A 118,134-nucleotide genomic window follows, 5' to 3' on the forward strand; every position below is an offset into this window, starting at 1 on the left:
CTAAAGTATTCAACATTTACGGGGAAAATAGTGGAAGTTTTGTTTTCATCTAGAATGATATCGCATATAGGTATGACCTCTGTCACCTCTTTAGTGCTAAATAAGTGAGCTTATCATGCTTAGTGGCAAATGACTTTTCAGTAATTTTCATTGTTTACTATTTCCCATTAAAGAAACTTTCAGGACATTATTTTTGGTACTGCAATGTATTAAAATAATCGTAATTTTACCCATGCAAACAACGACTAGCATTTTTTCACTTTGAAGGTGCAAAAGAAGGTCCATCATGCCAGACTGCCCAAATCACGCTGAACACAGAAATGTTGTTTCTGAGCTATGAATGCCTGTTTCTATGAGAGAATGTTTCTAAGTGAAGCTGTTCAGGTTTCTGCCCTGAAGCATTCTCAGTTTCCAGACTTCAGGCTGTATTGGTTGCAATAGAAAAAAGAAACACAAAATCAAAATTTCAGGTTAGTCTTTGTATTCCATTTGTAAAAATGCATTCAGAAAAATATCTGTTTTGAAAATGAATGCACCAAACCAGATGGAGTGTGGATGATTTTCCCCCATGTGTTCACATTTCTATCACAAGATTGTTTCATATACACGAAAGCAAAGGGTCATATATTATGCAAATGGCAATAAGAAGAAATGCAGTATCAAGTCTGAGAACCCATCATGTGTAACAACACCTTGAGGGCCACTGTCAATTGCTAAAAGAAAAAAAGGTGGCTGCTGCCTAGGGATGCATATCTGCTCTGTTTATGGCCCTTCTGCTTCCTTTATTATCCCAAATTGACACATTTTCCTTGATCTCTTTCTCTTGCTCCAGAGATCCATTCAAAGGTTATTTTCCCAATGAGGAAGCAAGGCTTTAGGCAGATTTGTTATCCCGAGTTTAGCAACTGTAAGGCTAATTCATCCCTCTACTTGGAGGGGAGATATCTGCTCATCTGCTGAGCACCTTAGTCTTTTTTTCAATCCTTCCCTGTGGCCTTTGGCAACAGATTTGTGTCTCCTGTCTTCATATCAGGCAAGTTAGGCTATCTCCTCTAAACCCTGACCAGCGATGTCCAATTGCTTGAGGGTTTAAAACAGTTAAAAGGGACGTGGGGTTTTTTTCTGGGTTTTTTTTTCCTTTCTTCTTAGTAGCTGCTATTAGCCTTACCCTCATGTTTCAGTGAGTTTTCTCCCAGCAGGGAAACTGCCTGCTGCGGGGTGCTTTGTTGCTTTCATAAATCTCTAATTAGGTCCCTATCTGATTTAACAAGAAGTCAATCCTGTCCCCAGTCATCTTGAAAGCTTTACAAATCTTTGCTTTTTGAAGATCCCAGTGAGAAAACAGCGTCTTACCTATCCCACAACTAGTCTTTTCTACTTGCATTGAAGGCATTTCCTAATACCCTAACCTCCTCTCTAAATAAAATCAGAGCATTTAAATAGGAAAACATTGTAACATACATTTCCATGCTCAAAGAATGTTTGTCAGATGGCTAGGAATGGTTGCTGACTGAGGATAAGGCCCTTTACTGGCAACAGCAGGGTTCATTAAGGCAGGTACGACTCCACGATGTTTTGGCAATATCAAGATATTATTTGAATTTCAGAACCTTTGGGTTCTTGTTGGGATTTGTTTGTTTGTTTGTTTTTGTTTTTTTAAAAGGTTAATTTACTCTAATGTTATCCAGCAACCACAATTCTAGACCTGACAAAAGTGGAATTTCTTAACATTTTCTCCACTCAGATTTTGATCACTCCTTGCTTAGCAGGTATAGAAGGAAAATAGAAGAAACAGCTGTTTAAAAGTTGGAAACACAGTCTGGAAATTGCAACCAGTAGAACACAAACATTGACTGTGCATTTGAGTTCCCCCTCTGGGCTTTTAAAAGGAAATTTAACATTTCCAGAGTCTGAAGAGATTATTTCTGTACATATAACACAAGTGGGATTAAGAACAGTTTCCCTGATAGCAAGAATTGAAATAGTAATACTCATGTTACCCTGCAGCTACAATTTACATGACCACTTCTTTTGTGGCTTTTGTCCTCAAGGGAAGCCCATCTGAACCCAGTGGTTGCCAGTGAGGCCCACCTTTCTCTGCAGCTTTCAACTCAAATGCCAGGGACCTGACAAGATTAATACATCTTTCGTGAAGTCATACAAAGCAACTTGTGAGAGGTGCTGAGTGCCCTCAACTCACAGGATCGGGCCAGTAGAAGACTAGAGAAATGTGTACAAAATAGCAAGAGTGCAGGGGGGCAGACTGGAGAAATTTCATGGTGTCCTTTCCTTGTTGCCACACTCTTCTCACCACATCTGTCACTTACTGATGTCTATGACAGGAGGCAGAGCTATATGGTCAGACCTGACCTGATGCTTTTTTGTTCTTACACAAGACTACAGTTCAAAGAGAACTATTTCACATGAATTGTTTCACTGCAATTATAAGAGCAGACATTCACATAGGAAACAAATCACAGCATTTATTAACAGCTGTATTTCCATGAGGTGCAAACCTTGAATTTTTAAAGATTTCTTTTCCAAGCAATTCCACAAGCACTGTTGAGTCTCAACAGTTAGGAAGGACTGGAGACACAGCTGAGAGTATAATTCATGTTCAATAAGAACTTCAGTTCTTGACACCACTGAGAAGATAGACCCAGAAATAACTTTTATTGCTATGACATAGCAGTAAGTGCCAAAATCCATCAGGAATGTACCTGTATCTCAGATTTAGCTATCATTGGGCATTAGTGCCACAAAACATTAGTACAAAGAGCTAAAAAACCCACTCCAAATCCTAAAGGACAAATGTCTTGAACAGTAATTACTGCATCTTTACAAAGCCAGAGCCTCTGTTTAATATTGAATGCAAAGAAGACGACAAAGAACCAAAGATGCTGTCATGCAGCCTGTAGTGATCCTGACTATGAAACTCAGTAGCTGGGTGACTGAGCTAGAATATGTTAAAAGCATTCCCAAGGATGAATTTGCCGCTTTTCCTTGTGAACTGTTTGATGATTAATTACTGTCACTGTCAGCAAGCAGCACTTTTATTTCCCTCACTTAAATTTTTCAGGCTTCAGTGTTGAATGCTGGAAGGGAACTGGAGCTTGCATCTCTGCTGGGCTAAAGGGCTGGCCAGTCTTGGAGATGTTCTCCCTGTGTGAATCTCTCCATCATAACCCGGACTGCTCTTTACCTCCTCTTTGGAAAGCCAGCTGACTCCTGCTTCCTGAGCATTGCTCTTCAGGTATGTTTTCCACACACCAAGACCATGTTTGTGCAGCAGGGTGCTGCTGGCACAGTTAGGCCAGGCAGGGTGGGGAGAGAGGTGCCTTTGGCCAACTAGCACTGGCAGAAGCTCCAGAGTAGGTGGTGATGTTTCAGCAGTAACGTTATGCTTCTGCTGGTGCAAGCTGTCTCACTATAGCTGTCCAAAACACATCTTTGCCTGTGACAGTGCATACATGTGATGAGTGCTTTCCAGGTTGTAGTTTTTACTGGGATCACTAACATACACCCTCTGCCAAAACACTCCTGGAACTTCTTCCAGGATCGCATCCAGCTTTCTCATGTGCGCATATCTCTAAATATCAAAGCTAGCCACCTAATCCTAAAAGTAACACTGGGACATCACCAGTGCTAAGCAGGACCATTAGGATATTGATGTGCAAATGAGCAGACTGCCCCAAATCTCAAGTTAACTCTAATTTAAAAGCTACTTGGTAGAGAAATTGTCAGACACAGCAGGTCACTTCTTTGGAGCTTGGTTTTGCATGTCAATACACAGCATGCTCCCTCCTTAAAGGTAGATGGTAACTGAAGGGGGAACATAAGGTAGCCAGGGGCTCTTTTGAGGAGGGTCTCTATGAGAGCAGAGATCTAATTTTTTTGGGTATAAGGTCTGTAGTAAAGACTCTGGAAAATTCCTACATATTGAATGAGCAGACTAACGGTGGAATAAAAATGAGATTTGTCACCTGGCACTGTTTTGGAAGCGCATCAAGTGTATTGCAAGGGGCTCACCCGTGTCCAAGTCATCCTTTTGATCTAAATCAGAAGAAACAAAGTATAAAACCAGCTCATCAGCACACTAAAGGCTCAGGAATCCTGTGGAAAAAACTGCAGATACATTCACACATTATAACAATACTAGACAGTAAGAGCTATAAAGCAGGGGGTGGAGGGATACACTCATTTGTGATCCCACATACAAAAACTCTATGAATGCTCAAAGAAAACAAGCAATCTATTAAAATACATTGGATCTGTTAAAAAACTTGCATTCCACATTAAGGTAATAACAGAAAACAGTGACATTTCTGCTGCCTGGCTCTTACCTCCTGTTAGGTGCATCGTATTATTTCCAGGCACTGACAAACAAAATTGAACATTTCTCCAAAGGTCACATCTATCACAGTTTTGTATTTTCTCATTTGATTCAGTGTATTAGGGTCTTGTTATTTATTCTATTTTACCTGTTTGTTGAAGTAAATCATTCCTCCTCTGGATAGAAACCAAATGTTATTTATAGAGTTGAGTTAATATTTCACAGCAAATAGCCTATCCAGTCAATTCAAGTTTTCCTTCTGTTCATTATTTGTTTATGATCAGCTTGCTATTTGTTGTCTCAAATTAGGAATAGCAGTTCAGCCTAGATCAATGGAATATTTAGGCTGCCATGCACAAAATCATCATGCTTCATCAAGTTACAGAAAATTAAATTATTGCCAGTTGAATTCTAAGTATATTCTTCTGCCCATTAGCAGAAAAGCCTTCAAATGGGACATTGCCACTACATTCAGGGTGGCCTGGCAAAGTCTGCTTTTCACCTTGATTATGGCTATCATGACTCACAGGGCCACCATACAAAGGGAAACAGATAAACAAATTTGTGGCACCCAGCACAGTATCAGACATAAGTGCTTTCCCAGAGTAAAAAGCATTACCTTAACAGTTAAAACCACTACATGATAGGAAGAATTTCTGACCTAGACCCCCAACTATTTTCTCTGTGGCTCCTTTTACACTGCTGGTTTGGCCACCAGTACAGATCTTTCATCTTGAGCCTGTTTTTTGCTGGTTCTGGTTATAACATGAATAGAACAAGAAAGTCTTGTTTTAGAAAGGATAGTTTAGTCTTTCACTGAGGACTTGGGGATCTCTCCAGTTGTGAAGTGGTCCCTTTGTGGGCAGAACACTACAATGAAGCCACAGGTTTCTAACCTCACCACAGGGTAGAGGAGCATGAAGCCATCTCATTGCAGACCAACACCCTTGGGTGTCTTTGGGAAACACCTTGGTAGAGGATGCACAGAGAAGCAGGGCTTGGTCCCTGTCCCTCCCCAGAGAAGCTCTGCCGCCAGGAATTATGCTAACATGTGCTTTTGTACGGGCGAAAAAACATACTGGAAAGAGTCCAACAAAGGGCCATGAAGATGATGAAGAGACTGGAGCATCTCTCCTGTGAGGAAAGGCTGAGTGAGCTGGGACTGTTCAGCCTGGAGTGGGGGCTGAGTGGGGATCTTATCAATGTATGTAAAGACCTGAAGGGAGAGTGCAAAGAGGATGGAGCTTCTGGGCTCTTTTCAGTGGTGCCCAGTGACAGGACCAGAGGCAATGGGTGGCACAAACTGAAACACAGGAGGCTCTGTCTGAATATCAAGAAACTCTTTTTTACTGTGGGGGTGACCGAGCATGGGCACAGGTTGTCCAGGGAGGTTGTGGACTCTCCATCCTTGGAGGCATTCAAAAGCCATCTGGACATGGTCATGGGCAACTGGTTCTAGGTGGCTCTGAACGAGCAGGGGGCTTGGACCAGACGACCTCCAGACGTACCTTCCAACCCCAACCATTCTGGGATTCTGTGATTCTTCCAAAAACCTGAGGCCACAGGGATGACAGACTGCTACTCAGCATAGCAGTGTCTGCAAATTTCAACAATGGGTTGTTCTTGTTTACCTCTTCATCTATGAAAATGTTAAATAGACCAGGTTCCTAACTGTGACCCTGTAATTCCTGACTTCTAGGTATTTAATATTTTTCTACCTTTCATCAAAATTTGTTGATCTGCACTCAACTTTCAAGTCCAGACAATTTGCCCCTCTGTTCATTTTTGAGAGATCCTGTCACACAGCAATACACTTCAGAAGTCAGCTACACTCTTCATATTCATTATTTCTTGCAAAATTATTTGGTTTAATGATAATTTCTGATTTTTATAAAACACCTGACACCTTTTGTAACTTGAAGAGTCACATTCCAATTTGAATTGCACCAAAACAACTAGCTACATGGGAGAAAAATTCTTGTCTTACTGAAATAAGTGACAAAATTTCCATTGACTCCAGAAGTACTCAGAGTTTTTGAGTTGCTTAAGGTAGAATCATGTCCAAGTGGCACAATTCAAGTCAAAAGAAGGCAAGAAAGATGTGTGCATGCATCAAAAATATCCACAGCTGTTTTTCTCCTTCATATTCATAACAGTACAATACTTCTCAGGTCTGCCATACAGCACAGCTGATGAACATGCCTAATGCTGTGACAATTTTTCCCATAGAGGTAAAGAAGTCCACAGGAAGCAGAATTGCTTTCAATATCATATGTTTTTTAGTAAATACTTTGGCAATATTCTTTTAGCACTGTACAATTTGTTAGCCTTTATGGCATGCAGTAAATTAATAAGACCCACACACTGATTTTTATTACTTTAGGTAGAAAGATCACAGCCTTCTCAATGTAACTGAGCAACTGTAAATTACTGTTAACAACTACATGAGAGAGAAGGAAGTGGAAAAGTCACCTCCACACTGATGATTGTTTCCTATTCTTCCTTTGTGGGTTTTGGGAAGGGAAGCTTTCAAATAAAATAAATAAAATAAAGGGAAGACGAATGGGTTGGAAGCCCTGTATCCCTACCAGGGCTACTGAGGACTTTGTAGCTCGCCATCAAAGGAATTCCTTACAACTACCACACTTGCCAGCCATTATGTTGTTAAAATACATTTTTCATGCATGCAAATGTATTTTGAAATCTTTTAAAATCCAGGGTCATAAAAACAAGCCCCCACAGAGAAGAGTTTTTAAAGCAAGTTAATATATCTTGTTTCCACAATAATAACCTGGTTATCTCCATAAGAATACAAAGCTAACTGAGTGTTGCAACTCCTGTATTTGAAAAGTAACTCATTTATATTTAGGCCAGTATCAGTATGCTTCCCAGAGTGAGCATTTACAGTATGCAGAATACAGTCACAGACATGACATTTCACCAAACAGAACATACATTTTAGCGTGGATCTCACTTCAGATGACGTAAAGAGAATCCCCACAGAAGTCCATGAACGTGCTTGGATACAAAATCAATGTCAGTAAGAAAAGGGTCCACCCCGCACTGCTGGAAGGCTAAGGCTTGCAATATCACATTGATCTGATGTGGCACAGATGGTTCTCAAATGTTAAAATAACAAACAGAGGTTTACAGCAGCAGTGAAAAATCAGCTTCTCTGAAAGGACATACAGCATCTGTCTACATCAGCAGCAGAGTAGGAGCAAATCTGGAAAGCTACACAGTCGATTTTGAGGAGCCAGTGCCCACACTGTATGTGTTTTATATCTGGAGTTTTCTCCAGACCAGCTGCTGTCTGCTCCTGTGCACGGAAGGCCCATGAGCAAGTAAGGGTGCCTGAGACAGACCTGGAGCACCATTCTGCTCCATTGCTTCATCCAAAAGAAAGCTTGCTTGTGCACTCTGGGATCGCTCTGCAATGTGAATCCAAGTATGGTAAATGGGTAAGGTCAGAAAATATGCTGTAAAGCAGGTTCCTGCTCTGGACTACATCCCTGGTTTAAACGCAGCCTTAGGGGCTGATATTGATGCAGCTGTTTTTGAAGGAGAAGTGAGAGGGCACTTGATGCTCATTTAGTCAAAAAGCCAATTCAGGGAGCAGGAGCAAGGTAGAAGATGTGAAAACAAGAGCGAATGTGGTGACATAAAATCCAACCTCCTTAATGACTTGAATTTTGTCTATTCCCCTTCTTCAAACTGACTACACAGCATGTGGAACACCTGTGTGAGTATTAGGGTTGCAAAAGTACAAGAGAACAACAGTGTGGTTCAAATGGAGCAGGAGAGCCAAGGGAGACAAAGCATGCTAGTTCACAAGGAAAAAGAAAGGAAAAGACAACTATTGCAATGGCTGGGGTGGAATCATATGCTGCTTTTAGGGATGAGAACAGTGTGTCTCTGTGCATGGTGTTTTGGGACAAAGACATGCATGTGTGATGGAAGAAGTGAGGAGGAGACCACATAGAGTGGCTGTGGGAGGAGGCAAGTGGGAGACACTTCTTCCAGACTGTGATCCGCAGGCAACAAGCAAAAGAGAACTGTCAGAGAGGGAGAAATGCGAACCAGCAGCAAGGGAATCAATAGACAGGTCAGGTTTATACAGACTAAACTGAAGACGTTTCTTTTTCCTCCTTGGAGGTGACACGAAGGAAAGAGGGTTCCAGAAAGCTCAGAAAGATGCAGGTGCTTGGGTAGTGCTGGACGTGTGGGACAGCTGATGTTGAAGCCATGCGGGTCCCTGAGCCCACTGCTGCCCTTGGTTGGAGTCTGGTGGTTGATGGGAGTTGGGCTGGAAGGGAAGGAAGCAGCAGCTGTAGAGCTTAGGGGTCGGGCACAGCAACAGAGGATGTCCAACCTCGGATCACAACATTGTCCCACCAGGTTCCACTCTTTGCCTGCAGCCATACTCAGCACCCAGAGCATCAGAAAAGCAAGCCCCACAGTGCTTTGTAACGCACGTTGAATAGAGGTGGTCTAAAGTGGCTAGAGGCAAAATAATTTTCTGCCTGCTATTTATATCCTTAAGCATAAGATTTTATTATGGCTTGTTGGATAGCTATGTATTTTATCGGGCCCTTTAAAATAATTCCAAGAATTTGACACACTGGTTTCCAAGAAGAGAGCAAAGAATTCCAAAAGGTGTTTTACATGCTGTGAAATTGCAGGTTCTTTCCTTTGTTCTAAATTTACTAGTAATTAATTTCCTCTAGCAATCCCATATTTGAATCTTGGCACTATAAAACTGAGGGGCTGAACACAAGCCTTCAAAGGCAGACGGCTGATGGGCTGACGCAGAGTGCCCTGTAATAAGGTAGATTTTATTTTTTGAGGAAGTGTTTGGGTAATGTTCTTATCATAGCCTAAGTGAAAAACTAGCATCTGGCTGATGAAATAAATAAATGAAAAACAAACAGGGTGTCGTGATTTAGCCCCAGCCAGCAACTAAGCACCACGCAGCCGCTCGCTCACTCCCCCTACCCCGATGGGATGGGGGAGAGAATCGGAGGAGTAAGAGTGAGAAACACTCCTGGGTTGAGATAAGAACAGTTTAATAATTGAAATAAAGTAAAATAGTAATGATAATAATAACAATATAATAATGATAATAACAATAATAATATACAAAGCAAGTGATGCACAATGCAATTGCTCACCACCTGCCGACCGATACTCAGACAGTTCCCCGAGCAGCGATTGCTGCTCCCCGGCCAGCTCCCCCCAGTTTATATACTGAGCATGATGTCATATGGTATGGAATAGCCCTTTGGTCAGTTTGGATCAACTATTCTGGCTGTGCCCCCTCCCAGCTTCTTGTGCACCTGGCAGAGCATGGGAAGCTGAAAAGTCCTTGACTAGCATAAGCAGTACTTAGCAACAACTAAAAACATCACTGTGTTATCAGCATTCTTCTCCTACTAAATCCAAAACACAGCACTATGCCTGCTACTAGGAAGAAAATTAACTCTATCCCAGCCAAAACCAGGATTTACAGGGAAGAGTTTCTAACTATATTTAGCCTGTCCGTGAAAATGGTATGTATTTTCCTCAGTCCAACCTTCTACCCTATGTTTTCAGGCACAAAGACACTAACCTAAGTTTACTTTTCAAGCAAAAGGGGACACAAAATGGAAATAGTGTAAGCAGTGAAAAAACAGATTCATAACATTTTTCACTCTTACTAGGGTAAGGCAGAACTACATGATTAACTTTCCTGTGTCTAACACTGGTATTCTGTTTTAAAACACACATACTTACATTATACCCTCATTTGTACACCTGTCACCCCAAAGTTTGTGGGATCATTAATATAGAAAGAATCTTGTCTATCATTTTTAAGACCTTTCCAGCTGCAGCAGGTTTGCACTGAATCTGCTCACATTGGTTTCAGCAATACTTTGTGTTTTTTTCCCCTTTTGATATTTTTGTCTCCCCATCAGAAAAAGTTGCAGGTTTGCTGCTTTCCTGATTCAGAAGCATAGCAAACCGTTGGCCAGGCTGAAATCAGTTGAGAAGTAATGCACTTTAAAATGCAAAAGACACTGAAGTACCGTAGCTCTTCTATACCCTAGGGTGAATGTCACCATCTGTTTGTGGCTGAGACTGACCTCCCTCTGTATTAAACAAACGTAATTGTGTGGATCAAAAGAAGTTTAAACAGGGAAAAATGTAAGTGCCAAATTTGCAGGCTGCACACAATTTCTGCACACAAACCAGCAAGCATCCACGAGGCATTTATTTTTATTCAAAGGCGATGAGTATTTTACAGCCCAGCGAAATCCTCTTCAGTGAACACTTCAGCTCTGCTGAACACCCGTCTGGTTCCCAGTCCTCTCCCATGTACGCTCCTTATCCAACCGAGGATGAAAGCCACCAATAAGCAGAGAGAAGTAACTTTTTTCCAAATTTCCAAGTATGAGCTATTTGTCTAATTCCCACTCTCTGGCATTAAAGAGGCTCATCAAACATGCCAGACTGCCAGTCACCAATTGCCTATTAACATCTATGAAGAGGAAAGGCACTATTTCCAAATCAGGATCCTGTCCCTTCTCACAAAGTAATTTTCTACTGAGATTTCTAACTAAAAGGAACCCAGTAGCTTTCCTGCAAGTAAATAGCTCGTTAAGGAAGTAGGGCTGGTGTGCAAAGACTGTCCTATGCAAATCAGAGCTGATGAGCACTTAACTAATCTGTTTACAGACCAGAGCTGCTGGGCAGGCCTCAGTGATTTTCTATCAAAGCAAAGAACCATTCTTTATGGGCATCTGGTTGTCCCTGAATTGGTAGTTTAAGCATATACCCTTGCTTCAAAGAAAGATCAAAGGATTTATTACTTCTAAATGAGTGCATTATTTCCACTTACTACTTTCTTGTTTGCAATGTGTTATTAACAGCACCACGGCAGGGTTACCTTAAGAGTTGAGTTTCTCATAGGTTCCTGAACGTGATTTTAGATGTTATATGTAGCCTATAATATGCAGGCTGTTACATAGATGGAGAAGGAAGTAAAATATTAGCAAACACATCGGAACATCCATTTGTGGAAAATGGATTTAAAAAAAAAAACAACAAATCAAACCAGCTATATTTTAATACCTGAAAATGGCTATTTTTCATTTTTACTGTAAATGTAAACAATGAGTCTGTTTCAAAATGACAGCCACAGGTCAGTGGACAGAGGCAGTTTTGGTTCCTCTTCATATGAAAAGAAACACACATTGCTCCTGCTCTCAGAAAAAGCTGAGATACCGCAGTCACGAAGTAGCACAACGACCAGTTCAATGAACAAATTCCTATTACCCCATAAATGCCTACCATCCCCATCCTTTTGGCTTACTGTTTATAGCTCCGTTTACTTATTAAGTCTGGAAGAAACAAGGGAGACACATTCATTATGTGCTTTCTGGCACTACTGGGAGCACATGGAAAGCAAGTAAGACCTAACATCTTATTTGCAGGCACACTGAAGGCCTACAGTTAGTTTGGGCACAGCACTGGAAAAGGAATTTTCAGGAGGCAGCGCAGAAGTAGATTCCAGGCAGCCAGGGCCAAGGCAGACAAAGCTGCCAAAACTAGAGCCACAAGCGGCCCCAGGGAGAGTTTGGAGAGGCTGGTGCGATGTTTATTGCTCAGACAGCAGAGCTGGGTGGTGCGATGAGGGACAGGAACTGCATTCTGCTGGCTGTAACATCAGTGGTGGTATCTAAGGATGTCTGCGGACTCGGTGTCTCCGTCTTTATCACGGTGCCAGAGGGAGAGGATTGAGGTTCCCTTATCTGTTTTACAAGGAACCACCTTCCCCTGATAGGTCTAGCAAGTCACACAGCAAAAGATGCTGCCTATTTTTCCTCTTTTTATTAAACACAGACCTCATTTGCACCTGCATCACATAAGCTAACACAGTTATCTATCCAAGGACAAGCAGAGGAGAAAAGTCCCAGCAATGGGAGGTGGGGACAGGATTCAGTGGTTTCCAGTGAGAGTAACATGTTGGCATTAGGTCCTTTGACCTACCAATCTCCATTTGCTTAGCAGTATTCTTCTCTCCTTCCCCTGGCAAGGACCAGAAATTGGCTCTTTTTGAGCATGAACAGCGAATGCAGATCTAATGCAGTCAAATACAGGAAAAAATAACCAACTGACATACTGTGAGCTCTTGGTGCTGTGCAATAGATACATTCAAACAAGGTAAAGCTTGTGTTAAAACCTTGTATGTAGAAATGCAGAGGAATCCAAGCATGTCTTAAATCCATCTGCCTGAAGTTCCGGCTTCAATCACCAGTGAGTGACTGAAGTTAAGTTTTTTCTGTGGACTGCAGACTGACAGCTGCCTGACACAATTACACAACCCCAAGGGGACTTGTCCTAGGCATCGTACAAACAGTGGAAAAAAACAGGGCACAAACTGCCAAGATGATGCTGTGAAACAGATAACAGCTACAACATCCAATGCATTAGCCTACTGCATATCGGTCATTGGAAGCTTCCAGGCTCTATAGCCATGGAATAACATGCATGATGACTGGAAAGCAAAAATGACCTACTATTGCTAGCCACAAACTAGCCAGTTTAGCTACTGGAAACAGGCTGTCTACACAGCACTGCTGACTCAGTATTTGCCCAGCTTCCCAGGAAAGCCTCTGGGACTAGAGAGCTGCAGATATGCAAACAAGCTAGCTTAGCGCTGGCTCAGGTATGCCTGCAACCAGTGACTACAGCCCAGTTAACACCATGAAATCTCTCGGAAGAAAGCACTCAAAACAAAGAGGCAGCTCAGAGATTTTAAGAAGTGTTCTTTAAGTTACTTTCCACATCACAGCTGTTGGTGCTCTAAGTCGCCTGCATAAATCCAAACTAGTTTCATCATGCGGCTCAAACTGGAAGACAGACAGCAGCAACACTTGATTCTGGCCAAATAAAGCTTACATCTGACCACATTTGAAGGCTATTACTTTTCTTTTACTTGCCTGGTTTCTCCTTTGAATTTCATCAAGACGAATTACTATTAATTCCTTTTCTAAAAACACTGTAAGGACTGAAATGTATTGTAGCAGTATTTGCATTTCTTTCCAGGGTAGCTGTATTTCAGGTACATGCAAACTTATCTTTTTAATACATGTATTTAAGTTGTTTTTGTCAGCACTCCAAGTCTTTTTGAAATCAGTGAACTTCATAAAACATATGTTAGCACATTTATTATCGCCATATATAGCATTTACTTTAACCAACAGAACACTGTCACCACTAATTGAGGCTCAGTAAAACTAAATGAAGAAACAGACTGAGTTATCTCTGACCTCAAATGAAAATCCAGACCTCATCTCAGGGTCAAGGTCAAAAGGAAAAGTTGGGTGTAAATGCAGAAAGAGCCAGATGACTTTTAATTATACAGTAGTTATTATGAGACATGTAGTACTTTAGAAAGGTTTATCCACCTGTTTCAATTTACCCCAAGTGCTCACAATCCATGATGAATGCCAAAACCAAAAAAAGAAAATCACTGCCATATGGATACCTAGTTCCATGTCGTACATCTATTGAACATGCCAACCATAAAAATATTCATTCTCTGTCCACCTAAGAAAACTTTGTAACTGTTGCTATTATTCTTACTGGGAAAAAAAAAAATGTGTAACTGTGCCAGCCGGCAGGATGGGTTGTGACAAATCATGTCTAGAAAGCAACAAATCTTAGAAATACCGGCAGCCTTTAAAGACCATACATCCATTATGCTGTTGCACAGAATGACAAAGACATCCTTGCTATTGAAAGCTCGAGCTTTTCAAAAGTACCATTTATTCTAATTTGTAGATGTTGAACTAAACTTCTCCCAATACTGAAACACAGTTTTTCAGTTTTGCAAGGCTTGCAAGTAAGAGTTCTAAGAACTTGATACTGAAGTTAATAAAAAGGCTTCCCATTTTAAAGTCCCCTAACTTTAAGGGGGTCTTATCAAACCGTAAGTCTAAAATACTGCAGAGGACCCTAGCTCTACATGTTGAGCACCAAGAAAACACATCAGAGGTTTCTAAGCTGCGTCAAAGTTTCCACAACTTATTAGACAGCTTTGTAAAGACAGGCAATATTCTCAACTTCTCTTGAGAAAAGCTGACTTACATCTATTTTTATATGAAAGAGGAGAATACAGTGATGATGATGTAAAGACAAATCAAAAGCAACAGGTATCACTACCAATGAAGTTAGTACCCTCAGAGTTGTGCCTGGGTAGCTTTGGGTCTTGCTGGTGGACTAAAAGCATAGGAAGACATCTATTGCATAAATACAGTAGCCCTTGTATGATGGTAGCCCTTGTCTGCCTGCTCCAGGGGCAGCCCCAGTCTTTCTATTCCATAAACCATTTAATAAATCTTCTTGTGGCAAAACAGCCGTAAGATTTAAACAGCTGAAAAGGTGGGTAGCTCTTTTCTCAGGCAGGAAGGTACAGCAGCTATTCTGTCCCACTCAGCATCCCTCATTCACTGTGGGACAAGGCTGGGATGGAGACTGGCAATATCAAATTCAGCAGCTCCTGCTGGCTCTCTCCTCTCACAGCCACCACCCCAATCTCTCATAATCCTGATGCCAGTAACGTGGCACAATCCCTGCCTGCGGGATGCGCTTGAGCTCCTCCAGAGCTCCATCTTGGCCACATCTGCACTGGAATCACGTGGGCATTCAACACACTGTGAAATCTTGGCAGTATTGTACTTAATGGCAAAATTCCCATTGATTAAAGCAGAGCCAGAATATCACATATAATACTTTTACTTGGTCAGAATACCTCCTCTTCCTCCCGAGGCTTGTAAGAGCCATAAATAAAGTTAAAGCAATATAGTACTCAGCAGCTTTAATAGAAGGCCTCCTCTGTTAAACGACCACCAAAAATAGTTGCTTAAGACGGGTTATACTGAATCATAAATGAGAGAAGGCTGCTTAGGATTTTTTTTAAAACCATCACTACTTTTATTGGTTGTCAATGCTTTCCTGTTAGTCAATAAATGCATTTGATATAGGTGAATTTCCAAAGTAAGCATGATGGGAGGGCTAGTTTAACATTCAAACTAATTTAAAAAGAAGTTACCTCAAGTTTCCCTTTGGGACATTTACAAAATATGCAGTTAATTTGTTGCACCTAATTTGTGTGTATGTACTGGGAGGTAATTAGTGTAGAAATTCAGCCGATTTTACAATCTTTCTGTTCAACTCAACAAATTACTGTTTTCAACACCTGTTTCTGGTAGTGACAATAGTTTTAGTACTTGCTTAATTTCCATAGACCAGAAGTATGTCCCATGCAGAGCAAAAGAGACATTATATACATATGCACATGCAGAATAGCCAGAGCTAGCATGAATACCACCACCATTATATGTATCCAGTCACACAATATTCCCCTGCAGAATTAGGAAAAAAATGTGTATTGTAATATAAATTGTATTACTGGATTCAGGTATTGGACATCATTAAAGGTTTCAAGGCACTTTCCATAATAAGACTTATTTAAAAAGTTGTTTCTAACTTTGCCAAACTAACTGCTTGTTCTAAAATTTTACATGCTGGCTGGCTGCCCTGAAGCTGGGGTTTTTTGGGTTTTTTTTTGTTTTTAATTTCAGCCAACATCCTCCTCCAAGAAGGAGACCACAGAACATTTTGTTGGTTTGCCAAAATAGCATTCTGGCAGCCTTTACTTCAACTTGAGCACCCTGTGCTTCAGAGTAGGAATTTAAAATTTGATCAGAGGTTGCGGGGGAGGAGAAATGAACCCCAGGAAGCCTAAGCTACAAGCTTTTGGGAGAAACATAAAAATAATAACGAAGGTTCCACATGCTTAACAGAGATCTTATGATTTCAGAAGCTAAAAGCTTCAGAGTGTGTCTCGCTGAGCGTATTCTCTTTCCTCATGGCTCCCAACGTTTATGTGTGCATATAATGTCTTCACAAAACAACTGATTATGCTTCCTGCGAGCCCAGGGTTACAGGTAAGCCCAGGGTTACGGGCAAACACATTCACAGCAAACACTGCCACAGGCTGGGGTGGGCAGTAGAAGGATGCACCTCTCAGCAGACCTGCTGATGCCAGCCAGAACTCCAAGTCAAATACAGAGGAGACAAAAACTTAACCAGGACTCTCCGAAAATTCCTTACCTCATCCATTATAAAACTTTGAAATGACCAAGGATCCTCCTGGCAAAAACGTCCTTCACTACATGGCCTCAAATTCATTTTGAGACTAGGTCCATCCTTTGCATTATGTGAGGCAGGAGTCCCACAGAAATAAATGTTATAGTATGCGATATTGGTATCAAGGGTTGAACGACCCATCTGCAGCTATGGTTCCCTGTTTTTGTGTTTTCCAGCACTTGAGTGGTTCACTTTGCAATTTTAATAGTTTTAGTGCAGGTAGTTTTGCATCTAATTTCAAGGAATGAATGCAATCCTGTAGAAACAGTAGTTTTATTGAAAGAGAGATGAACAATTTTTTAAAAGTAAGATTGCTCCCAGTAGTCCTACACTCATATATAACATTAATGAGCCCCAAATCCCTGAATAACCTAGAATGTCAAACAGTTTTCAAAGAAAACTGAAAGGAGAACAGATCAACCGGTACTGTTTAATGGCTTTTGTATAATGTTACTAATGTGTTAAAATATAATGTCCAAGTTCTCAGTAGATTATTCACAGACCTGAGCTAATTCAAGCACACAATTTTGTAACCCAAATGTGCATATATAAAAGGATCCATCGTACAACCAAAATAGAAATGTAAATGCATAATTAACCATTAAGCCTAGAGCCTGCAAATAAGTCTGAATGTGAAGTTCTAGCAAAATCAACATATGTATTTATATTCATAAAGCCAAATGTGTACCTGTATTTTTGCAAGACCAAGGAGATGGTGAATGGTTAAGGTAATACAGATGCAAATATATTACCATCTGCATTTCACAACAAGAGCTCTTGAAAAGCTTGGTTTTGCAAGATAATCTGTAGAAAACCAAGCAAATTAAAGAATAAGACCACTTAGTACAAGTTTTTGGTTAATGATATGTGTACAAGAGTGCATCAAAACAAAAAGCAAATAATCATACAGCAAGTATTTACCAGTATAGATTTTTATTTCTTTTCAAAATAATGGGGTTTGTTTAGATTTAAAATACTTCAGTAATTACCTAAAACAAATATACGCTTTGTTAGAACTTCTGAGAAGTGCTGTTCTTGAGTTCTGAAAATGTGTGACAGAATACAAGAAAATATAAAATTGGGTTAGCAAAATACAATAACGGAGCTTTACAAGAGGGACACACATTCTATGTTATTTTAACTAAGTCTATCAGGTAAACATGCTGTAACAGCTCTCCACTTAGAAACACGTGCCTATAAACTTAATCTGCAACCTGAATCCCAGGAACAGTTCACTACTGATCAACTCAAGGCTAGCAGGTGCAAGGAAAAAAAAATCCATCTCAAGCCGTGTTTCTTCATTGAACATATCTTCTCTTTTTCCATAAAGTATTAATTTTTAATTTTAATAGATCACTAATATATAATAAAATCACTATATAACATTGTCTTACTATTCAAGAGTCACCTAAGTTTGTAGCCATAATGAAAGTTATTTCATATGCAAACAGTTAAGTGTTTCATAAAAAAAATATTTATTTATTGCATCTAGTGAAAAAAAAAAACTTTGATGGTTTTTAAAACAAAAAAGAAATCACTGTCTGGCTAATTGCCAAACAATCCCTTCCTCTGGCTTGCTTTTTCAAGAATTATGAAAAAACCCCGGAGTTCATTGTGATCTAGATAACCAAAGATGATTAGTCTGTATGGGATCAGGATGCGCAGTATTTGATGAAACCCACATACGTCTCAAATGAGCTATAGGGATAAAAAAATGTGGTTTGTTACTGTGTCCATTTCCAAAGGACAGCTCACAAGGTTTCCTCCTCACGTAAAAACTGGAACACAGCTGAGAAGTCTTTCAGGGCATAGCCTTTTGCACACATCATCCTGTAGATCTGATGTGCCTGGGATCCCAAAGGAACTGGCGTCTTTGTGTTGGTGGCAGAAATCTGGGCCAAGCCAAGGTCCTGTGGGGAGGGAGAAAAGGGGGGAAGAGGGCAGAGAGGAAGAACAGAAGGAAGGAAAAAGAGAAAAAGTCAGGGGAGAAACAACAAGGATATAAATAGACATGTACATATTATAGGTTATTTGGCTTCCATTGTGAAGAAAACTCTACTGCCAACAAATACAATAGTCCAGCCTTAAAATTTCAGTCCTGGAAGAAGGGAGCCTTGTTTAGCTTTTAATTTTTAAAACAGCAACTCAATGTTATTCAACAGAAAAAACCCAAACTTTGCAAGGCATGCAACCTCCTTCAGGACAGGAGGAATTTTAAGATCCTAGATCACTATACAACCTAGTAGCAAGACTCAGACTCTTTCTCCCCACTTTTTTATGTCACCTCCAAAAATAAAATTTCCCTGGCTATTCATTTAAGCATTTCACATAGGTTGTAATGGCGTCATTTTCTTGTTTGGGGAAGAGGACATCTTTCTTTCTAAAAACAGGTTAAAAATCAAGTGGGGGATTTGAATAACAACAAAATTGAACCCACTTAGCCTACATACATTTACGGTAATGTGACCAGTTAATAGCAAAATGAGAGGCACAGGCCACTTTGTGAATGTGAATGGTTTGCAGCCTAACTGGAAGGGTGTATTAAATAATTCCTTAGGGGACTGTCCTGGGTCTGCTACAACTTAAAGTTTTCTTTAATGACTGAAGATAAAGGTATACAGAAAATAATTCTACTGCATTTTTAAACGCTAAATTTGGTGCAAAAAAAGGAGGGGAGGATGCAAGGAGGATGAATTTGAAACTTGTCCTCCAGACTCCTTGGTCAACTACAGCTATAATCTGAGATAAACAGGACAGAACTCAAAGGCAAGTACCGGGTACTATGACTAACCATAGTTAGCTAGAAATAGTCTGCTTGCATGCATTCTGGACAGAAATGACAAGCCACACTGGAGGATGTCCTGAATTCTAAGCTGAATCAGACACAAAACCAACCAAAGAAAGAAAAGCTAACAAGGCCCTGGGTGTATAAACAGATCTTCTGTCTAACTATGAAAGTAATGCCTGCACTCAAGGTTGCCTTTATAAGGTCTTGCTAGAGAAATCAATTTTGCGGTCCACATTTCATGAAAGTTGCACAAGAACCTCTCAAGTGTTACTAGGAAGTGCCTAGATTTGCTGTCCACCCAGGACTATGTTGGTTTATAGAATTTGCAGTGTTATTACTTCTTTTAAAATAACAAATCTTTGATACAGAAGAACTGAGTGACTGTAGTACTGCTGAGAGCACCTTTGGCTTCTCAGGGATGACTTACAAGACAGGTCTTTACTTTCTGTGTGTCTGGATTTGAATTAGCACAAGGAAATTCAAGATCTTACTCTACTCTCTAAATGTCACTTTGATCTGTAAATCGGCTCTATAAAGGTCATTCTGATACAAATCAGAATTATAGTTACTCTTCCTATTACCCTTGAATGACTTCAAGATCTAGGAAAATGGGAAAAACATACATATCAGATGTCACAGGATCCAAAATATTCTTCATCTGCATCAGCACAGATCATTCCTTCTTGTCTAACAATTCTGTTGAAAGACTGACGACCTGACAAATCTAGGAACACTTACTTTAACCTCACTTACAATAAGATCTTCCATGACATATTCCTAGCCTCTTCTAAACCCTCTTTGTGAAATCTCTTGTTTATTCAATATAGCTTAAATCATGTCACAGAATACTGAATGGCAAAATCATCCAACTCCAAACTAGTGAAGGTGCTTGGTTTGGGTAGTGGTGATCGTGATCTATTTCTCTCTGAAGGGGCATTCACAGAAGCAATCCCTGAAAATTCTGAGTAGACTGCTAGGACAAATACAATTTCATGAAGCAGGTCAGTTCACTTTAATAATGAAACTCTGGCTCCAAGATGGTTGAAACATCAGACAAGGACTCCTGACTCCGAACTGCTGGAAGGTTGCTTTGTTTTTTTAAATTCCGTTCTATAAATTAGAGCTTTGAAGGGAAAAAAAACCCAAAATGTAAGTAAAGCTTATCTTTAGCTTCAGGTTGTAAAGTATTTTGCACCTTTTCTCCTGACGTTGGAGATTCCTCAAGTAAATAGTACAAAACAGCTCTGAAAGCAATTTGCCCTTTGCTGACCTTTTTGGAAAAGTAAAAATCACAGCATAGTTTATGGGTCCTCTCATACTCTTTTGGAACTGACAACATCTTCCAGATGTCTCCCTGTACCGACTATTCTAACCACTTTTTTTCAGCTTGGAATAGGGAAACAGATTCTCTTTCAGAATCTGCTTCCAGTGGTCACTTTGGAAATACCTGGTTCCTTACATTTATTTTGCAGTTGATGTAAATGAAACTGCCATTCGGAATAAAGCTCAAAGACTGTCTTGACATGAGTCAAGAATAGTATGATATAAATCTAGCTCTTCTCAGGATTCAAAGAAGACATTTAATTAGCAACTGTGCTGTTAATGAAAGACGGAACTTCTGGCCTGCAATGCTTCAGACACAAAGATGGCAAGGGGAAGAAAACTAGATTTTTTAAATGCAAAATCTTTAGAGCAGATTTCACATTAAGTTGACTAAATTCTAGGTTTCAATATCAGATTTCAAGACTGAAGAGCTTTTCAGTTATGTCTGACATTTTTCTGTCCCAAACACTTAAAATAAGGATGCCCTGGCTCTGTTTGAGAGATCCATTGGTGACAAAATACTTTTAAGAAAGCCTTTGACTTCTACCACAGCTTATATGTGAGCAGTAACCTGAAGTTTAGTAACTGTGTTTAGTGACTGTGTTACTGAGTCACTCTTAGATGTTTTCATTGTGGACTATTCTCTTCTCAACCTCAGGCTTGTACCTACATCTTTCTCCTTTGAATATAGCTTTTCTCCTTTCTTAAGTAGCAAAAGCATGCTCAGTATTTCCCAGAAAAAAAGTCCCCAACTCAAACAATTCACAATGTCACATACCAGGATGAAAGAGAGAGTAGCAAAAGTTTTTCCACAAACTATGGAGAAATGTTTTAAAAGAGGTCACCACTGCACCAAATAATACCTTGAATATGATCAGCTATCTTGGTTACTTACTCATTCAAGTAATCTTCTGTCTATATAGAATAACATGGCATTGTTCAAGAGGCATGAGAGGAATTTAGTGTCTTTCCTTCTTATTGAGGATTCCAGCCTGAAGACGACAGTCTTCAGGCTGCCTAGCAGGCAGGACTGGCAGAAGAGGCATAGTCAGAAGAGGTGAACAGCAATTACAAACCTCCCTGAGGAACTCTCGTCTTAGTTATCACTGATGCTTTATAACCAAAAGCTGGCAGTTATAACCAAAACCAGGCACAAGCCAGGCTACTATTCCTCCAATGAAAGGAAGATCTTTTAAGGCAGCTTCCAGAGGAGATGAAGATCCCTCTTAGAAGCAGAACAAAAGAAAAAAACCCTTTTCAAAGAAATTTAGAAGGGAGGGAAGGACATATGTGCCCCCATCCCATTTATACTATGAGGTTATTCTGGACAAGAGTAAGAGTTAAGAATCATGAGAACAGAGACTGCAGTGTGGAACAGGGCACAGCAGGCACAACAGATTCTGAAAACAGCACACAAGATGGAAACAAGAGCTTTGAGGCAGTGCCAAGATCAGATTGCTTATCTCTAATCAATAGCCCTGGCAAACTCCAAACAATAACCTAACACATTTTATAAATCAATAATTTAAATAACACTTTATTGTCCCCTATGTTCAATGACGTGAACATGACATAAAAACTGCTGCTTTGCAATATTTTAACACATCCCTCAAAGAAATGCAAGCTCCTGGTTGTTGGTCCATAAACATAAAATGTAGCAGGCCAGCCATTGAGGGGTTCTGAGCCATGCAGCTTTAGCAAAATTTTTTGGTGATACCACATGCAAAACACTTTGGACCCACCCTGGGCAGAATTTGGCTAATTCTACCAAATGTGCAAATGTACCAATTGACATAATTCAACTGCAAAACAACAGGAACAGTATCAGTAGGCAGGTATTACATACAGGAACTCCAGCACTGTGGAGATTTGCATGGCAATATCTGAGTTTGATCATGAGCTCTGAGAATGTTATTTTAGTTTTATGTGCTTAATTTCCACTGTACGTGGAAGAGCTGCAAATGGCCAGAATGCCTAACCAGTTGGGAGCACTCATAAACTGGTATGCCTAAAACCTGTCTTGTATGAACTCAGATGCCTCCCTCAGGACAGTATCCCGTGTGGGATTTCAGTGTGAAGTTATTTCCTGCGCTTACATGCTTAGATGAGAAATCTCTTCCAGGGCTGGTTTTATAATTTACCTTAGGCAATCGTGCTAAATGCAATAGTAGTTCAAGAGTCAGAGTTCTACAGCTCCTTTCTCCAACTGTGTGTCTTCATCAGTGGGATGCAGAGCCCTGACCTCCTTGCCTACTTTCCCCTGGCCTCTAAGAGCTTTGCTTTCCTGACCACAGAGTGACTCAGGACAGTGCTTTTCCTAGAACAGCCAAGAGCATGGCAGTAAGAGTACTCTCCTGGGATGGGATAGCTGTAGGTTACAACTTCATGCTGAGAAGGACCTAAAACCCAGATCTTCCACTTTGTGGACAAATAATTCACATTACTAGGTTAGTACTCATAAGAAGCATTACTTCTGCCACCAACAAAAACAACTCAGGAGAGCTCACAGCATGGTGCAAGTACCTGCAGAAAATCAGTCTGCAGGGGTGTGGGTTAAAACCTGTCTGCTTTCTGCAGAATGGCCTTCGGCTGAAAGACAAGCACATAGGCAGTGGGCTTAGCAAGGAAAGGGGTGCTAGAGGGCACGTCCAGTAGCACAGTTTAAGGTATCCGGAAGAGACTGGGCCCAAAATCTTAGATGCTTATGCCACTATTCGCACCTAATTAGGTCACCTGGATTTCCCCAAATTGCTCTCTTGAGCTTAGGCTCCTAAGTTCTAGAGCAGTCATGCAAGAGGCACCTGAAATGGCTGGCTGAATGCTTGCCATACACGCAAGTCCACCAGGTCTCCTGGATTAAGGCAGAACTCAAAAAGACAGCGCATATAACCTCATTGAGTTGCTCAGCAGTAATAGTGGCTAGAAAGAGGCTGGAGGCTAAGGAAAAGCCCCCTACTCAACTCATTAATTCAGAGTAAGAGCTTGCGTTCCCCTCTGTTCATGCACACTATTCCCCTATAATCATAAATTTTCCCTGAGAAGAATGTTTGCTAGAAGTCCAGAGAGAAGCAACTGTACATACTTTACATGCAAGTATTACGTACCTTAGCCATGAGTGTTGTTCCAAAGCCACCTTGATAATTATTAGCAGATGGCACTCCTTCCATCACTCCAGGAACAGGGTTGTACGTGTCGCTTGACCAACAGCGACCTGAGCTCATATTCAGGATTTTGGCCAGCAGCTTTGGGTCAAGGCCTAATCTGTCAAAGGTCAAGGAAGAGAAGTGTTAATGTCAAAATGCACAAGACATGGGTGACTTGTTTTATATCTTAGGACCCTACCATAATTTCTCTCCCTTTATTATAAGTCATGAAAAATGACAGGGTATTGATATTGGGGGTAGGGATGCTGTATCTGAAATTAAAGACCATCAATCCACCATTTAAGCAGTAGGTTTTCAGAGCTTTTTTCCTTTTCCACTAAGTAAATCCCCTCCACATAGCCATTTTGAACACGCAAGCAAAATAAAGGTCCTCTGAGAACAACAGTTCCCTCATATTTAAATTACTAAAACGCATTCTCTGTTCTGCTACCTACTAGGTCACATACTTGTTCTTCATATCAAAATTATATGCTCAAAAGCTGAACAAAGCAAAAAGTTCACAAGCAAGTGTGGCAGTGTGAAAGTACTTGTGCGATGTGTTTATACAGGCACACTAGTATATTTTTGATGTAAGCAAGATAACGCAAATGATCCTGCTCTAATAGGTGAACAAAACCACTACACTTCTCAAAAAATATTACTGTTGTATACATCTGTACATTCTTTGCTTTGCTATTATTAAATCTTCTTTATATACTCTGGCTTATGAGGCAAGTCTGCCTCTCACTGTGACATATGTTATCTATTCACAAACATACATTATAGTTCTGGGTCAACTTCTTGATAAGGTTACTGATCCTAATAAAACAAAGCTTGTCCAAGTAGAAACGTCATTTGTTCTATCACAAAGCTGATGGCATAAACCCCTGCTCAATGTGGACCCTGAAAGTACTTCAATACTACAGAAAATTAACCCTTTTATGGATTCACATTTATGCTGATACCAAGTTGCAAGTGTAATTTTACACCAATTACGTTTATACCAACAATGAGCAGCAGCAGTTTATCCGTCCCTGTACAAATGTTCAGTTACACTCATGACAAAGCAGCAAGCAAGGGAATTATCCTCAGTAACAATCCAAGATGAGAAAAGGACATTTTAAAAGGGATATATCACAACCTACTTTGCTATGGACAAGCAAACAGGTTAAAAATAAAACAACACCTTTTCCACACAATTCCATCTGAGCTTTAACCTTTATAGAAGACAATGCTTTTTACATTAGCTCTTACACCACAGACTTTTTGCAGATCTCCATAGCCACAGGGATCCTAACACCGATTCCAGGCACTGTAGCGCTCAAGGTTTTAATTTGTAGGTAACTAAAGCTCATTACCAATGGAATAGTTGCTAAAATTTATGTCTATTTACTCCAGTAGGCAGTTTGGATTTGAAAAACTACATTTAAGACAGTGGGCGCTACAGCATGGTTCCTGTTCCCATAATGGCATGGGTCTCTGCAGTTCTGCCCTCCTAATGCAAAGCACTTCTGTACTGCAAAGGTAGCTTTTTAGCGTTATTGCTGTGCAGTCTCATAAGAGTTGCTGCAGCCCCTGAAATTCAATGGAAAGTATGCTGCTGGCCTGAATGGATCAAGCTTTATTCTCCTCCCCATCTTTTTCCAACCCTCTGACTCAACTGAACGCTTTCAACGGCCATTTATTTAAAAAAAAAAAGTATTTTCCAGCACCAGTAGGTTTTCACAGTATTTGAATTGTACTTTTATCTTCCATAGTGCATCAAAGTCTTCGTCAAGAGCCACTCTGAATAACTGCTTTAATTGTTGTCATCCAAAAAGCCTGCACTGGGACCAGACAACACCTGAGCTTTCAAATACACAGAGGTTACTTTTTTGGCCAAAACAAATCTCTTGGTTTGTTTGTTTCCTTATTGTTCTTACATCCAGATCAGTATTTTTAGCAATGTAGTGCCTGCTTGTGCCATATCTAGCTGCATGGAGAGGCCTGTAATTACAGCTGCAAGTATACCACAAGACAGAGAGCTTATTATTTCAAAATGCATATAACCCTCCCGAAGAATGCTCTTCTCACAGTGTTCCTACTACCTCTCTGTGAAAGTATACTTTAAAAGATATGTGTGTATTATACAGATATGTAAAATGTTGTCTGCACTAGATCTGGCATATTTTTTCTCTAGGAAAAGAAAAAGGAAGATAACGTCAGTTTAAATCCCTGCTTCTTCAAACTTCATTGCTCTTAAACACCACGCAGATTCTCTTCAGGAGACCCGAACCTATTTTTTTTTTCTCCTTTGCAGCAAGTGTATCATTAATAAGAGCAAGTTAGAAGTGCTTTGCATTTCATCTTTCTGAGGATTCATCCACTGGTGCATACATAACTGACAGTTAAAATTAGACATATATTAAAATCAGTTACTGAAGAAGTCCTCTGTCTTCCACTGTGCCCAAAGCTTGTAATGGTCTGAAACCAGCTAGAATATACAGTAATTGTCATTCAGTGAGAGTCTATCCTAGAAAGTCATGCTTCAGTGGAGAAGACTGAGTTTCCATTTGAAATCAACAAATTAATCCAAGACAGGTATCTGAAAGGGCAAGTTTAATAGGAAGCAGCTACTGGGCTCTCAACCATGATAAAATGTTATTGCTGTTTCCCTGTAAATTGGCTGGGAACATATGATACTCTCTGCATAAGAGCTCCATTGCTGTTCAAGAGATATACTGCTCAAGCTATCAAAATGATGACAGTCTGCCAGTCCCCATAACAACTTGCCATTGGACGTGGCAAAAGCTTGTGCATGCGCATGTGAATTTACAATTACCAAAATGTTCTTCTCCCTTATAAGCAGAAAAGAAGTCCATGTATTAACTGTACTTATAATAGAACAAAAACAATTGCTTCCCTCAAATCAATGCTTCTTCAATAACACTCCTAATGAACTGAACAGCAGAAACTCAGCAACGGACACACATAAAAAAAAAATGGCTAAAACAGGAATGCTTTGAGCTACTACTCAAAACTCAAGTTTTGCTGAGCTTTGATAAAACCATGTACTGAAATTTTCATACACTCCTCCAAGAGTTCAGTCTGGAACAGACAGAAAAACTGAAATGGCATCTCACAAAAAAGATGTGTTCTGGTCTCATTTTAAGGTGTAACAACTGAAGTAGCTGAACTGTTGAGAGTTTCCCATCTCAAGGTGCTTTGGATAAATACCATACGAAGTTGCAAATATTCAAGCAGAACCTTAGGACCCTTCTACCACAGCTAAAAATGACTTTGCCATTGGTGTTTTAAACAAGGTAAGTGCTTTCAAGTGTCATTACTAACCTTCACAAGACTTAGCTATAGCCCCATGCCGAAGACAGCAGAGCCACAGGGCTCTTGGAGGAATTCTTTTTCAAGGCACGCTTTCTAAAATTTGCAGTCGGAATGTGCTCAGGGTTAATCATCCCTCAGCTAGCAGCACATGTTCCTCTATGCTCTTGACTCCCCTTTCTGCTCGTCTTCCATCTATAGGCCAGGGGTGCTCACAGAAACCAGATGTAGGGGCTGAAACTATCTTTAGACTTAGCGTCAGAGGGCAAAGTTTGTTTACTGTCTTTTCACTTTATATATCTAAAAAAGCAAGCAGGCACAAATCGGTATACAGTAAAATTGCTTCGGAGAGAGCTGTATTTGCAGCTTTTGGCATAAATCTGGGTGCCACTGCAGTCCGTCCTCATACAGATGACTTTCTCTGCTGTTGGAAGTACAAAAGCGATTTTGCAGTGAGGTTATTGTCATAGAGCCCTTATAGCTCTCCTGGTCCCTTACATCCCAACCGTATTAAGCAACCTTGTCCTATCTTGTGTCACCACATAAGCCCTTCCCTGAGTCTGTGCAAGCAGTTTCTGAAGGGACCACAAACTGCCTGAGAGCCAGCAACTTCCATCTGACCTAAACACAAATGAGGTATCAGCAATATTTCATTTCCAAGTTTTATTTTGCTAGTATTAGACACTATTAAACTGGAAGTGAGAGGTCAGAAAAGGAAAGATTCTGACACTGAGATGATCAGCAAAAAGAAAAACAGTCTCTGGCTGTGGACAGTATCACTTAATGTTTTTATTTCTTATTTGTGAAGTTTACATGTACTCTGTGTGTTGGTTTGACACAGTAAGTCACTACTGTATTTTGCAATATGCACATATCCATAAAACTGTATAGCAAAATCTACTCAAGATTTTTCTACTAACAAGTTGCACTATCATGCTAGAAAAAAAGAAAATACAAATGAAAACCTGAATTCATTTCCAGAATGCCTGGCATACTTTCTAACTTTTACTAGCAATATTCATAAAGCATCAGGAAATTAATGGAAAAAACAAAACATAACAAAACAAGCATATCAGTGGTCAGAACTCAGGATAGATTTTTTTTAATTAGTTACAGAATCTAAACCTAATCACTTCCAGTGAAAACAGACATCTTCATTAGTAAATGAAGATGATTAGTAAATGAGGATGATGTTAGAGTAAAACAGAAAAGCAAGTGGAATATAAATACAGAAATTATGTAGCAATATTGCCTGTTTTTCTGGGAGTTTATTGTGGAATTTTTGCTCATTAATGCCAGTTTTCCTTCCTCCTCACCACACTCTATTTGCTGCTTATGTTGAAGTTTGGAAAAATTCTGTAATTTCAAATATAAAATAAATAAAACAATAGCAGATGTAATTTAAAAATCTGAAATGAATAAAACAGTAACTCTCTGCTTCAGAAAATGAAAATTTAAGCTGCATAGTTTATGAAAACATTAGAGAAGAAGGGGTTTATTAATAGAATTAGTATCACACTGTTCTGAAGACTTAAATTCAGAGTATATATTGGTTTCTGGAAGGTGCTGTAATATGACTTTCTAGTTACATCTAGTTCAGTCAGCAATATTTTCATAATTATTTATCCAAAGTCCCTAAAACTCAAGATTTAAATGATGTAGCAGATCTACACAATGTAGAACATGAAGATATTTTATATTCTATCTAAAAGTTAAGAACATGTCTAAGCTCCACAATTCTTATTATGATTTTTTTAGATTTCCAGTGTCCTTTACCATTATTAGGTCAGAGTCAGACTTTCTTTACCAGATATGCATCAATCTAATAAATCAAGTTAAGCTTCCTACACTCTCCAGAGTAGGCAGCCACAATATCCTTTGAGTTTTAGACTTGAAAAAAAAATTTCTTATAAATGTATTAATATAGTAAAACTTCCAATAATTAGAATTACAACTGCTAACTTGTACATTAGAAATTTGTACACACCAAAAGTAGAAAGCTCTTATTCTAGTTATAAGCAGAAGTCATCTTCTCCAGGATTTAAATCACAGCACATTAAAATCAATGCAAGGGTTCTAAATTACTTCATAAGGCTTTAAATTGCTGCCTCTATCTTAAACTTCATGCAGTTTCAGACTAAAAGAGATTCTGCTCTTTGTATAATTCATGTTACAATCAGCAGGTTTCTTCTACGGTAAGTACAGTTCCTTCTTAATTACCATGATTGTAGGGTAGGAAGGTTTGTATATTGCCATCTTCACACTGGATTTTTGCTCAGAAATGTTGAATACAAATTCAGCCAAAATTTAAACCGGAAAAGGACAAATGAAAAATGAAAATTCTAACCACCTTCAAGCTACAGTGACTGCAGACATCAACTCATTCTGCATAGGGCTTACATGCACAGAATATCTGTCCTCCAAACCTCTTGATTTTATTTTATCTTCAATTCTAACTCTAATCATTCCTACAAATGCAGATAAAAATATAATGAAAAATCAGTTGCATATGCTTTACTAAGTGAACCATGACTTAAAACAGGACCTGATGAAAGCTTTATACTACACTGGATTACAACAGTTGTATACAATGCTACTGTTTTTATTATGGCTTGATGCAGACATGCTTCAGTATCTTACAGACTCTCAATTTTAAAATGTAAATGGTACAGGATATTGATAAACCAATTAGCACTGATGCAAAGCAAATTCCTCTTTTATCTCAATTACAACATGACAACTTAATAGGTCAAGATAGTCTAACATCTGAGACAAGGGCAATTCAATAAAACAACTGCATCTTGATATGGTAATTAAGAGGAAATCTGAATCCATTACATTGCTTCGTGTATGTGCACACATGTAGGCGTTCTTTTTTATTTATTTAAGCATTTGATGCCCTCTTGCTGTTTTTATAGTGTATCAAATCCACATGAACACACGGTCTAAAGCCTAGCTGATAAGTATCTACAGTATCTGTAGTTTTAACAGGCCAATTTTAAGGATGTAACTGTGCAGATAAATAATTCATGAAGAGCCCTTAAAAGATACACAATTGCAAGATAATCTCTTCAAACATAGGACTTCTCTGTCTATAAATTTGCAAATGATTTAGATCTGGCTAAGAGAATTTATGAAGGTTCAAATACTGTGATACTGAACTAGTACTTGTATGCGCTCTATCAGAAAACAAAACAAAATCTCAAAGACCACAGCAAAATAAATAGATTACAATTGGAAAGGGAAAATAATTTTGATTGAATATGTTGCCACTTACAAGTCAGATGCATCACCTGCTAGAAAAGAAACCATAGTCTTAGCATTGACAAGAGTATAGTGGAACACACTCCAGCTTTTTGACAAAGCAAGAGTTTTGGCAATTAGGACCAACTGCAGTGGTAAAGTCAAACAGGAAGGTAGATGTTCTTTTTTATGCTTTTATGCTATGTAATATACACACTGTACTAGAAGTTTTACTTTACAATATATTTTGGAGCAATTTAACAAAGTAAACAAAGCCAACAAGAGCCATATGGGAGTATAATACCATGAATACACTGTACATCAGCTTAGAATACAAACAAAAAGTTAACTCTATATTGCCTCTGCATGTTTACAATGCAAGACAAACATAACTGTGCATTGCACTACAGCAGAACAAATAAACTCTTAACTTCAGATGCAGAATGCAACAATCTATACAGCTAATACAAGAGAATATTCCTGTTCTGAAGAGCCTTACTTTAATTAAATAATCCCTTTAGCATGTTAATGGCTTTATAAGAGAATTTCTGGCAAAAGTTTATCTATGCCATCTAATCATCATTGCCTCAGCAAAAGTCAGCCGTAAAACACAAGAATGGCTAACACAGAAAAAATGCTTCAATCCAATACAAAAACCAAACAAACCTGATTCCAAGATTCATAGCCTCAGCAGTTCCAATCATACTGATGGCCAAGAGCATGTTGTTGCAGATCTTTGCAGCCTGAAAATAAGTTAAACTGTCAATTAGTTTCTGCATTTTCACAGAGCTAACATGTAGGAATCTTCTGTAACTAGGTCCAGGACAGTACAATCAAATATGTTCTGACAGCTCTCTTCTAAAGGTAGCACCAGTGAGCACAGATCTACAATAGTATAAAGTCAATGAAAGCTGCCCTATGGTTCCTTCAGAAATTAGAAAACACTTTTTTTCTTAACAGTAGCTCAGTTAGTACATGTGGCATGTAGAGGCTCTTTGTCCTTCAGAACATTCAATAAATCCAAATTTAGAAGAAACAAAATTAAAATCTGTGTCCTCTAAGAAGTATAATCTCAACAAGCCAATGTGGAGAAGCAGCAGGTGAGATGTTTTGGTGCTACGCTATACAACATGCTGGAGAAGAATGCCATGAGTTTTTTTATAAACACATGGTTGAAGACAAGTAAACAAGCAAACAAGTGTGAAGATATATTATAATGCATTCAGTTCTAAAATAAAAGAGTAGGTATCGTTAAAGAAAAACAAAGCAACAACAAGAAAAAAAAGACTGAGATAACTAGTTAAGGCCTCAGTGAGCATTACCTGTCCGGTTCCAACCTCTCCACAGTAGACCACATTAGAACCCATGCATGTCAGCAACTCTTTGGCAGCATCAAATTCTTGTTCCACTCCACCAACCATGAAAGTAAGGTTTCCAGCTCGAGCAGCTCCAACACCTGAATCAAGACAACGTTGGATTTAATACCAGTATTTTTAAAAACCTTAAGAACTTTATTTTATCAGTAAGGGTCTAATGATGTAAAATTTATGTGCTTAATACCTCACTTATGGTGAACCCCTCAAAGTCTATGTAAAAGTAAGCCTATTACAGGATCCTCTGATCTTAATTCTCAAACATTTGATGAAGATAAAGCCACCTTATTGAAGGCTGTATCTTTCAGGAATACTGGCAGATAAACAATTCACAAGACTTAAGAAAACTGGCAATGTCACCCTTTATAGTTTCATATGAAGAAACAATCAATCCTTCCTGCAACTTTGCACCCCACAAAATTCACTATATCTGAATTACTAAATAAAATTTCCGTTTTGTCAAACTACTCTTCACATACAACTATTGACAAACTATTGCTCCAAGTTAACTCTGCTTTTATCAGTTTTTCCAAACCTAGGCTAATTTTTACCAATGTTTCCTGATTTTCACATAATTGAACATCTAAAAGACATAGGAATATACAACCAAGCCTTCTGAATCTCTGCAGTTTATTATGTTTCTAATCTGAAGCAAAAGTCTACTTAATTTGAGAAACTTTGAGTTAGTTTTCTACACATAAACTTAACACATATACAACACATAGACACACACACAAACACATTATTCCCAGTTTTATTCCTGTAAGTCTATCCTGTCTTTACCACAGGTCAGTAAGCACATACCATAGTTCTTTGATTATATAGTTCCTAAGCACAAAACAATCAAATTTTTCATGTGAAATTTATCATCTCCATGAAATATTCTATTTCTTAAAAGAAGCCTAATTCTAATACAATTTACTCATATATCCTTAATCTCCTCATCCTCAACAGATTTAATGTGTAGAACTGCTAGGAAAATTTGTCCAAAACTGATGAACACATCAGCTTCCTCACTATTTTTCACTTCAGCAAGAAGCATAGCCACTATAAATTTTCTGTGCTACTCATCCAACTTTGGCCTGTTAGGATGTACAGCTGCAGATAACGACCTACTTTCAAATTAACATGATTAACTAGGCACAGTGTTCTTACAAACAGAAAGTCCAAGTGAAACAGTTTGTTCTTCCTCCACGTGGAGGACCATTTTGTTTCTACAGTAAGCCAGGCTGCTCTCCAGCTATGGTTCACAGTTCTTTGTCACCAATGAGCTACCATAATAAATATTAATAAATGTTTCTATTGAAATAGTTTCCAGAGTGTAACTGCAACTGCCTTCACTGAGCTAGACGTTGTGTAGCAACAAATGAAAGTGCACTCTTAAAAAGCTTATCAGTTGAAGACAGAGCTTTTTTAAAAAACAAACAAAAAATACAATCTAACCTCAAATAGGAAAAAAGTTATTCTCTTAGAAACATAATGCACTTAACCAGGACATTTCTGTTTTTCTTGTTCCCCATTAATAAATGAAATTATGCAATAAAAAACAATAGAAAGAGAAAAAAATAAAGCCACAGGTAAGCCACCATGGCAAACAAGTTTGTGCACAAAAAGTTCTGATAAAATGGGCAACCGTAGCAGGCTAATCAGAGCTTCTCTCAACTTAAAGCCTTGAGCCCATGTAAGTGCTGTACCACAGCTAAAGAATGAAGTGGTCAGTATTGGACTTCCTTTCTGACATCAAGGACAGTTACACTGCAGCTTCTCACACTGAAGAATTTGAAGAATTTTTGTTTGCTTTCCCATAAAAATTTCAATTGATGCACTGTCTCTGCGCAACTGCTCTGTGTGCCAATGTCTACAAATGCCCCTTTATCTGTCAAGCATTTATTTTCCCCATCCTGCCTTCCAACATGCACCATCTTTTGAAGTCACTGAAGAATTTCAGTCAAATTTGACAGATCAAGGTCTCAAAAATAGTAAATACCTACCAATTATGTGCAAACAGACAACAGAGTAGAGGAAAGAGGCTCCCACTGATGAAGTAGCTACTCAACCTAGATCACAACCTAGAATCACAGAATCAAGATTGCTGGGGTTGGAAGGGACCTCTCAAGATCATGTAGTTCAACCCCTCTGCTCAAGCAGGGTCAGCTGGAGCAGGTTGCCCAGCACCATGTCCAGTCAGCTTTTGAGTATCTCCAAGGATGGAGACTCCACAGCCTCTCTAGGCAACCTCTTCCAGTGTTTGACCACCCTCACAGTAAAAAAGTTTTTTCTTGTGTTTCAGATGGAATTTCATGTGGTTTAATTTGTGCCCATTGCCTCCTGTCCTGTCACTGGGTACTACTGAGAAGAGTCTAGCTCCCTCTTCTTCATTCTCTCCCATGAGGTTTTTATACACATCGATAAGATCCCCGCCTTCTCTTCATGCTAAACAGTATCAGCTCTCTCAGTCGCTCCTCATATGAAAGATGCTCCTGTCCCTTCATCATCTTCATGGCCCTTAGCTGGACTCACTCCAGTAAATCTGTATCTTTCTTGTACTGGTGAGTCCAGAACTGGAGCATCCAGAAGAACTCAGTCAGACCAACAGCTTTAAAAAAAATCACTCTATATATACAACACTGTTGAGGTACTGAAATATCTACAGTGGTAAAGATCTTCCTGCTCAGGTTGAGAGACACCCTATTTGCAGCCAATCTTTAATCTCACTTGAACAACTCCCCGGGCAACTCACAGAAACTGGGCTAAGAGCAAATCTTAGATTTAGAGCTAACACAAACAGGTCATTGTCATCTTGTTGGCTACCAGTTTACTAGGTACATGACCGCAAAGATTGCTACATTAATAAACACAATGATTTTCATTCCATTCCTCTAGCTATTTTTATTCAAACCACATAATGGCCTTTACCACTAATCCTGTGATCTGACCTGCAGCAAATTAAGTAGACAATTTAAGTCAAAGCTTACAAACAAAATCCAGTACTATCCATCATAGGTCAATAGCCTTGTATCTAGATTACAGACTGCTAAATAGCTTCAGAGAGTCATTTATTAGAGCAAAATTAATGCTGACAATAGTTTTCAGCTGGTTAATCTTCTGACAGCTGCACTCTCTCACTTGTTCAAACACTTACATTTCAAGTAGAAACAATAAATTAGTTAAGTAGAAAAAAAGAGCAATTTGTTGTATAACGCAGAAGCCTTGGAAAATTCTCTTTTTAAAAACAAAAACCTGTTTACTTCATGGTAAATTTTATCATCTAGGATCCTTGCCAACTATCAGCTATTTTATCAGAATTAAACAAGCAATGCAGCAAATCTATAACACTGGCAATTTAAAAAAAAAAAATTGGCAGGGAGTCCAGGAGTACAAGAACTGTAACTTCAGCTAAAAATAGAAATAAAAAATCATTAGACAAGAATGCACAGCTTTATTTCATGATCACAGATTCCATACCAACACCACAAGCCAGTAAAGCATTATCAGCTTCTAACACTAAAGACAACAGTGGACAAAGCAGAGCAGCTAATATAATTTGAAAAAGCTAATGTGTTTCATATTTTGATTTTTTTAAAGATCTCTTACCACCTAAGATAGTGCTTTATGTACCACTGCTGATTAGGGTCAAAAGTCCTTCAGAATCTATTTGTGCTTTCTAAAATACAAAAAGCCTCTTCTCATCCTCAGGGAATGGTTTTTGAGAAACTGTATTTGTGATTAGCATGTGTAAGATTTCCTCCGCTGCAAAGCAAGACTGCTGGAGCCCATGGCTGCAGTCCTATACTTGACTTCTCTAGGACAATCCCCCCATAACTGCATGCAGAATCCTTCAAGGAGGTCACGCCAGCAGATCCCAGAGATAGCTCAACTCTGAGTCAGTAGGTCACAACACCATCAGAGTTCTTCCCAGAGATATAAACTGACAGGAACAGGTTTGCAGATAAATATGATAAGAGATCTGGCTAGTGAGGGGGCATGCAAGAAAATGAATCTGGGAAAAAGCATGGTGAGAGGTTATAGAGTAGCACTGCAGTATGGCATACCCACTCAGAGATGGGTTTCCCACTCGCACACTAGAAGGTTTTGGACTAAGATCTGAAAAATTAATTTCTTTTATCAGAAGAGGTACATAAAGAACTGCTCTTCAAAACATCCTGTTGCATCTGAGTTACTTGTGGGGCAAGGATTAGTTCAATCCACATGCTTCTCACTTTGATTGCCAATGGATTGCTCAGTGAACCTGATGCAGAGTGGTTCCTGAGTTCAAAATTTTAGACAAAAATGTGAATGGAGGCTTAGGAGCCCCCATATGACAACAGCAACTGGTCACAGCTATCCTGGGACAGGTTGGAGATGACCTCAAGTTTTAGCCTCCAGGCCAGGCAGCCTAGTTCAGTAGCCACCCTGCCCTTCCATATTCACTTTTCCGTGCTTATTACAATGGTATTTAACATGTTGGAAAAAGTCTTGTAATTTGCCACTAATGTTTCCGGTTCCAAAAAAAAAAGTCTAACCTCTATAGCTACATCATTAAAGCAGCTTGGTTTCAATCAGTTTGCTTACTTTTAAGAATACAGTTTGCTAGGAAAAAAGCTGTTAATCTAAAGATGTAACATGAAAGTACCTGCTTTTGGTTTCAGTTTTATTACATTTCCTTAAGAGGAGCAGAGTACAGATGAGTTAAAAAGAAGTGATATTACAAGGCTACGCATTAGAGCACCATCACAGCAGTGATGCTGAAAACAGTTACGCTGCTGAAAACACAGAGCACCCAAGCATACCCCTGTGCCAAAATATTTAAACCACTGTTGTGTTGCACCTGCAGATAAACAAATTTGTTGCTGACAAAGTTGAGAAGAAAAACTAAAACAGTGTGAATATAACAGCATCTAGCTGCTTCAGAGACTCCAAAGTACAAGCTGGAGATCAGGGCTATAACATCAAGAAGTTTAGGCAAAAAAACATCTATTTGGTCATTTTTCTATTCAACATGTAGTCTATTGAGCAAAGCGGAATTTTAACAACTAGTTTTGTGATCTAAACTGGATAAAAAAATAAACAAGAAAAACAGTTCTAGAGTTTTAATCCTCTGTTCTATTTTACAACGTTGCACTTTCAAGCATTAGAGTTCAGGCTTTGCCTGTTACGCTTTGGGAAGTGCAAGGGAACACTGGTCCTTTATTCCAATATTTTTGAAAAAATGCAGCTTAAGTGACTGTAGTTGCCTCAAACAAGCAGTTTCTTGTCATGTTTGCTCTCTTTCAGATAGGTTGAACTTGAGAGCCTGCATCGGTGTATCTTGTGTATGTGTGTGCGTTTTTAAGGACTAAGCAGTTCTTTTTAAGCACCTGCCAGCTCACATGAAATACTTCTGTCTTTTGCAACTCACAAAAAGTTAAACCAAGATACACAAGGAAAGATTAACGGAAAAGGTTACTATTGTTTTGCTACATACATAAATCCAAACCCAATTAGAAGGCATGTATAGGCAAAATCAGCTACAAATCCCTACTGAAAATAAAAGCAGAATATTTAAAATTATACTAGAAACTTGAAATAACTACAAGGAGACTAGTTATTTTATGAAATATAAATGGGGTATCAATTTTTTCTACTTTCTTCATAGACAACGTCTGCCATCCTCAATCTATTTCCAGGAAGCAAGTAAATAGAACAGTGTCAGAAAAAACCCCTACAACACAACACGACTCAAAGGGCTTGTGTTTCTCCCCATTAAAAAAATCAGCATCAAAGCTAGACCTATGAAGCTATTCTGCTGCCATATAACTAAAACACAGTAAATCACTTAATTTGCTCAAAAGAACTTAAATGTTTTAACCAGTCTGCCATCAGCAGAGATAAAGAAGAGGGCCGATGGGACCGGGCTGCAATGTGAGCCGTCTTTAAAATGCAATTGTTCTAATCATTTTCTACAGATGCAGCCTCACAAGGGGCTGCTGTCACAGGGACCATTTACGACTTGTTATGGTGTCTCTATTGTTTACCAGCGACATTCGCTAAAAAGGCGACAGCTGGGATGGAAAGCTGCTCCTCAACGAACAATATAATCCCGTGAAAGTAATCAACAAATTTAAGGGTGTTAATTAACTTTACACTTTATCATGTTCAATTAGTTGTCCTTTCTCGAAAAGATTGCCGTGCACAATCGGTTTAGAGCGTGCCATGTTTGATTTGTAAGTGATCACTGTTTCTGTTTCAAAGTCCATGTCAGATGTTCTCTTGGGTTTTGGTGACACAGATGAATGGCTCCGCACATGTTAGGGGGTGATCTGGTTTAACATAAACCAGCATAACATAAGCCCTTGTTAACGTATTGCTGGCCTTTCCAGAGCAAGAACAGAAACACCCGCGCACACGGACGCGCACATACATGCACAAAACCCCTGCGGCAGCACCACAGACAACGAGTCAAAGTTTCGTTTTTGCTGAAACGCAAAGACACAAATAAATGGGCAATTTTTCATCATTATATCTCAAAGCAAGACTTGTCTTTTAGGGGCACGCTTGGGATCATTTCTTCCCAGCAAGATCCCTAGTTCTGCCGCATTATGCACTATGCACAAGCGCCTTCGTACATTTTACATAATACACGCTGCCTTTCCTAATGGCAGCTGAGCAAACGCTGGGTAGATGTACTAAGTTCTTGTGTATATCAAATTCTGTGGTGACTTTTAAATGCCTATACTGCATTTATAATGGCAGGGATTCTAGAAGAAAGTTGAATTAATGTATTATTAAAATTTGCTGTTCTCCCTTTAACGCACCCATTCCTGCTTGCTAATGGGACAAGGCAAAGCTCATGATGAAGCGACAATGTACTTGGAAGTGCACCTTAATGAAAGTCATTGCTGTTCCTCTCTTCTGATAAATAGAGCTTTGCATCACCATACCTCATAAACTAGTGATGTTTGAACAAAAATGGAAATGGAGGTTCAGGTCAGTGCTTTGAAGATTTATACAACGAGCGCTCAATATTACTCCAGACAAAAGCACGTTTAAGGAAGTAGAAGCATCTCCTTTACAGCATAATCCAATTATACAATTTGTTAGATTATGGCTATACAAAGAAAAAAGCATAGTGGATTTTTATTCTGCAGCAACAGGCAAATTAAATACACATTATCATCATTATTTAAGCAGTTACATTGTACATAAAAACAAATTGCAAAAAACCCCACCCACAAAACAAATCAAAATAAAAATACAAAGAAAGCCCAATGGAAAAGTTGTTAACTCTGAGCTAATAATGGACTATGTTAAATATTTAAGAGGAAATTACAGACTATATCAGAAATAGCTGAAACCACAAAACAAAGCAGTAGAAAACATTAGTTTTCTGCTAGGAAGAAGATCTGCAGGGAGAAGGGAAGCGGTCGATAGATCCTTAAATTGGACGCAATAGCTGTTCTTCTATCCCAAGTTGGCAGCTGCTACATTTGCAGACCTGGTTCATTATTTACCCATAATGACCATCAAGCTCCAGTCAAAGTCAGATCACAACAACTGTCAGCAGCTCTTTTAATTAGCCTTGTTTGAATTCAGATAAATATCACAATGGCCCAGCTTCTGCTGAAAAAGCAACAGAAGACTGCAAGGAATAAGCTGCTCTGACTTCCTAACAAACAGTATTGTAAAAAAGTCCAGAGAACAAAAGTTTATTTGTTTTTAATTGAGGAAGGGATGGTGATGTGCACATTATTATTTTTCCCTCACACAATATTCATATCACAACCTACAACTCCTGTCTATGGGCAAATTTGTGTATCTCAAATGCCAACTCAAAGAGTTACTCCATAATCTAAAAGGTAAACTTTAAGAGATGGTTTACAGGTCCTAATTAAACCTCTAACCTCTGTGAAATTGTACATTTTGAAAAACTGAATCAGAATTAAGGAATGCACATATTAACAGGATTATCCTCTCTCCTAATTTATCTCCTTCTGTTTGTTTATCCTCAGGGAACATAATCTTCTGTTGCATCAAGCCACTTTCATTCTCCCTGTGTCAGCAGCAGAATAATAATTCCCTCCTCCTCCTCCACCCCCGCCTCCCACAAGCACAGGCAAGAATGAAGAGTTGATCAGACTGTGTGCATCAGCATTAATGCTCCATGCAGCTATTTTCCTAGCACTAGCAGAGCCTGAAAGAAAGATGCAAGAGCGCTGCGCAATATGCTACCTGTTCTGGATAGCCCAGCATGAGAGGGAGCAATTAAACAGATTTTTTCCTCCTAGAATAATATGAAGGCAAAGATGCAGCTAGAGAATGCCTTAATAGCCTTTATTTAGCGCTTCCCTTGCTGTCGTGATTGTGTCCCTATGTTGATAGGTGCTGTCCGAAGACAAAAGACAGTACCAAACTCTCCAGTCCCACATGGTAATCTCAGAAGTGTTGCTGTACATGCAAGGATCCTCGGGGGCCTCAAGGAGAACATACTTAGGGATTTACATGAATCATGAGGATACATGTATATAAACAGTAGGCACATACATGTGTTATAGTAGCAGAGGATCTCCGTTTTGGGCAGAGAAAAAATTATGTAAACGTCATCAGGAACTGAAGGTAGAAGGTAGTGTAGAGGGAATGATAAAGAAGCGATTAAACCAAACAGGCAAACAGTAATGAGAAGCTTTATGCTTTTAAAGGAAGCCCCGAGTGGAATTCTATAGGGATTAGTACTTGAACTTGGCCTTGGACGCCAGAATAAAAATGTTCAATCTAATTTAGATGTATTATAGAAGGACGCCAAAACACAGAAAAGAATATGCCTCTCAATAAATCATGCAAAAACTGAGTAGAAGCTGTTGTTAAGGCAGTTTAATATGAGGGGAATGCACCAGGAAAATTTTACGAGATGGTATTAAGTAGCAATTGATGCCTCCAAAAGGATTAGCCAAAGAAAATAAGTTGCAAAAGGCAAATACACACAGAAGATACTTTAACTTTTTCAACAGAAGTACAAGGCAAAAGGCCTGATGAGATCATTCTGTCTGCAGCAGTTTTTTTGAAAGCATTACATTTAGTTCTGCCATTGTAATGTCAAAGAGAAATATCAAAGCACCTGAAAAGTTACTAAGTAAAAAGGTTAACAGCACTGCAATAAGAGGAAATAAAGTACGATTGATTAAATTATTTGCTTATTTTCAATACCCAAAATAATGTACCAAAAACATTTAAAAACAGTAGTTCATGCCAGTCATCTTTCCTATTCTCTCCCTTTAATCCATACTCCACCATAAAAGCCCTACACAACAGAAAAAGCCCTTAGGTGTTCTTGCTGGAGTACCAGATTTAGCTATTCCTTTATCCATCCCTAATATTTAGGTACATGGTCTAAATCTCATTCGAGGCTGCAGACCTAAACAGAAATATTAAAACTTAACAACAACGACTGCAAGTATCTACAGTCTTGGACAGCAAAACTAACTGCATAGAGCTTAGCACAGTTCAAAACAGGTATTTCTTTTTTTATCTGAACATTTGCAAGAAGGCTGGACAGCCAGTGAAGAACGGGAGCAGCATATTCCACCTATCCAAGATACCAAGTTTGCAAAGCAGACTTCAGGTCAGTTCAAATGTCAAGCACATGGCACTAAGCTATGTGGTTAACCACAGCCAGATTCTGAGAAAGCACTGCATCAAATACAAGAGAAGTATCAAATACAAGAGAAAAAAAACCAAAATAACCCATCATCTTCTTGTCCAACACTACTGTTTGAATTTCTAGTCTTTTAGGGGAAGTCCAAAACCGAAACACGAACATGGACACAGTTTCTCAACTACGTGGACCAGTGTTAACCCTCCATGCAACTAAAATCCAGCTGACAGGCTCTAGCCCAATTCCCACCTTGCCCAGATGAGGCTTCAAGTCTTAGAAATAAAACTTAATCTCAACCATAGAGTGCAAAAACAAGAGTATTTTTTGTCTGGCATTAGAAAAGTGACAGAGCTGCATATTTAACACCCACTGAGGCCATCATACCCCCACTTTCTTCAGAAGCTTCCACCCTATGCACAAGATCAGCAACTGGAAAATGGACTGTTATGGGACTAAGGAGAAAATGCTCAAAGGGATGAAAATTTATAATGTCCCCTTAGAAAAAGAAAAGGTAAAATCCCAGAAGGGCTATTCTGTCTGTTCTAACTAGAATCCACACACAACACCAAAACGAACAACATCAAAACCCCAAAAGCCTAATGTTTGTGCAGGATAGCAAAAGCCACAAATGGAACCTACAGTCCACCTTGGCATCACAGCTTGTCATCTCATCTGTTTTGACTCAGCAACATACACGCAAATTCATGACCAACAAAACCAGACGTGTGGCCAAACTTGCCGAGCCTTGTAAATGACAAAAAACAGTTAGCCAGACCCCACCACGTTTGCAGATTTTGATAGCTGGACTTGAATGTCTCTATCTGGAAAGTATGAAATACTCATGCATTCTACCTTAACTCCACAGCAAAATGCAAGTATGTTTACACAGCATTGTGGAATAGATATACAATAGCTAAAACCCTGTATTATAACAGAAAAAACAAGAACCTTTGAAGAAAAAATAAACCAGGAATTTTTAGTATTATTGTTTACATATTTCTCCAGAATTAGTACAACCGTAACAAGATACTAATCCCCTTTTACAAAAACAAAATACTTGAAACACTTTAGTCCTTTATGATTTTCTTTACCATGTTACCCTCATATAGGCCCCCAAAAGCAACAAAACACTGCAGCATGTTTTTTTTCTGAATAAAGAAGGCATTAAGCGCATTGCTAAAAAAAATATAAATAATCACACTGAGGTATGCATTTAAACTGTATTGCTCAACAGGTATGGGTTCAAGTGCTCTGCTTAATAAAAGGTTTGCTTCTTAGAAAGCCAGCTGCAGAACCCTAAATTCATGCAGGTAAATTTCTATCGATACAGCCATTATTTCTTTCCTGTTATATAAGAAAATAAAAACATTGTAAACACAGAAGAATAAACCAAAAAGCATTAGATGGGGGTGGAACAGCATAGCATACCCATTCCTAGGCATTTCTGGTTTATCAAGAGCCGAAGATGTAGCAATGCCATACCCCAGTCCCAAGCAGTAGGGGCATATTTGCATTTACAACATTTAAAAAGTATCTAGTATTTAATAGCAACAATCTAACAAAAGTTTAAAATAAAATAGCAACGTATAGCCAGAAAGAAGCGTCAGGCAGGTAATTTTAAAAAGAAATCCATCTCCAGTATTTTCTGCTGGAGCGTTGCCCAGCTGCAAGTTTTAATTTTATCTGTTTTGGGTACAGTCTATGACAGGACAACTGATACAGCTTTAACAACTGAAATCGGAAAGAAATGCTTAACAAACAGGACTGAAGATTGCATTGAACATTTTTAAACGAAGTTTTGAACCTTGTCCCTTAAAGTGTCATCAGTGGCATGAGACCAAGAATTTTTTTGATAATCTGAATCACCATCAGAGTGCATTGCTTCAGATATGTCTGTCCTTTCTGCAAGCACTTTGGCACTGAATCTTGCCTCCGCATACAGTAAACAGCCCACACAGTCTATCTTTCAGCTTCTCCTTTAAAATATATGCTTATTTTTAAGCATGCCTAACTCTAGATCCATAAAGTAACAAAGCAGTTTCTGCTGCCTAATTTCAGCATGTTCACAGTTAATTCTCAAAGCTTTTATTTGGCACTGAAAAAGCAAAGCAGTATAATAATGGAAGATACAACAACTGCTAGAAGAGCAGCCTAAATTGGATATATCCAGAGCTTCCATTTAAGGAATCCCTTCGTTATAAGGCCTTTCCCAGTTCAATTTCCTGTTTAGGGATCTTCCGCACATAATTCTATTATTACTCCTCTGCAAAACAGATAGTTCATCTCTTTCAGAGAACTAGATTTAGCATTGCCCTCCAGCCTAAAATGCAATGTACTTTTCAGTGTTCTCAAATGTACTTGACGCCACTTATCCAATGAGTTCAAACCCCTGTAATTTAATTAAGTCATACTTCTTTATGTATGAACTAATTCTAAGTTTAGTATGGAAATATTTTTAAAAAGAGATACTATTTTTATTATTACTTTTATTGTTTCAGGATGAGCAAATATGCAATCATATGGTTTAAATTTACAAATCTTTACATGCTCCAAATGCTGCACTTTCATGAAACAAAACACATTTTCACATTTAACAGTATTGAATGACAACTTAAGAAGGAGACCCACTATAAAATAATTCGTGTACCTCTTTTTTCCCCACTAACTCTAACTATTCCAACACTACAACTTAAGCAATTTTGCACAAAACCAAATTAACCTTTTTTCTTTAATGTAAAGGTATTTAAAGTCAATACTTGCCCTGGTCTTCCATTAAAAAAAAAAAAAAAGAAAAGAAAAAGAGTGCAATTTGCCTATGAACAGAATCAAGAGGGTAACAAAGTTAATTATTTCTCATAATCAGTAATTATGATTAGATAAGAGAGTCTTTGGTAATGAACTGCTCTAATGATGGAGGACCTCCATCCTAAGAAATATAATAGTGCATTAACATAACTGTGTATGCAAAGTACATAGAACCGCTGCCACAGTTAACTTGTCATTGAATGATTAAATAGGAATTCGTAATTAGAAAAATCCACAGTGTAATTTATTGGCCTTCCTGACAGTTCTGGTTCATTAGAAGTTGATTACCAAACAGTGACCTCTAGTGGCCTACAGTTTTTTCATGTTATCTTGTTTCTCTTGGCAGTTTTAGCTGCTATTTAACCTAAAAAAAAAAAAAAAGGCAATTTGAGGAATTTAAAATGTTTCCCTTCATAATTCCTTTTTGTAACTTCTCTTAAAGTATATAGTGTGCTAATTGCTTCAGAAAAAGGTTTCCCTTTCTGTAACCATTTATATAAAAGTATAAAAATGTACATATATGTGAAAAAATCCCCACCTTCTCAGTTTTAAAGTTAATACTGAGGTTAACATGGTTCTCATGCTAATTAATATTTATATTCTGATTAAACATAATGTATTCTAGAAAAAAAATATAATATATGAAAACCAAATCACTTCTCCAGTGTCACAAAGACCTTGAAAAGCTCATACTTCAAGTAAGCCTTCGTATCTTACAGTGAAGTGCCTTTAAGTGGTGCCTTTGAAACAGGCACTTTTGCACTAAAACAAATGATACTGGCTCAGATGGAGGGGGCAGAGGATGGGGAGGGAAACAACTCCCCAGTTCTCTGCTCCAGGTAGGAGAAAAAAGCCCAACATTTCTTATTAATTGCCAAACATGTGCCTTGCAATACCCTGAATTCAAATTTAATTTTTAAAGAATGCAACTTAAATTTAAGTAAGATTTGCATTTTACTGCAAAACCTTTTAAGCATTAGGGAGTGGAATTTCCTCATTCAACATAATTAATCCACTGTCAAGCTATTTAGACAGTCTTGTATTTTAAAATTTTCCATTATGATAGATATGCTTCTTCTTGCAGTAGGGCAGTGGCTAATTTTTTTTTTTTTAAAGAATGAATGTTTTTAACAGGAAGTAGCACATCTGAAACTAATATAGAAGCCCCTGAAACACAGTATTAAATAAAAATCCATACTCGGTAAACACAAGCAATTTAGATTTCAGTTGTTCTCATTTTGCATCTTGTTCTTTTTCCAACACTAACAGTTTAGAAACAATGTGCATGTATTTTTCTTTGCTTTTGTCTAACACAGAACTGGCTACAAAAATTATGCCCCTTTATCAGAGAGAAGCTAGAAAATAAACTGTGTAGTCCTGTTTCATACATAAACAGTTTTTTCAGAGAGAACTATTCCAGTCTCCCAAATGGGGAAAAGTCCACCATCCTTGTATGCTGGAAACAGCTTTAACAATTACTATAAACAGAGGACTGGATAGCTACAGGATAGAGATCCCCACCCCTGATTTTCCTCTCTGTGCGTGTGTGTGTGTGTGTGGGTGGGTGTGTGCAGATGCGTGCATGCACACACACAGGGTTCTAGCTGTTTGTGGCGATGATTTAATATAGTGACTGGATAATGAGCTGTGCTCCCCGCAGCAAGTGAATCACCATTTAATGCTATTATCAACAGTTCATGACCCACCGGCATGAAATGTCAGCCTGATTAATCTGAACACTACTGACCTCAGAGAGGAAAAGCTACCTTATTGTCAGAATTTAATATATAATAAAATCATACACAGAAGATAAATACTTGATCAAGCAAAGCTATTAACAGAAAATCTACTTTATTTTGCTCTACTGTTTCTTTTAAACTTGCAAAGGCACAAATTTTTTTTTTTTAATAAATACTTTTGTCTAGTCAAGCAGGAAGCAATCCATTAGGGCCTATTATTTTGATATACGGTGAAACATTTCAAAATGGCTGTCCAAATACAAACCCCAGGTTGATACAAATAAGAAAAAAATTAAATGTGCTAGTGTAAGACTTGCTAGTGTCAATTCTTATCAGGGAAGGATCAGAAATTGTTCTTGCTTTTCTAAGGTCAATGAGGCAATAAAAATACCGATCTGTAAATAGGAAACAGTTTGAGTGATGCTGCATAGCTCATAGAAGAAAGCTGCCTTAGCTTAACAAGACAAATATACTTCAAGAAGATTAGAAACTTGTGCCTGTCATATTCATGAATATAAGGGGACCCCCCCCCCCCATTTTATTACATTTACAGTGAAGATTTTTTGTTATGTAATTCTGTATCATGATACAGCCCCACTCAACACAATTTTAATATATTTACTTATTCTCTGTGGAGAATAAACCATGAAAACAAGAAAAAACCCACTTTTACCAGTCACAAAGAGGTAGGTGCAATTTTGCTATATCTTCTCCACATCTCTTTTTAATTTAACCTGGCTAGGAGTCTTACAAAAAAATGCAGAACTTTTAAGCCAGCTTTTCAGGATTCTGTACATCATGGTATATAAATAACCCACACTGAAGCTGGTAAGACTACATGGCATTTATCTGTCAAATTCTATTAACTGACACAAGCAGAGTAACTACTATGGTTTGTTGTTAAAACACAGTACTGCAAAATAGGTGAAAACTGCTGCAGTCATTTTTAAAATGAAAACTGCAATGGTTTCACCCCTCACTTTGTATTGTTGCCACCTGGTACTGAAAGGGTTAAGGGATCTTCAGGACAAGGGACTGGAAAAAAACTGAGTGAAATCCCCAAAACTGCCCACATATGAACGGAATGACCACGGGTGAGATGAGAATGATCACTCCAAGTATTGACTTAATAACAACTGGCAGCCAAGGAAAGAAGAACATGTCAAACCGCCTTGGACAAAACAAGAACCCTGATGTCTGAACTCCCAGTTAAGAGCTCTGCTGGAAATGTAAAGAAGCAATAAAGGAATTCTGGACACTTATGCAGGAAAGTAATTCATGCTGCCAGCACAGACATATGTTTAAGCTTTGCTTTTCCATTCAGAAACCAAACAGTTCCCGTATGCCAGTTGACTAATAAGTGTTGGCTTGTTTTGCAAAGACTGTCCTATGTAGCTGCAAATACCGCTAGCTGCAGCGTGCCCGAATGGGTAACAGTATCTGACAGCAGGTTAAAGCCTCTTCTGCACCCCTCCTCTGGACTTACAGAGGGAAAGAGGTGTTTGCCATACTGTAGCGCAGCCATGGTACACTCACTCTTGGAAACACCAGGCCTTGTACTAAGAAGCGTTGACACAAAGAGGCTGTATTTAGGTCTCCATCAAGCACAAACTGTACACCTGTCTCCCAGGATGTCCAAAATCCTTTCTGTTATCTGTAACTGATGACCACCTTCAAGATCATGGTGCCCCTCTTGTTCTATTGCAGATCAGCTCACCTATGAGTCTTGCAGTTATACTGCATCTTCTGCTCTTACAAACCTATGTAGTCCTTCTGCTATCCAAAGCTGCTTTGCCTCTGCGGCTCCTCACTGTCCACTCATTCTACGAGCCCTTTTAAAGATGCTGTTTGTCACAGTAATTTTTCTTCTGTTCAAGAAAACCCCATTTCACCACTTTTGCCCCTTGGACACGAAGAGGAAGAACGGAGGGGGGACTTGTTTTTCCCCATTCCAAACAGCTCCTTGACACAACCGAAGTCCAGCAAAAAAGTAGTCCTTTCAGACTAAGGTAACAACCCTCCACAGCCCTGACTGTCAGGTAGATGCTACAAGTCACATCAAGTGGCAGATTCTACATACAAATAGGGTGTCAAAGATACAACATGTATTAAGTAACAGATTAACAGAATTCCTATGTTGGACAGACAGATTCCCAAACCATCTTAGAAATATCTTGAAGGTGGTGGTGGCTTACCACAACAGTGGCAACATCAATGAACTTAAGAGAAAACAGGGACCTGCCATTCCTGCCCGAAGGCAGGCAGATGACAACCCAATAAATCCAATTTTCCAAACCCTGTGTAGTTCAGTCCACTTTATTTACATGATGTTATTTTGTTTCACTTCTACTCTTCCTCATCATGTAAGAGGGGCTATAAGAGAATGTGACAACCAAAATATGATAGAAAGATATTATTTGCAACTCAAGCATTGTAAATAAACTCAGTAAAATTGCAGATATCAACTCTAGAGCGGAGGTGCATGTAGTAATCAAGAAAGGGGATAACTAGGGTTTGCAAGGTGGAGAGGCAAGGATGGAGGACAGAATGCATCCTGTCTAGGAATATAGTTGAAAGGAAGGAAAAAATGAAGTAGAGATTCAGTAGAGCATTGCCTGTTCCTAAGTAAAATTAAATAATTAACTAATGGTGAAAGTTTAAAGGAACAGATGAGAGATCAGTTTGAATCATTGATGATGGCTGCACATACATTTGCACATACACATACTCACAGATGATGAAAATAAAAGATGAGGAAGATGACCAATTGGGAGTATGGGATCTCAAGTTTATACCAGACGGAAAAAAAAAAAGCCATAACTATGAAATGAAAAAGTATGAAGCAACCTTAACAACAGTAAATAAGAGGGAAGAAAACCCCTATGCACATAAATCTGCTACAAAAAAATCAGATAAATTAAGCATAGACAATTTAATAGTGGATTGTTACTGCTTAGAGCAGTCAAAGCAACAAGGAAGAGGCCACCAATGAGGGCACAGAAACGTTTCTTCTTAAGACAAGAGAGAAAGGTATTAGCAGCGAAATCTAAATAAATAACAAATCCTTTCAAAAGCCACTTGTTGAGAAAAACAACCTCAGAACTAGTAAAACCTACACGATTCATACACTGGAAGGAAAGAAACAGCCATCCTTGAGGGTAAAAAATTTTCTCATCTTGAGCCACATATATTTTCTGTTTTCAAAATTTTTCATTTACAAAAATCAGATTACATTAGAAATGCACTGAATCATATGCACTGAAGAGATGCAATTATTGTTAATACTGAAGAAAGAAGTTGGAGAGTAGCCCCAAACCTCCCATTTTCAAGTATTCTCTAGAATATTTTGGCATGCATGTAATTGGTTCAATAGATTTGGGCTGTTTTTTCCTCCTCACTCACAAAAAAATCCTGAGGAAGCAAAACCTGGAATAAACAATGCAATTTGGCATGTTTTTGACTTGGTTTATAGCTCTCTATAAAATGCCCAAGAACATTCTGAAATGTTAGCAAAAGAGAAAACAGTGGCTAGAATAATCTTTTAAAGTATGCTTTTAAAAGCTCTTAAATCAAAAGAAAAAAATACATTTGCCTTCACAGGGAGATAACATCACAGTTTTAAAATAACTTTTTAAGTACACAGGAATGTAGATATAGAAAGAACAGCACTTGCCTGATATAAACACAGAAAATAAGGTTTTTAAGAGGTTATCCTGCAATCCTTCTGTGCTTACTCTGGTCTTGGAATATGTAACTGGGAGGCGTTCTTTTTTTGCCCCCAGATGTATCCCAGTCAGAGATTTGGGCTTCCATTCATTAGAATGGTAAGGAAGCTGGAAAGAACAAGTAAACTAATGCAATTTATTTCACAATACTGACTTAATTCTGATAAACACCCTCAACAACATTTTTCCTGATTTTTCTACTGTGCCTCCAATCTTGGATTAATAGGAGAGATAATATACATGAAGTATGGCTCTAGCTCCTGCCGTCTCCCTTATTTATCACCATACTGCAGTTCAGTGGGGGCTTTTGTAGGGAAAATACAGAAATATGATCAGGTCAGTATACTTAGTAAGAACTTTTTTGGCTACATATCCAGAGTCTCAGCGGGAAGTCAATCTGTGCTCTCTGCTGAGAAACCTCAAAAAAGAGCCTTTGATGACACCTGCATCCCCCTTTTCCTGGAGAGTGGGGGAAAGAAGGAAGAGAGAGGAGAGTTATTTATTGAGAAACTTACAAAGCATATTTAATTCTACATAATTTTAAATAAATAACTGCTCCAAATTTCAATTTAATATTCAAAATTACATAAAAAATTAAATGCCTGAACCAGCTACTGAGCAACTGGCATAAAAGTAAAGCATCCACACCAGAAATTACTAAAATTGGCACAGATGATACACAGACAGTAATCAGACCTGCTAAACACAGCCTAACATTACGTTCTTATCAGGGCAGGTAATCACACCTGCTACAACATTTGAAATACCAGCACCTTAATCACTTTTGGCTGAACATATAAGGTGCACTCTGGCATTTCAACAATTCCTTTTGCTGTGTGTAGAGTACAGTTTTTCAGACTACATTCCTTGTCTCTGTGCAGCCTCTATATATTTATGTCAAGTCTAACTCCTCACTTTCTTTGTGCAAAATACACACAAAAAAAAAAGAAAGGAAAGGGATCAGAATCACCTACAGGAAGCAAAGATACAGCGCTTACTTTTAAAAAGGCTATTTTCCATCTTGTGTCGAGGGTTAGCTAGAACTGCACGTAGGAAACGGTAAAATGATTATGTAAGCATCTCCAAATGTTGCCAATCTCCCTTCTTGAGGTAGCTGTTCAACATTTTGATTAGTGATTTGCACTATTGTGCCAGCAGAGACTGGTCCGTCAATGATATTTAAATTTAAATGATATTTAAATTCAAGCAAAAAAAAAATTAAATGACAGGTTAATGTCCTAAAAAGGACATTTCCAGAATCAGATACAAGTGCACTCAAAAGGTTTCCACTTATTTGGCATACGGACTTACAGGGATTATATACACATCAGACTTAAAATAACTGCCCACCACAAAACAATATATGTAACAAAAATTCAGGGTGGCAAGGGAAGACAGCTTTTTCACTTTGTCAAGTATGTTCTCTACATGCTTATTTTTTTAATCTGATAGACACAAACCAGTGATTTGCTCAGTCATCATTGCTGTTTGAACAGAAATGCTTTGAGGTTCCCATTCTGCAAGACAAATCTTGTGAGTTTTTTGTTGCAGCATCACAGGACTCAACAAAATTTATAACCTGTTACTTCAGCCTTCTTTGATGAAGAGATATAAAAATTAATTAAAAGGTTTAATGGCATTATTCCACTTCTTTCAAAGTGGAACTTTTTGTAAATTACTTAGTGCATGCTAAGCATTTATTACAGTCAATGAGAAAAAAATACAAGTAAAAATGTCTAAAGCCTAGAAAATAATGAAAGTCGTCTTTATTTTGACAATTTTTCTTATTCATGCTCCATTCCTATGGAGTTCTTTTAAAAGAGAGAACCCTTTCTGGACAGTCTCTAAGATGGTATCAAAATGCTCTTGATAGAAGGAAGCCTACCCATCCCTCCAAATTGTGAAGTTTTTGGTGTTATTTTACCAGTCTAATCTATCTCTTCTTGAGACAAAAGGAAACTCATACATCCTGCAACAGAACAAGATGGATTAAACACATAAATGACAATAGCACATTATACAGCTGATTCCAGACAGTGCCAGAGGGGCACCAGCCTCTTAAATCTAGGGTGCAGTAGTTCAGGCAGGGAATTCAAGCCAGCCTACGGACAAATGGAATAGGGACCCAGCATTAAATTAGTGTGCTCGAGCAGACGCAAAGACTGGATGAATGGGGTGCTTCGTGAGGCTGTTTCACACTGTTCTCTCCAATACAGAGTCCTCTGCGTGCCACAAGGCCTTTGCTGCTACCAAGTATCCTAAACTCAGCTGGGTACAACATCCTCCTTCATCAAAAAAAGACTCCAGCCTGACTAAAGCCAAGGTGCAGAAGTCCAGGCAGCGAATCCCAGCCCACCTGCAGAGATACGAACCTTTAAATTAGATAAGGAGTCTTGTAGGTGTCCCCCTGCTACCTTCAAATTACAAAGGGGGCAGAGAAGAGCCTACAGCCAGGTTGCCCTGACTTGAGAGTGGTAACAGAGCATGGCTACAGTAGAATTACGCATGACTGTTAAACGTACCTAAGCTTTCAGAGGTGGAAGGTAGGGACTTAATAAAGGTCATGACAAGATAAGTCATAATCATAAGTGACAGGACTAATCAAGTGAGGAAGACAGGAAACCCGGTGGCAGAATTGACCGGTCAGGTTTACCAAGGCTGAACACCACTTGCCAGAAAGAAAGAGAACACAGTAAGAAGGAAGGGACTAATGTTTAACTTCATCATAGAATTTTTCAGAAAAAAGGTAAAAGTTAGGGCTACTGATTTGACAGAAGTCTATGGATGGCTACCCCACAGGAACAACCCAGACACTGATGCTTGAAGAACAGCAGAAAACAGGTCTCTCCTCCAGCCTTCCCAAAGGAAAGTAAATTAATAAACTCAGTGAAGCAAGAAGATCCTTAAGAAATTAGGATGTCTAAGGATACTATATCCAATAAAAAATTATTCTTAGTTCCCTCAGTTTGTGGGGGTTTGCATACATCAAAAAAGGGACTGCCCAAATCAGTAGCCTGTATGTTGGACAGCAGGCACCTACTTGTTTCGACTATGTCACCTTCTAAACAGGGAAAAGTAACATCAATGAGGACAGAAATAATCAGTGGATGAGAGTATATAACCCCTGTCAGCATTTTTATTACTGTTTTGTGAGTGGAATGACCTGGATTCTAAACTCCCGTGAACAGGAACTTTCCCAAGTTTGGGAGCGGGGACAGAGTTTAAATCCAACACCTTAATGCTTAGTGCCTGGGGCTCGGGGATGTTCGGACCAAGCAAGTTCGAACAAGAGAGGGATAGTCCTAATTTTTTACATCATTTCTTGTACGATGACAGAGGAAGAGATTTCTAGTATTACGCGTATTCTTTTCCTACACATGCAGAATATTTGTGCACACTACCCAAGTAAAATAGTTGTTGCTTTGATTGTTACTATCCTTTACAGTGTATTTCCATAAACTGCTCCCTTTAACTGAACCTCTTAAATCCAGAATATAGCAATATTAGTACCCGTGGAAGGAATACAGGGGGGGAAAGCTCCAGTATTTTGTCTTACAAATGTATTAAGCACATAAAAATACATTTCTGTCACTGACTGGACATGCTTGGTTAGAGGCAGAAATATTGGTATTGAAACTAAACATGTAGCAACTAACACCAAGTGATAGATTTCCAAACAAAATGCTGGAGAACAGGTTTGTCCTGTCCTTGTTAAAGGATGGAAAAAGCTTTCAGAAGGTTCACTCTCAGCGGTAAAGCAGCAGCTATTTAACAGAAGCAGGTTTCTGAAGCATCTTAACAACTCTCACTGGTGACTTGCTACATCTTACCACTGGTCCCTGCAGGTCCTGTACCCTGACAGGCAGAATGAAAGGATTCTCTAACGGGGCCGCTGGCTGTCAGAAGCCACCAGCTGGCCTGCCAGGGCTTTGCAATTGCAGGGGCCAGCTGACAGTCTGGGTGTTGCTGACCATGCTGAGAAACGTGCCACCCAGCTGCTGTGTGGTCACGTCCATCTGGAGATCTCCAGCCAGACAAATCTCTGGGCCTGTCAGATCTCTTCAGCAAGCCTTGTTATGCAAATTCAATTACTCAAGTGTGCCCTATTACTGCTGGCTAACTGCTCCTAGAACCAATCTCACACTGACAGTCAGCTCACATTTTTACCCACCAAAAGTACCTCATTTATTCTTGCTCAACTATTCCCTTGTATCATTAAGGCAGAACAGACAGAGTCCATAGTACTGTAACCTCTCTGCAGTGGGTTACTATTCCTTGCAAAGAGCTTAGAGAGAAATTAATTTAAAAACATACAGCATCTAATCAAACATGAGTTAAAGCCACACTATCTACATAATTTACCACTAGAAACAGGAATTATAAGACTTTGACAGAATTCTAGCTCATGTGATGAGTATTTTAAACAGCAAACAAATAAATGTGAAACAGAATATTCAGGAAAGCAGTGAATTGTGCTTAGGTATAACACAAGAGTACAGGTAATGAAAAGCAAGACTTCTCATTTTATCTAGCACACTGGTGTTTAGATTTGTTCAACTACCAGGACTGCTGCAGCAATAACCACCTACTTCTTTCACATATTTATTTACTGAACCTAATTTAGATGCAGTCTGAGCTATTAGTAGTGTTCCGTGATGCAAAGATATGAAAGATTTTACTTAGCAAATTCATCATATAAATGCAACAATGTATAATAGAAAAGTTTGGTGAAGATTTAGAAAGGAAGAGATAAGCATCATATTGTTGATTTGCTCAGTATATAAACAAAAGTTTCTGCTCAAAATGTCATTGTGAAATTGCATGCCTTCATTTTGAAAAGTTATTCAAAATCTGAAACAGGAAATGCTACCAGATAAAACACTAGCTAGAACAAACAAGTGTAATTACCCATATCTAGCCTATAAGCCAAATACAAAATATTTCTGTTTTTCAAACTACCACCAAGCAAAAGAAATATTGTTAGTGAGCAGGAATACTGGAGACGTTTTCTAAAGCAAAGAATGCAACGGTATTGAGTACAAGGCTACAGCATGGTTACTTAGCTAGATCAATATGCAGTGTGTTTTAAAAGCAGTTGAGGTCTCAGGGCAGATGATAACAAATCAAGCCAAGTCTCTCTAACCTAGTTCTCCTTCCTTTCACAGGAATGAAGTTGCCTTTCTAAGTGTTGATTCATCTTGTGAACTCCTTTCAACAGTGAGTTTCAGTAGAGAGAAAAGGACTGGGGAGAGATTTACTTCAAAAACTTATCATTTACCCTCAAAAGATTTTGTCCTCAAAAATGACTACTAAACAAATTTAAAAAAAAAAAACAGTGTTGGAAGACTGTGGGGAAAAATACTAAGATGCAGTTGTAAGACTATGAGTTGATTAACGCCTAGGAACCTGAGCTGTTGTGAAGGAAGATATGAGTCAAGCTTTGGGAGAAACTGGAAAAATGGCACAGCACACCGTGCTGGCAGAATGCTTGGCATGAGCAAGTGAGATGGGAAGAAAGATATATTTCAAGAGAGAGGCACTGTTGTGTTAAGTCTTGAAAGGGGAAGATATGTGATGCAGACAGAGATCAGAAATCAGGGCAAGGATTCCAGGAACACATTTACAGCAGACTGCAAGAAATGAAGACTTCAGGTGAAAGATAATAGCAGGGAGACAAAGGATCATGAGAGGCCAAGGAGAAGTTAAAATACGCAATTTGCCAAGGTCTGAGATAACTGGGTCATGGACCATGGTCATACCAACAGTATGGGAAGATTCTCATACAAATCTAAGTGAATAAGATTAAGACATTTCATCTGAAATATTTAGAACATGCCCAATTTCCTGGAAAAAGAGAAACAAAAGTCAAATATGATAGTGGGACTGGAGTGTGAAAGAGAAAATACTAGTGATGGGGAGGGACACAGCTGACTAAGACTGCACAACAGCAAAACCTTTCTAAGATTGTAAAATGGTGGGAGGGAGACAGAAAGATGCTTTTGCAAAACAGAGCACATGATAAAGAGAATAGGACACATCTGCAAGTACACCAGAAAATGGATGTTTGAATTCAGAACAAAACTGTTACAGACAGAAAAAGTGATTTTGAAACAGCCTCATGTTCACTCTTCTTTTTTTATAAAGGTACCCAAATTCAATAAAGCAAGGCAGCTTAAGCAAAAACTTAACGGCCTTACTGAAGGATCCTAACAAATGGTGTAAACAACATCAAAGAAGCCAGAAAGATTATGATTCCCAAAGAAAAAGATTTTTGTTGAATTGGGCAGGGGTAGATGGGAAAAAGAGCAAAAGAAAAGTATAATGGAAATGAACACTATTGGCACATCTGGTTTTGATTTAGGAGCATTGCTTTTGAAGGAGCTTTAAGAGCCTCATTCCTAATGAAGCCAAAGATATTCTTGTGAAAATCAACCGAGGGATGTGCATGGAACTCACATCCCTCTCCCCATCCTCTCCTTCTTAAGGAGGTGGCATGAAAAAGCCTTTTCTAAAAAAATGGGAGACTAGGAAAGTCTGAGAGAATAGCAAATGTAAATGAGTTTCATTCTACTTTCTATCCACAAAAACCACAGTATCCCTATTCAGGGATAAATTAGCACTCTGGGAAAATTCTGTGTCATTGAAGTAATCCTGAATGACACCTTCCAGACAAAATATGGACAGCTCTGATGACACCACCCTCAGGCTATTGGTGTCTGACAAAACCAAGTCAAGTTTGCCACAAAATTTCTCTAACAATAATGCAAATACTGTTGTCAGACTCACGCTATTCTTCTCTATTTATGTGACATTAAGATTTATTTATTACAAATCAAGATACAACTATATAAATGGAAGTTAAAGAAGCAATACTGACCCATGTTCCATTGGCAAAAAAGACATGGACAGATAATCCAAAGACAGGTATTTCAATAAAATTGAGAAAATCTAATGTCAGCTAACTTGGTCACCTGAGAAGTACCTTCAAGATGACAGGATTCCACCACTTGGTATTATCCAGTACTAATCCACCCTAACTACATCAACTGGTAATTTCACTTTCTGTATTCCTTAGTCGCAGAACTGACAGCCAAGCTCCTAATAGTTCAGTTTCTTGCTAAGAAAAAGGGCATAACTATTTCCCACCAAGAGAATGAATGCAAGTAGATGTTGGAGAAATAGCTCCTTGTGTTGACTCTTTTATCCCAATCATTTGTTCCCTACCAGAACTAAGAAGAGGTGCACTGCACTGGTATTTCTAGACCAAGCGATAATAGCACTGTGGTTTTTCTCCAAAAATACCAAAGAAATCAGAAAGTCTGTTCATGCAGTTCTCACAGCAAGTTTTATTCCTGCATTATGCAGGATTCTGCAATGATGTTTCATATCAAACATCAGCTTTAAAGCTCACATGGTTCAAGGTTCTCATTAAAACTGGTTGAACAGCTTAGTCTCCCCCACACATACATTCAAAACTTCCAGAGCTAAGAAGAGTCAGGGGGTTCTTTTTTTTCAATCTGAAAGTCTGAAATCCTACATGAGAATAACATGAAAATTATTTATTCTTAACCTCTGTCATTTCCTAGGTGCCCAATCCAGTGAAGTACGAAAATGTATATGCCTCCTAGATTTTTGATTAATTGTGTCTAATGAAGCTGTGGGTGTTCTTGGTAGATCTATATACTGATTTAATTCTTTAATTTAATCCTAACAAGCTTCTGCCCTAAATGATAACTTACATCAGTGCATCCATTTCATAGATTAATACTGCACTGCATTAGAAAAAAACTGAATGCTAGTTTTTAGTTTGTTGCCTTAGAATTTGGTTGAATGTCCCTTTATCATCATACTTTGAGAAAAGCCAAACATGGATGGGCTCTTTATTCAATGTACACTATGCCAGTGTATACTTCCACCACTACCTACTTTTGGAGATTTAATTTTAAAAAGGAAACTATTATTACTTTCATCCTTTTCCTTTGTTTCAAATTCCATTTCAACAGTCTGAAAGTCTCCCCATTTTAGCTGCAGCCTTGTGAAAGCAGTACAACCAGAATTTGTTAGCCGTAAAGCTGTGTGGCTCATCACTCATTTCTATACTGGATTTACATTTTAGCATTATTTTTTCAGACCCGCTTCTCCTATACTCTAACATTTATTTGTTTTGTATGCTGATCCATATTAAACAGAAGCTTTCACTAATTAGCATGCAAGGATAGTGAGTGGCTTAAAAAAAAGAAAATGTCTTAAGTGCATCCAGCTAATTCAAAATTAGGCAGCAATGAGGAGTTAATCAAGTGTTTCTTCCTTAGTGAGTACCACTTTATATTTATCAACACTGAACTGTATTTGACTCCATGCTGCTTCATCACGTATCTTAATTTGTTGCCTTACAATTTAATTGAATGTACTTTTGTCATCATATCCCCAAAAAAGCCAATGTATCTTGGTCTTTTCTACTCTCAAGTGACTAAAATAATTTTAAAGGACTTGTAAAAGATAAAATTTTTTCTTTTCTTCCAGATAACCAGTTCACAATGTGGAGATGAAATTGCAGGGGTGGGAGGGAACTCTACCACCCGTATTTCTAGATTCACAGAGTAGCAGCAGGTAGTGAAAGGTACAGAACAGAAAGGAAGAATAAGATTGCTGTAGTTTTTCTGTTCTGAAAGCAGAGACAGATCTCAGAGAGATTAGGTTAGTAAATCTCTCATTAGATCAGAATCGGTTCACTTAGGGCCACTGCCACTGATTAAAGGGCATTTTAAAAGGTTAAAAAGAGCAACCTGTATGTCTAGCAAGAGTTCCCATTCATCGGGGCTGGACATTTGGTCCTCTCCTTTTGTAACAATTCACTTTGGCTACTCAGCCTGTTGCATCCAGTCACTTACTGAGGGCAGCCAGTGTTTTTCCTGGGCTCACTGGAATACTGTTGAGAGAGAAGAGATCCTTTGCAATGAAGGTGGCTTCTGCATGGTGTTGGGATCCTGCTGGGTATCTGCTGTACCTCTCCCACATTCCCAGCAACCACTATGCTTCTTCTCAGTGCCTGTTCTCATAAAGGAATTAAGAGTAGACCCAATGTATACACAAATATTAAGAGCAGACATCAGATGGGCCCAGAAGAAGAGAGTAGATATGTGGACCTGAATGCAATTCTTTCTGTATTTAATTTGGTGCAAAAATCTAGCCCACCTGCTTTTACAAAATTTTATCCCTTTCTATCAAAATACAAGCCAAAGGAAGAAGATAACAAAGTAGGAACACATATGTTCCGTGCCTCAGCTCATTATGAGCAAAGTGCTGAATGCTTTCTGTGAAAACCCTACCTTTATGTACGTGAGATTAATAATGGAGTCTGTAAGGTCATTCTTCAGCAATTTTCAAGTTCTCTGAAAACTGAAGTGGTCAAGTCAGAAATATAATCAAGGCAGAAACAGAAGGATGTCTATGACAAGTGTTCACCTTGTAAAGACACTATGACAAGTAATTTATTCCAAAACAGATGGGAGCCGTTATTTCCATATAGCAAGCTTCTATCCAACTCACACTAAAACCCACAAATATAGTTAATCTTCAAGATTTTAACACATGTGATCCAAACAAAAGAATAAATAATAAACACTTCCCAACATTTCACAGAACTTGCCAAAAGATGAACTGTAGACTTGAGACTTCGGAAAGAAAAAAAAATAATTGCAGACATAGGCAAGGACATGGCCTAAAAGAGGCGCCTGTAAAGAGGTGGCAATGGACAAAAATTATTTGGACAGTGCAATTAGGAAAACAAAACCAAATTTTGCAATGGCTCCCCCCCAAAAACATACAAATCTTTAATATGCAAAAGAATCAGGAGTTGCTCCTTCCTTTATCACTAGGTGAACATCCAGGGAAAGATTTTTTCCCAGCATATTTTTCTCCATAAAGTCTGATATTTACATTTACCTTCCATTCCACCTACATAAAAAGAACATTTAAAAAGACTAAAACACAGAGGTACAAGAACATTTACTACAGGTATATCTCTGCAAACTGTTCTGAGGATACAGACTATATTACAATAATGAATATTTAATGAAAATGCAGTCTACTGATGCAGATCTGCCTGATGAAATTCTAAACTGATTTTTGTCCCAAACTTTTATTTGTATAATTTTGACATGACAATAGTGCACCACTACTGCTGCTTTATTACTTTGTAAAAGCAAGTCTGGGCGAGAAATACACAAGTTCACTCTGTACACAGACTTTTCATTTCTTTTAGCTCTGCCCTTTGGTTTTACATTTAAATATTATCAAGACTGGGTAATAAAACCTCCATAATCAAAGTGGATTATTTTCCAGTTTTTAACCTCTGTCACTGTCACTAGATTTCTGCTTTGAGCATGTCTACAGCACGATCTACACTTCATGTCAGACAAACAAGCTAACTACAAGACAAGTTAACTCACAAACTCAAAATATACAATCAGAGCAACGTAAAGTTCCTGCTCCTTTTTACAGCTAACTCAGGTATTTATGTAGTGCAACACAGCCTGACATGTCACTACAACTTCAGACACTACCAACAATGCAATCAACCCAAAATATATTTAGTTTCCTCCTGAAAAGAATTATGTTGAGAAAATTGTAATTCTGATCAAGATATAAACCACAGAAGAACAGACATACAGGAACATGCTCCCATCATTCTTGGGAGCAACAAGTATGATTGTTACCTTGATGAAAAAAGGACAAATGATACACCACTCAGTTGTGAGGCTGATGACAATCATAAATACATCTTTTCAATTTCAGTCATGTTCTCTGGAACAACAATTCCTTCAAACTGAGTCTCTGAGGTCTCATATGAAAAAATGTTTATGCTAACTAAATTAAGAAATTTGGATTTAGCGTTTATTTTTGTTGTTTGAGCAAAAACTACAAGTCACACTTTCCTCTGCAAGGTTGCTCTGGCCAAACAGGCTGTTATCTGAGATTTGTATTTCAGCCATCTAATGGGCAGCATTAAGTAGGAAGATTTAAGTGAAGCCACTACTGGTATACTTCCCAGTCCTGACAAGCCATATCTTCTTTATGGCAAAGGAAGCTCAGTTTCTCCACTGCTCCCGGCATTTGCTACTGAACTTTCATGAACTGTAGAAAAGAAGTTACGAGTCACAAAACGTATGAGTGAGGAGACAAACATGGGAAAAGAGCTGTGATATCAGGAATACAAGATGATGGCAAACTACAGAGATGGCTTGAAGCAGATTTGCAAATAGGAGACTGGGAGGAGGAAAGTGCAGAGTCACAATGAGACCCAGGAGACCCAAGTCACAAATAGGAGACCCAAGGAGACGAAGGAGAGAGTTTTATACTGTAGCAAATTTTTCTTGCCTTGGAGAAGCACTTTCCCTTGAAACACTTCACTGGAGGAAGTTAAGATGATGACATATGGCCACCTGGTCAAGGCCAGGAACAGTGGGCCAACAGAGGGCTATCTTTAAAGAGGCTAAGAGACATGTACAATTAAACCATCAAAGCGACAGCTATACCCACAGATAAGATAACGCAGCAGGAAAAAAAAAAAAAAGATGGTGGATCAGAGAATTTAATCTCGCGGAATGACAGGTAGGAACGCTTTAGTCACAATTTTCAGTCATTCTAGATAAAGAAAGCTTCCTTCTGGCCCCTTGAATGGCTTCTTTGCAATTTGCTTTGTCACATGTTACAAGCAGTTTTTCTACTCCGGCTGCGTCCACTCTGCTGCGGAGTACAGCCTGCTGCATCAGCTTCCAAGCAAAATTAAATCCTACAGCAGGCTCACCTTAGCTTCAAAGCAGGAAGGACTGTATGAAATTTCTTGCTGCTTAATACATGCCCTTTTACGGTTCTGCTGAACACACACACTGTGGGTCATAGGTTTGGGACGGCAGTACCATGCAACAAACCATGTGCCAACCTCCTGCAATTCTCCTCAAACCTCTACTGCAATAAGCCCAGCATAATGGTGGTCCGATACTATCCCTTTCACTAGAGCAGCCACATCCTCCCTTTTGTCCTGTCACTCTGTCATCCTGTTTATGTTGATCAAGCCTCTGCTCTAGCTGTATTAGCTGAGGAATCTATTCAAAAGAATAGCTGTTCTAGCCAGGACCCCCAAAGCCACACTGGATACTCTAATAATTGCAGCAAGTGCAATAGGATAATAATCATTAGAATAAATGCTCTCCTGCATGCCTAGCAAGGACAGAGATGGAAATGGAAATGGACATTTTATTAATTACTCATTTCCCTTTGTTCTCGAGAGCAACATTCCAAATCTGCCCTCATACTGAATCCATTTCTCTCATGTTTAATGACTTAAAGTCAATAGTGCTGTTCTTGGTGATAAGGTAGAACTGCTCCCAAAAATGGAACCCACAGGAGCATTTCTACAAACATCTCCACAGCCACCACAGAAGGGAGTAGATGAACTTTGGCAAAGTCACCTTAGCTCCCACAGTAAAATTGTGTGAGTTACATAAAGAAGGGGGCTTGTGCTGTAGGTACTCTGGAAATCCTGCTAAACCTAAGGTACCAGAACTGGAGGCTATGTCAGGAGGACTGAATTGAAATATTATGTAAGATTCATCACCCCAGTGAGTCACAACATTCACCCAGGCAGTACTTTGTACTATCCCAGCAAGAGTTTCAGACCCCTAAAGCAAAGTTTTCTTTACTGGAAACTCGTACAGTAATCTCCATATCTATGCATAGCACTGACTATATTAAGCTGAAGAGGCATATAGGCTCCTTCCTGCAGATCTGCTGGGGAGATTACTTCCCACGAGAACAAGCTGTACTGATGTCATCAAACCAGACAGACATCAAATCTCTTCATCACAAGGTATGAAAAACCATCTCTATGATCTGTACTTTTACTCTGGAGTTGGAGAGGCTCATGAGTTTAACCCTTATCTCCTGCTACTCCTTGCCCTTTTCAGTGAATAGTAAGGCACTAACCATTTATATAAGATGTTAAATGTCATTCTCTAAAGCTCTCACTCAAACAGTATTTATGATCTGTAGGAAAGCCAATGAAACAGCATAGGCTGAAGCACCAGGAATATGTGAAGAGAAGCTCAAAACTACATTTTCTTTATATTTATTCCTGACAATCACCCACCTCTCTCAAAGTTAAAAGGAGGCAAACCAGAATCAGTGCTCAAATGAAAAACAGCTGACTGAAAATAAATGCCACTAGCAACAAGTATTTATAGTCATCAAAATAAGGAAATGATCTGAAGAGCCTGCACTGCATGGCATGAGTGCAGTAGAGGAGACAAGGAGAGTATCAAAGCTACAAAATCCTGCCAAATCTGTGGCAGCAGAACATATACACACAATGTGTGGCTAGCCAGAAGTCTGCTGGTTTATCGGGCTTTGGACACACTGTAATAACACATTGCAGATAAAAATCAGGCCAGAATTCCCATGTCACAGAAGTGAGGTGGTGGCAAAGAAAAAACAAGGTCCAGCAGAGCCACAGAAAAAATCTGAGCCACAGCCCCACCACACAGCACAATGCAGAAACTCCAATGAACACCCAAATACACTTAAAAAATTATGTAGTACCATAAGACACTGTGAGCAAACATGGCCATTCCTCTCCCAATAGAAACTCACTGCATAGTCCCTCACTGACCTAAGCTGATTTCACGATCTTTACCATTTTTTCTACAGATGTTCCTAATTGTGCATCTAGCTATCCAAGAGACATTCCCTTCCTCTGATAAATACAGCCTCCAACAAATACCATCTACCGTATTCATCTACCAACAGTAGATGTATGTATGCAAGGTATGGACACTGTACGGCAGTTATTCCACGATTATGGATTTCAATCCTGTGAAAAGAAAATGAAAGAAAAGAATATGAAGTCACCCACTAACTACAATGCATTCTGAGCTAAAACAGACTCTGTGGTTTTCCCCACATACAAATAAAAATAAAGCCTTATAAACTAAGTGAGCTTCAAATGAAGACAATTATTGTATTTTCTGCTTTAAAAATAAAGCAGAAGCAGCTCAATTATTATGGCAATGGACAGAGGAGGACGGTCTGTAACACTGAAATTTAGGCCTAAGGGTTTATGGCTCATGTATTGTTCATAGTCAGAAAAGGGCTTGACTGTCTGACCTGTAGCAAAATACACTGGTACTACTGGTAAGACTGATAACGCATACATGTGCACTGCAGACAGTTCTTCTGCTAGGCATTTCTCAAAATGATATTTTAACTCTAGTTCAGTCAGAAATTAACAGAAATTAATTTCTGAGACCCAATTGGAAGTGCTCCCAGGTAGCATTTTTTAAAAACATTATTTTTATCCAACTTTCATTGATTACTCATGCACCAATTCATGAGAAAAAGTAATTCCTTTGTTCATCCATTCCTAGAATACCATAAGGTCAAAGATTCAATATCAATAGCTTACTTGCATTCTGGCAGGCCTCCAGGACAGTGTTTTTGCTTTATCTGGCCACTTAATGTCTTCTAACAGTCAAAAGGGTCTTCAACAGAAATTATTTTGTATTTCCACATTATACTGGCAGCATGGCAAGGCCCTTTAAATATCATGTATAATTGGGTGAAAAGCATTACAGAATAACACAATTTGATCTCATTACACTTGCTGCCAGACAGTAAAAAACCAAAAATGCAGCAAACTAAATTTCTAGGGAGAGACAACAGAGCATATTTCTTAATATCCTCATGTTAAGAGGGTTACTGAAGTATCCCTCAACATATGTAAAAATGTGGTCACAGTGCCATAAATTCAGTATGTGGGAAGTGTTGGTACTAATTACTGGTATAGAACCTTGACATTAGACATTGCAAAAACCAAGCATCAACTAGACTAGCTCTTTGACAGCAAAGAGATAATTATTAGGCTTCCACTCTTAAGGAATTCCCAGGACTTATTAATGCTAACATACAAAAAAACCCTGATCAAAGAAGAATAGAAGCTTTTTTCACTGTGATAAAATGACCCAGCTCTAAGAAAAAGATTACATATGATCAGACAATAAAAGATCCACTTAACAACTGCTTTGTCATGGGTTTGCTATAGATGTTCTAATCTTATCATCATTTTTCATTTTCACAGAAGCATCCAAGGAGGTGATTGACTAAATATATCAACAGTTACCCGAAGGCTGCAGACGTAGAAAAAGAACTATGTATCACCTATTTACTTTCCTTTGGCTTTGTCACCATGAATCCAGGCAAAGACAAGACACCAAATTTGTGACTGAATCCATGCAGTGAAAACCACATGGTCAAAGAAATTATAGGATCATGTATCAACTTGTGTGAATTCTGGAACCCAGACACAACTTGACACGCAAAGCCTATTGTCAAAACTACTGCAATAATGAGAATCTGAAGTCCAGCTACATGTGCCTTTGGATGACTGGCACTGTTTAATATGTTAAGACCAATTTTCAGACTCTCAGAGCTGTTATGTTTAAAATTCCGAACATGTCTAAGGCACAGCGTTCATCAAACAAGACATGGAAGTTTCCAATATGTCACACCTCAAAAATATCAGGACTGACAAGAAAAGTATACCTACAAAGAGTTTTCATTCTTCCATGTACTTCTTTTCCCTCGCATTTTGGGTATGACTCTGGCATCTGTATCTGACATCTGCACAGTGCCTACAAAACCTCTTAGCTGGGATGCAAGGGTGGCACAGGACCTGGTCAAGCAGACAGGGTTGGTGGAATCTCCATCACTGAAGGCCTTCAAGACTTGGCAGAAGAAAGTCACAGTCTGCCTCATCCAATCTTGGCAACAGTCCTGCTTCAGGGACGAAGCTGGACTAGATGGCCTCCTGAAGTCCCTATTAATCAGGACTTCTCTGAAAATGAGACACCAGGACAGCACACTGGTATTTCCTTCCCAATGAGTGACAGAAAACATCCTTTTTAGACCAGATTTCAGAACAGCCCTGGAGTGCAAGTAGTAGTTTGGGATTGTGCTAACCAATATTGCTTTCTAGATTTTCTAGTTTTGCAATGCTTTCTCAGGTTGCTTGTGCCCATGACAAAACCTTGAAGAAATCGCGTTCTTCATCTAAGAGGTCTATAGCTTTTCTATTAGCCAAAGCAAGCTTAACATTAACAAAGCTATTCCTTTATGGTATACTATTCTCATTCAGACAAACTCCTCCCACAAAAACAAGACATAAAAGCTCTCCATTCTTCATTTGGAGAGAGACATAAACCCTTGGCACTTTGAGTTCATCAGGACAGAATTCTGCAAGCCAACACCCGTATGCGTACAGTCCCCTCCCTTCCCTGTGCTCCCTTCCTGGTTCCACTTCGTAACTCTGGATCTGTCTTACCTATGTGGATGACACTTCAGCTTTTTCTTGGGCAGTCCACAGTCCAGCAGTGTCATGCTCTCCTCCTAATACTCATTACAACATTTTCTACTTAGATACTTTTCTTTGGAGTCCACCTGTTTAGGAGAGCTGCGTGCTTCAGAAACTACATGAAAAAAAGCCACAGCTGAGGCAAAGCAGCATCTTCACCTTGCTGCTCTCATTTTTAAAAAAAAATTTCCCCCCCAAAAGTCAGTCATGCTCTGCTCCCCAAGAAATTTTAGGAGAAAATTTTAGGCTAAGCTAAGACTTCTAGGATAGTCTTATTTCTCCTTGCCTTTTGACTTCCTGCCTTTAGAGAATGTTCGTCCTCCAAAACAGTCTCCAACACCTTACTTGCCTGCCCATTTTTACTGGGAAGCACATACCTTTCCATCCTCACTATCCTTCACTGTACACATCCATGCCCTCAGCCATTCAAATTGGCCTGTCAGTAGAAGAAACCCACATTGTTCAGTAGTTCATCATCATTCAATACCTACAGCTCTCAGTTGCTATCTTCTAGTTGCTTCCCATGCATACCCTGGATGAAATATTGATTACTCCTACTGTTTGATACTCGTACTGTTGATTACTCTTACTGTTACTTTATTAGTCTTCAAAGGGTACGGGTTATTTTCACAATATAGGACACAAGTGTGTCACTCAAAAGAAAAAATAAAGTTAACAGATGAACACGGACACATTCTACGGTTAGGTCAGCCTTGAAAAACATAAGGAAGATTGTTAAGTATTAAATAATATAATCTAATTCTATGACAAAGTGTAGTTTCGTCTAATGTAAGAGATACAACTTGTACTATGCTGGTTAATTTTTCTTCAAAACCATCAAAATGATAACAAGTTTCCTATAGTCTAGCAATATGGATAACCCCCTTGTTTTTAAACTAAAAATTAATTATTTTTTATCTAAAATATTATAAAAACTGACACTATTAAAGAAGGCAAACGGTTGATACTATGTTTAGAACACAACCACCCTCATTCAACACACTGTGTGGAACTGACAAAGAATGTCAGTTTTGCAAAAAATGATAATAAATATTTTTTCCACTGTCTGATCATATTAATCTGAGTTTCCTACAGTACTATACATTTTATATATAATAAATGTTATTTATATATAAATAATTTCAAAGTTATCTCAGTCTTGTGAGGCATTGCAGTGTTGCAACTTTTAACCATTAAATGATTTTACGCAGATACAAAATTTGAGGTCACAACATAATTAAGTTACTGACAAACTGAAAACCTATCAATTCTCCTTTCAATAAAATTTTTATAGTAGCAACAAAAATTATTTCACCAGATAATCCTTCATGCCACAGAAGTAATTCAGCAAGAAGGTAAGGTGTACGCTACTACAATTACTGTCATTTTATGGCTTCAATACATATTTGCATGGAAGGCTGGATGCAGTAAACACATCAGAGAATATCTTATTACCCAATAACACACACAGTCAGCTACCTCACTGGCATTATAAAATGGTTATTTTAGGTTCTTGTTGTTGTAAGGAAATTTTACACTTTTTGTTGTTCATTTTATTGGGTCATTTCTGATATGTAAGGTAGGGCACTGTAAGATAAGAGAAAAGAACACGGATATAAACACACACACGCATACTAGCACCTAAAAAGTATATAGACCATAGGTGAGAATATACAGTTTAGGTACACTATTACTTGCTTGAAACATTATTTCTGAAGTAATTAAAAACGTCAAATTAGGAACAAGCAATGATGTACTTAAAATTTCAAGATCGAATTTTCTCAGCTTACTGGTTGTCACCTTATTTAATACATGTTTTATTTTTAAGAAAAAAAAAAAAATCCAAAAGTATTTCTATCAGCCACATTGTTCACAAACCAGCAAAGGACAGAAATGCATGCTTTTCCAGGATGAGTATTATTCCTCCAAGAGAGGAAACCCCTTGCTTGTTGCTCTAATGAGATTTTTTTTTTAGTTTTTTCAACAGAGTAATAAAACAGACAACCAACCACACACATAAAAGATGTTCTCCAACACCTTCTCTTCCCTCTTTCTCATCAAATGAAGTGAGCCACAAGACGACCATACAAGAATTAGGATTTTATATTCCAGTTGCTCTTGAATAGTTTTTCCTCCAATAGCCGTGTTCCCCTCACTGTTCCAACACTGCAACCGCTTGTTTCACAAACACTCCAGACGACATCCCACTTCCCCACAGAATAACTTTTCTTATTAGAGTTACTTGGTGTCCTGGGAAGGAGAAGTTCTGCAATCTTGCCACACTTTATCCAGTCAGGCACAGCCCTGAGCAAAGGTACAGGAAAGTATAACTACGGGAGAAAGACTTTTGAAATGACTAACAGGACTGACCTTTGAAAAGTTACCACACTTCTTGAAGACACTGTTCCTCACTGTTCTCAGTCCTGCTCCACTATCCAGCAGATGCCAGCTGTGAATTCTGCTTCTGAAGATTTCAGTTCTGAAACTCGCTGGGGCTTCTAAGGTTTTACCTTATAATCTCTTTACTTATCTATTTTACACCCAGTTTATGAAATAATAATTCTCTAATCCCAGACCAATGGTCCTGAGCATCTACTTTAAAAGCTTGAGGGTGTTTTCTACAGAAACAGGTTTAGTTTCTTCCTCTACATTTATGTCCAAGGAAGTATGAGCTGGAGCATAAACCAGAAGGTAGGAGTTTCATATGTTACCATTAGTGTGGTATCTTTACTTTGCCACTAACTAGTGTTTTGTAAAAAAAACCAAACAAACAACAAATTGGATTTTGTTTTATTTTAGTAGTGGGATTCCAGTACATCTGCTATAAATCTGAGAGTCTTTGGGAATATACAGAGACCTTTTTCCCCCCCCTTAAGAAAAGGCCCTTCTGTACTTTTTGAAATTTCATGTAGGGTTAAACCAAAATATTACCAGGAACAACAACTGGAAAAAAATCATATGCATAGCCACATCCTTTGTATACATGTAGATGTATCTTCAAAAAACCCAACTTTTGACAAGAAAGTAGCCAAACACTTTTCAGATTTTCTGAAGACCACATGCTACATATTTAAGCATTTCCATTTTTACTGACCCAAGCTAAAAACATTTACAAACAGAAGGAAGAAAAAAAAAAATCAGAAGTGTCTATGTAGGAAATAACTCTTGTAAAGTTTAAAGCAGTAAGTGTACAAATACTATAAAATCCAGCAACTCTAAAATGACTGTAGCTGTAACTGATTATAGTAATTAAACATTCCCATTATACACTTTTATTGAATTTTCTATTTTAAAAAATATGTTTCTCAAACCACTTTAAAAATCGGCAAAGCAATACACAACATTGCCATGGTTTTGACACAATATGTATACACACACATATTACGTCAAATGAAAAGTCAAAGAGAATTCTGTTTTCTGAAGTCATTAAATGACATTTTACTACTTCTTTCTTCTCCTTTCTTCCCCCACTCCCCACTTTTTATCTAGCTAGCTCAAGCAATGCATCAGATCTTAAATGGATACTATTATTCTATTTTTTTCCTTTATCCAGACGTTCTTGTTTTTCACCTCTGCGCTGTGAATCCCATAACAGCTCTCAGCAGCAGTGGTGTCATACCGAACTAAACTGGTAGACAGGGATTCAAAACTGTGTTATGCTTAAACAGGTCTATAAGAAACTGCTTCAACTTACAGAGATTCTTTTCTCAGCAACCATTATTTTTAATGAGGCCAGTTTACTTTTGGAATCTTGGCAAAAAACAGTCATTTACTCTAGTCCTAGAGCAATGGCTGCAAACTGGGCAAACATAAAGATTACATGCAATGTAAAATCTGCATGTGCATATCATTACACAAAAAAACCCATGATGTGCTGGGAAAGAGGCCTGTCAAGCTATTTCGTTTGTTAATGAAAAGAACAGTTTTATTCCAAACCAGTCTACTGTATCAGATTTGATAGAACAAGTGTTAACTAAACATTGTGCTTAAAAGCTTTGATGAGAAAATCTAACACGTTAAACTAAGAAACAGTTCAAGGACAGCAGGAGGCAATTCCAGAACACAGGCGCAATCTATAAAGGCAAACTACCACAGCTTTTTGATGTTAAGTAAGTAGCAATATCAGTATACAACAAAGCTTAGAGGCAGACTGTTGTATCAAGTTTAAAAGTTTAATATCCAGGGTCAAAAGCCTCAATTACCTATTCTACTACTACTTTTCTTAGTGAAGAAATCAATGTTAAAGTATGATTCGCTGAAAGCATTACCTAAATTATCACATGTTTTTTTTCTTATTCCCTTAGTATCTGAATTTTTAGTATTTCGGTTATGCTGCATCTCAGATACTCAGACTACAGCAAAATATACGTGTTTGGACTTCAACAAGGTGGGAGGTCAGAGACACTTACTTTGAAAACATATACATTTCTTAAAATGGGTTATGTCCATTAAATGGCCTAAGAAAAAGGGCAACAGCACAAGAGGAGTGGCATTTAGTAAAACTACAGATAAATTACTGCAGTAGCACTTTAAATTCATCTGTTTCAGGAGAAAGTATAAAAGTACACATTCAAAAAATACATAATGGAGGAAAAAAAATCCCTCCTTACTCAAACTAGAGATTTACCATGTTTTTGACTATGTTATTGTATTAAATTTGTCAAACAGGCTACACAACACATGTTACTAGCTATTTAATAATTTAGTTAATTGGTAAAAGACGATTTTCTAGTTATTTTTCATGGGTATGTGCTTTCTTTTGTCCACTTATAAAAGAGTACGGAGGGTATGATTAAATGGTAATTGGAAATGCAGGAAAGATATCTTTTTAAGGCAAAAGAAGAAAAAAAAAACCCAACTTCATAGTTGTACTTTTTCATCCTTATTTTGAATATAGCAAGATATCTTTGCACTCGATAGAGAAAACCACATGGATTCCTCAATGTAGTCTTCTACGCCTGTCCACTCCACAGCTTTTAAGAAATTATTGTGACCTGCCCCGTTGATGAATCTAAGCTCATTCATTAAGTTCAACAGAAATATAATTCTGTTGCTATCACCTTACCAAAGCAAAAAAAGTTTTACCAATACCGTGGCATGGCATTTTTAACACTTTTTACCTTTGTAAACAAAATATAGAATTAAATCACTTTGGTTTTTAGGAATATTAATCATCATTATCAGATATTCTAAATTAAGCCCTAAAAGTTAGAGAAAATGAATGGGATGGAGGGGAGAAATGCCTTCTATACAAATCTTTATGAATGATCAATTGCCTATTTTGAGCAGGCTGGGCTGCAATGCCACCTGGTGGCTTAGAAAAAATAACAGGATTCTGTTTGAACAGTGCTTAATGGCTTGGAAAATATGCCATATTCTATAAAAATACCAAACACAGCAACAATGTTTAAGTTAATCATTTGCATTTCTTAGCTAACAAGTCTTTTTTCATTCTGTTGCTCCCAGTGTGCAGTATTTTAAGTTTTAAAGTTCACATGTCCAGATCTAACTTCAGCTGGCATTTTACAATTGTTTTCAATTGTGAGTTGAACTTGCTGATGAGTATATTATACTGTAAAGTTGTACACATACACACAGAGTCTAATTCGCACAATTAATGCCAAAAGTTGATTTTTTTCCCATTTGAGAAAAAATCAAATACAGCAGAAGTCTAAAAGGAGGGTTACTGAAACGCTTTGTAAAATTACACTGTATAATTAATTCCATAGTAAGAACGTTTTTATGGTGTGTGTTGGTGACCTTTTATTACCATCAAGTTCACAATGCTGGTGGGCTGCCTTTTAATCCCTCCGCAGACAAAGGCCCTAAATAAACACAGATCCCTTCCTGGGAAAAAGTCCTCTCTGGTTAAATGGTAAGGAAATGAGTAAATCATTAGTAATCTTTAAAGCCAAAGCTATAAACTCAAGTTACCTTAAGTTAAAATGAAAGTGTCCTGCAAGAGTTTCAAAGTTCTGTCACAGATAGAAATCTCCAGCTCTTGACTCCAGACTAGGCGCCAGCTGATAAACAAACAATTTAAGTCAAGAGCTGGAGAATTCCCAGCTTTTTCATTTAATGGCTTTGGCTGAGAGTATTTATTGCCTCCAGTTTTATTCTCACTTAGCTCTAAGAGGAAATTTAAACTCATCATTATCTTAAAGCCCCATATGGGCCACAGTCAGCTCACCTGATAGAGCTCCTTTTACTCTGCATAAGTTCTACTCCCCACTAGAAGTGATGTAATAGTGTAAACTAATTAAATGTAGTTTTAGGCTGACTTTTTAACAGGCTAAATAAATTTTGTTCAATATGGTTTATATTCCCACTTGGGGCAGTAATGATTCCAAAAAGTTTAACTTTACAGTTTCCAGTCTAAACTACTAGTAGTTTACTCCATAAAGGACAACTGAAACAAACAAACAGTCTTCAGAACAAGAGCATCTAACTGTTAAAAGCAACTGCGTTGAAAATTCTTTGCAATAAGATTCATTGGCACCAAAAGGTACACAGAATTGTGAAAAGGCAGACTGCGTAACAATTCCAATACTCCAAACAAAGCATTTCAAGAATGCAAGGACATACATGTAATTAAAATTTGGTGTTTAGTACTTGTTCTGGTTTTAGAATGAAAATAAGCAAATCTATGGAGCTGGGAATTAAATATTAACTAAGCATCTGCGGTTAAGCCAAGGTATGGAATGCTGTCAGCAAGTCCAACACTGAAATATTTTATCCTACCTCAACAGGAAGACAGCATTATCCTGTGCCTCAGATGCCACCTTCCTCCCTCCTCTGTTCTAAAAGCATATACTAGGAGGAGGTTGGAGTTCTTTAATACAGATTCTAACGCATATTTCACCTCAGAGATTTTTAAATCCATCATGATTTAGATTCAGCACTTGCTACCTCATCCCAGGCATCTCCCCCTAATAAAACATGTCCTGTATATTAATAGTTTAGAATCTTTTCACTTAAGAAGTAAATTTCACAAATGTCAGAGATGGAGAACTGTGCTTAGCAAAAAGTCAGACTACCATTCCTAAAGGGTTAATAGAACTAAAACTTGAAACCAGGAGGTTGTATTCCCCTCCCACCCGGCCCCCTCCCCGCAAAATACTTTCCTAACCTGACTTGGCTGAAAAAGCCAATTAATTGTTCCAGTATCTGCCAAGACTTCTTACTCCTTTAAAAATGCGGATAGTGTTTGAGACAGCTGGCTATTCCAAACCCAGGTAACACCCCTAAATGTGGAAAGAATGAGGGAACATGAATTATGATTAGTATTTTAAATGGATTTGTAATGAAACAGACAGACAGATATCTTAAACCTACTGTATTTCCAGCATACATTATTTAAAAAAAAACCCACAGTGTCTGGGTGTCTCTGCTGCTCCACTGAGTATATGGAAGCAGTTTAATGCAAATTGCATTGAAGTATGTGGAACTAGTTTTCCTGTCTTTGGTGGGAACTGATAGTACAGACACTATGATGCCATGTAAAACACACACACGCGAAGCAACCACCAAGTGACAGACAAGAACTCTTCTGAGGCTGAGTCATCACAATCCCTACAGAAACTAGTCTTTTTAGGTCAAGTTAAGGTCATTGCAAGGCAGAGAAAAGAAACTCTTATGACAGTTAGATGCCAAGCATCTGGCTTAGCAATGAGTGGAGAACTGCAATTAAATCCTTATTTACTTTTCTACATGAATAAGAGGTCTAAAATATACTACAGTACTAGGGAAAGCAAGAAAAAAGTCCATAAAACTCATTTTGCAGTATCTCTGCTCATTAAGAAACTCATACTAAGAAATTGCTGCTGACTGAGACGTACATGGAGTCAATGTAAAGAGGAAGGAGCAAATGAAACATTCAAATACTAACAATAACGGAAACACTAATTCATATAAAGTTATATGATTTTACTGTATTGTAATAACTTACTCTCTTATAATTTCTTACATTTTAGAAGGGGCAGCACTTGTTTATATTTATTGTTAGCATTTGCACTATCATCAATTAAATACACCAGATTTATTGTGTGGCTTAAATCTGAAGTTACAGGAAAGACACAGGTTTTATTTTTGGAAATAATCTGGTGTTTGAGTTAACAGGAACACCTGCATGTAATATACTTTGTGCACTTTTGAAAATCCTTCTATAGTGAACATGTACACTAAAACACAGGTAAGCGTAAGCCAATTTTGACAATTTCTGAATACTGGGAAAAATTACAGAAGTTTCCACAAATATATGAAAATTAACACAAGAAAAGAAAATGAGGGACTTTTTTGGGGGGAGCACGTTTACATCTTTCTGGCCATTTTTAGTTTGTTTGCTTTTGTTTGTTTTTTAAGGAAAAGGAAAATGGTGAGACCCTATGTGCCACACTTACAAATAGGGCCTTCATGCCTGAACTGTGACTTCTCCAGCTTAATTTTCTCCCTCCCTAAGCTTAATTTCCATGCAGTTTATTTAAATACAGAAAAACTACGGAGTTCTATCTCATCATAGTGAGTACTTATTCATAGTGACAACTAAATTTGTTGGCTTTCATAGGAACTATCTGATTAGGGACGCAAAGTGATGATGGGCTACACAAATTAGCTCCAGATTTCTAAGGTATCCAAGTTGTAGTGCCCTCTGAAAACACATCCTCAGCTTGGGAAGTTCAGATCCTGTTGAAGCAACACACGCAGGTGACCAAGAGCAGGTAGATACCTTCCTAATGAGAGCTGTCAGTACAGGTACATATTCTAATAACACTTGGCAAAGTTGTAGACAAAGTTCAGTGGTTTCAGCAACCTACATGAGCATTAGGAACAGTTGAAACTCTACACTAGAGCCACACACCAATAAAAGAAACACTTCTTTGCAACTGCAGTCTACACCAGGTACTTACAGACAAGTACCTTTCAGTTAATAAACCTTCTCCAGTTCTCTTTTCCCCCCAAAATCCTCTATACTTTGCCACTGAACATCCAGGGCAACAACTGGAATTTAGAAAATGTGGTTTATTTCATCAACCAGTGTAGAGGACACTCAAGTTGTTATAGGATAAAGTGATAGAGATTCAAGAATGCTCATTCCCAGCTGCAACCTCATGAGAAACAGCAATATACCTACTCAAGTGGATGAAGGGAGAGGAAAAATGGACGTTATTTCTGCTTCAGTTAGAGAGTTAGGAAGTGAGGGATGGCATTTAAAGTGAGTCAGCCATTGAAGAGTGTGCTGAAGAGACATACATGGAGTAGTAATGAAACTACAACTTTCAAAGTCTAAATACACAGTTCTGCTTCAAGGTCATGTTTGCAGGAGACGCTGCTTTGAAAATAACCATAAAATATTCTAATCCAATACTATCCCATTTCCAAGAAAGGCAGAAAGGAGTATAAGTCATTGTGCTAAGTTATATTTCAACAAGGTTTAAATAATATATCAATAAGGTTAGATGCTGAAAATAGCAAACAATAAATCCTTGAACTCAGGTGATACCAAATAATAAATCCTCTATGTTTAGTTCGGGATGAAGGATATTTCCAAATAATTAAAACAATTAGCTTATAGCTGTATGAAAAGTCCAGCCAAATCACACCCAGGATGTCAGCTCTACACGGTGCTTTGAAACCCTTGAGTTTCAAAGATAGTAACTCAGTAGTATAAGACAGACAGATTACCCCACAGACACTTAACAGACACTGAGGACATACCTCTTCACTTGCACTAAATTCCCATTGAAATGGATGAACTTAAGTAGATGCTTAAGTGTTTTATGATGAATTGGAGCTTTATAAATGTGCTCTATTAAGGTACTTCCAATGATTTTCCTTCCCATGACTGCATATAGTTTAAATTTTTTGATCCCTAGCAATAAAGGGATACCAGTGAAAATGTTATTAAAATTAAAGTTTTTATAGAGGTGAACTAATCATGTGTCTTGTGACATTTGCTGTTTCTGTAAGCTTCTGTTTCCAGAGTCCAAAGCTGAAAATAACAGGTTTTAATATATACTAAAGTTTTAGCCTTCAGTGTTTTTAAATGTTAATGCCCACAAACTAAAAATAAACTAATAAAATTAAAAATTAGTTGTCTCTAAAACATTCAAGATTTGGAATGTTTGGTCTATGAATTCATTAATATCTGGCATTAGGTGGAAAAAAAGCAAGATGGAGAAGGCTTTCAAATGCTTCAATGGGATCTAATGCCGTATGATTCAATAAGCTGTTGGTATCTGCTGCCATAATTAATTATACTCATGCTTCCCTTCTCCCTCTTGTTAGTAAAACAGAAGACAAAATACAACAAAGCAGTTTTACTACTTATTTGTCCAATCAGCAATCTGCATGAACTACCTGAAAAAAGAAGATACCAAAATGATGAGTACACAAGAAGCTGCCAAACCACGTATCCTCTCCCCACTTTGTTTTCCATCGAGCAGCTTTTTCTTGTGAGTAATTCAACAGCAAATGAAAAAAAAAAATGCTATTGTACTTTAGGGCTTCCCGCGCGATGTGATGAAAGAACTGACTCAGAAACTGGTTTTCTATTTTCAGCCGTATTATTTGGTCTAATAAAAGCTTCTACCTCTCTGTACACAATTTCCCTTCTTTGTAATCTTAAACCACGACATAAAAGAACACTGGTAGTGTGTTACTATGATTAGTACTGAAACATTATAGATACATATTCGTGTGGCAAGCATTTAATTAGCATAATAATACAGTACTATGGCAAGAATTTATGACTGAAAAAAGGGTTGAAATTCTTCTGTGGTTCAGCATTCAGGAGCAAGGGAAAACAGCAACTCACACCACTTTTAGACTTCGAGGATTACTGCACCCAAGCAGTAATTTACACAGATCCCACAAGAAATGGCAGAGCCATAGAAAATGCCACTCTTAACCACATAGGGTTACATTTGACTGACAACTGCATTCCTCCCATCTTTTTCCAATTAAGCTCCATCTGTTTCCTTGGTTGGACTAGTTGGCTTGAGGCCTTCCAACAGAACATCCACTGTATGTTATTGCATCCAGTCCCCCAAAAACCTTTCACTGCCAGAAGCCAGGGGATGCTTCCTCAAAGCATCTCACTGGGTAGGGGCAGGCGAGACGGGTGGGTGGGAGTGGATGCGTGGCATGGGAGCATTGGGAGCAACCTGAAAAAGCATGGGTTTTGTAACTTTGACACATCCAAGGAAGGGTTAAGTACCTACAAAATAAAATAAAAAGCACCATTTTTCTTTCATTATACAGTCTGACCAAAAAAGCTTCTGAAACCAAAATTAAATAGTGTGTTCCCTTCCACTCCCCAACATACACACTCTAAAATAAATAATGGCCAAATGGATTTAAATGAAATTCTGTAGAAGAATTTGTGCTTGGATGAAAATGGCACATTTGAGCCTGAAGCAAAAGTAAAACCGCCAAGTTATAAACCTCTCAAAGGGAAGGTTTATAATGGAAATGCCAACAGACCCTTAACTATAGTGGAGCTGTTAGGTGCCAACATATAAATAATTTTAGTTTTTGTGGTCACTTACGATAAATTAGATACAGTGCAAGTGGAAACAGTAGGGTTCTGATTCAGTAAACAGTAACAGCCAAGAGTGCATGTTTGGATTTTTAGACAAGTATAGCATAGATTTGATGCTGGCTCTGAAATTGAGTCTATAAGGGCGTTTGGACTTTTTTAAGTAGTAAGCAAGCCATATTCTGAATTCTTGAGGGCTTGTAAAATAAAAACTCCTTAACAAGCTTTGCTGCCTACTGTTTCAATCTTCTAAGAATCCTTTAACCCAGTTACCAAAAAATGCTCCATTCAAGATTGGTATAATTGTCTACTAAGGAAAACAACATAAGTAAGTGCACAGAGTCACATTTAGTGTTAAGAATTGCTAAGCATACTAATACAGTGGGAAAAAAGTGCCAGTGACCAAACAGTAACAGATTAATCACCTTCTTTATTAGGTGTGCCAGTCACTGCACCACTAATAGAAATGCCTTCCTATTGTCCAGTTTATTCTAGCACAGATACCATGAATTTAGGGGATCAGGCATGTTCATTTTGGCCCTGGGAGGCATTTATTGTATTGTTTCACAGCAGTCAAGCCCCACGCATTAGCACGATACGTTGAGGCAGTGAGTGATGCTACTAGTGCTCTCTGCAGGAACTTCCATCTTGGACAGGGTGGGAGCCCTCAGAGGCAGCCAGGATTCAGGCCGAGGCTGCTAAGAGGATGCTCCATCTCAGGAAACTCTCCTGCTTGCCAAATTCACATCAGCTTCTCATTTAGCGTTTCCGCTACAAAACCTTCCCACTGCCCCAGCATCACTCCTAACATAAATTCTAAGATGAGTATCTGCAGAAATAGGAAAGCTATACACACTCCTAGTTTACTCTAACTAGACCTCTGTTACGACAATGTTTCACATGCTGATAATGCTACCGAAAATTCCTTTCTCCAATTGTCCTCCAACTTTTAAAAGCAAGAGAAAATCTCTATTCTTGCAGCATACTCGATGTAAAATGACTTATTCAAGACCAAAAGCATTTACCTGCTCCCAAATACTGGTTTTGGACTACTAGCAATTGTAGCAATTCTGGGAAATAGTTTAATCAGGAAAATGTTGGACATCAGAAATCAACCAAGTTTGAAGAGCTAACTATGTATATTCATATACCTGTACAGATTATCTACAAGTTACTTTTATATTGATTTCTGAAAAGTCATGATTTTAAGCAAACCCAAGAAATCTAACACGAATGAAACACAAGTAGTATGCTCCTCAGCCAGAGCTAAAAGTCAGCATGACTTTCTCTGTACTCCCACTGGCAAATATACTAAGACCCACGAGCCACACATTCCCACCATACATTCTCAGAAAGCAAAATGAAACAGACTGAAAACAAAATGACAGCAAAAATGTGTTGTTTCTGACTGCATATGGTTCAACTATATAGTTACTGAGTAACTAGGATCTAACAGTTTGCAGCAACTCATATCAAATAAAGCAAATGGGTAATAATTACATATCAGATCAGCATTGTTGCCAGTGACCTAAACTACACATCAAAAAACCATTAGATTACCAACAGTTAAACAACATAAAGGGATACTATCAAATCATTATGTGGGTTTGTTTAAAATACGTAAAGGTTTTAATAAAGTGTTACCCGGTGTTTCACACTTCCTCCCTCCCCCCATTATTACTGCAAAAAAATTTAACATTCTTCCACAATACAGAATAGTTTAAAATACAACTGCTTACACAACCAGGAACAGAAACTGAAGGGTCAGCATTAGGGTGACATTTCCATGTGTTACTCTGTTCCTGTCAAGCCACCCTTTAATTCTTCTTATGAACAGATACCGGTTAAAGCCATCTAAAGTCTAGGAAATTCCACGCACTGTGTCCCAGTGAAACTACAGGAATGAAAATAACAACTAAGTTTTAAGGGTTAAAGTTATAGGTCAAATACAGTGCAGAAAGTAATTTTGTTTTCAATTCAGGTCCTATGTTGTGCTTGGCATGAACAGAACTGTAGTTAAAAACTCTTTCTTCAGCTCTGGAACTGCATGACTCTCCTCTGTCCTCTGCATTTCAGTAGATCGAAGCGGTGAGCCAGCAGGACTAAATACTGTTAGACAAACTGAAAGGTGAACGTTTACATAGTTTATACGCTCACAGCTGAATTCTAAATGCTTATCAACAGTAAAAGGCAATACTGTTTCCCTTATATGTTTTTTAATCATGATAACATAATAAATCATGGGGTTTTTAAATGTGGTTGGAGGAGGAAGAATTAGGAAATCTTCATATGTCTATGTGCTCTCTGTGGATTAACCAGGTGCAGTCCTGCTAAGGACAAAAGCTCAAGCTATTGAATTGTCTCACAACTGGCAATACTAGAGTAAGTACTATAAACATGGAGTAATTTTCAGGTATTTGTTTAAAGTGCAGAGGGAGTACTCCTAGAACATTCTCCCCTTTTTTCTTAGCACAACTTAGGAGACTTGTGAAAGCATAAAGATGCCCTCCACTACAACAGAACTTACTGCAATGAACCAGTGACTTAGAATGGCTCCAGATCGTCACATAATATTGTCACACATAAATTCCATCCTTGCCCAACTCATCACAACTTTAAAAAGGAAACACAAGTAATCCAGAATACTAGCATCATCTAGATGGGGGTCAACAGAAGATCAGCTTTCATTCCTACTGATCCTGGATTCAGCCATTTAGGGGAGCAACAAACAATTTACTTTCAAAGGCCTGCACTACAAGACAAGGGAAGTTGTCCCTGCCTGCAAAGTTTCCCCCATCTGGGCTTCTTATTTTTAATCCTTTAAAATTGTTTAAGTGTTTAATGGGCCTACAAAGGAGTCGTCTTCAACACAGAATAGTTCACACTAATGTGTCCTAAGATTTTGGTTCAGGTACTTAGGATGTTAGTGCTTCTTCTCATGTCTCTAGTGTAAGATCTGCAGATCTCCCTTGCTGATAAGAGACAAAATAAAACATGTAATTTAAGTCTTCAGTGGCCCAATCCATTTAAGCAAGTTAGGTTTCTCTGGACTTTTTTTTTTAAACAACAGTTTTTTTTTTTAAAAACACCCACAGACTGAAAAGTCTGTTTAAGGCAACACTGAACTGCAAGTACAACTGCTTTGCATTAAGACTCAGAATAAGTTGCATTTCTCCGTGGCACCTCCAGTGCTTGTAGCTGGTGGGGATTGTCCCCATGCTGAAGGCTGCTGTGCAGGCACACGGTGCTCCCAGTTTTACTCTGGGCTGTGTTTTCCAGTTTGTGCTTGCTGCTCTGGTGTGCCGCGGTGCTGGGCTCGGTGTCAACACGTGTGCCATCTGCATTTAGCACAGTACAGAATTAGGACTCAGAAGTCAGGGGGTTATTAAATTCTGGTGCTCATCATCCCCGCTGTCCCAAGCACAGGAGTCACACTAGGTTTTCTGACTAAATGAAAAATACACACTTTGAACAAGAGGCTCCATTTAAAGAGCAAAAAGAGAGAAAAAGAAGCCTATGAACATTTAAAACCAAAACAAACTCTGTAGAAAGCTTCAAAGTCATCACTGCATTCCAGAAACATTTCCAAACACCACCTGCAACTCCTTAACTTCAAAAGTTTGCTAGAAGAAGCAATCAAAATTTAAAAAATTAATGAAATTAATTCTTATTCCCTAGGACTTATGACAGACTGAAATTTGAAGATCTTTCTTACTCTCTGTATCTCAGAACACTTGACAGGATGAGCCAGATATCAGCATTAAAGTAACCACAAGCACACAGAGCAGCTATTACGAATGCGGTAACAGCTCACATACAGCCATGGATATTAGAACCAGTTTTACTGAGAAAAGGAATGTTGGCTCCAATTCTGCAGTTAGCCCTTACTCTTTTTCAAAGAGTGCCACAGGGATTTTTAACTTCCATCTGGACAGTTTTCCGTTAACTGTTTTTGAACACCATGTGTTCAAAACACAACAGAATTGTGGACATTAGAGATGGAAAAGACCTATTAGATCATGTAGCCATCCTCCTGCCAGTTAAAGATTTTTCCCTACAGAACAGTTCCTAGCACTTTGCCCAGTACAGTTTAAAGCATGTTGAGATATTTGGCTTCAACCATCTCCTTTGGAAAATTATTCCACAGTGTATGAAGAACGTTGTTAGGAAGTTTTTCCTGGTAGACACAGCATGCATTTTTCTTTCCTTAATAATTTCCAACCTATTATTCCTCATTATATCCCACTGGGCCAGCCTGAATAACTCATCTTTACACCTTTGAATAAATGGAGACAGATATGTTTCCTTACACATCAGTCACTAGTTGGCCAGACTACACACAGTTTTGTAGCCAAAATATACACTATACTTTAATAAAATCAGTCATTCCACCCTTTCAGCCATTGTAGGAACAATCGTCTCCACCCTCATGAACATTTTTAGATGATACTCTCAACGAATGGGTTCATTCTTCCTTGCCTTCTGCCACCTTTTGCATTCTCCATAAAATCAAATAAAAAGCATAATACACTCACAGAAGAAAAACACCCTCGCAGAGTCAGCACATCAGTAAATGTACTATCTAACTCTTCTGCAACAGCAGCTGCTGCCAACATCGTGATTTCTGCACAGGGTTCCTCCCTCCCCAGTGTCAAAATACACATTTTGACGATGTGTAACATCTTCAAGATCTTCATTTGTTTCCATGTTCTCTCCAACAAAAAAGGTCTTTTAAACTAGCTTTATTTTGACAAACATAAGTATTGTTAAATAGTTTAAAACATAAGTTATTAGGAATCAGAAGCTTTTTAAGCATCTCAGATTTCAAAGTATTTCTTTGTCCTCATTTCAGTTTCCTTAAATCAGTTCACCCAATCCTCTCCTTTTTTGTTATCAGTTACTTCCTGCAGTACTTTTATCTCATTTAAATTTCAAAATAACTCAATAACATGTTTCATACTACCTTTAACATTAAGGCTGTACATCGTAATTTCTACTACCATCCCTAGATCACAAACTTCGCAAAAAACTAATATGATCAGATCAAACTAACATGTAAACAGAGAAATTAAGAAACATGTCAGGAAGGAAAAGGTTAGACAAGGCATGGAGTGACTGAGGAAGAGCAAAAGAAGTGAGCTGAAAATGCTATCCTCGGTACCAGGAGCACAGAGAACACTGTGGCCATTCTGAGTACAAGCATTCAGGCTTTAAAAATAAAGCATAGAAGCATAAATCCAGAAATAACAACGGAGCAAATATTGCTATGCCTTTAGATCTTTTCCTCACCAACAAGGACACCTGCCCTTAAGGGGGCCAGGTCAGAATTATTAGCTCTAAATTCATGAACCTGCTTTGTCTTGACAGTGTTTCAAGAATCCTAACAGATATGCCAATCACTGCATTAGCAGGCCAAAAAGCCAAAACCAAACAAAACCTCTATTCTGCTAAATACAGGAGATTCCTTATTGCATATCTTCTGTTTATTAAAAAAGTACATAAGCTCTCAAATTAGAGACCTTGAATCAACCAACCAACTACTCCACTCCCATAAAGTCGTAAGATTGCAGTTCTCTAAAAAGCACAAAGCTGAAGAAACAAAGCAGATATAACCTAGGAAAGCCAGTTAAAAAGTAGCTCTATGAAGGCTCTCCAACAGAAGAAAGGTCTATCAACCAGCTTTATTCGGGCAAATATATTGATGACGCTTTCTTATTACAATAGAACTTAAAGCTAAGAGATGCAACATTTGAAGAACTCTTTTTATTATTTAGTCTAGTCTTAAATCATTTTTCAAATCACCTTTGCAAGCATTAGTGTGCACAGACAGACACAGTCTTAACTCTGCTTCCCTTGGAAAAGACACTGCACTAAACCTTCAATGTTCAAGCAAGAGAAATACGTTCACCAATGATTCTGTTTGGCCTATTTAATCTCTGCTATCAGTCTGATCATGCCATTGAAATACATTCACTTCTCCAGGTTTGAGAAGGTATCTTTTTTTTTTTTAAAAAAAAGCTGGAACCATGAAATATATTGCTCTTTGAAAGGAAATAAAAGATCTTCACAGTACTTCTAAACATTCTTTTTCTTTGCTCCATGTTAAGTAGATATTTGGCCATACAGGGAACAAATCTGCAATTCACTCTTCAAGGACTCACATTTTACTCCATTACCAGAGAGCTGAAGTTTCAATTTGTCTGTGTTACTACTAATACTCCTTCCATCACTTAATGGTTATCTGGAGCTTATGAAAGTAGTGCTATAAGATGAAACAGTTTGAAATGACAGCTGGAATAGAAACTCCAACCTTTTCTAACCAGCTCCACCCACTGTTCCTATTAAAAAATGGTTTTTTCTACTGTTTATCATTTTAGCATGACTACAGTTCTCTACATGATTAGTAACAATTAGCAGTCTGACTTTTTTATTGACGTCTATTTTGGCTAAAGTAGACAGTGAGGGGAAAGATCTACCTAAGTTTCATTATCAGATCTAAAGAACCATCCTTACAAAACAATTGAAAACAGTTTATCCATAACTCCAAACCCAGAAAAACAAATCAAGCTGTCACATCTTTTTGTGAAGTTCCAGCAGAATGCAGTACAACATATTTTGAGCAGAAGAGGAGCTGATATAATTTCAACAGTTAGTGGAAGGGAAAGAAAGTTGAAAAGGTAATACCTGAACACTAACAATGCTTACAATGAAGAAAGCATCATATCAGAAATAAAAAAAAAAAATTCACCCACTGTACTTTAGACAATGTATATTTTGTATACCGAATTAAAAAGAGAGAAATGTTACAGCAGCATCAGTGAAACTACTAGTAAAGTTTGCTCTGGACTGCAAGCTGAGAGTCTGTATCATACTTTCAGTGAAATCAGTGGGAGGACAAACTCGACACAATTCTTGAAGGCTAAATTTAGATCCCTTACTCAGCCAGTAGTGTCTTCAGTGCCAACAGCAGAGAGTTTTAAATACGCTTCTGTGATAATGTGTGCTTTAAAAGCCTTTTATACATATAAAGATGCAGAATCCAATCCGCAAAAAGATAAATTTACTCCTCTAGAATTAAAAAAAAATATATTAAATAAACACAGATTTTGACGATGTTTCCTCATTTGTCATACACTTACAAAGCTCACAAATCAGGGCAACACTGGGAACTGTGGCACAACTTTCTCATGTGGACCTGCAAGAGATCCTAATAATGAGGGTAAAGCGACTGCTAGCTCTAGAAAGCACTAGCAGCATAATCTGCATGCAACTACTGGGACAAGAAGTATTTTCCAAAGTCAGTTAATACAAAATAACCCTAGAGTAACTTGGTGCATCAACTTTTACTTAATCGGTCCTGAGTTCGAGCTGCAAGTGAATGCTGTAGGCCAATCATACGAAGAAGATGGTACTACTACAGTGGCACACAGGCCATTCTGAAAAAGATCAAGGGAAAGAATCTTTCAGGGATAAGGCTGCAAACAAGCCACTAAAATCTGGCACTAATGCTAGGCCTTAAGATACTTCATTTGCAATGTCAAGACAGGATTAAAATCATCACTATTTCTCCATAAGGTTTATAGACCAAGCAATTTTCAAAATATTTAGTTTGTGAAATAACTTGTTCACAGTGCAGATGAACATTAACGTCCATCAGGCAACACCCAAATACCTAAAAACACAAGTGGAATTTTCTGCCAATAACAGCTAGTAAACAGGTCTAAAGAGGACAGTTCAGGCATGCTGCTTTCTCTTCCTCCTCACTGCGTCCCACAAAGGCCCTCCCTCACACTCTTGCCAGGTCTATTGCACTGCACAGCAACGGCATAATGCCTGCCAATTTCTAGAGAGCTGAGCATACTTCTCCATTTAGTGTTTTGTCTAAAGGCCAACAATGTAGTCAGGATGTACAAAAATACCCTAAAGACTTGATGTGTTAGGTTTTGAAAGATGGAAAGAACAAAGCATAACATTAAAGCTTTTTCTAACATATTTAACTTCTCCACATTTCTAGCAACTGCCCACTTTAAACATGATTTGCATAGAGTGCTCTTTGGCAATCACAAACATGTTATGTACTAGAAAGCTAAGTATCAACTCTTTCCCCCTCCTTCAGAATATCACTCAATCTTTAACTGACACTAAACACCAAATAATTTGTGTTCAGATAAACCACTAACACCAGAAAAGCCATTTGTATTCAGACTAGTCAACTGTATGTTATCACATTAACTCAGTCTTGGCATTAGGATTTTCTCAAGAAACAAAACCCCCAAAACAGCTAGGGTTGTTTTGGAATCAAACTGTCCTTTCTTTCTTTCTTTGTAGATATAGCATAGTCAGCCTTAAAGCAAAAACTTATGGGTAAAACCAAATTACAGACGTTTCCAACAGACACTCCAAGGTAAATAATTCCCTCAGGTAAACAACATATTTGGGGGAGAAGGACTGAAGAGAACCACATAAAAGATGTCATAATTGCCCAACTGATAAGTAGAAGGCCATGCTATGTTTAGAAAAGGATCAGATAGATATATAATGCATCCACAACATACTTTTTTCTATGGTTTTTATTCCCAGGCTGACAAGTTATCTAACTTTATAAAACAAGGACTAGTATTTTGGCTGGGAAGCAAGAATCTTGTCTTCCCCATTATATTCTTCAATATCGCCTACCTGGCTCTTCCTACTTTCTGTTCACATTAGAATTTGGATGAAAATTTTTGCATCCAGTGTGTAGCCAAATCCTGCCTTAATTTTCAGTTGAAAATTAAAAAGATGGTTAGTTTTTGGTCCTCACCCACACTCATCTTCATGATCTGAAATTCAGGCTATGCTCTTTCTAGCTTGTGCATCATACCTTTGATAAACTCTGTAAGGCCAAATTCTCTTCTACCCTTTGCATTTTTATTCTCTTTCAGGTGTAACTCTCTGAATTACCACATTAAAGACAGGAAAATAAAGAATTCTCATGATGCCACTTACATTAATTTTCAGAGTGGATTGTAAAAAATGGGTTTTCCTCGCCTTCCAATCCTAGGGGTTTTAGAGGAGAATTCAACGATAGTAACAATCAGCTATGGTTCTGTTTTCAAAACCTCAATTTTATCTTTCTGCTCTCCTCTGTCCACAAAATGAAATACTTCCCTGCGCTATATTATTTCTTACAAGAGATGAAATACTCACGAGATCAATAGTTAGCAACTTCAAGAACAGACAAATACCACCCACATTCTTCAACTATTATAAAACCAGAGGAAAGCTCTGTTTTTTCTTGACAGTGAAATCCTGTCTTCCCCTCTTCCTTCTCTCCTTTTTAATTAATGAAAAAGTAGCAGAAATGCTTAATGGTAACCAGTCTTTCCTTAACAGAAAGAAATGGATGAAGACTGAAGAGATGTGATCACCTGCATAAAAATATAACTTTCTGAAAGAAGTTAAATTAAAAGGACCACTGTACCATATCACATGAAAGCTCAGTTTCTCCAGCTCTAACACAAAAGCATATTCCTATACTCTAAAAAGATTCCTAAAATAACATACATTTCTTTAATGTAATGGAACAAAAAAAAGAATACTGTACATATAGCAAAGAAAAGCAACATGTACCAACAAGGATACAAATTGGTGGCTGAGATTGCAAAGAGACTTGTCCGGTATGAGGTAAACTGTTAATGAAGACTTACCTCCAGAAACTGGGGCATCCATGAAAACAGCTCCCATTTTTTCAACTGCTTTGGCTAATTCTTTTGAAACTGCAGGGTCTATAGTACTGGAATCTATTAGCAGTGAGCCTTTCTTTACTTTCCTAAAATAAAGATTAAATATTAAGTATTTGTTGCACAAGACATCTGCAACTATTACCATGGCACTGGCTCTCCTCAGCATGAGAAATGTACAGACACATTTTGGTACACTAATAAACACAAAGTTTTAAACTGTATTGAGCAAGATCTGCTCAGTATGTATACTCCTGAGTATGCAGACTGCACAATTCTGAATGACTCAAAACACAATAAAACCTGAACACAAAAAATGTTCTTCCTAAACACTATTATAAAAAAACTAAACAAAAAGGGTGTACTAGGAAAACCTGCCATCATGCAAGCTACAGATCATCTAAGATGCATTCTAAGCAACTGAACTAAATGTTGATAAAGCCTAAAATTTCATATATAACAATACAATTTTCTTTCTATATATATTCAATATCTGAAGTTCTTATCAGAACAGCCTGATTGGATTTTTGATCATTGCTACAATTTATTCTACATAAAGATCATAACTAACACTACAAAAACCCACTCTAGATTTAAAGTGAAGCATGGAGAAAAATGCTAAGTTTTCCCACTGAGAGCTAGTAAATTTAGGCAGAAGAATTGTATTCCAAACTGTAGAACACAAAAAAGTTGTATATGTGTTTAAAAAAATGCAATTAAAGTTAATTTTTTTAATGCCCTCAACAATAAAAAAATGATTATATTTTTATCCTTCTTTCCATTCAATTGCACTGTGATTTAATGTTCACTGGAACAGCAAACACCACAAAATCAAACATAATTTTTCAGTCACAGAAAGGTGAGTAATTTAAAGCTACACATGACAGATGAAGAGCCTTGCTGCTCCTTGCATGCTGTTGGCGGTACAGTGAATTTCACTGAATCGAATTACCTAGATAGCTGGAAATAGTCTCTCAATATATACATACAGTTATGGACCCCACTGTAGGTCCAGACTCAAATAGTGCCACATACACAGAACTTGTCCTTTTTCACAGAAGGCATGAGCTGCTGCCCTTAGTTTGCAAACGAAAACCAGCGTGGCAGATACAGTACTACATCATCTCCCCGCATGTTCAGAACAAGAGGCAGCGGCACAGGCTCCTTGGAAACGCAGCGAGATGACTAAGTTAACCCTTAAACACTCCGGAGCATCAGTATTTTCTTCAGTAAAGCTTAAAAAGCTTCAGAAAATTATCAGTCAAACCAGTCACCAAGGACCAGGTCACTCAGAGTGATAATAAACCACTACTGTCAAATAAACCACTACTGTCAAATTACACTTCCTTCTTTTGAATATAGAGGCTGAGAAACTGCAGCAGCACAGGACTGCTTTCCACAGCCTCTGCTCGCCGCAGTATTTTCCACATCTAGGTACTCAAAAGATTAACTGGCTGTATTACATCAGTAAGTACTGCCAACTGGTCTTCAAAGCACTGCCATCCTGGATACAATTCTCCCACAGCTGTTTGCCCAGCTTTGTGGGACTGATCCAATTAGCCTTCTTCCCTGAAGAGTCTAAGCTACAGATACTTAGATCTGCTCAGTCCTACTTTGTGGGGAATTAAACTACGGACAGTAAGGGAAGGAAGCAACTATTATTTTCTATATTGGAAGGAGAACAGAAAATCTCCTCTATTTAACTTTCTAATCACTGCACCTTAATATTGCCTACAATCAATACCTAAAAAAGCTATCATCAGTTTTAGACAATCTACTGTACTTTTGTCTGCTGTTACGTTTTTTCCTTTACGCTATTAACCTGGATAGCAGTAAGATCCTACATGATCCTCAAAGGTGTTTAGCAGCCTTATTCAGCCTGCTAGGAGCAGTGCACACGTGGCCAGAAGAGCCTTTTAAATACTATTTATTTTTTTATTTGTGAAGTCCAAAAACTCTGAGTGTTAGAATTCTGCAAACTATGAATTTTAGGCTCAGTGGAAATCCCTCCGCAAAAGTTAAAAGACACTGTGTCAGATTAAATAGATTCTTTAGATATTTTCTTGTGTAATAAACAGATAATAAGAGTAGAAATCAATAAAGCTTTGTCAGCTATTCTATGTAAATACGCTTTAATATTATGAGACACAATGGCATTTCTTCAGAACATTTCAGTTATAGGATTTCAAGTTAAAGAAAAAAGTTTTTGAGCAAATAGTTGTTGCCAGCAAATATTCTAGTTTTACTCATCTGTAGTACATTACATTACGGTAAAAAACCCATGCAACTGAGAAGGTAGGTAATAGTCAGTTAAGTTGTCTCAAATTCACATAAATTACTATTCTACTGAGAATAAAATTAAGACTTTAGCCAAAAGCCATTCAAAAGCAAGCACAGCGTAAGAGAACTCATGTAATTAGAAATATCAATAGTGACAAATCAGAGGAGAAAATCAAGTTAGGTGCCCTGAAGTCACAGAAAGAGTTACAGCAAATGAAATTAAGTGCCCTAAAGTCACAGCAAGAGTTACAGCAACAGCGATCATTTGACAAACTGTGTAACACAGCCTTGATTAGGAGTGGGAATTCTCCAGACTACAGCAAATTCTTACTTTAGAATTCCATTTGCTCCTGTGTAAACTTCTATCGCATTGGGACTAGAAGGCAGCATGGTAATAATTCTGTCTGCTTTTTCTGCTACATCTGCTGGGGAATCTGTTACCTTTAAAAAAAAAAAAAAATTAAGCTTATATTTCCTGAAAAAGAAATGTCAAACATGTTTGCTGAGTTTGTTTTTCATATTAGCAGGTCATCGGTCACAACTGAGCTAGGCAAAAAATTAGAACACAAGACAAACTCTGCCCTCCTAATGGAAACGTCAATTAATTGGATCCAGCAACAGAAAAATTAAAAAAATTGAAAAGGATGTCATGTCACAGAAGTTCCTTCAGAACAGCCGTCAATGGGGCGCTTGCATCCCATCAACCCATTCATGAATCTTCAATTCATTATAAACCATGCATCTATACAAAATACTGCTCTACAATGTTTCTAAGGAGGGACAACACTAACAATAACAAAATCTCACTTTTTTCTTTGGCTTATATACAGCATTGGAAGAGAGAAAGACTGAGGAAAAAAAGAAAAAAAGGCTTAATGTACCTCTGAGCCTCCCCTTAAAAAAATCAGATAAACTAACTGATGATTCTTACAATATTATGGCTGACATTTTCAAAAAAAAAAAATATCAGCTCAAGCATACTTCACCAAAAATGCCTGAATAAATTTTAAAATATATTGTTAGCTATTTGTTGTTAAATAAACATACCTAACTTACCTTTCCCAGCCTGTTCTCAGAGGCAGGCAGTATAGTATTTAAGGTACGTACACAGCAAGTGAAATACTGACAACTAAAGTACTGAGTTTTGCCAATGAACTCAAAGAACACAGAGTTTTACCCAGAAGACATTTGCCACTAATATTTTTGTCCAATACTAGTTTTAAATAATTAATTTATTTTAAAAATGCATTGTTAATACATTCATAGCTCAGAGAAAACAGCAACAAAAACCTACAGCTTATTCTTTTATCTTCAGCCCACAAGGATCAAATCTGATTTCACCCATTCAGGTAGTTTTACTGAAAGGAATTAGGTTCCAAGCAGGAAGCAAGATGAGCAGAACGTAGATTTTGTTTGTGGCTAGGGCTTGGAGTATTTATTTTTCAGTTATTGTAGCTGAATGATGAAGAGGAACCTTAATATTACAACAGTTTATTCTGCTAGATATGTTATGTGCCTTGGGTTTTTAAACTTCAAGAAATGTCTTAAGCAAAATTTTATATGCAGTTATTAGTCAGTGTGAACAAATTAGAATTTCCATATTGCATGACTTTAGGGTTGAAGAAATTTCAGTTTAACAGCTACCTCAAAAATTGCTTCCTTTCCATAATGTAGACAAATCAAGAAACTGATGACCTTGTTTCACCATTCCTTACCTATTTTTAACTACAGGTATTTGTTATAATTTTTGTTAATTTTGATACTCAAGGCACTTATGTAAATATATTATCTTTTTGCATACAATGCTTTTATAAGGTCTCAGCATCAAAGAAAGCAAGGCATACACATATTTATAAGAAATGCTGAATAATATCTTGCAGGATTTCTGGGATATAGCATGATAAACTTCTTGATTTCCATTTTACTTATTGTAAAGTAAGTAAAAGAAGAGAAGACTGTATATATCCACTGAGAAAAGCTCTCACAAAAAAAGTAAAGAAAGTGGCATAGACGGGACTTAGAAACATTCAGTTTATGTATTGAAAAAATAAGTTAATACTAGACCAAACATCTGGTATAACACACAGTTATAAAAGGAAACATACTCTAGTCCAAAGAACAAAGGTTAGGAGGAATAAATGAGGCAATTATAAGCAGAAAAGCTTCTATACCCGATTAGTTAATTTTATTACTTGCTTCCCTGGAGACCAGAGAGCCCAGCTCTTTATGTAGGAGTATGACACCTTTGTCTTTAGTTCTGAGTACCTCTGGTTCGGTTCAGTCCCAATGTGTATTATTAGAGGAAGTAAGTAGCAAAAAAGAGTGGGAATTAAAGTGGGAATTGTCATTCTTCGCTTTTTGGTACTGTAACAAATATGATTAATAATCCCAGAGGAAACCTACCCACAACATAAAAAACTTTTTTTTTATTTGGGACTTCCTGTCTCAGAAATGAAGTTGAATTATTTGAAAGCTATTAAGAAACATTAAGCATTTGAAATCATTAAGAATATGTGTGTAACTTTAAAAAACATACCAAATACTAATTGCTGATTACTAAAATAGACTATACTGGCTCAGAGTAGCAGCCCAGCAAGTTCCGTACATGTTCTGATACTTGCCAGTTCAAGCAAACTTTTGCAGTATGCAACTACATAGGGGAGACTTTTCTTCACAATGGTCATTGGCTTCTGCCCTTCAATATGTGCATCTGCTTATATTTGTTCCAAAATGCTTCCCTATTTTTTTCTTTATATTTACGAGATGTCATTTAATAATTCTGCTTGCCTGAAATGCCATTCTCCCTGAATACACTGAAGAAAGCTCTATTTTTATGCTGCTTTATGCATCAGATGCCTTCAGTAACACTCTCAAACTTCCAAATTTGAGATATGATTCAAAGATACGTAAACTGAAGCAAAGTAACTGCATGGCATATATGCAGTCCACTGTGTGAGAAAGTGATAACTATGAGGAAGGGGAAAGAGACAGTAGAGTGTGGAGGCAGCCAACTTGCTGACAGCACCATTCAGTATTCTCCCTTGTTTGTAGCCTTGGAACTTTCTCCAAGTTTCACCCCAAGTGTTTCTATATGCTCCTGCTCAGCCAGTTTTCCCCTTACTATTCACCATCAGCAGGCAGGTGGCTGCGTCCTGACATATACTACCTCCCAGCTCTTTTTCTTTAGAGGCTACAGAAAATGGAGTCACAGAATATGCAGACTTATGATCAAACATCCCTTACCCTCCATACACCTTAGCAGTAGCACTGACTTTAAACAATGGACATTTGACAACATTTACTGTCTCTTGGGGGGCATCTTTTCACCTCTGTAACACTCCTGATGGTTTTACCCTACCAGCCAGACCAAAGAGAAAGCAGCCCTTGGAGCCCAATGTTCCTTCTACAGTAGTTTCTACAAGGCCCCCTGGACCCACAAGTTTCCAAGTCATGAAAAAAATGTTGGGGTAGGATTTACACCTATAGATCAAGAAGAAGAAGTTATGTTCACATATTTCCTTTAAGTGCTTTTTATTTGTATTTAAGCCTACCCATGGATTCTCTTAGTGATTTACAATCTTAAAACACAGTTTTAGCTTTATTTTTAAAAGCATTAAGTTCACCTTTAATATCATGTTAAGTCTTGCAATGGCTGCCAAGGATTCTATTACTATGGCAATAAGCTATCCAAATGGGCAGCCACAGCAAAAAGATCCCACTGCAGAACATGAATTAAAAATGCAACCAATTGTTCAAAACAGACATCCTTTCCATTTGACCAGCCTCTTACTCAAGACAGGTCTGTTCATGCCTGAGGGTCTCAGCTGCTTTAACAAAATAAAAAGAGTAGCTAGGAAAACAAGCTGAAAACCTTACTTTCCCACTTAAGGCCAAGATTCTGTAATTATTCAGCGTGCCATTAATTATCAACAGGTGCACTTTATAATTTTATCTTTTGGGAATCTTTATGTTATCTCATTATTTAAAACAGCTGAAATTAGCTCAAACAGTTTAGACTTTAAAGTCATACAATTCAGCTATCTAGATCTACCTACACTTTCCTTGCCACCACTGGAAAATTTCATCCTATCCTCTATACTGCCACATCAGAGTATTATTTTTGCATTGCTTTCTCCTTACTTGAGTCTATTCTTTCGTTTCAGTGTTCTATGCACCTATCCATCCAACCACAACTATCTAAACTACTGGAGCCTTGAAGTATGTCAAAAACATTCAAATGCATTTCAGACACTTGGAAAGGACAGTCCCAACCATCTGAGAGACTGAATGGGTTTCTGGATGTATTAACGGATCAACAAAAGCAATAGCCCTGACTGGAACAGGGCCAAGATTTCACAGGATATACAGCAGGAAGGTAAACCTCCTTAATGTGATCAATTTCCTTCCCTCCTTTTTCCTTTTCATTCCTTCCTCTTCTCTCACCATAACCTTCCTCACCTCCAAGAGAATAAGCACTTAAATAATTAGATTTTTCCCCTGCCCCTAAGGACTGCACCTTGAAGCAGCAGGAAAGCTCATATGTCCCTATAACCCTTACAGCTATGCCAGCAGGATTTTTTAACTAGGGTCATCTAACCTGAAAAGGTCAAAGTAGGAACCAGATGAAAAGCAGCCCACTAGCCATCTAGACCTGGGGGAGGAGGAAGCAGGAGAAAGGAGGAGGTGAAAGAACAGGCCATCAACCTACTCTCATAAAAAAGGGGGGGAAAAAAAAACCCAAACAGCTGGAGAAGTCCAACAAGGTAGCAATTCTGGCTAACAGCATGAAAATGACCTAGGGTAGAATCATGACTATGCTCCAAGCGAAACCTCCCAGATTCAGATTGTGTTCACTAAGCTGTTTTAGTTCCAATTGTGATCTTAACCAAGAAAAAAACAGATTATTTTAAAAATTTCGCATGCAAGAAGCATTCAATACATAGTTACTGTTGGAATAAAGACAGTTTATTACTATACCTGAGCACCCAAGTCTTGAAATTCTTTGCAAGCTTCTGGGAACACATCATATGCAATAACTGGATATCCATGTTTTACCAGGTTTTTTGCCATTGGATTTCCCATGTTACCCAGCCCAATGAATCCAACTGGGGTTTTGGAAGCCATTGCCCTAGAACACACTGATTTCAAAACAGCAAATATCAATATATTTGTATTTTAGAGTAATACATAACAATAATGTAACACAAGCTAGCATGTAATCTGTTTGCACCAATTTAGCTTAAATAGTTAAACTTTAAAATGGCAGAAATGTGATTCCTATTCCACATAATTTAAACCGTAGATTATAGCTCACATTGGGCCACAAATACCATCCCTGAATGATTTTTTACACAGCAAAGAAAATTATTTTAATTAGGAAAATGTGAGTGTTTCAAAAAGTATAGTAATAATAAAACTTGAGCAACATCCCCGAAAGCTAAGGTTTCAGTCTGAGAGGAGCTCAAACACAGACTTGAAATATGCAGGCTTGTCTCTGTTTTGTTATGTGCCTAAATACTAAACTGGAAATGCAAAATCAAATTTTATATATATTTTATGGACTCTTTATTTGCAACTTTGGTTGCAGCCCTGGGATTTAGCACCTGTTCTCTAGAAATGGACTGAGGCTGCCACTTTATTTCATGCAGCCCCTCACAGATAATAATAACTGGACTCTTCTGATCCTGCACCCAGATATAAACCACTAACCTAAAAGGAAAAGTCTCAATAATAAATCATTACCAATTCTTTGAGCCATGTAATCACTTGCGCTATAGTTTAAAAGCAAATACTGAAAACTACAACAAACTAGAGTATAAATACAAAATGATTAAGTCTTTACAGGAATAACCACTGTATTCTGCTTGCTGTACTACCAAGACAGAACTATAAAGCATAATCTACAATCTACATAAAACACTACAGTTTCAGTCAGTTACTTTTTACAAGTAGTTAGCGAGTATCAAATGCTGGATTGTAAGTAGTGTTGCAGGCATATCAAATACTGGACAGTAAGTAGTGTTGCAGGCATCCATCTACTGCAATCGCTGTCTCATCACTCTGAACACTCCTAATCCAAGGGCAGCACAATTTGGCAGTGCCGAGATTTCTTTGCCGATTACATAAAATAATTTCTCCTTTACGGCAAAGGAAAAAGTTATGCAGAATAAACACTAAGGCATGTGGCAGCTAAGCAGCCAGAAACAAGGCTAACTAACTACGGAACTACTGTAACTCTGAAGTGCACATTCAGAAAATGTGCCTAAGCTGGATCTAGACTCTAAGAGGTCTCAATGCTTAGCAAAGAATCCTCGCTAGGCCAATAACACTTGATTAATCATTTTAAAGTATTTCTGACTTTAAGCTCCCTCTTAGCCAGCAATGGTCATGCTCTTTCATCCGCAGCACTATTTTGGAAGTGCCACATTTAATAAATCAGGTTCGTTGAGAGAACTTTGGTCTGAGACAGTTTCCACAGATGCCTGCAGCAATTACATAGCTAGAGAAGTAGCACAATTTAAAAGAAAACTGCGCTGGGAAAACGCTTAGTGCAAACTGAGATAAGTCAGGAAAAGAGCACATTGCTTTTTTAAGAAGTGCTAGACGTCAAATCTAGGAAACAAATTAACAAAGAGCCTAAAACACCATCATCAGCCATAGTAATCATCTTGGAGTCTTTTCTTCTCATAGTTTCTATGAGTCAGTCTTCCCCAGTACATCACTTAACGCTAATCTAAAACAGCTCCTTTTGCTAGCCCGAAGCTTCCAGCTTCCTGTGGAGGTTCAAGTCCTGGTTTTCAGCATCCTTCTTTCTCTACCCCTTAATACCAGTGGGTCTTATTTACCCTGACTTCAGTAAACCTTTCAAAACGGCCTCCTCTAGTACCCTGGTAGCCAAACGGGGAAAGTATGCACTTCATCTTCAGAAAACTTTGTTGATAACTTTTTTCTGTATCAGTGCTGACACCAGCAGTGATGCCTGTCACTCATACCTACAGCCTAGAAGACCCATCCATGATCTGCTTAAATCTCATTGATTCCTCCTTCATCATATCTGAGATCTCAGCTACTTCAGAACCTGGCCACCTGCCTCAACTTAACAGACATAATCTTGCCTTGATCTGCATGGAAATATTGGGAACTGAGGAGGACATTTTTCCCATGCTACTTTCTGTCACTCCTCTGCATCCTGCCTTACTTTTGTCTACCATGTCACATAAGACTGCTTTGCTTTGACGACTTTTCATGGCTATCATCACATCTTACTACTAAGACATCAATTGGTAATTGAACGGCAATGACAGACCTCCTGCCAACAACCATTTCTACTACTTCTCTAAGGCAGCTCTTCACAATGTAAATATCCATGAAACTAACTCATTCTTCTACTATAAGGCCTTCCTTAAAAGTCTTCATTTTGCAATATCCCCAGAAGGCATACCAATAGTTAGGCTGGAATACAGTGCAAACATGCTGATCGGTATTATTAGTTTTGTGTCACTGTATTCTATTATTTCCCCTTTTGTCTGTCTCTGTTGTTTTTCTCTTGTCTTAGTTCATGAATTGGGGATCATTTTCTGTTCTGTGCTAACTTGAACATATTCAAATCCACAGGAATTGAGACCTGTTAGAGAAATAGTCCAATTCCTGGCTCAGTTTCTGACTTCTTAGTTTAGTTTAACTTCTCACAGCCCAGTGTTAATTTAGCCACTTTAAAATTATATAATTTGATTAACAGCTTCGAAAAACCTCCAGATCCCCAGGTACTCAAATAGAGAAAAAACACTTTAAGAGAGAGATGAAATTAGCTCACAGACATACCTAACAGAGTTGATTTCAATTAAATTTGAATCAACTGCATTCAGAATCATGGCATATTTTTTAATGACTACTTAAGACAGTGGGGGTTTGCCAAAGAGAGGATGTTTAAGATGACACGATTTTTCACATCTTCATATTAGATGAAACTCCACAGGTGCTATCATGGAAAGTGATGTCCAGCTTGAATATCTAGGCACTGTTTACCATTTGATACGTGGCACAGGCTCGGTTTTGAAATAACTGTATAATTCAAACATGTAAGGATTGATATTCTGCAAACCCCCACACACATACGCTTAACTAATCTCATCAATTGTATAAGCATTTGCAGAAACTGTCCCTGTGGTACCGAGTCCATTTTACTTCAGCCATAAAATCTACAGCAACCTGCTGCAATCACATGGCTGGAAAAATGCCCAGTCCACATTCAACTTCTAACAGAGGGCAGAACACCAGAAGTAGGAGCAATAGAAGCTACTTTTAAAGTAATCACTGATACAATGTGCAACTAATTCTCCTTCACTGGGAACAGAACCAGCAACATACGTTAATCTATAGATCATGTTAATTGTGAGCAAAACCAGCTACACTGACTCCAAAGAATTTGGGCTTTTCCCAGGAGATGCTTCATTATTCTCTTGAGGGAACATGTGCTCTCAGAGCCCCATGCCTATGAAGACTCCACTGATGAGGAGGAGCAATTTATGACCCTCTTGCCATATTGGGGGCTTATAGACAATACAGATAAAAATGTTTTGTTTTGAAAAGTCAGCCTACAATAGGCTTGACCTAATCTACAATTTCATGAGAACTTCACCTTAAAAATAATTTAATTAAAAAATCAGCAAAACATTATGAATCTCTAAATGCCTTTTCTTGAACAAAATACATCCATTAAGAGTGTAAATTCAGAAATGCACAGATTGCAAATCCTGTCCTTAGAATACCTGGCCTGTCAATGACCTAAACTTGTCTTTTCAAGCTTCTACATAAGGATACTGAAAGCAATTTTCTTTTTAACCTGAACAACAGTTACAAGCTTAGATCATTTCAGATGTTTACATTTCATTTTACGCTATCTCCCAAAGTAAGGACAGATTCAAGAAAGAATTTCAGCTCCAGTGGTGCCGTGAATTCACTGCAAATACTAGACTGCAGACACTATAATATGCAGTGCAGAGGACATCTCTTTGTATTCAAACAAAAAGGAACTAATAGCTGGATAGGACCACAGACTGTAGAGCTGGAAAAGGTCCAGTATGCTTGTACTCTGAAGGAAAGCACAGCCTAACTGGCCAAGAACAGGACTGAGAAACCAGTAACTCTCAAACTGTAATCTCAACTATATTACTTATTTTCTGGGTTTATAAAATCTATTTTGAACCATGTTCACCAAAATGTCTAGTTCCCTAGCTCCACAGTCAAATGAAACCAATAAATCACGCACAAGGGATAACAGCCCACATACTCCTGTCTCATTTGAATTTCGTAATCATAGTGGTTGCAAGTCGTACTAATATTCAGTAAATCTTGAGCTTTTTTCCAACCCAGTAAGTGAGATTTAACAGGAGCATGGGAAGATGCCCAGAGGAAGTTCAACTACTGAAGTTGCTGCTTTTGCTCAGGGCTTTATGAGAAAGTACAGTTGTATATGAAGTAACTTGACAAGGAGAGGGAAACATGATGGCAATTCAATTTGAGCCACTAAATGAAGGATTTTGCCACTGGTTTAGCATCTTAAGTTCTGGTACAACAGAAGACAGCATCCCTTTTGTCCTTCCTGCTTTGAAAGAAAGGATCAGAGACAGCTTCTGTGTTTTGTGCAGACTTCTCTATGGAAACTCATAAAACCTCTGCTGAACTCGATCCTGGAGGGAACTAGGTGGAGAAACATAGAAGTTAGAGAGACCAGCTGTACATGGGCAGAATCAGGTCTTTCTGCTTGTAGAAGCTTTTGCCAATGGAATTTAAATTGCCCCAGGGTCACAGGCTTTTAAAGGTTATGCAACAATTTTGAGAACTGCACTCTGCCAAAATCATAATTTAAGAAGATTACAAGACTCTAAATTTGGCCAGCTTTACATTGAAAACATCCCACGTGCTCTTCCTTGCCTCTGTAAAGGTCTGCTGATGAAAAACAGACATGCTATCTTGTAACAGAGTCTTCTTACCCTCATTTTTCTTATCTGTAGCTAGACCTCATTAAACGTTTGCTAATACATTCAAGACAAAAACATGTAGTATCTACTTTTCATCTAAAAAGAATATCAAGTGTACACTTGATCCCTTAATGAAGTAATGTGCTGGACTTCAGAGCAGCAGGTCTGTCTGTCACAATCCTTGCTTAGTAATTAATGATTCTCTGCACCAGAGCATGGAATCATTCAACAGTTCAAACACAGCTCTTGCATCAACAAAAGTACTATTTTAACTATTAACTGAATGGGTGTCTACTACTCATCCAAAACTATTTGTAAGGACATTTTTGTTCTCTAGCAGGGTACTGTCTTCTTTGACAAACAGCTCCCTCAGCTGATGAATCTTCACTCACCAGAAAATGTTCCTTTCTCAGCCACAATACCTCATTAGCCTCTCCTTCATCCTCCCTAGCAGTCCCCAGGAAGGACTTCCTCACATCTGTCAAAAACGTATTTTTAAGTAAGGTCATATACACCCTCTCCATGAAGCACCTTTGCCAGTGACGCCCAGCTGCAGATCCCAAGACTATATGGCCTCTATCCAACTTGCTAATACACAAACATACATACCCAAGATGCTCTTCCAAAATCTGCACTGTTATTTTCTTCCTAGATGATTTAACAGCCTCTGGTATAAACATACAGAAGAAACAATCCATGATGGTCTGCGCCAGCTGCAAAGAGCAACTGACCAAGTAAATAAGGAGCATTCAATAAGTGAACGAAGACAGCCTGCTCACTAACCAAGCTGTGGTGTTGGACAGCTCTCAGAGCTGGCAGAGTTCCTTCACTAGGATGGCGTTTCACTCAGAACAACCGTTGGTGAAATCACTACTCAAAGGACAACTTTCAGACTACTCAAAACTAAAGAAAAGGATGGCAAACCTAATAAACGCATTAGAGATGGGGAAATCTCGACATATAACTAAGCAGTAGAGCTTAGCAGTTAAGAAGGCTTAATGCGTAGACCTTCATCCCATAAACACTTCTCAGAGTCAGCAGGACTTTCAGCGCAGTCACTACTGGCTAAGTAAGTCAGAGCTTAAACACTGTGGGTGAAATTCTGTTCTATGGAAGTTTCTCGGGAGAGTCACATTTCTCCTTAGACTTACTCACAGTTTCTCGCTTGGGTCTTCAGGCAAAGGCAAACTGTATTTTTCAACTTTAAGGGCCAGTGTAGTGTTTTGGGTTGCTTTTCACACCAAGAAATGACATCCCTTCCATCTTCTCTACATGAAACATGACCACTGGAATACTGACCAAGACAGCAGATTTCAAAGCTCTTACAGAAATATCTGACAGCTACCATCTACAGTAAGTTCAAAGCACATTGAAAGCTACTGCTTTCAACTGTGGTATCACAAAACGTACTAAATACACAAACAGGTCTCCAGTATTTAACTTTACTAGCATGTGACCAATATGCCTGCTGCACCTGAGCTATTACTTAGCACACCACCAGAGCTGCAATGATAAAAAAAAATCATGCATTAGTGGAAGAGAGGCAGTCAAGCAAAAATAACACTGAAAGATAATTTCAAAATTAAGTGTCAAACACTTTTCATTTATCAGTTTACATGAGGTTTAAAGGGGAATTACAATTTTTAAGAAGGTACTTTCTTAAAAGTAATTACATAATTCCTGAAACCCTTTCTTAAGTGTCAAGATTTTATAATCATATACCATCTAAAATAATATATTTCTTCCACTTCGCTACTTGAAAAGTCTTTGCCTGTTTGTCTGTTTGGAGCCTAACTATACAGTAACATACATGAGCAACAGACTATCAAAACGACATTGAAGAGACTACTGAAGATATATTTTTAATTATCTACTTCAGCAGCTGAAATACTTGGAAGCAGTACGGTGCTTTCCAACTTAGAAAAGGGAAAAGGTTTGGGCTCCATTTCTGCGAGTACATGCATCGTTCACTTGCACGGACAGGACATTTAAAGGTGTTTGCTCCTTCCACTGCCCACGGATCAACCGTACGCGCGAGTCAGTGCCTGAGGAGCTGGAACAGGAGGAAGTGCCGCTGGGATTTACCTTCAGTTTAAGGAAAATAATCGGATACAATGACTGAGAGGGCTGCACTGCCCAAATCTAGGTGACAGGTACTGCTAACATGTCACTGGTGCCACAGGAAACACTTGCGGGCTCTGATAATTTCCAGGCACGCTATTTTAAGCAAATGAGTGAAAACATTTATTGAGCTAAGCCACTCCGAAGCTCCGGTACGGCCTCCAGTACCGCGGCAGCGGGAGCCGCTGGCGGGAGCGCGCCGTGCCAGCGACGACCCCCCCTCAGCGCTCCCCCGGGCGGTGCCTCATCGAGGGCGCTGCACGGCTGGGCGGCTCCGGGGCCCGTCGGCCGCGGAGGGCCCGCGGCCGCCAAGGGCAGCGCGGCAGCAGCGCTCCCCGGCCGAGTCCCCGGGAAGGCCCGGCCTTTCCCCGCCCGGCGGGCCGAGCGGGCAGCTCCTTACCCATCGCCGCGCCGGCGGCGCGCACCCGCCTGTGCCAGCGCCACCAGCCCGCAGGTCCCCCGAGCACCACAGCCGCGGCCATGCTGCGCCCCCGCGCCGAGTGACCTCCGGGCCGCCGCCGCCGCCGCCGCCCGCCCCCGGCACCTCCCCGCCCGCCGCCGCCGTCGCCGCCACCGCCCGCCACCGCCCGCGCGCTGCGAGCGGCAGCTGCGGCAGCCAACCACAGACGCTCCTTGGCGGGACCCAGCCAATGGGAGCGCAGAGTCTCCTCCCCGCGGACGGGCGGCCCCGCCCGCCGCCCTGGGACGGATGGGGCCGGCCCCGCTCTCCGAGCCGGAGTGGGGCGGGGCGGGGGCCGGGCAGGCGCTGGGCACCTTATTGGGGCAGCGGAGCTGGTGGCGGGGTGGTGGGTGATCGTGCCCCGCTGCCTGCGGCTCCCCCGGAGGAGGTGTTTCCTTCCAGCCCTCCTTCTTGCCTGCGCCTGCCCGCTGCGGCCTCCCCTTCCGGCGTCGCCGCCCGGAGAGGCGCTTGGCTGAGGGGAGGGAAGGCTGAGCAGGGTGTTTGGCGGAGGCGGTTTGCGGTGCCAGCCGGTGGGGACGCGCGGCCCGCCGGGAGGCCCCCCTGGCCCCGGCCGTGTGAGGGCCGAGGGACCCGCAGCAATGGCGCAAACGGCGCCCTCGGGGTGAGGGAAAAGGCCGCGTTGTACTGGGCTCGCCTAGCCAGGTGGCAGATGAGCACCGGAGCTTGTGACTGGCTTCATCCTGCCCAGAGCGCAGTTCCCGAAGGCCTGGCAGAGGGTGTATCAACATCGATTAGATTTGTCTTTGAACAAGCTATTAAAAGCTGTGCAGCTCGCCCACAGTGTAGTGCCTGACAGGACTCTGAGGCCTTGCTGGCAGTCTGGGGAGAGCTTCAGGGGTGCGAGGGAGCAGGCCAGGCTCTGAGGGAGGGCAGGGTGGAGGCAGGCGAATGTTGCCTTCTCAGAGCAGGGCTTCAGCTCCAGTCCTGCAACTGCCATGTTTCTCTCTCATGAACAAAATAGTTAATTTCCTGACAGCAAAACTTGCCTTAATTTGTTGTGGAAGAATGCTGGGTGCTCCCTCAGTCATTAAGCTACTCTTGCTAGGTGTCCTGGTTTCAGCTGGGATACAGTTAATTTTGTTCCCAGTAGCTGGCATAGTTCTGTGTTTTGGATTTAGTAGGAGAATACTGTTGATAACACGCTGATGTTTTAGTTGCTGCTAAGTAGTGCTTACCCTAGTCAAGGACTTCTTAGCTTCCCATGCTCTGCCAGGTGCACAAGAAGCTGGGAGGGGGCACAGCCAGGACAGCTGATCCAAACTGACCAAAGGGCTATTCCATACCATATGGTATCACACTCAGTATATAAATTGGGGGGAGTTGGCTGGGGGGGCAGCCAGCAATTGCTGCTTGGGGACTGGCTGGGCGTCAGTCAGTGGGTGGTGAGCAATTGCATTGTGCATCATTTGTTTTGTATATTCTTTTATAATTATTATTACTTTATCTGCTATCCTATTGAACTGCCTTTATCTCAACCCACTTTTTTTTACTATTTTTCTGATTTTCTTCCCCATCCCACTGAGGGGGGAGGGTGAGTGAGCAGCTGTGTGGTGCTTAGGAGCTGACTGGGGTTAAACTATGACACTAGGTCAAAGCTTTTTTTTGTAGCTGTTACGTAGTATCATTTTACAGACCTCTGGGAGAATGTAGTAATCAGAAATAGATCTAAGGTCTCTCACATCAGATATTCACTCAGTTATATGTTAGCACACAAAGAATAGGTGCGATATATGAACTTAGCTCTTCTATCAGTACCACACTGTATTTTTGTATATTTGCCCCTATAAAGCAATGGATCATACACAGCTAAATTAACCCAGCTCAACATAAAGGAATTTTGTGGGCAGTGAAGAAGGCTGTGGTTATATAGTAGCTTTACTCTGGCGTAAGTGAGTGCTACCACTCAACAGGCTGATCTCATACTGTCACCCAGTTGCTTCTTTCTTTCATGGCCTCTCACCTGAGCGCTAAAACAGAGTATGACTTGAGAAGAAAAAAAGATCTCTGCAGCTTAGGCAATAGAAAGAGACGCACAGAACCAGAAACCCTTTAATTTGGAAGCACTTTGCAAAACATTTGAAGCCCCAGAGGCTCATATGTACAAATATTTTCATAAGCTCACTTGTGTCTTCCACCATGACATTTGAAGTGTGCCAAGTGAATGAAAGCTACTGAGCTATGTTTACTTTTCTCAGTGGTGACGAGGTTGACAGCCATCTTGAGCACAAATTTTTTTGGGATGAGGAGAGGTGTGATTCTTCATCGATGCAGCTATGCTGGCAGAAATCTGTATTGAGGTGTAGTCCAAATAAGGTCTTTGGAAGTTATTAAAGTGTGAATTTTACATGTAATCACACAGAACTTTGAAAACATGGAGTTTTTTGCCTTCCAGCTTGCTTCTTCACTGCCTTACATTTTCAGAGTCATTGACCCTTTTCCAACTGGCTGTAGAATCCTATCATGTCTGAACTGAGTTAGAAAAGTAATTATGTTTTTCTGAGGGTTTAAGGATAGATAGGTGGAGCAAGTGAAGAGTCTAATGCTACACTCAGTGTGGCCCTTGCATTCAGATTTTTAGCTCATTACAAGATGCAGCTTTACCTGCGTAGCTGCCTCTTTCTATAGACCCTTGTCATGTTTAAGAGGGTTTTATTTGTGTAGGCATAAATAAAGCATTCTTTGTTTAAAAGGTATATGAGGAGAATTTCATTTTGTACCAGCATAATAAAAATACACTACAATCACTTCCAAACAAAGCATGAGAAACTGGAAAAAGGAGAGTCCTATTGATAAAAGTGTAGGAGACTTAGGCTCATATTACTTTGCCAACACACCTGTGAATAAACTCTGTTGTTACAGACATGTCCACTGTTATCTTACTACAGTTTTTACATTGCTTTTATACAGAACATGCTTTTTTACAGACAGATGAAATACCTGAGATTAGATTAAATTAAATCTCTGCTCACATAATGAACACTGATACAACTGATACTGGCAGTTTAGTACTTCTAAGGTCACCAGTATGGGAAGGAAGCATTTGCAGGACCAGATGGTGCAGGGCTACCATACTGCAGAGCATTTGCAGTAGAAGGGAGAAAATGAAATTAATAGTGGTGTTGTGGTTTTTATTTTCTCCAAAATGCCCTCTAGTGATGTTTGAACTTTTAGTAGGCTTATAGTAAAGTTAGCTCATTTTGTTAAAAATAATTTTGCCTTTTGTAAAAGTTTATCTCACTATAAATTAAGCCTTCCTAGTTTGTTTTGTGTGTTTCCTATTTCTTTGCCAACCTAATCATGTTCTTTCCACACAAAATGAAGAAAAAAGCTTTGTTAACTTCAAAATACTTTTGTTTTAAGTAAATAGCCATGAAAGCTTTTACTTAAATTAAAACTGAGGATAAAAATGTTGTGTTTTTTTCCAACAAAGCAGCAATATCTCCTTACTCACACCTAGTAAGATAGTGTTTCATAAAGATTTGTATGTGATGATTTCTGAAATTGTTAACTAGTTAAAATTCAAACAAACTATTACTTGTACAGCTTGGTCCTACAAATTATTATTTTTTCCTTGTGTTAAAAATGGGGATATATACCTCATTTGACTGCATACAACCCCTACTTTTTAAAGTAAAATGCTTTAAAGTAATGCGAGTAAAGTCTAAAATTGTCTATAAAAATAAATTCATTAGATATTTTAAAATATCTTGAAGTGCCAAAAAAGCTTTCCAGAAATCAGTGATTACACTGCAAACATGCCACAAAGGGGAACTGTTAACAAGTGTGACTTTGCCAATGGTAGGAAGATTGCCAACATCTAATTGGCTTTAAAGTTTTGTTCCATCAATGGTGTATTGTATCTTAAAAGCCGTAATGCCAACCTTATGATTTAGGCATGCAATGGGACCTCAAAATATCTGACTGATTATGACAGGAACTATTTTCTTAAGGAAAACTTGCTAGCCTACTTGTTGCTTTAGTGTGAGTAAAGCGTTTATTTTGTACAATACAGCAAAAAGAACAGCATAAAAATTATATATGAGAATTACAAGTAGTAAACATATAACCAGTGCCTATCTGTTTTCATTGGTAGGTCTTATAGTGCTTTATAAAAAAGAGTATAGGTGTCATTATGAGAACTGATCTTTCAGCTGCCAAACCCATTTAAGTCATTGTTGCTCCACAAACCTAGGTATACCTGGTGGCCCCCCAGTCAGTCCAGTCAGTTCAATTGCTTTTTGACAGCTTTCTATACTGGACTTGCGAAATGAGCAGGATTTAAAAAAAATCCCTGCTGCTTTTGCCCCAGCTGCTCATCCCCATCCTTGCATTACAATTTACGGCCCTCTCAGGTATGCCAATATTATTGTTGTTAACCCACATCCTTTCACTCATCTGCTTTACAGTCTGCCCCAACAAATGCACTGGCGCACACTGGTCCTCACTCTGTAGGGACTCAATGGGCCAAGCTGGAATGACCGAGTGGGACAGAAAACTCTTAAATTGGCTCCTAAACTACTGGGAGTAGTAGTTAATGTAAAACCAAATTCTTGGTGACGGGAAGACTAATGTGGTTCCCAGCATCATACATCACGTCAGTGACAGAAAAGGGAAAGAAAATGCAACTTCCTTGCCTGTCATTATCATATAACCATATCATACCCATGACCATTAGTACCATGTTCATTAAGCCCCATTGCCTTGCTATTATTAACGCATAGTTACCATATCACCTGGCTTTGTAGACTGCTGCTCGCTCATTTCTGCAGGATCTGAGAAACGTGGAGAAAAAGATACAGTACCGTTTACAGTGCATGGTCCTGTATCCCAGCTTGTCAGCTCACCAAAAATTTGTGTATATTTACTTACATTGTACCCAATGAATGCATAGTGATATCGTAAATCAAGACCTTTGTGTTTAAGTGACTGAGAGTTATTTTCTTACACTGTAAGAAATACATGTAGACCTTAGGTGTACCCCATAACATCTGTGACATTGTAACATGGATGTTAAAATATGAGAACTTGTCAGAGCACTCGTAATACAAAAAGCAGCTGCTGTTGAGGTACTGTAAGTAAGTAGTTTTCTACCTGTTGGTACATTGTGCCCACTAAGTTCCAGGACATGTAAAGAAACATAAACAAACACGTAAATAAACAGAAAATAATGTAAAGGCGGCTACTCTTTTTATTCTTAGTGCTGAAAATGTGGCCATCTTAGTTTGTTTTTAAGGTCTCATATAAAAATACGAAACAAAGAATTAAAAATCCCCCTACAAATACAGAATATAGTATATTTTTGTCAATTTGCATTTTCTTAGATTTAAGGATGTTTTTTCCCTTAATAAGGAACCTCTGAAGGCAAAGGGAAATACATGCGCTATGTCATGTTATGCTCAGGGTATTTAGATTAACTTTTAGAGCCTGCCCCTGACTTCAACTCTACTGATGCGTGATAATTACATTTAATCATTTTTTTCTAAATTTTCCATTACTTCGGGGAGATTTCCTTTTCAGGACATGGAGTTTTATAGTCTGGGTTGATAAGTAAGCACAATTTTCACTGAATTTAGCAAGAATTACAGGCATACAACACCTATAAAATGGGACCGGTATTGCAGAGTGATATTTAAATTTGACATTAACACTACTTAGTGTAGCCAAAAGAAACTACAGTGGATGCAACAGCACATTTGAGACTTGATTCAAAATGAATTGGCAGCCAGGCCTATAGCGTTTTATTCCTCCTTCTAACCTTTCATCTTGCATTTGTTGCGTTTACCTCTCTGCACTGAAGAGCTTTCATAATGTTTGTAAAATGCAATAAAAGTGCAGTGAAGCTGCTCAGGACTCCCTGAGCTGCAAATAGTTGTAGCTGGGAGAGCATTCCAGAGAAATACCCCTGCATATTTCCTCTCTGACTGGTCACTGCTGGAGACAGACTACTAGGCTAGAGGGACCTTGAGTCCAATGTAATATGACATTCTTCACGCTTGTAAATATTTGAGTTGGGATTCTCAGGGCAGCGTTCATTTCCTAGCTGTGTGCACTTCACTAGATAACAAACTGGAATGTATAAGCAGCCATGCAAGTGGTTATTTTTGCCTACAGAAAAAAAACCCTTGTGTAATCTGAACTGCTTTATTTCTTGCTGAATCGTATGATATATTCCGCAGCAGTATGTAATTTAGTAATCAACCATGAACTGAATATGTGTGATATTCTGAATATTGCATATACTTAAGGGGAAGCAAATTCCAGGCTTCTGTGGGAATGTAGTGCCCTGGGGGAACACAGAAACTTTGTTTTGGTATGAACGCTTACTGTTTGTTTTGTTAGAAGCATTTGTACTGTTGTTTGGAAAGTGGTCGCATCTCACTGGGACATCAGGTGAATATTAGAAAGGTTACTCCAGGGTACTACTACATATGTATTTGTACTAATTGATACCCAATTTCAGTTAAGCACTAGAGTTTTTGCCCTCTTTTTAGCCCTGATAAATCCCATTAAGATGTTTAGGCCAGACTGTGCTGACTGGGTTTCTTGGAAGAGCTGAAAAGATTCAAGTACCTACTTCCCAGAAGAATTCAATCATCTCCTTCAAGCTCTCTTCAAAATCCCACCCAAGTAAAACGCAATGGAGATACTTTATCTAGATTAATTTCACTGGGAACTGCTGTGGAGAACAAGTCCTTTTAATCACAGCATTTTACTAAATGGAACGTGTTGCAGTTCTGCTTATGAGCAAATGTAATCACTACTATCTTTTACAGATAAGTAGGATGTGGGGTGACTACATATAGGTTGTACCATGAACATTTTAGAGCCGTTCCATTTGGAGGATCGGCACAAAAAAATTCAAAGTGTAAGGACCTGTACAGCATCCTGTAGCAATTTGGGGTTGGTTTCATTTTTGTGTTTTAACTGAAAAATATATTTCAGATTATTTTAACGGATTTTGACTCTGTTGATGTTTGTGTACCTTATTTTTACATTCTTATTTCACATGACATAGAAATGCAAAGAGAAGGATGACTTTGGTTCAGATTTAGATTAACAGCTTTTGCAAAAGCAGCTGAAGAAGGAAACAAATTCCAAAATAAATTTTGCTACCTATGATAAATATTTGGTATCAGTCATGGTCATCTTATTTTGACTTCTACCTGCAATGCACTACATATAGAACATACTGATTGGTGTGGGAATTGCACAAAACAGTCACTCAGTGCCCTTCTGCCAGTTTCGGGGTACTGACATAGGAAAAGAAAATGAACATGGTAGGGCACCATGGAAAAGCAATGTGGAAAAGCTACATGGTAAATTTATCTCAAACTTAAGGGGCCTGAGTAAGGATGAGGTAATTGTTGCCCAGGAATAGATGCATGCATATAAAACACAGAAAAAATAGTTACTTTTTCCAACCAACATATGTGTATCAGGCTAAAAGCATCAACCTCACATTACTCTGATAAAATCCTGAACTAACCTCCTTAGGACATAGAAAGAGGAATCCCAGCACTAACTCAGTCCTTGGGTTTTCCTACACGCAAGTGTGAAGCACATTGCTTCAGAAATATTTTCTTCGTGTGGCATGCTCCTGAACAAAGTTTTGGCTTTGCCAAAATGGCAGGCGATCTTGCTCCTATTGACATTCTTAGGAATTTCTTCCTGATTTTAGAGGAAGCAACACAAGGTCCCCAGAGGAGTAAGGTGTATTAGGGGATATTCCTCTTCACTGGCTTGCTAGAAGAATTAGTACCCAGAAACATAACCTACTGCAGATCAAGAGCACAATTAATTAACTTTCAACAAAGAGACACTGTTATTTAAGTAATATTATTCAACACAAAAAAAACAGTTTTTATTTTCTATATTGGTTGCAAAAATTTGGACTCAGTTTTATATGTTTTGTGCATGCAATTGATAATAAATTTAATTCCTTTGGAATTTTAGCTATATAGAGGATATAGAAAACATCAACTTTATGTGCAAAAGGACAGAGAAGACTTTTACAAAACAGCACACAAGTCGGTGTGGATCAATGTACTGCCTCTACGCCACACAAAGACAAAACTACTGCCATTATTGTGGTCCTGCATTACCTAGGCTGTCTTGTCCACTGAAAGATTTTTGAAAGGAATTTGTAATAAAAAGATTTGGAATGTATACTGACATAAGGCAATTAGTTGCAGGATCTTTATTTTAACAAATCTCCATTCTGCCCTATTGAAAATTTAAGATGACTACACTTTATGTAACATTTAAGAGCTCTAAATACAAACCCCACATTTAGTTTAAGTCTAGCACTGTAATTTCACCATGTAGCATGCATACCTATGGAATAACTGTTTATTATTAATTCTGTTTTAAATATCTGTTCTATATGTATGCATTTCCCTAATGCAGACTATTTTTATGGATTACTTTTAAGTAATAGCACTTAAGAAAAGTAATAGTCAGCTGCAGTGGAAAATTGCAGAAGAAACTATCAGGTAACAATACGTCTTAGAAGGAATAAGCTGCTTGGAAAAAAAAGGGAGAGATGCAATAATTTGCTTTCCTAAAATAAGAAAAGGCAAACCTTTTGTTAATGTACAACTTACTGAAGTTAAAAAGTAATTTGGTTTTTGTTGTCTCAGCTGGGAGATAAATTAAGAGCATACATTACACAGAGAAATGTTGATTACTCTAAAAGTAACCAGTTAAATCTAGTTGAGACATACATTTTAGAGTCTCCCCTTAAAACACACAGTACTAAACTAAAACTTGGCTACAATTTAAAACCTGCTACTACTACTACTACTACAACTACTACTGAATAATAATAATACCACTAATAAATTTACTCTGAACACCTTGAATATAACTAAATATAATTGAAATGCAAATCTGGTCTGTTGTGCCTGCCTTTTGATGTCTGACAACTTCTAGGAAAAGATACACAAGAAAAACCATGACAAGCTTCCAAAACCCAGAGCTGTTGACTTAGGAAAACCAGAGTTTTCTGAGTCAGACTTCCTCATTATTATTATTTCTGTAAAACTGACATAGTATGCCTACTCATGTACACAAACTGAAGCTTTGATTTACAAATAAGATAGAATAAAAAATATTTTTCCATGACTGATTTGTTTGAAAGAAAAAATACTTTTTGAATGGTTTATTTCTTTTTTTCCCCAATAACACATTATCTTCACTGAACATGAAATCAAACTTTGGTTTGTTACTACTAAAAATGAACGTAAGTGTATCGTTATCACTAGAGTAATATAATCCTATTATCATTTTATTAGATAAGCAGTGACAATGTTGTGTTTGTAGTAGCCTCTAGAGATACAATAAATCTAGCAGGGGAATGTCAGCCTGGTCCAAGACAGATTAAATGTAGAGAACTGGAATATAGTTCCCAGTAAACAAACACTTGGAGGTCAGCGGGTCGTACTTGCTCAGCTGTTCTTCATAAGCCCTATTGGAAATAACTTTCATACCATCACTGAGTATATTTCATGCTACCTAATAATACCAAGGGCCACGTACAGTTGTGATATAAATGATTTCTAAGTAAAATAGTTAGCGCAAAATGATCAAAAAGTAATATGCAAATGGGAAATCAGGATTATGTTAGACATCCAGTGGGTGCAATTCATAAGATCTGCTTTTTCGTGGGGAAAAAATTCATTCCACTTGGAAGCTGGTGCAAATTCCCATTGACAAATGAGCCGATTTGGCCCCAGCAACCCTGTGATTAATACAACAAAAACTAAGGCTAGCTATATTTGAATTTAGAAGAGGACTAGGAAGAACATTCAGCCAATGAGCTCTCCCTTGGCAGTTGACTAATTGCAGCAGGATGGGGACCGCAAGTCAACAAAGGTCTGGGAAGAGAGAGAGAACTACAGATTGAATTTGCTTTTGGCATCTCTTCTAACAGGGAGAAAAATGCCTGGATTCTGGGAATGCTGAAATAAATATATAAATGTGTGGTTTATTATGAGTAAAGTTCGCAAAAACTGTTAAGATAACTTGGTGTTTTTCAGACTCATACACCTCTATCACCCAATTTTAAGGAAAAGCTGCACTAATTATAGGCAGTTATTACCAACAGATACTGTTGACAAGCTCAGTCAGGTCTCAGTGGTAGCATTTAAGCAGGCAGTTTCATAAAGCCTTAAAAAGTCTCCTTCAGCACAAACATGGTACATTCAAAACATGCAGATATACAGACCAAACGCTTCCCATTGACATATCCCAGTAAAGATAACTGAAATACACACTGTAAAACCAGATTCTAACCATGGTGCTTGGGTACAACACACTGCAGGCCCAACAGATCCTTTGCCGTGTAGTGAGCTAAAGCCATATGTCACGGCTGTGACATTACTGTGTTTTTAAAAGAGTAAGAGTTGTCACCCATATTAATAATGTAAATTATGTTTTGATTGAAAGATTCCAGTTCCAAAACACAACAACATGCAACCACACTTCGGACAGCATTGCTAACTTTGCTACATTATAATGTAAAATATTTATTAGCAAAAGGGAGAGATGTTTATTAAATATGTTTCTTTTTGTAGAAAGTTGTAGAAATGTAAGCACTGCAGTATTCTGCCTTTTCAAAATATTCCTTATACAAGGAAATTAATTTGTGGAATAAGAAAAGGTATAAAAGTTCAGAAGAAATGATAGGATATGTGTGGTAAAAATATAATTTGCATTTCTAAGTGCTGCTGATCAAATAAAATCAGAAAGACTGCATTGCTTTCTGTATGTAAATTTGCACAGCAAATCCAGCATTCTACTCTGTACAATGTTAATAGACGTGATAGAATAAAAAATAATCAGGGGGATGAATTAAAGACAAATTTTAATTTTAGCACTGTGCTTCTTAGTAATTGATTTGTACGTAATGTATGTAACCATACAGTTATTATTTTTGCATAGAATTTAAGAACTCGTAATGTAGGAATTTCAGAACTCTAGCAGTATGAGAAGGTGAGAACCTCAGATCAAGATCTGCTGACTGAGAAGTTTTCCATACAAATAGCAACACAAGACATTTAGACCCCTCTCCAAGCTGAATGTGGGGCTATGGGGAAAAGCAGCGTGACTCCCTGTCTCAAGTCCCAGGCCAGGCACAACCTCTCACAAGTGCACTGGATGACCCGACAGCCCTTCTCCTCCGTGCCGAGTCAAGCGTGAGCACAAACACCTGCATCAGTCGGCTGGTACCGGCCTCGGCAGGGGCTTGTGGAGCAGCACCAAGCTCGCCAGTTTGAGCATATGATGCGACAAGACGCAGCTGCTCAGGGAGCCGAGGAGCGAGAAAAACTAGTGAAGCGGTGGAGACGCAAGAACTACTAGAGCCGGGTTAGGGGAGCAGGAGACAGCATTAGTATGAGGACTCAGACATCTTTAGATCCTTTGAGAAAAATATATACCATTATGAGAAAATAGGAAAGCTGCCAAGCTTCTTGCAGATAGAGTATACAGACACTTCTGTGCTCTGTCAGCGGTGGCAGCCAGTGCTGGAGGGGGACCCAGAAGGGGATAAAAGACGCATGCTGTAGGTAGCTGTGGAAAGTGTCTTTCTACTTTCCATCCCTCAGAGTTAAGCGCTGTACCCTGAGGTACAAGAAATTCGAAATCTTGTTTCTTGTTTGTTTCCTGCCACATGCAGTTTTCCTGCCTCTGAAAACAAAATGTTGGTCATTTGGGAGCTTCCTATTACTTTCAGATAGCAAAGATAAAAGGCTGGGAGAAACAGTAAACCTACCAAAGCATACAAAACAACGGTATTTACCTGTTCTATATCTGCTAAGATTTAAGTGACACCTACTCAGTGGTCATTTACATGCAGCTCTGTGCATGCCAGTAAGAGGTATGCTAGAAGGAAAAAAAAAACCTTGCAAACATCATAAATAAGAAATGAAACACTCCCCCAGACCTGGGTCTCCAGTGCACATATATTAATTACACACCAGAGAGTAAAGCCTCAGTATGTGCAAGCATTTAATTCATTATTTGCATTTATTAAAAACATTCCTTTTCACTTTAACAATACAGTAACCCAACAGTGAAATAACAGCAATTCAAATGCGGTCATTTACAGACACGCGGTTTCTTGTGCCCATTGTACAGTGCAGCGCTGCCAAGTCTCACACCTTAGGAGTAAGCTCTTGCTCTCTCCTCTCTGTGTCACACACGTACACGCACACACACACAAAATTTACATGTCTGCTCTCACCTATATACTCTTTTGGGAAAACCCACAGATTTCATCAATGTCACTCATACAGATTTAAAAAATCCTGGCAGCTTTTGAATAGCTTTTCTTCATCAGCTGCAATTAGGTGTTGGAAAAGAAATCCAAAATGTACAGAGAGAGTCTTTAACAGGAAATGTTAGCAATAGTATGTGATTTCTAATACGTTCCAAAGTTTTGCCACGCCATCTTACTAGAAGGCAAAGTCTGCATGCCCTGTGATTAGATTTCCTTAAACGCTGGGCAATTCAGTGTTGTCAGCCATAATATAAAACATTATTTATAACTACTTAACTGTTTTAAGAGTATAGGTAATAGCTTTCTGTAACATGATCTTAAAGAAGTTGATTAAGTGTGCTTTACAACGTGACCAGAAAGAGCTTCCGATTAGTGACATCAATATATATATTTTACATCTCACATGGCCCATACTTTTAAAAGTTGGGAGTGTTGAAATAGGAGTCAAACCAAAATGAAATCAAATCATTAGAACCGAAGCGTTTCCTTACCACACTTCATCAATATCATCGTGTCACGGCAATAGATTGAATATCCACAACATAAAGTACCTTTCTCTGGTAATAAAAACTAGAAATATATGACGTTTCTGTCATTCATACAAAGCAAAGACGGGCCTCCAGGGAAGAATTCAGGGCTGGATCCAAAACTCATCATGGCTTTGGTTCAGGCTGTAACACAGAAAGTAAACAGAAAAAATGTTAGGCTCTGGATCTGAATAAAAGTTCAAATATACCCAAGGTTAAACAGATGTGATGGGGACCCATTTCTAATTTCAAGCCTATAAATTGCTAAAGCAGCTCAGAGGTTTAAAAAGATAGTGTAGTTATGAAAATAGTAAATGTTTTCCAAACATGCTCAACTCTGTTCCCCAAGAGTCCGTAATTGCCCCACACTTCCTTTGGCAATTCCGGTTAGCTGCTCACAGTTTTTATTCCTTGTTCATCTTGTGCCTGAAGAGGGACTAGTCTCATCCTGGCAAAGAAAGTTTCGGTATAATTACAAAGCAGAGGGATTTTTAAACCCAGACTGAATGTCAAACTTCTTTTGAATCTAATAATGTTCAAATCCAGTTACGGCATTCACATACGTTTTTACCTAATTTAATATTTCAATTAAAACCACAACCTTAGTTTGCCATTGTATATTTGTCCTCATATTTATGGACTTAAGAAATTGAGACACTAAGAAAAGGGTTCTGCCAGCTTTTTATTTCCAAATAAATACCCCAGTGAAATGTTTTTCACCAACAAAATCGACATACATTCTTTGGGAATGGTACATATAGACACAGAAGGAGAGAGAACTGATTTTTTCCAGCCTTAAGAAGAGAAGGCCACAGGGAGACCTTATTGCTCTCTACAACCAGCTAAGCAGAGGGTGTAGAAAAGATGGAATTAAACTCTTTTCAGAGGTGCACAGTGAAAGGACAAGAGGCAAGAGACAAAATTGGAATGTGGGAAATTCCAATTTGACATAACCCCCTTTTTTTTACAATGATTGTTTTCAACCACTGGAAGAGGTCCTCTAAGTGATGGTGGAATCTCCATCCTTGGAGACATTCAAAACGTAGCTGGGAAAGGCCCTGAGCAACGCGCTCTCCTTCAGCCCGCTCTGGAGGTCCCTTCCAACCCCCATGGTTCTGATTCTATGACAAATATAGGGAGAATTGCATCAAAAAGATACCTGACATTCACCATTATTTCCTTAAAAAAACCACCCAAATATTGGCTTAACACTGATTCTGCATGCTTAGAGTACAATCCTGGTATACATGAAAAGTATACCATTTGCTGTAAAATGCTGGCTTGAATGAAAACAATTTCCTGTTACTGAAATCAGTGGGGTTGGAAAGGTGGAAATGAAGTCAGAAGGAGATGGGATTACTGCCATCATACCGGTAATAAGCTTTTCTAATTGACTTAATGTATTAGTGTTAGAGAGTCTCACAAGTCTAGGTATTCACTAGAAATGCTGATCAAACTTCTTTTTTATTTCACAATTTTAAATATTTTGCAGAGAATGTAGGCAAAGACAGAAAAATAGTGGGGCTTTTTTCTACTCAAGAGCAAGTTTTCCAAAAGATTTATATCACATGGATGAATTTCAGGAGACAGTATCTCATGATCCCTGCCTAGAAAATTCAGACTGATTAAGGCACTCAACCATTAATTCTCAGAGCAAGTGCAAGTTTCACCGGTTCCAATCACATTTTTCTTGATCCAAATATTTGTTTGTACCAGTACAAGCATACTGATTGTTGATCCTGGGATCACAGTGCACAACTTGCCCATTTGGGTGAAGCCCTCATTTCTCAAAGGGGCAATAACAAAATGAGAAAAGGCTCTGCACCATCTTTCTGTAGAACAGCTATAAATTCTAGAGGGATAAGATTGGCATCTAAACTTAGGATACAAATACATACATGAGAACACTTACTAAATCATATGTTTATTTCAGTAAGAAATGTTCTTAATTTGAATAACTGAAATATTTTTACATTATATATATTATAACCACTGTATATATGTGGTTAAGATATAGAGTTTAAAAATACATTTTTTTTCCTGAAAATTGTGGATATAAGTACAAGAAAAGATTATTATTGATTTACTTGTCCTAATATTTACACTGTACATGTGACAAATGGCATATGTAGTTTGCTGTACCTCTTACACATTTAGCAGTAGAAATAATAACTTAATACTCAATTATGACTAAACCATAACTAACTAACTCTTTTGACTGAATAAACAGTTATGAACTGAGCATAGAAATACCTCAAGTTTCTTAAAAAAACCCAGAACTGGGGATAATTATTTTTTTAATAAGGAAACAGAGTTTTTTCCAAGCATTCACTGTAAAAACGTTAGCTGCCAAAGACCATCTTTATTTCAAACTTCCCATTATATTCCCATAAACCAGCATTATAATGGTGTTAAAATGAAAGCAAAACTGCTTGTTAGTCTCACCAGCTTTGATACTCTCCAGCTAGTGACTCGTAAACCCCGAGGTCTTCCCAAGTCCCAGCCCACATGAGAACAGCGTCCGGTGACGCTTAGACAGCCCTTTATCAGGTCATATAGAGCAAAGAGCAGTGAGGAGAGGGAATGGAGCATAGAGATAAGAAGAAATAGCTCTCCCTGGCTCCTTAGAAATATTTATTGCTTTTCTGATTAATGTACCAGTTTCATTTTCCGTTATAAAAATTGATCTGGTCTTAAAGGAGGGAGTGCTGCACATACACTTCTTGTGCCTTCTAAAATGATCTTTTAGTACAACGCAGGGAATTTATTGCTTTCCAGGGAAAATGGAATATATGGATGATATTAATTATATATGGATGATATTAATTATATATGGATGATACTAGATTATTAATTGTGTACGCAAATCAAAGGATTACTTAGTAACCTGTGATACACCTTGTTTTCAGAAAGAAGCAGCGTGAAACAGAAGCAAGTACAATGAATAACCATAATTACTTAAAAGGACAGTTTCTATGCTCCAGCTTAGTTTAATTTCTGTTAGGACTGACCACGAAAAAGCTGGTGAACTTGTCAAAAACCTAAGTCAATAATTCTAATAATTAATTCTGTAATATTCTGTAACATTAATTCTAATAATAATGTCTGGCCACGTAACCTGTTGAGAATACACATGAAAACATACAAGAAGCAGTAGCAGCACAGAGGTAAAGGTGATGTTGAAGACAATTT

At 38.5% G+C, this 118,134-nt stretch overlaps 1 protein-coding gene across 1 annotated transcript; it reads right to left on the reverse strand.

Annotated features, from left to right (window-relative positions):
• Positions 1 to 18,267: 18,267 nt before the first annotated feature.
• HIBADH (3-hydroxyisobutyrate dehydrogenase) lies at positions 18,268 to 102,136 on the reverse strand. Its single transcript, XM_075705761.1, is given in 10 exon segments — positions 18,268 to 18,438; positions 23,744 to 23,900; positions 31,010 to 31,086; positions 31,666 to 31,799; positions 87,241 to 87,362; positions 89,885 to 89,994; positions 94,531 to 94,691; positions 100,143 to 100,171; positions 100,173 to 100,200; positions 102,055 to 102,136. Coding segments are annotated over 10 exon segments (1,059 nt in total). The 3' UTR covers positions 18,268 to 18,279.
• Positions 102,137 to 118,134: the final 15,998 nt, after the last annotated feature.

Source organism: Pelecanus crispus, chromosome 2, assembly GCF_030463565.1.
Source record: "Pelecanus crispus isolate bPelCri1 chromosome 2, bPelCri1.pri, whole genome shotgun sequence".
NCBI lineage: Eukaryota > Metazoa > Chordata > Aves > Pelecaniformes > Pelecanidae > Pelecanus > Pelecanus crispus.